Source organism: Chiloscyllium plagiosum, unplaced genomic scaffold, assembly GCF_037043375.1.
Source record: "Chiloscyllium plagiosum isolate Xiang-an unplaced genomic scaffold, Cpla_swu_hap1 HiC_scaffold_16, whole genome shotgun sequence".
Taxonomy (NCBI): Eukaryota; Metazoa; Chordata; class Chondrichthyes; order Orectolobiformes; family Hemiscylliidae; genus Chiloscyllium; species Chiloscyllium plagiosum.
Genome location: NW_028270154.1, coordinates 69,793,811 through 69,937,989, shown reverse-complemented (window position 1 = coordinate 69,937,989; position 144,179 = coordinate 69,793,811). Strand labels below are relative to the sequence as shown.

The following is a 144,179-nucleotide window of genomic DNA, read 5'->3' as shown; positions in this document are numbered from 1 at the left end:
TTGAACTTGAGCATCTTAAAAATATTGATGTAAGCAGTAATGACATTATAAAAATGTACTGCTGGCTGAAATGGAACCACTATTCATATAACTTCTAAGGGTCCTCTGTGAGTCTCACAACATTAATTCATCATCATCCATGCCAATGTAATGATGGTCTGGACTGAATGCAGTGAGAAATTGAACATTTGATGTGCGTCCAGGATTGAAAGGGTGTCAAGTTGTGCATCTTGTAAAGTCACACTGGACAGCTGTAATGTTAGTACTAAAGTCATAATTCAGTCCAATTAAAATAAAAAAAGTGCTTATGGTATAATTCTACTGAATGCATGCATTACATATTTCTGTTCTGGCTTGTTACCAGTTGTTTCTTGAAAAATAAGTACTGATTTGTTGGGGCCAAATAAAAATTGATTTACAACTGATCTTTCGTCTCCACTGTGTGCACTGTATATGAAGAACGCTGGAATCTAGGTCTATAGAATATTATGCAATTCCCCAGAACAGTTCTCAAGTTATTATAATTCCAGATGGATACCCAAATCATTAAATTCTCAGGAAAGGAGGGATGAACTAGTGCTACTTCTTTATTCACTCACCCCATCATTGTTTGCAACAGACTTCATTTAAAGAGGATCGCTTACTTGTGAGTGACTTTCTTCCAAACTAAATGAATTTATATTTTAAAATTAGCCAATTTAACCAAGTTTCCTTGAGTTTACAAATGAGTTTATTAGTTGCTGAATGTAGACTGACATACAGATTCAAAGTTTGTGCGAAGATTTGTAGCTCGGGTGCTCGTTGTTGTGGTTCTGTTCGCCGAGCTGGAAGTTTTTGTTGCAAACGTTTCGTACCCTGGCTAGGCGACATCATCAGTGCTTGGGAGCCTCCTGCGAAGCGCTTCTTTGATGTTTCTTCTGACATACAGATTAGAAATAAGAAGTGAGTCCAAAAAAAACCTAAAAATAAGGCTCTATCTCCCTTGGTCTTTTGTGGAAATAATGGAACGTTGATATTGAACAGTCTACTGTATTTCACATTTCTTGACTTTTGCAGTTGATTGAAGTTGTTTTTTTTCTTGCTTATGATGGTTGTTGTGCTTGCAAAAGACTCCTGTTATTCTATTTTACATTGTTAGTTTGAAATTGATGCTGTAAGTACAATTTTAAATCTCATCTTTGAGCTGTATGTTAACATGTTAAAGCACATTGGAATAGGAGGCCACATGTTTAGTTTGGAGTAGAGTTGTGCTGTTGGTTTGTCACTTGAGTTTATAGTTAGCTGTGGGGACAAGAAGACTGTTATATTAGATTGTCAAACATAATAAGCTGAAACCATTTATAGCGTACTGAATAATGTATAATTAATTCATGTAAACACGGGCACCTGTCCATTTGGCCTGGTTTCCGATAACTTAATCTGAACTATCAACATCTTTTCTCCCCCAGGTACTCTGCACCCCACCATGCACTCCCTCCCCCACAACTATAGCATAAATGCTGTCCCCTCCACACTTCGCTTCAGTTCTGATGATGTCATCTAGACTCAAAACATTAGCTTGAACACTCTCCTTGGATGTTGCCTGATCTGCTCTGGTATCTAACATTTATTGTTTCAGTACAGTGTCCAGCATCTGCAATCTGGAAATGAACCTTGCAGCTCAGTGAACAAACCTACATCCAAAGCATCTGCAGTTTCTTTCTTTTAACCCCTACAGGATATATTTAATGCAGAAAACAACTGTTACAGGGCTTGTAATACTTCTACAGTGGTCAGAATGAAATTGGTTTCATTTACTATTTTGGACATTTGTATGTAGCAAAGGAAATAGGACAATACTATCTTGACTGATGAAGTGTTGTGTGATTGTCACCCTTTGCAAGAGCAGAACTAGATAGGAACTTAGTCAGGAGCAAGGAGTTGTGACACTTTGAATGTTGCGAATAAAAAAAAATTGAAGTCTTTAATGGCCATGATAACTAATATTTTAACAATAAGAAAAGTAACAGTCACAGGGTGGTAAAGGTGAAATTTAGTTTTGAACAAAACTAGATTTTTGGCTGGATTGATTTCCGCTCTACACAATGACTAGCGCACTGTTTAAAGTGCCCAATTGTATGAAATTACTGACTGCAGAGATGAATAGGTTTGTGTTAATTTCATCTGACTATTTTTAGCATGTTACTATGTGATAAGTTGTTCTGTACATTTTTGTAAGTAGACTTCTTATTGAATTCATTGATTATGTTCCTGTTTGCACGGTTTTAAGTCCATGGGTGGTGGTTCATTTCCTATTTGTGGTACTTTTAATACATGCAACAATGTGGCAATAACAATGCCGTAATGACAGTAATCTCTGCTCCACCAGTATAAGTGCCACACTCTTCTTTCTGCTACTTCACATTTACTCTGTCTCTGCTACTGTACCCAAAGCTCATTAGCTACCACTCTTACTGATGCATGCAACATGTTCCCTCACTTACTCTCCCCCACCTCAAACCTTCCATACCACTAACCCCTGCCTGTCCTCTGTGCTGTCCGCTCATTTGTGGGAAATCTCACCATCTCTTGACCATCTGCACCAGAACTAATGGCTAGACCACTCATTTTCTCCTCATTCAGTCCATCTTTTTCTCCCTTTCCAGGAAAAGACAGTCCCCAAGAGACATTGAACAGCCAGGTTTCAGATGGGTACAGAAGTGCCTGACATTCAATTCCTCAGCCCCTAAGAGGAGCAAATCTTGTCCATGGCAGACGAAGACTAAGACACACCTGCTATGTCTATATTGAGGTGCTCCTGCAGCATGTGGAAGCTAGATGAATAAGATGTATAGATCTTGCTCCCGTTCTTCCATAGTTGTACCATCAGACTACAGGACTGCTCTTTCATTAGAGAAAGATGACTGGCTGTGGTTTAACCAAGCAATAGGAGAGGTTGAGAAGGAGAGTGCTTCATGATAACCTCAGCCAGGATTGAACCCACATTATGTGCCTCACAGATCAGTTGTCCAGTTAACAGAGCTAATTGACACTATATGAATGCCATCACCATAAGGTGTAATGGCAGTGCAACCTAAGGCTAATGATACAGAAGAAGTTGAAGGATGAAAAGGACATATGAAAGGTATCAGCTATGTAATGCAAATGAGAACTGAATACAGAAAATTCTGAAGTAGAGAGGAAAAGACGAGAAGCAAAGGTAATGTATGAGAATAAACTAGTACCCAAATTAAAAGGGGACTGAAGATTTTCTAAAGGCATATACATCATAAAAAGTGGGTAGAGTGAGGAGCAGGTCAAGGGACCAAAAGGTAAGCTACGTTGCTGTGTACTAAATAAATACCCTATATCCATCTCTGGCAATATTTTCTTCCTTGGTAAAGGTAGTGAACCCCAGAAGGTAGTTGTTATACTAGATGTACTAAAAATTGATAGAATCGCTTTTAGAAAGGCTGACTGTAATTACATTGATAACCAGCAGTACAAAATGGGATGCTTCCAAGGAATGGAGAGCACGAAGGGTAGAAATTGTGGAAATACTGGTCTTGATCTTCCAATCTTTTTTAGGTACAGAAGATGATTCCAGAGGTCTGTAAATTGCAAATGTTGCTCCTCATCCAAAAAGATAGATAAACCCAGCACCCAGGTTTTAGAATTGACAAAGTTGAAAGTGACTTGAACAAGAGTGGATATTTTTGAGAGGCAGCTTGGATTTATTAAAGGGAAATTATGTTCAATTAATTTGATTTTTTTTATTGAGGTGACAGAGAGGGTTGATATTATAATTATGGTGGTGTGCATGGGCCTACAAAAGTGATTGATAAGATGCAAAATAACATCTAGCCAAATCTCAGAATAAGAGTGTCAGTGGCTGTATAGAATCAAAGTTGGCTGATTAACAAGAAGCTAAGAATGGTGATGAACAGTTGTTTTCCAATTGAACGAAGATACGTAGTGCGGTCGCTGATGGGTTCGTGATAAAGCATACTTTTTTCTTGATAGATAGTAATGAGCTATACTTAGGAGTACAGAGTACAATTTCAAAATTTGCAAATGGCACAAAACTTCAATTCATTGTGAACTAAGGGCAAAACATTATTTCATAGAATCCCTATGGTGTGAAAACAGGCCTTTTGGCCCATCAAGTCCACACCAACCCTCCAAAGAGTAACACACCCAGACCTATTCTACTACTACACATTTACCCCTGACTACTACTCCTATCCTATGATTTGGAGATGCCATTGTTTGACTGGGGTGTACAAAGTTTAAAAACCACACAACAGGTTTAATTGGAAGCATATTAGCTTTCGGAGCGCCGCTCCTTCATCAGGTGGTTGTGGAGGACACAATTGTAAGGCAGAGAACCTACTCAACCTCTCTTCATAGCTAGTACCTTCCATACCACACAACATCCTCGTAAACCTTCTCTGCACCCTCTCCAAAGCGTCCACATCGTTTTGGTAATGTGGCGACCAGAGCTGTACACAGTATTTTAAATGCAGCCGAACCAATGTCTTGTACAATTTTAACATGACCTGCCAGGTCTTATTTTCAATACCCCGTCCAATGAAGGCAAGTATCCATATTCCTTCTTGACCACTCTATTCATCTGTGCAGCATCCTTTAGGGTACAATGGACCTGCACTCCCAGATCTCTCTGCTCATTGTATAAATCGCTCTAGAATTAGACTTGCCTAAATGCAACACCTCACATTTGTCTCGATTGAACTCCATCTGTCACTTTTCCGCCCAACTCTGCAGTCTATCTATATTCACCTGTATTCTTTGACATTCCCCTATGCTTTCTGTTACTCCACCAATCTTCATGTCATCTGCAAACTTGCTGATCATATCAACAGTAACCTCTTCCAGATCATTTATGTTTTTCACAAACAACAGTGGTTCCAGCACCAATCCCTGTGGAACTCCACTGGTCACCTTACTCCATTTCGAGAAACTCCCTTTAACTACTACTACTCCCTTCTCTGTCTCCTGTTGCTCAACCAATTCTTTATCCACCTAGCCAGAACACCCTGCACACCATGTAACTTCATTTCTCTATTAGTTTACCATGGGGAACCTTATCAAATGCCTTACCAAAGTCCATATATATGACATCAACAGCCCCTCTTTCATCTATCAACTTGGCCACTTCCTCAAAGAACACTACTAAGTTGGTAAGGCACGATCTCCCCTGCACAAAACTATGTTGCCTATCATAGGTAAGCCCATTCTTTTCTAAATATAAATAGATCCTATCCCTCAGTATCCCTCTCCAGCAACTTTCCTACCACTGAATTCAGGCTCATTGGTCTGTAGTTACCCGGAATATCCCTATGACCCTTCTTGTACAGGGGGACAACATGAGCAACCTTCCAGTCCTCCGTCATGTCACCTGTGTTTAAGGATGTCACAAAGATATCTGTCAGGCTCATGAGCCGAGTTCAATCCCACATATTCGTTCATGAGGTGTGAGTGTCACTTGTTGAAACAACATTTATTGCTCAAACCTAGTTGCCCTTGAGAAGGTGGTGATGAGCTGCCTCATTGAACTACTGCAGCTGTGTTTCAAATAAACTATAATGCCATTAAGGAGGGAGATACAGGATTTTGATCTTGCAACACTGAAATTAACAGCAATATATTTTCAAGTAGTGGTAGTCCCATGGATCTGCTGTTCTTGTCCCTCTAATTGACAGTAGTTAGCGGTTTGGAAGGAGTTGTCTAATGAGCCTTGATGAATTTCTGTGGTGCATCTTTTAGATAGAACAAATTGCTGCTGCTGAGACTCGGTGGTGGAGGAAATGAATGGTTGTGGATATAGTGTTAATCAAGCAGTCTGTTTTGTCCTGCGTGGTGTTAAACTTCTTGTGTTTTCCAAGCTGCAATCCTCCAGATCTCACAAAGCTGGCCTCTCCTTGGCTCAAGGAGACTCTGTCCTTGATTTTATTCAGAGGGGCAGTAAACCAGGCCAGACTCTGATCAGTCTGGTTTGGAACAGAGATGAAAAGGATTTGAGTGGTCTTTTGCTAATATGTAAATAGATGAGACTTCAGGCCAAAGTGGTCATGTTTTAGACGTAATCTGTATAAAGAAAGGGGAGTGGTCAGCTCTCTAGCTGAGTTAAGCTAAGCAGTTTTAGTTCAGCCTGACTTGGTGAGGAGTTCAACAGGAAGCTGTATGGAAAATCTCTCTCTCTTTCTGCCCTTCAATGTCATGTGTTCCATTTATACATGGTTTTAAAGGAAATTTGCTTATTGGGACTGTTGTATATATTTGGAACAGCATAATTAAGTCTAGTTCAATAGGTTGAGTTCTGTGGGGGTTCTTTATTCTATTCTTTGTGTTTCACTGTGTAATTTTGTGAATAAATTTTTTGTCTGTTTTAAAATCTAGTAGTCAACCTAGCTATCTTACTCAGGGTAATTTTCACTGTACACTTACTGAGACAAATTGCAAAGTTAGGTCTAAGGCTGCCTGCTTAAGAATGTTTTGAGTGATCTGGCCTCGTCCATAATACAGGCAACTGGAGTGTATTTCATCATGCTTCTCACCTGTGCCTTGAGATGATGGACAGGGTTTGAGGAATCAGAAGATGGGTTACTTCTTGCTGGATTCATAACCTCTGACCTGTTTTTGTAGCCACATCATTTGTAGTCCAGTTCCGTTTCTGGTTAGTTTTCTTTTCATAATCAACCTGGGCAAAAATGTTAATACAGTAGTCCCCCCCATACCCACAGGAGATACTTTCTAAGATCTACTGTGGAAGATCGAAACCACGGATAGGATCAAACCCGATCATTTCAGCCTCCTGGTCCCTGGATCCCAACAACATGTTTGAGCCACGATGATCCACGGGTAACTGAAACTGCGGAAAATGATTCCGTGGATACGGGGGTCACCCTATACATAGTGCTAGAGCAGGTGGGACTTGAACCCAGGTGTCTGGTTAATGGTGACCCCCAGGATGTTGATATGTGAAAATCAGTGTTAAAATCAGTGTTAATCAGAGATTTTAAAAAACTGCAGTGCTGGAATCCAAAGTAGACAAGCAGGCGGCTGAAAGGACATAGCAAGCCCGGCAGCATCAGGAGATAGAGAAGTCAATGCTTTGGGTATAACCCTTCTTCAGGAATTGGGGTAGGGGTAGGGGAGCTGCAAATAATGTGAGAGATCAGGGGAGAGTTTTGGGTGGGGGTGGGGTGCGGGGTCGTGAGGTAGTGATAGGTGAACACAGGTGGTGGGTACGATCTGGTTGTTCGATGGGAGGAATGAATCCAGTTGGTAGTTGGAAAGAAGGGACTGTTGGGGGAATAGAATGGAGGAGATAGGACTGGAAAGGGAGTGGGAAGGTTATTTGAAATTGAAGAACTAAATGTTGAGTCCTGCACGTTGTAGGCTGCCTAGGCAGGAGAAGGGTTATACTTGTCCACATCCTGATGCTGCATGGCTTGCTGTGTTCATCCAGCATCCTGGTTGTCTACAGCCCAAGAATGGATATTGTCCAGGTTTTGTTGCATTTGAACATGGACTGCATCAGTATCTGGGGAGTTACGAATGATGCTGAACCTTGTTATTTGTTCTCACAGTACAGCACAGGAATAGAGCCTTCCACCTCCAAGCCTGTGCTGACACTTTTTGCCCTGCCATATTAAAACTGTCTTCACTTACAGCATCCATATTGGTCCGTTCATTTCCTATTAATGTACTCACCCAGGTGTTTCTTAAATATTTGTATTATGTCTTCTTCCACCAGCTACTCTGGTGGTGCTTTCCAAGCAGTCACCACCCTTTGTGTGAAAAAGTTGCCTCGCATATCTCCTTTAAGTTTCCCCTCCACCCCCCACTATATCTTGAACTTGTGTCCGCTAGAAACTGATCCCCTCCACCCTGTGAAAAAAGCCTCATATGTTCCAGTCTATGCATGCCATTCACAACCTTACAAACTTTGATGAAGTTGCCCCTCAATAACCTGTGTTCCAGTGAAAACAAACCCAATCTATCCAACTTTTATTCATAGCTAAAATGCCCATACCAGGCATCATCCTTGGAAACCTTTTTTGTACCCACTCCAAAGCATCCACATCCCACTGACAGTGTGGTGACCAGAACTGTATGCAGTTTTCCAAGTGTGGCTTAAGTAAAGTTCTATAAACTTTCAACATATCTGGTCTATCTTTATACTCTAATCTCCTTTCAATGAAAGCAAGCACACCATATACTTCTTTACTACCTCATCTACCTGCGCTACCATCTTCAGTGATCCGTGTACTGGCAAACCCCGCCTCCCCAAAATGCTCCCCAAAAACTTCTAAGGGTTCCGCCATTCACTGTATAATTTCCACTTGTACTTGACCTTTCAAAATGCATCGCCTTGCATTTGTCCAGATTAACATCCATCTATCTTTTTCTTGCCTGTGCCTCCAACTGCTCTATATCCTGCTATATCCTTTGACTATCCTCCTCCTATCCATGACTCCACCACACATTTACTAATTAGACCAGTTCTAAATCATCACAAGCAGCAGAAGTCTCAGCTTTGTTCCCTATGGAACACCACTAATCACACCCCTCCTATTCTGAAAAGTATCCTTCCACCATTACCCTCTGTTTCTATGACTAACGGCTTTGAGGTATGTAGGGAAGAGGTGTTGGAAATTCTGGAAAGGGTGAAAATAGATAAGTCCCCTGGGCCTGATGGCACTTATCCTAGGATTCTCTGGGAAGCAAGGGAGGAGATTGCAGAGCCATTGGCCTAGATTTTTATGTCCTCGTTGTCTACAGGAATAGTGCCGGAAGACTGGAGGATAGCAAATGTGGTTCCCTTGTTCAAGAAGGGGAGTAGGGATAACCCTAGTAACTATAGGCCGGTGAGTCTCACTTCTGTTGTGGGCAAAGTCTTAGAGAGAATTGTAAGGGATAGGATTTATGAACATCTGGATAGGAATAATGTGATCAAGGATAGTCAGCATGGTTTTGTGAAGGGCAGGTCGTGCCTCACAAACCTTATTGAATTCTTTGAGAAGGTGACTAAGGAGGTAGACGAGGGTAAAGCGGTAGATGTGGTGTATCTGGATTTTAGTAAGGCGTTTGATAAAGTTCCCCATGGTAGGCTACTGCAAAAAATACGGAGGTATGGCATTGAGGGTGAGTTGGAGGTTTGGATTAGGAATTGGCTGGCTGGAAGAAGACAGAGGGTAGTAGTTTATGGTAAAGGTTCATCGTGCAGTGCAGTTACTAGCGGTGTTCCGCAAGGATCTGTTTTGGGACCATTGCTGTTTGTCATTTTTATAAGTGACCTGGAGGAGGGGCTAGAAGGTTGGGTGAGCAAGTTTGCGGATGATACGAACGTCGGTGGAGTTGTTGACACTGAGGAAGGATGTGTCAGGTTACAGCGGGATATAGATAAGTTGCAGAGCTGGGCAGAAAGGTGGCAAATGGAGTTCAAAGGTGGCAAATGGAGTAGGTAAGTGTGAGGTGATTCACTTTGGTAAGAGTAACCAAAAGACGGGGTACTGGGCTAATGGTCGGATACTTGGTAGTGTGAATGAGCAGAGGGATCTTGGTGTCCATGTACACAGATCTCTGAAAGTTGCCACCCAGGTAAATAGTGCGGTGAAGAAGGCATATGGCGTACTGGCTTTTATTGGTAGAGGAATTGAGTTCCGGAGCCCTGAGGTCATGTTGCAGTTGTATAAGACTCTGGTGCGGCTGCATCTGGAGTGTTGTGTGCAGTTTTGGTCGCCATACTATAGGAAGGATGTGGAGGCACTGGAACGGGTGCGGAGGAGGTTTACCAGGATGTTGCCTGGTATGGTAGGAAGATCGTATGAGGAAAGGTGGAGGCATTTGGGGCTGTTTTCATTGGAGAAAAGAAGGTTTAGGGGTGACTTGATAGAGGTGTACATGATGATTAGGGATTTAGATAGGGTTGACCATGAGAACCTTTTTCCACGTATGGAGTCAGCTATTACGAGGGCGCATAGCTTTAAATTAAGGGGTAGTAGGTATAGGACAGATGTTAGGGGTAGATTCTTTACTCAGCGAGTCGTGAGTTCATGGAATGCCCTGCCAGCAGTAGTGGACTCTCCATCTTTATGGGCATTTAAACGGGCATTGGATAGGCATATGGAGGATAGTGGGCTAGTGTAGGTTATGTGGGCTTGGATCGACGCAACATCGAGGGCCAAAGGGCCTGTACTGCGCTGTATTTTTCTATGTTCTATGTCCATCTTGCCAGCTCACCCTAATACCATGTGACTTCACCTTTTGTACCAGTCTGTCATGAGGGACCTTGTCAAAGGGTTTAACGAAATCCATGTAGACAACATCAACTGCTCTTCTCTCATCGATCGTTGACAAACATCCCCTCTTTTGGCAACTACGATCATCTTCCTTTGAGCCATGTATGACTCTCCATTACCTAATAACCTCTAACAATCAAGACCCATGCCTAACAGGAGAAAAGAAAATATAGATCATCGATGATGCGGAAAAGGTGTAAAAAAGAAAAGAAATGTGACATCTTTGTTCATTTGCTCTAACTCTAACCTCTCAGGTGTTGACAATTATTAGCAATTCTCTCTTTCTAATGAAAATGCGGTTGAGATAATTATTTTGAAGTCGAACAAACCTTGAAAACTAAAAGATCCTTCATACAGAGAAGCTGTCTCTCGTTTTCAGATTAATACAATTATTGTTTTGGAATACAAAACACTAATGGTTACAGTGTAGAATCAGAACTTTATTCATCCTTTCTCTCATGCCAACAAATAAATTCAAAACCTTTAAAAAAAAAACTGACAATGTAAGTTTTACAACAGGAAAGGTTTTTGAATTTATCCCCTTTACACTATTCTTTGAAGAAATGCTTTCAAATAGAAACTGCTCAAATTTAAATATAATTTGCTATGACACGGCAGAAAACCCTTCTGCTAGTCAAACCAATTACACAGAAAAGCTCACATTGCCTCTTAATCTGACAGAGAACTACCCAAATTCCACTATTTTACAAAAATATAAATTTTATTCTTTAACTCTGAAGTGAATGTTAAACAATAACTGTTTACAACTCTAAACCTCTTTTCTCTTAAAGTTTTATTATCTACCTCCCCATCTATAACAATATACTAATTCAATAAAGCCCCTATTAAATTTGAAAATTCAATTTTCAAAACCAGACAGCGGCTGTCACCTCCAATGTCAATCCTCCTCTGTTTGTAGATCTCCCTGGGTCATCTTCGGTCTTCTGCTGCACAGATTTTTCATATGAAAAAGGTACCTTTGATAGAGAGTGTTTTCAGGCAGTCTATCTGACAATGGCAGGTGGTGCACTTTCTGCCTAAATATCCAAATCCTTTTTCTACCCCAAACATTGGATTGTCTGATTGGTTTGATGTTGTCATAACTTTAAAATTCAAATTTGTGTTTTAAAATCTTGAGGCATAATTTAAACTGATTAATTTAAATTGCTGTGAAAACAACCTCAGATATTTAGGCTACAGCAAAAATGTTACATCTTTAAATTTTTCAGCACATCCTGTGGCTTTGAGTCAGTCACATGACAGGTGCTTACCAGCTTTCACTCTCTCTTAAAGGTACAATACACGCATTCAACTTCATAACACCTTCATAGAAACATAGAATATTACAGCGCAGTGCAGACCCATTGGCCCTTGATGTTGCACTGACCTGTGGAACCAATCTGAAGCCTACCTATCCTACAGTATTCCATTTTCATCCATATGTTTATCCAATGACCATTTAAATGCCCTTAAAGTTGGCAGGCAGGGCAACTACTACTACTACTCTCTCAGTAAAGAAAACACTTCTGACATCTATCCAATATTTATCACTCCTTAATTTAAAGCTATGTCTCCTAATGCCAGCCATCACCATTGGAGGAAAAAGGCTCTGACTGTTCACCCTATCTAACCCTCTGATTATCTTATATGTCTCAATTAAGTCACCTCTCAACCATTTCCTGTGTGATAAAAACAGCCTCACCCGCAGTCTCTCCTCATAAGACCATCCCTCCATACCAGGTAACATCCTAGTAAATGGCTTCTGAACCCTTTCCAAAGCTTTCACATCCTTCCTATATTGTGACGACCAGATCTGTACGCAATACTCCAAGTGCGGCTGCACCAGTGTTTGGACAGCTGGAGAGCTTTGTACACCTCCCCACTGAAGAAAAAATGAACCATCATAATGGCTTCATTTTTTTTCTTCTATTTCTTAACCCCATTACCATGAAATACATAGGATCTTAATCTCAGTTCATGTTAACTTCTGTACACACACACATACGTATGTGTGTGTGTATGTATATTGTTTCAATCTTATCTATACTTAATCTGTTAAATCAGCAACAATACATCTGCTATCACATTCTTACAACCCATAATATGTATGCTTTGTAAATTAGAGGTCTATAACATAAGACTCCAATAAAATAGTCTAATATTCTTGTTTTACATCATTCCGTGATTATAAGAGGATTGTGATTTGTGTACACAACTGTCTTTGACACAGTGTTCATAACATAAATATTAAAACATTGTAAAGGCAGCACCAATCTCTAATTCCTTTTTGATCATAAGAGTATTTTCTCTGATGGGTGTTGAGTTTGTTTGAAAAGTAGCTAACTGGTAGGTCAATCCCACCATCATCATTTTGTAGCAGTACAGCTCCAACTCCAACATCACTAAACAGCGATTGCAACTTTAAAGAGTTTCAAAATGTTTGGTGTAGCTAAAACTAGTGCAGTGGTTAATACTGCTTTTAAATTGTGAAATGTCTTCTGGCATTGTTTGGTCCACTGAAATTTTGTGTTCTTCTTTAGCAAATCTTTTAGCAGTGTACTACGCTGCTGAAGTTCGGAACAAACTTCCAGTAGAATCAGCTTAGTCTCCAAAACTCAAAGCAACTCTTTCTTCGAGGTTGGTCATGGAAATTCCTCAGTGGACTTCGTCTTTGTGTTCCTTGAGGTCAACCTTCCATGACTGATATTATATCCTAAGAACCTCACCTCTGCTTTCACAAATTTTGTTTTCTTTAAGTTTATTACTGGTTTTGTTTCTCTCAAATCATTCAGAGAGCTCAAAGAGGTCTGCCAACTGTATCATGTGATCTTTTCAGGATTCCCTAAAGATCACAACATCATCCAGGTAGGCTGCACAGTGTGTTAACCCAGTCACAACTCTGTTCATGAGTTTTTCGAATGTGGCGGGTACATTTTTCATTCCATTAGACATCATTTTGAATTGATATAGACCATTTGGGGTTACAAACGCAGACGTTTCTTTCATTTTCTCTGATAAAGGTACCTGCCAGTAACCACTTAGTAAGTCCAACTTTGTGATGTAGCTGGCTTGTCCAGCCTTCTCTACGCTGTCCTCCAATCTGGGTATTGGTTATGAGTCCAATTTTGTTACGGCATTGACTTTCCGATAGTCCACAGAAAATTGTTGATTCCTGCCAAGTTTGGGAACTACCATGATCTGCGAACTCCACTCAGTCTGACTCGGTTTGTTGATATCTTCCTTGAGCATCGCATCCACTTCCTTATGGACCTGTCTGGCTTTGAAAGGATTAAACCTGTAGGGGTGTTGTTTTATAAGAACAGCATTCCCTACTTGTACCTCATGCACAATAGCATTAGTTCTCCCCATCTGTTCCTGCATACGTTCTCATCATGCTGCAACAAATCTTTCAGCTGCATTCTATGCTCCTGAGGCAGATAATACCTATCCCACTCCTCAAGTATTTCCTCATTGTTTAACATACTTTGAGGCACATCAAGCTCCACAACATCTGGATTTGATTCCTCACTCTGCAGGGCAGTAACTAACATCGGTATCTTCATTTCCTTCTCTATATTATAATAAGGTTTCAATATTCACATAACATACGCGATACAGTTTTTTTCTATCCAGCATCTTTTCCAGAAAGTTTGCCTGACTCAACTTTTTCTTAATTTGATAGGGACCACTAAACCTGGCTTTCAAGGGATCTCCTGCCACTGGTAACATCCCAATGAGAAAGCATTTGAATTTTAGAGTCTTTACCTGCCACCTGCTTCATTCAATTCTGTGCCCTTTTTAGATTTTGTTTAGCTCACTCACCTACCCGATTTAATTTCTCCCTCACGTCTGATACATAATCCAAGTGAGATCTCCAATTATATTCCTTTCAATTTCTCTTTAATTAATTTGAAAGGGCCTCTCACTTCAATATTAACTCAAAGGGTAGACTGAGTAGATTTGTTTGGGGCATTCTCTAATGGCAAACAATATGAATGGAATACCTTTCTCATAATCTCTCGTCATAATCTCTGGATTACTGCCCGAGCCACATGCTAATTGGCATAAGGATAAGAAAATTAAGGAAGTAAACACGTGGCTAGGAGTTTGGTGTGGGAAAGAGAGATTCCATTTCATGGGATATTGGCATCAGTTTTGGAACTGGGATGATCTATACCAATGGAAAGGTCTCCACCTGAACAGATTTATCTTGTTCTGGTGAAAAGGATTTAATAGGGTGGTCACTGGGACTTTAAACATGTGAGTCGGGAGGGGGAGGGGGAAGGGAAAGCAACAGGAAGTATGGAGTCAAGTAGAAAGATAAGCAGCAGGTTAGCATGTGTGCAGGGTTTAAGTTCAAGGCAGACTAGAACAAAGCAAAAAGGAAGGATAACTGAGGTAAAGGTAATGGAAATCATGAGGGTAAGAAAATTAGCATTAAGGCACTTTACCTGAGTGCTCAAAGCATTCAAAATAAGGTAGACGAATTAACAACATAAACCATTGTAAATGCTTACGATGTGGTAGACATCACAGAGACATGGTTGTGGGGGTTCAGGGCTGGTGGTTAAACATGAATCTAATCGAAAAGACAGGGAGGTTGGCGGGGTGCGGGGGGGATGTGCAGGGTTGTCTTGTTAGCTAAGAATGAAATTAAATGATACAGGGTCAGATGATGTGGAGTCTGTGTCTGTGGGGAGTTGAGGAACCATAAATGCGAAAAAACCGTAATGGGAGTTTAAACAGACCTCCCAGCAGTGATCATGACCAGGGGCACAAGATGTACCAGGAAATCGATAGAGCATTTCAGAAAGGTAAGGTAATGCTGATCATGGAGGACTTCAATATGCAAATGGACTGGGTGAATTATGTTGCCGATGGATCCAAAGAAAGGGAATTCATGGAACTCTTACAAGATGGCTTTTTGGAACAACTTATGATGGAGCCCACAAGGGAGCAGGATATTCTAGACTGAGTGCTATGTAATGAGCCAGACTTTATAAAAAATCTTAAAGTCAGGGAACACTTAGGAGGCAGCAATCGTAATATGGTAGAGTTCAACATAGAACATAGAACAATACAGCACAGAACAGGCCCTTCGGTCCACGATGTTATGCCGAACATTTGTCCTAGCTTAAACATCTATCCATGTACCTATCCAATTGCCGCTTAAAGGTCACCAATGATTCTGACTCTGCCACTCCCACAGGCAGCGCATTCCATGCCCCCACCACTCTCTGGGTAAAGAACCTACCCCTGACATCTCCCCTATACCTTCCACCCTTCACCTGAAATTTATGTCTCCTTGTAACACTGTTGTACCCGGGGAAAAAGTCTCTGACTGTCTACTCTATCTATTCCCCTGATCATCTTATAAACCCCTCATCCTTCGCCATTCCAATGAGAAAAGGCCTAGCACTCTCAACCTATCCTCGTATGACCTATTCTCCATTCCAGGCAACATCCTGGTAAATCTCCTCTGCATCCTCTCAAAAGCTTCCACATCTTTCCTAAAATGAGGCGACCAGAACTGCACACAGTACTCCAAATGTGGCCTTACCAAGGTCCTGTACAGCTGCAACATCACCTCACAACTCTTGTATTCAATTCCTCTGCTAATGAACGCTAATACACCATAGGCCTTCTTACAAGCTCTTTCCACCTGAGTGGCAACTTTCAAAGATCTATGAACATAGACCCCAAGATCCCTCTGCTCCTCCACCTTATTAAGAACCCTACCGTTAACCCTGTATTGCGCATTCTTATTTGTCCTTCCAAAATGGACAACCTCACACTTGACAGGGTTGAACTCCATCTGCCACTCCTCAGCCCAGCTCTGCATCATATCTAAGTCCCTTTGCAGCCGACAACAGCCCTCCTCACTATCCACAACTCCACCAATCTTCGTATCGTCTGCAAATTTACTGACCCACCCTTCGACTCCTTCTTCCAAGTCATTAATAAAAATTACAAACAGCAGAGGTCCCAGAACTGATCCCTGCAGAACTCCACTTGGAACTGGGCTCCAGGCTGAATATTTGCCATCTACCACCACTCTCTGACTTCGACTGGTTAGCCAGTTTTCTATCCAACTGGCCAAATTTCCCACTATCCCATGCCTCCTGACTTTCCACATAAGCCTACCATGGGGAACCTTATCAAATGCCTTACTAAAATCCATGTACACTACATCCACTGCTCTACCCTCATCCACATGCTTGGTCACCTCCTCAAAGAATTCAATAAGACTTGTAAGGCAAGACCTACCCCTCACAAATCCGTGCTGGCTGTCCCTAATCAAGCAGTGTCTTTCCAGATACTCATAAATCCTATCCCTCAGTACCCTTTCCATTACTTTTCCTGCCACCAAAGCAAGACTAACTGGCCTGTAATTCCTGGGGTTATCCCTATTCCCTTTTTTAAACAGGGGCACAACATTCGCTACTCTCCAGTCCCCTGACACCACCCCATTGACAGTGAAGTCAAAAAGATCCTTGCCAACGGTTCTGCAATTTCCTCTCTTGCTTCCCATATAATCCTAGGATATATCCCGTCAGGCCCGGGGGACTTGTCTATCCTCAAGTTTTTCAAAATGCCCAACACATCTTCCTTCCTAACAAGTATCTTCTCTAGCTTACCAGTCCATTTCATACTTTCCTCTTCAACAATACGGTCCCTCTCATTTGTAAATACTGAAGAAAAGTACTCATTAAAGACCTCTCCTATCTCTTCCGACTCAATACACAGTCTCCCACTACTGTCCTTGATCGGACCTACCCTCGCTCTCGTCATTCTCATGTTTCTCACATACGCATAAAAGGCCTTGGGGTTATCCTTGATCCTACCCGCCAAAGATTTTTCATGCCCTCTCTTAGCTTTCCTAATCCCTTTCTTCAGCTCCCTCCTGGCTATCCTGTATCCCTCCAACACTCTGTCTGAACCTTGTTTCCTCAACCTTATGTAAGCCTCCTTCTTCCTCCTTACAAGACATTCAACCTCCCTCATCAACCAAGGTTCCCTCACATGACCATCTCTTTCCTGCCTGACAGGTACATACATATCAAGGACACGTTGTATCTGTTCCTTGAAAAAGTTCCACATTTCCACAACATCCTTCCCTGACAGCCTATGCTCCCAATTTATGCTCCTCAGAAAAACCTGCCCTGTTGCACACACCTATCTCTCTCCATAACCAAGGTGAAAGTCACAGAATTGTGGTCACCATCGCCAAAATGTTCACCCACTAACAAGCCCATCACTTCTCCCAATTCGTTACCAAGTACCAAATCCAATATGGCCTCCCCTCTGGTCGGACAATCTACATACTGTGTTAGAAAAGCTTCTTGGACACACTGCACAAACACTGCCCTGTCCAATCTACTTGATCTAAAGAGCTTCCAATCAATATTTGGGAAGTTGAAATCGCCCATGACTACTACCCTGTGGCTTCTGCACCTTTCCAAAATCTGTTTTCCAATCTGTTTCTCCACATCTCTGCTGCTATTGGGGGGCCTATAGTAAACACCCAACAAGGTGACTGCACCTTTCCTATTTCTGACTTCAGCCCATACTACCTCCAAAGGCAGATCCCCCCCCCGACCTGCCTTTCTGCAGCCTTTATACCATTTCCAATTAGCAACGCCACCCTCCCTCCTTTTTACCACCCCTCTAATCTTACTGAAACATCTGTAACCAGGAACCTCCAACAACCATTCCTGTCCCTCTTCTATCCACGTTTCCGTGATGGCCACAGCATCGTAGTCCCAAGTACCGATCCACGTCTTAAGTTCACCAATCTTATTTCTGATACTCCTTGCTTTGAAGTGTTAGCGCGGATGAAATGATATCAGTCTGAGCCCAGAGTGCGGTTCAACAATCGGTAACGTTTATTGCTACAGTAACGCCGGCGGAGACCAACCGAGGTCCGAATCTCGGCTGCTCTCCTGTTCCCGCGCGCTGCTACATATTATATACTTTTAGTTGTCAGGATGTGTGGAATTTGAGGATGAATGGGATGATAGTTCTCCATCATCACTGGAGTAGGTGCAAATAGTATGTTTCCTGCCGTCCCAGGAGAGTTGCAGGGCACGCACAATAGGGTGCTAATTGGTTTATGTAAAACGGGTCCGGGTATTATCTGCTTGTCTCTCTCTGTGAGGGCAGGAGCTAGCACCCCCCTTTGTTCCCTTGGGGTGTTGGGTGTGTATTGGTCTGTCCGTTCCTGTCTGGTGGATGCCTGTCCTTTGTGTCAGGGTGGTTCCGTATCGATGGGTATGGATGTGTTTCAGTCAGTCTCTTGATGTGATTAGGAGATGGGTTTCCATATTAATTAATTCCGGAGTTTTGGTCTATGAGTCATGGGTAGTGTTGGTCTAGTGTGGATTTTATCTGTCCTCTGTCTCCTATCTCCCGGTCACGTGGGCGGACCGGCAGCTGCTGAGTTCTGTGGGTTTAAAGCTGCAACTGCTGTTTAAAACCCAAAATGAATTCTTATAGTTTCCTGATGTAGGCATAGTCCCATGGCAAAAGCAGGGCCACTCTGATGCCCGCTTGCAGAAGTATACACACTTGAGCCCATCTCTGTGTCCGCAAGTATTCCCTGTCAGTGCTACCTTCTCCACAGCCTCCCTACATTCTTGGACATCCTGAAAAGCAGCTAACCTACTTGCTGGACTACAAGTCCGGATCCCATCCCCCTGCCAAATTAGTTTAAACCCCCCTGAAGAGTGCTAGCAAACCCACCTCCCAGGATATTGGTGCCCTTCTGGTTCAGGTGCAAGCCGTCCTGCTTGTACAGGTCCCACCTTCCCCAGAATGCAGTCCGATTGTTCAAATACCTGAAGCCCTCCCTCCTACACCATCCTTGCAGCCACGTGTTCAACTGCACTCTCTCCCTATTCCTTGCCTCACTGTCACGTGGCACCGGCAACAACGCAGCGATGACGACTCTGTCCGTCCTAGCTTTTAGCTTCCAGCCTAACTCCCTGAGTTCCTGAATGACCTCCCCACCCCTCTTCCTACCTATGTCGTTGGTGACCCTGGCACCCGGGAGGCAACAAACCATCCGAGAGTCTCGCCCATGTCCACAGAACCACCTGTCTGTCCCTCTAACTATAGAGTCTCCTATAACTAGCGCTCTGCTCCTCTCCCCCTTTCCCTTCTGGGTCTCAGAGCCGGACCTCGTGCCAGAGACCCAGTCACTGCAGCTTACTCCTGCTAGGCTGTCCCCCCCAACAGTATCCAAAGCGGTATACTTATTGTTGAGGAGAATGACCACAGGGGATCCCTGCACTGCCTGCTTCCTCCCCTACCCACCTCTAACTGTTACCCAGCTACCTCTGTTCTCTGGCTTAACTATGTCCCTGTAGCTTCTATCTATCAGCCTCTCGAATAATCCTCAGTTCATCCACCTCCAGCTCCAGTTCCTTAATGCGGTCTGTGAGGAGCTGGATCTGGCTGCACTTCCTGCAGATGAAGTCGGCAGGAGCATCGGTGGTCACCCCTACCTCAATCATCCTGCAGGAGGAACATTTCACTGCCTGCGCTGCCATAACTCTACACTTAGTCTCCAAAACAAGAACACTAAGTACCTTACCTGATCAGCCGACTGAGTCCTTTTTTTTTAGTTAGAGGAGGAGGGAGGGTGGGAGACACTACACATGTAGTGTCTCTGGTTCCTTCTCCACTCAAACTTCTTACCTTCCCAGAAGCCTCTGTTGATGACTTCCGGGTTCCTGCTCCTAGTTGAAAAAAAAAACACAGACTGCGAAAAGAAAAACGTTAATTTAAACTGGTGTCCGCTTACCTTCCGGCTCCCCTCTCTGTGTGCCCGCTGTAGCAATGAGCACTGAGTTCAGTCTGCAGTTCGAAAGAGAGAAGGCATTATCGGATGTAATTGGATATTACATGAGAGAGGAACTGACGAAAATTGACTGGAAGCAGAGCCTAATGGGGAAGACAGCAGAGCAAGTTTCTGGATGTAATTGAGGACACAGTACAGAGGTACATCCCAAACAAAAGAAAGATTACTGGGTGGGGGAAGGGAAGTGGTATTTGACAACCATGGCCTATGAAGGAAGTCACAAAATGTATCACAGAAAAAGAGAGAACCTACAAAGTGGCCAAGGGCACTGGGAAATCAGAAGATTGGGAAAACTACAAAAACAAACTGAGGGTAACAGAGAGAGAAATAGGGAAGGAAAGGATCAAAGAAGAAGGTAAACTATCCAGTAATATTAGAAATGATAGTAAAAGTTTGTTTCAATACATAAGAAACAAACGAGAAGCAAAAGTAGAGATTGGGTCACTCCAAATTGATGCAAGAAGACTTGTGATGGGAGATAAGGAAATAGCTGAGGAACTTAATAAATACTTTGTGTCAATCTTCACAGTGGAAGACTTGAGTAATATCCCAACTATTAGGAGAGTCAAGGGGCAGAGTTCAGTATGGTGGCCATTACAAAAGAGAAAGTACTTGATAGGCTAAAAGGTCTAAAAATTGTTAAGTCTTCTGGCCCAGATGGGCTACATCACAGAGTTCTGAGGAAGGTGGCTGAAGAAATAGCAGAAGCGTTGGTTGTAAACTTTCAAAAATCACTGGAGTCATGGAAAGTCCCAGTTGATTGGAAAATTGCTGTTGCAACCCCCTTGTTCAAGAAAGGATCAAGACAAAAGATAGAAAATTATAGGCTGATTACCTAACCTTAGTTGTAGGTAAAATTCTAGAATCCATCATTAAGGATGAGATTTCTGAATTCTTGAAAGTGCGGGGTCAAATTAGAAGAAATCAGCATGGTTTTAGTAAGGGCAGGTCATTGCCTGACAAACCTGTTAGAATTCTTTGAAGAGGTAACAAGTAGGTTAGATCAGGGAAACCCGGTGGATGTTATCTACCTAGACTTCCAAAAGGACTTTGATAAGGTGCCTCACGGGAGGCTACTGAGTAAGGTAAGGGCCCATGGTGTTTGAGGTGACCTACTGGCATGGTTTGAGGATTGGCTGTTTGACAGAAAGCAGAGAGTTGGGATAAAAGTTTCTTTTTCGGAATGGCAGCTGGTGACAAGTGGTGTCTCGCAGGGTTCAGTGTTGGGGGCTGCAGTTGTTCACTTTACATGAAAAATGATCTGGATGAAGAGCTATGGGCATTCTGGCGAAGTTTGCTGATAATACAAAGTTAGGTGGGCAGGAAGGTAATTCTGAGGAGGCGATGAGGCTACAGAAAGATTTAGACCGTTTAGGAGAATGGTCCAAGAAATGGCTGATGAAATTCAATGTGAGCAAATGTGAGGTCTTGCACTTTGGAAAAAAGAACATAGGCATAGACTATTTTATAAACGGTGAGAAAATTCCTAAAGCCAAAGTACAAAGGGATCTGGAAGTGCTCGGACAGGATTCTCTAAAGGTTGCCTTGCAGGTAGAGTCCATGGTTAAGAAAGCAAATGTGGGGTTCCAAGATGGCGGCAATCTAAGAAGATCGTACTGCAGAGCTCCACATCGCAGGACAAGTGGGACGAACCTTCAATCCGTCCAATCCAGACCATTGTGATATCTTGGGACTCCGGAAGGATAATGGAGTCCCAAGAAACCTCTAAAAGTTGACTTACCTGTGTTTCCAACCGTCCATAGATGCCAAAAAAGGATGGAGGAGCATCTGAGGCCGGGTCTGCAGCTCAGCCTGCAGGATCCTCGGAGTTGATTACTTTCCAGGTCCTGGTGAACGAGCTCGCAAAATCTCGCAAGATACTGGGGAAACAGATTAAAGAGAAATTGGCTTAAATCTCTCTCATGCTGTAGAAGCATGAGCAGCAGCTGCAACACCTGGAGAAGAGGACAGATGAGGTGGAGCACAGGGTCATAGTGGTGGAAGCTGATGCCAGTTCATCCAAGGATAGGATCCAAGCCCTGGAGATGCAGGTCCATAATTTGCATGACCAAGTGGATGATCTTGAGAACAGGGGCAGGAGAAAAAACATTCAGTCTGCCTGATGGTAAGGAAGGTGAGCAGTCTGCTGAATTTGTTGAGGACTGGCTGATGAAATTCCTTGACTTGGAGGCTGGCATGAGAGGATTGAAGGTAGAGAGGGCTCACCAGGTCGCAGAGCGGAGATCGGGTCTGGGTCAACGTCCTCGTCCTCTCCTGGTGCGATTCCATCATTACCGGGATAAGGAGAGAGTCACGGAGGCTTCCAGAGTCCAGGGGAAGGATCCCAAGGCCCTAATTTACGAGGGCTCTAAGATCATGTTCTTTCAGGACTTCTCAGCGGTGGTGATCCAGAAACGAAAATCTTATGATGGTGTCAAGAGAAGACTGAGGGAGCTTGGGATTCAGTACTCCCTGAGGTATCTGGCATTGCTTTGGATCACCTTAGATGGATCCATACATCTCTTTGACAGGTCGGAGAAGGCAAGAGAGTTTGTGGACAAATTAACCTAATCTGAACAATTTTAATATGTATAAATAGTGTTATTTGGGTATGTCTTTATCGTTTTATGAAAGAAACTGAGAAAGTCCAGTTGGAGCTTTATCTTTCTTTTTTTTCCTCTGTTGATAATAATTTGGTTTAAACTATATTTGGCGGCTGTTGAAATGTACATTTTCAATTTCTAAGTTAGGATATACCAAAGGGTGGTTGGGGTATTTATTCCCCCTTCTTTAAAAAAAAATATTCATATTGGTACTGGATTAGATTCCCTACAGTGTGGAAACAGGCCCTCTGGCCCAACAAGTCCACATTGACCCTCTGAAAAGTAACCCACCCAGACCAATTTCCCTCTGACTAATGCTTCTAACACTATGGGCAATTTAGCATGATCAATTCATCTGACCTGCACATCTTTGGGTTGTCGGAGGAAACCAGAGCACCCAGAGGAAACCCACACAGACACAAGGCCAATGTGCAAACTCCACACAGACAGTAGCCCGAGGCAGGAATCAAACCCGGGTCCCTGGTGCTGTGAGGCAGCAATGTTAACCACTGAGCCACCGTGCTGCCCAAAAAACGAATACACATGAGCATCCCTGGATGGGCTCGAAACACCAACCTTTGAATTAATCTGAACATGCTAACTGTTTGCGCCACAGAAACTCCGGTAAAGACATTAGTGAACCAGAGGGGCTCTTCTGGCAACTAGCAATGGATCTATAGGAGTCATTAGATTCCTAATCCCAGATATTTATTGAATTCAAATTCCATTATTTGATATGGTGGGGTTTGAACTGATGCATCCTAGAGCATTACCTAGGTCACTGGGTTAACAGTTGAGGGGCAATACCCCTAGGTCATCACCTCTCCTTATTCTATGGGATGTTTACGGATGTTTATAGGTATTCTATGGGATGTTTACTCTTTTCTGCTTGCGTTTGCGGTGCGGCATCTTGTACAATTGGTAATATTACCATTTCTGATCATGCTCCAGTGTATCTTATGGTTAAGATTAAGGATGTTACAGTGGGTTCGAAGTATTGATGAATGGATCCCTTTATTGTCAAGGATAATAAGTTTGTGGAGTATTTCCTCTAGGGAATTTTGGGCGTTCCCAAACATCAACTTATGCTTGGTTGGTAGCTTATCCATCCACTGGGAAACTGCCAAAGCCTATGCTAGGGGGTTAGTTATTTCATATTCTGCCAGTAGGAAGTGACAGAAGGATGAGCAACAATGTCTCCTTGAAGCACGGTTGAAGGCAGCTGAGAAGGCCTACTTTGACAGACTTTGGTCAAACTACAGAGGATTACAGCATTGCAGTCTGCATTAAATTCCGTGCTCACGTAGATGGTAAAGAAGTAGGTGGCTTTTGCAAAGCAAAGGTTATATGAGCATGGTGACAAACCAGGCAAATACCTAGCTTATCTCGCCAGAGAAAGGATTGCCCCACATGCCATTGCAGTGATTAGGGAAGGGTCTGGGAACCTAACACGTGATTCTAAAAAGATTAATGTGGCGTTCCAGAGATTTTACTCTAAGTTATACCAATCCGAGGATTGTGAGGAGGGGTAGGCCAAAATGGAATCTTTTTTAAGGATCTGAAGCTCCCGGGTGTGACTCCCGAACAAGAGTCCTTTTCTCAATGCCCTATTATCAAATCAAGAAGTGCAGAAAGTTGTGAGACAGCTTCAGAGTGGAAAAGTGCCCAGTCCTGACGGATGTCCCAGTGAATTCTATAAGGAATTTAAAAGTATACTGTCAGGCCCAATGCTCAATATGTTTAATGATTCATACAGCCTTCTCTCCTTTCATCTCTGAGAGAGGCCAATATTTCACATATCCTTAAAAAAGGGGAGAACCCAGAAGACTATGCTTCATATAGGCCCATCTCACTCTTAAATGTGGACTTTAAAATCCTCTCTAAGACTCTCCCATTCAGGCAAAATACTGTGTTACCTTCTATTATTAAAATGGACCAGGCGGGCTTCATAAAGGGTCACAGATCCTCCAATAATGTTAGGATACTGCTTAATGTCATCCAAACATGCCAACAACAGTCAATAGAGGGATTGGTGATTTCTCTAGATGTAGAGAAGGCATTTGACTGAGTTGAGTGGCCATACCTTTTCTATACTCTGGAGCGATTTGGTTTGGGTGAAGTCTTGATAAGATGGGTAAAGGTTCTCTAGGATGGTCCACTCGTGGCGGTCATCACCAACAGGGTATGATCAAGCAATTTTCATATTTTTAGGGGCAGCCAGCAGGGCTATCCCCTTTCACCATTGCTTTTTACGTTGGTGACTGAACCATTGGCGGAGGCCCTTCGTGGGGACCCCAATGTATCAGTTCCAGAAGTGGGGTCAAAATTACATAAGATTTCATTGTATGCAGATGATGTCCTAATTTATTTGACAAATCCAGCAGTTTCACTGCCTCGCCTGAAACAATGCATTTGCACATTTAGCCCTTTTTTGGGGTGCAAGATTAATTTTGCAAAATCAGAGGCTACGCCTATGGGTGGTCTTACAAAGTAGCTAGGCCTTGAGGGTGACTATAGTTTCCCATTTAGATGGTCACGGGGAGTTTTGTGTATTGGGCATGTTCATTACTCGAGTTCTGGATCGGCTTTTCAAACAGCACAGCAGGTCAGGCAGCATCCAGGGAACAGGAAATTCGACGTTTCGGGCACAGGCCCTTCTTCAGGCCTGTGCCCGAAACGTCGAATTTCCTGTTCCCTGGATGCTGCCTGACCTGCTGTGCTGTTCCAGCAATAAAGTTTCAACTTTGATCTCCAGCGTCTGCAGACCTCACTTTCTCCATCGGCTTTTCAAAGCCAATTTTATCCAATTATTTGAAAAAAATCAAACAAGATCTTCAAAGATGGGAGGCACTTCCAGTCTCATGGTTGGGTCGAATAGTGCTTATTATGATGACTATTCTCCCCTGTTTGCCATACTCTATACTGATGCTCCTCCTGGTTTTCAATAAGTAAACTCTCAGGAGGCTGAACGGCTGGTTCAGCTCCTTTACTTGACATCGTAAGCGGCCCTCATTAAATTAGCTAAACTGTAACTGCCTCACAGACTGGGGGAAGTGGACTTTCTGGACATTAAAAATTATCAACTAAGCTCGCTTTTGTCCTACGTGAGTGATTGGGTTTGTGGGGATCCTCTTTCAATATGGTTAGATATTGAAACCTCTCAGGCAAGGTGCCTCCTTACCAGTTTGCTGTTTTTGGACAAAATGAGGACAGTTAGGGAATATTTCCATAACCCAATAGTTATCAATACTGTTAAAGCATGGAGGGCAATTTGACAGAGGAAAGGCAATATTGGAAAAACATTTTTGTTTATACCTTTAGTGGGTATGCTGGGTTTTCAACTGGGGATGATAGATTCAGGATTTAAACATTGGGCAGCTAGGGGTGTGTCTTGGCATTGGCGATTTACTTGAGGGAGGTGTAATGATGTACTTCGATCAATTAGTATGGAAGTACTAGCTATCGAATAGAGACCTCTTTTGTTTTTTTTAAGTTAGGGATTTTATTCAAAAGAAGACCACACTTTTGACTGATCCCTACAAATCGACATAGAGAGGGGTGTGCTAAGTGCTAAGAGTACACTTTCTGTCAGTACTTTATTTCGTCAGTTGGGGGGTGCCCCCTCAGATGAGTTTGATCAACTCTGCATGATGTGGGAGAGAGAGCTGGGTGCTGAAGTCTCCTCAGAGGCATGGGAGGATATTTGGGAGAATGCAAGGAAGATATCAGTTTGCAATAGGACCCTTGCTTTACAGTTGAAAATTCTCCACAGGGTCCACTTGGCTCCAGACCGTTTGTCAAAGTTTAAATTAGGGTTATCTTCAGCATGTCTTAAGTGCAAGTTCTGTACAGGCACTCTTACCCATTGTCTCTGGTCTGGCGATAGGCTTCAAACATATTGGAGTGCTGTGGCGGGCGCAATGGAGAATATTTTGGGTGTAAGGGTGCAGAAGGACCCTAGCTCTCTCCTTTTGGGCCTGCCCACTGTATTTCCTGCAGACACGCATAAGAATAAACCTTACAATATTCTCACATTCTTTGCAAGAAAGAATTTCTTGCTAGGTTGGATATCTGAAAACCCCCAGGGCCTGTCAAGTTGGTGGAAGATTGTAATGGAGCATATTCTCTTGGATTTTCTCACACGTATGGTACACCACAAAACTGAGAATGTTTATAAGACATGGCAGCCCTTTTTGGAATACCCTGACGCAGATTTATCTGCCACACTAACAAGGGCATATATAACCCTGTTTTATATGCCCTGTTTCAACTGTTTTAGGAGTCCAATATCCAGGGAGGAGGAACTGTGAACATATGAGTGTTTTGTTTGGCTCAGCTGAGTTATTACTATTTAATAATTTGTTGTTGGTTATTTATTTATTTAGTTAGATAGCCAGTTTGGGTTTTTTAAAATTCTATACTTTTCTATATATGTTTATATATTTGTACATGAGAGTGGGTTGGTTTTTATTTTGTATTGCTTTGAATTGTATTGTTTTGTAACTTGTAATATTAAAAGATCTACTTTTCCAATAAAAATATATTTAAGAGAAAAAGAAAGCAAATGTAATGTTGTCATTTATTTCAAGAGGGTTGAATTGTAAAAGCAGTGAGGTGCTACTGAGACTTTATAAAGCTCTGGTTAGACCCCATTTAGAATACTATGTCCAGTTTTGGGCCCCACACATCAGGGAAGACATACCGACACTGGAGTGTGTCCAGCAGAGATTCATACGAATGATCCCTGGAATGGTAGGCCTAACATACGATGAATGGCTGAGGATCCCGGGATTGTATTCATTAGAGTTCAGAAAGTTGGGGGGAGATCTAGTAGAAATTTACAAGACAATGCATGGCTTAGAAAGAGTGGACACTGGGAAATTGTTTCCATCAGGCAGGGATACTAGGACTTGTGGGCACAGCCTTAGAATTAGAAGGGGTTAATTTAGCAAGGAAATGAGGATACATTTCTTCAGCCTGAAAGTGGTGGGCCTATGGAATTCACTGCCATGGAGCGCAGTGGAGTCCGGGACGTTAAATGTCTTCAAGGCAGATATTGATAAGTTCTTAATCTTGCAAGGAATTAAGGGATACAGGGAGACTGCGGTTAAGTGGCGTTTAAATGCCCATCAGCCATGATTGAATGGCAGCGTGGACTTGATGGGCTGAATGGCCTTATTTCCACTCCTATTTCTTATGGTCTTATGGTCTCATTCAGGTAATCCTGACAGTACGCTCAAAACATGGTCTTCAGAGTCTGATGCCACCTTTCTAAAGCTCCCTGGGATTCAGAATAATACGTACTTGATTTAAAGTGCTATATGCCTAAGCTGTCCATGACTTCCTTAAACAGCCTAGCTCATTGAATCTCTTTGGGTAGCCCATACCACATGAAGAAAACCATTAACTCCTCTACGGCCCTTTTTGCCTTAATATTCCATAATGGAATTGTCGTTAGAAATCTGTTAGATGCATCCATTATGGTTAGCACATATTGGTTCCCACTTTTAGTTCTCGGGAGGAGACCTGCACAATTAGTTATAACCCTGTGGAAGGTACTTTTAATGTGGGAATTGACAGCAAAATGCTGGTTTTGTTACTGCCTGTGGTTTACCTACCATTTGGCATGTATGACATGTACAGCAAATGTTAACCATTGTTGTGCATTCCAGGCCAATGGAAATGCTTTTGTACCTGATTCTGAGTTTTCTGTGCACCTAACTGACCTCCTACTGGTAGTTCATGTGCTACCTGTAACACTTTCTGTCTGCATGCTACCAGCAACACACTCTTGTGCACTTCTGCCCATTTCTCCTCTGCACTAACCTGCCGTGTTCTCCACTTTCGTTTTAGGATTCTACCTTTTAGATAATAACGCTCAGGAATATTCTCTGCCTCCTTTTCTGAGTATGCATCAACATATATATCTTTTATTGTCTCATCTTTTTTTTGTAAACCCATTAGACTTACAGGGCTAAACACCTCTCCCTGACCCTCTGCCTGTTCAGTTTTTTCCTGCACCATTATATAGAACAGAGTGTCCGCTAACTGAACCTCAACTCCTTCATCTTTCTCTTTAGCTTTTGCTTCATGCTGTGACTTATCTTAGTCGGATCTTGTTACTAGATAGTCTAGGAAAATTCCAGGGTATTTTTCTTTTAACTAATCTGTTCCCTGGTCTTCCTTGGGCTTCTCCGCAACAATGGGTGTCACTCTCACCTTGGATCCTGCTAAATCGTTCACAAGAGCAAACCGTATTCCTGGAACTGACACTCTGTCAATCACTCCCACTGTTACTTTCCCAGTCTTGAGTTGGCAAGTTGGGTAGAGTTTAAACTAACTTGGGAGAGGGATGGGAACCAAATAAGGAGGTGAGTGAACAGTAATAAAGTAGTAACTAAAGCCTGTATGGAACTGGAAGTCAGCGTGACTAAGTGTAAGAGTGCAAAGAGTAGAAGATAAATGCAGATGATGGTCTAAGCTGCATTTGTTTTAATGCAAGAAGTGTAGTCTGTAAGGCAGATGAATTTAGGGCTTGGATTAGTACCTGGGAGTATGATGTTATTGCTTTTACTTGGCTGAGGGAAGGGCATGATTGGCAACTAAATATCCCAGGATATTGATGCTTTGGGCAGAGATAGAGAGCGCGGTAAAGAGGGTGGAGGAGTTGATTTACTGGTCAAAGAGTATATCACAGCTGTGCTGAATGAAGGCACTATCGAGGACTCGACCAGTGAGGCAATATGGGCAGAGCGCAGAAATAGGAAGGGTACAGTAAAAATGTTGGAGCTGTACTAAAGGCCTCCCAACAACGACAACGAGATTGAGGTACAAATATGTATACAGAATATGGAAAGGTGATGGTGATAAGAGATTTAATTTTCCCAACATTGACTGGGATTCACTTCATGTTAGAGGTCTAGGGGGAGCAGAATTGTAAGGAGCATCCAGGAGGGTTTTTGAGAGCAGTATGGAAATAGTCCAACTCAGGAAGGGGCCATACTGGACCTGGTGTTCAGAAATGAGCCCGACCAAGTGGGGTTGAAGTTTCAGTAGGGGATTACTTTGGGATTAGTGATCAAATTTCTGAAAGATTTAGAGTACTCATGGATAAATATGAGAATGGTCCTTAAGGAAGAGTGCTAAATTGGGGGAAGGCCAATTATAGCAAAATTTGACAGGAATTGGCAAATATGGATTGGGAGCAGCTGTTTGATGGTAAATTGAAGTTGGAAACATTTTAAAGAGAGTTTAATGAGAGTGCAGGAGAGGCAGGTTCCTGTGAAAATGAGAAATAGAGATGGCAAGATTAGGGAACCATGGATGACTAGCTCAGAGAAAAAAGGAAGCATACATAGGGAACTGAAGACATAAGAAGCTTTGGAAGTGTATCAGGAATATAGGACCAATCTGAAACAAGGAATTAAGAAGGCTAAAATGGGTCATGAAATATCTTTAGCCAGCAGGGTTAAGCAAAATCTCAAAGCCTTTTGTTCATATATAAGGAGTATGACGCTACCTGGAGAAAGTGTTGGCCCACTCAAGGACAAAGGAGGAAAGTTATATGTGGAGTCAGAGAAAATGGGTGAGATCTTTAATTAGTACGTTGCATCAGTATTTACTAAGGAGAGGGACAGGATGGATGTTGTGGTTAGGATAAGGAGGGAAGAAGTGTTGGGTATTCTAAAAGGCATGAAGGTGGACATTTCCCCAGGTCTGAATGGGATCTATCCCAGGTTAATGAGGGAAGTCAGAGAGAAACTAGCTGGGGCCTTAACAGATATCTTTGTAGCATCCTTGAACATGGTTGAGATCCCAGAGGACTGGAGAATTACTAATGTTGTCCCCTTGTTTACGAAGGGTAGCAGGAATAATTCAGGTAATTATAGACTGGTGAGGTAAGGATCAGTGGTAAGAAAGCTGCTGGAGAAGATACTTAGGGATAGGATCTCTTCCCATTTGGAAGAAAATGGGCTTATCAGCGATGGGCAACATGGTTTTGTGCAGGAAAGATCATGTCTTACTAACTTAATAGAATTTTTTGAGGAAGTGACAAAGTTGATTGATGAGGGAAGGCTAGTAAAATGTCATACATATGAACTTCAGTAAGGCATTTGATAAGGTTCCCCATGGTAGAAAGTGAAGTTGCATGGGGTCCAGTGTGTACTAGCTAGATGGATAAAGAACTGGCTGGGCAACTGGAAACAGAGTGCTAGTAGAAGGGAGTTTCTCAAAATGGAGCATTGTGACCAGTGGTGTTCCACAAGGATCCGTGCTGGGACCACTGTTGTTTGAGATATACGTAAGTCATCTGGAGGAAGGCATAGATGGTCTGATTAGCAAGTTTGCAGATGACACTAAGATTGGTGGAATAGCAGATCATGCAGAGGACTGTCCGAGAATACAGCAGAATATAGATAGATTGAAGAGTTGGGTGGAGAAATAGTAGGTGGAGTTCAATCTGGGCAAATGCGAGGTAATGCATTTTGGAAATTCCAATTCAAGAGCAAACTATACAGTGAATGGAAAAAGTACAGAGAGTTGATGTAATTTCGGTACTTTGAGAGATCTGGGTGTTCGGGTCCAATAGTCCCTGAATTTGGCAACGCAGATTAATAGACTGGTCAGGAAGGCATACGGCATGCTTTCCTTCATTGAACAGGGTATTGAGTACAAGAGTTAGCAGGCTGTGTTACAGTTGTATAAGACTTTGGTTTGACCACATTTAGAGTCGCCACATTACCAAAAGGATGTGGATGCTTTCGAGAGGATGCAGAGGATGTTCACTAGGATGTTGTCTGGTGTGGTGGATGCTAGCTATGAGGAGAAGTTGAGTAGATTAGGATTATTTTCTTTAGAAAGATAGAGGTTGAAGGGGACCTGATTGAGGTCTACAAAATCATAAGAGGACCAGACAGGGTGTACAGCAAGAAGACTTTTCCCAGATTGGGGACTCACTTAGTAAGGGGTCACATGTTCAAGGTGAGAGGGAGATGTGCATGGAAAGTTCTTTACACAAAGGGTGGTGGGAGTCTGCAACATGTTGCCAGTGGAGATAGTAGAAGCAGGCACAGTAGCGTAATTTAATATGTATCCAGACAGATATATGAATGGGCAGGGACTAAAGGGATACAGACATAAAATGGTGACAAGTTTAGATAGAGGATCTGGATCAGTGCAGGCTTGGAGGGCCAAAGGGCCTGTTCCTGTGCTTTAATTTTCTTTGTTCATATTAGAGACTGGTTAGAAGTTGGCTTACTCAAAATTATAATTTCTTTCCTTTATCCTCTGTTCTTCCTGGGTAAAATTTACCCACAGAGTCAATTTTTGTATAGAGATCAGGCACTAACTCCATACCCAGCCCCTGCCTAGGCTGTGTACCTTCCTGCACCTCCTCGACTTTTCTTGGGGTTTTCTTTACTACTTTCACCAATGCAACTGGTGAAAGTAGTAAAGAAAAGTAGCCTTTTTTACCACATCTTTTCACACAGTGCCTTACTTTAATGACCAGCACTGTGGCTTTATGTATCTCACTTTCTGACAGAAAACATCTTTTCCATCGGCACTGTAATTTTCTATGTTCCACTCCATTACAGTGAAACTACTGAGGCCTTTCACCTCCTTTTCACCCTCTTGGACTTTTAACCTATTGTAAATGATTACCAATGTTCTCTACTCTTTATTTTGTGGCATAGGATGTTCCCTTCTCCCAATTTCTATCCCTCACAGGATGAAGTTCTTGCCGGATACTCAACTTTGCCTTATGCACCAATCTGCCATCTCTGCTGCTGTTCTCACTTCTTCAACCTTCTGTTCATCACTTGAATTCTTATCATCTGTGGAAGTGAGTTACTTTTGCTGAATAATCTCTCTTGGAGCCTCATAGGTCCTATCTCTTTTTAAAGCATGCACCATTTATCAAAATGACTATGTTTAATTCTTTAGAGCTCAACATAAGTTTGACCTGATTCCTTCTTCATGTTTCTAAACCACTGTCAATATACTTCTGAAACCAATTTATAAACATTCAAAATAGCCTGTTTGACCTCTTCATAATCTCTTGGCCCCTCATCTGATAGAGCTGCAAATGCCTCATGAGTTCTGCCTACCAGTTTAGTCTGAATTAGCATTACCCACAAGTCCTCTGACCACTCCATATACCTAGCCAATTTTTCAAATGAAATAAAGAAGGCTTCAACATTTTCTCATCAAAATCTGCCAGTGGTTAAACATATTTGTATATGTCATTACCTTCTCCCTTTATCTCCATCCTGTTATCTTGACTTTCCTAAGTTCCAACTTCTGAAGTTCAAATTCTCTCTCCTTTTCTCTTTCTTTTCTCCCTCTTTCTCCCTTTCTTCTCTGACTCTCTTTACTCAGCTAAGAACCTTCTCTCTCTTTCCTTTTCCTCTCTCACTCTTTTCCCCTCTCTCTTGGTATCTCTCTATCTTCTAAGTCCAGTTTCCTCAACTGTAATTCAAATATTTCTAACTCTACTGCACTTATCTGTTTCTCTGATACATCTAGGTGTTTGAGTAACTCCCTTATAATTTCAGCTTTACTTTTGTCCTTGATTAAACCCAATTATAAGCTCTTTGCTAACTCTAAAAGTATGATCCCATTCTGTCCTTCTGAACTTTCGTGGCAAATTTGGGAATCATCTTCAAACCCTAGAATCTCTTTCACAATTTTAACAATCACTTCTCTCACTTTTAACTTAACCAACCACAAGTAACTCAAATTAAATAAATTGTCTCATCTATGTTTTATTTAAAGATTTAGGGTGGCACAGTGGCACAGTGCCGCCCTAAATCACAGCGCCAGAGACCTGGGTTCAATTCCCGCCTCAGGCGACTGACTATGTGGAGTTTGCACATTCTCCCCGTGTCTGCGTGGGTTTCCTCCGGGTGCTCCGGTTTCCTCCCACAGTCCAAAGATGTGCAGGTTAGGTGAATTGGCCATGCTAAATTGCCAGTAGTGTTAGGTAAATGTAAGGGAATGGGTCTGGGTGGGTTGCGCTTCGGCGGGTCGGTGTGGATTTGTTGGGCCGAAGGGCCTGTTTCCACGCTGTAAGTAATCTAATCTAATCTAATTAATCTAGGAGACTCATTGGCAAGTTTAAATCTGCTGGGATCTTTTGTACCGCAAATGTGTTCAAATCTGTCCCAATCTCAGAGTGAATTTGTCTAAACCTGTCCAAATCACCGAACTGAGCCCCCAAACTGTTACAACAAGGCAGAAAACCTTTGTACTAATTAAACCAAACAGACAGGATAGCTCACCTTGCTTCGTACTCTGTTAAAGTATAAATGACAGAGAACTACCCAAACTCCACTATTTAACAAAAATATCAATTTTATTCTTTAACTCTAAAGTGAACATTAAACAATTATTTACAAGTCTAAGCCCCCTTCCTCTTAAAGGTTTGTTATCTACCTCCTGTTCTATATCAATATACTGATCCAATAAAGCCCCTTTTAAATTTGCAGCAACTCAGGTTTCAAAACCAGACAGTGGCTGTCATCTCCACTGTCAATCTTCTTCTGTTTGTAGATCTCCCTGGGTTTCCTTCAGTCTTGTGCTACACAAACTTTTCATATGAGAAAGGTACTTTTGATAGACCATGTTTTTGGGCAGTCTGTCTGACAATGGCAGGTGGTTCCCTTTCTGCCTAACTGTCCAAAATACGTTTTTATATCCCAAACATTGGATTGTCTGATTGGTTTGATGTTGTCAAAACAGTAAAGTTCAAATTTGATTGTGTTTTAGTATCTTTGGGCATAATTTAAACTGGTTAAGTTGGAACTGCTGTGAAAACAACTCAGACATTTAGGTTACAGCAAAAACGTTACATCTTTCAATTTTACAGCACACTCTGTGACTGCGAGTTATTCATGTGGCAGATGGTTGCCAGTTTTCACTCTCACTTAAAGATACGATATACACTTTCAACTTCATAACAAATTGCAACAGTGAAGTTGATGTCACGAGTATCATTGTCTTGGAAATTAGGTTCTTGGCAGAAGCTCAAGCACCACATTCCCAATTCATCTCTCAATCAAATTTGTACACAAAAATTCAACTTTCTATCCAAGTTGTTTTGGGAAGGATGAGGACTGTCATTTTTGTTTTAACAAAAAACCTCACAGATATTATTAAAGTTGAAACATGTGGCACTGGAAAAACACAGCAGGTTAAGCATCATCCAAAGAGCAGGAAAGTCTACATTTCGGGCATATGTCATTCATCAGGAATGTGGTGGGTGATTGGGGTGGAAAGGGGGCTGAGAGATAAAAAAGATGGTGGGGTGGGAAGGCATTTGGGTAGATTCAGGTGGGGACTAATAGTGATTGGTCAGAGGAGAGGGTGGAGTGGATAGGTGAAGAGGAAGATGGACAATTCAAGAGAGCAATGCTGAGTTGGAGGGTTGGAGCTGGGATGAGGTGGGGGAAGTGAGATTAGGAAACTAGTGAAGTTGACATTGATGCCGTGTATTTGAAGGGTCCCACGGCAGTAGATGAGGTGTTCTTTCTCTAGTGATCGGTTGACCTGGATTTGGCAGTGGAGGAGGCACAGGACTTCCATGTCCTTGGTGGAGTGGGAGGGGGAGTTCAAGTGGTCGGCCACAGTGCAGTGGGGTTGTTTGGTGCATATCTCCCAGAGATGTTCCCTGAAACATTCCACGAGTCATGTCTCCCCAGTGTAGAAGGGACAACATCTGAGCACCGGAAACAGTAGATGATGTGTTTAGATGTTCAGGAAAATCTCTCTCAAATGTAAGAAGATTCTTTGGGGCCTTGGACAGAGATGAGGGGGGAGATGTGGTGCAGGTTTTGTATCTCTGACAAGAGAACATGCCAGGTATGGAGGGTGGGTTGTGGGGTGTTGACCTAACAAGGGAGTAATGGAGGGAACGGTCTCTACCAAACACAGATAAGGATGGAGATGAAAATATAACTCTGGTGGTGGGGTCTGATTGTAGGTGGTGGAAATGGCATTGCATCCAGACATTAATGGGGTGGAAGGTAAGGGCCAGGTGGGTTTTATCCTTGTTGCAGTTGGAGAGATGGAATCAAGGGCAGAAATGTGGGAAGTGGACGAAATGTGTTAGAGGATATTGGTGATCGTGAGGGAGGGAAAATTGCGGTCCTTGAAATAAGAGATCATCTGGGATGTCCTGGAGTGGAATTGCTATTCTTGGGAACAGATACAGTGGAGGATTTGAGAGTAAGGGATCGTGTTTTTACAGGAGGAGAGTTGGGAAGAGGTACTTCAGGGAGCTGTGGGAGTCAGTGGGTTTGAAGTAGATGTCCATGTTGAGTTGGTTGCTGGAGATTGAGATGGAGATGTCCAGGAAGGAGAGGGAGGTGTCTGAGATAGTCCAGATGAACTTAACATCAGAATGAAATGGTGTTAGTGAAGTTGATGAACTGTTCAATCTCCTTGTGGGAGCACGATGTGGCACTGATACAGTCATCAATGTAACGGAGGAAAAGGTAAGAAATGGTGCCAGTGTAACTGCGGAAGAAGGACTGTTCCATGTATCAGTCTGAGAGATCTAGGAATGCAGGTCCATTGTACCCTGAAGGTTGCTGCACAGGTGGATAGAGTGGTCAAGAAGGCATATAATATGCTTGCCTTCATTGGACGGAGTATTGAGTATAAGAGCTGGCAAGTCATCTTAAAATTGTACAAGACATTGGTTCGGCCGCATTTAGAATACTGTGTACAGTTCTGGTCGCCACATTGCCAAAACGATGTGGATGCTTTAGAGAGGGTGCAGAGAAAGTTTATGAGGATGTTGCCTGGTATGGAAGATGCTAGCTATGAAGAGAGGTTAAGTAGTTTAGGTTTATTTTCGCTAGAAAAAAGGAGATTGAGGGGGGACCTGATTGAGGTTTACAAAATCATGAAGGGTATAGACAGGGTGGATAGAGACAAACTTTTTCCCAGGGTGAAGGATTCAATAATGAGAGGTCATGCTTTCAAGGCGAGAGGTGGAACGTTGAAGGGGGATACATGCGGCAAGTACTTCACACTGAGGATGGTGGGCGTTCGGAACGCGTTGCCAGCAGAGGTGGTAGAGGCAGGCATGGTAGATTCATTTAAGATGTGTCTGGACAGATGCATGAGTAGGTGGGGAGCAGAGGGTTACAAATGCTTAGGAATTGACCGACAGGTTTAGACAGTACATTTGGGTTGGCTCAGGCTTGGAGGGCTGAAGGGCCTGTTCCCGGGCTGTAAGTTTTCTTTGTTCTTTATCCTACAAAAAGGCAGGCATAGCTGGGTTCAATTGGGTGCCCATGGCTACATTTTTGGTCTAAAGGAAGTGGGAGTACTTGAAGGAAAAGTTGAAGGTGAGGACCAATTCTGCAGTCGAATGAATGCATCAGTGGAAGGGTTTAGTCAGTGGGAGAGGAAGAAAGGGAGGTCTTGGAGGCCTTTGCCATGACTGGATGCCATTGTGAGCAGGGAGACGAAAGTCATGGAAGAGGAGGAGGAGGGTGGTGTCCTGAATGTATGTGGGATGTACCTGAACTAAGGGGGACAGGACGGTGTTGAGCTATGAGGGCAGAAGCAGGCAGAGATGATAGGTTGAATGGGGCAGTCAGGTTTGTGGATTTTGGGTAAGAGGTACTGGAGGTACGGTTCTCTAGAACTGATATTGGAGGCTGCAGATGGGAGATCCCCTGAAGTGATGAGGTTGGGATGGTTTGGGAGATGGTAGTTTAGCAATGGGAGGTGAGGTCATGGTAGACGTGGCAGTAGAAGAAGGTGTCAGTGGCTTCAGCAGTGTAGAGGTCAGTGTGCTAAACTACCAGTGCGCCTTCCTTGTCCGCTGGTTTAATAGTGTGGTTAGGATTAGAGAAGAGGGAATGGATGGAGTATGTGGGGGGTGGAAGAAGGGGTTCTTGGAGGGTGGGTTGAAGTCACGATTGAAAAAGAAGTGCAGAGGGTGGTGAAAGAAAAGTTAGATGTTGCAACATGTATGGAATTTGTTGACCTGGGAGTGTAGACCTTTACTGAGGACTGATTGTTCATCCTCAGTGTGGAGGATGGTAAAGACCCAGCAGGGCTGGGCACTAGGGGGCCTGTGGCCTGATGTAGAACCGAAGTTGGGGGTGTGGTAGGGGCCGTCTCTGGAGCAGGGGTGGTCATGAGATTGTTGGTGACATCATGGGTGACGCCACTAGAGGAAGTGACGTCAACCGCATCATTTTTATAATATTAAAAGGCACAAAGACAGTTCAATGAATAAATATGAGTATCTTGTTGTGGAATATGTAACTTTTGACTTTTTAATTGCTTATACTTTTATTCTGAAGATTAAAATTGCAGTTAATGATCTCAGCACACAAAAATGGAAAGCATTTGAACTGGTTTCTTCTATAACCTAATGTGCAATCACAAACTGATATTACCTTACCAGCAGGTTGCAGCTTACTTTCTGTCATAGGCTGTAAAAGGGAAACTTGATCCTTAACATTGAACATCACTGATGGCACAGCAGTCTTATGAACCAAAGCAACAGCTAGATACTTTCTGAATTTATGAAGTTTTCAAATATACATTGAAATTGAGCGTGTTTGACTTTTTTTGAAACATAAACATATTGCAGCTGATTATCATTTTTCTTATTCATAAGCATAAAATATTTGGTGAATACCTGTAATCTGCTTTACGCTCACCTGTAATTCTGTTACAAGGCACCTCATTATTCGAGAGAGAGACTTGGTCAGCTATTGATAAAAGAACAAAATAAAACATGAAAAGCTATTTAATTATTCATGCAATTGGAAATATGCAAAACATGCATCCACTTCCCATATCACCTCTATTCTGTTCTGAGTTCATTCAGATACCCATACACAACCTTAATCCACAGAACCACAAGGTTCATCACATCTTCCTTCACATATAATCATAATTAATCAAGGGAAGTCAGTGGGCTGGTTGTATTAAGGTTGGATAATTAATCTAGGGACCCAGGTAATATTCTGGGAAACTAGGTTCAAAATTCATAATGGTGAAATCTAAAATCGATAAGCAATCTGGTATAAAGAGTTTCATTTTGATCATTAAATGGTTGTTCATTTTTGGACAATTCATTTAATACATTCTTTAGCATCAACTCTTTTATCTAAAAACTGCAAAATGAGTAAATGTTATTGAATAATATTTGTGTTACCTGAGCTTTTTCATTGTACTTTCCATAACTAAAACTTGAAGGCAGTGCTTTGCAGCTGCCATATTTGCACATTGAACTGCAACTATGTATGATCTACAAAACGTTTTTAGTTCTTCATCCCGAGATGGTTTTGATGTGAGTAAAGACAAGCTGCGTGAGGCCAGAAGAGATCAACAGTCATGATATTGAAAGTAATAAAGTTTACTCCATTCAAACTAGAGTTGTAAAGACATGAATTCATGTTATTTGAATGGAGAAAGCATCTGCAGTAAGATGAATGAACTATGGACACAAAGAAAGACAAGCCATTTTAATCTAATCAACCTGGCCTGCTGAGAATATCTAAGATTCAGACTTGCCTTTCTCAGCTTAAATGTCTGCAGACTCCACAATTACAGGCAATTGGAGAGACCAGGTATCTCTGGAGTGTCCATAAAAGAAGCTTCTGGAGTGTCTGTATGCATTGCTCCTCCCCCACCCCACCATGTGTACCTAGAGGCACTAATCTATCTCCCTGAGGGGAATGCTAACCAGGAGTCAGATTGAGGTCCCTTTCAACACATTCCCCCTGCACACCCCCATGGTCTTGGCCATACCTTCTCTTGCCACTGATGCTGAGCATCTTATACTACAATGATGGAATAGAAGTCAATGCACATATCCATCAGACACTGAATAAAAACTGGAAGAACTGCTGATGCTCTAAATAAATATTGCCATGGCAGGCATATTCTGTTCATGACACAACTATTATATTTAAAATAGATTTGATCTGAGTTGGTTACATATTGCAGATCTTCTGTGTCAATTTTGTTGATCAGGTCTTTAGGAAAATTAAAGCCTTTGTCACAAACTCCAATAATTTTTTGTGTAATGTTCTCTTCTGGGCCTATTAAGAACTCCCATGGAGGGCCTATAAAAAAGTTCTCACCAACATTGTCTGGTCCTTCCTATTCCCAATCTCCTGTCATTTATGTTGATTGTCCTTGGTGATTTTTCTGAGCCAAGGTTCTTTTTCACTGATTTCTTCATTTAATATTTTGTTATTAGATTAGATTAGATTCCATACAGTGTGGAACCAGGCCCTTTGGCCCAACAAGTCCACATCAACCCTCCGAAGAGTAACCCTCCCAGTCCCATTTCCCTCTGACTAATGCACCTAATACAATTCACCTGACCTGCCCATCTTTGGACTGTGGAAGAAAACCGGAGCACCCGGAGGAAACCCATGCAGACATGGGGAGAATGTGCAAACTCCACACAGACAGTCACCCGAGGCTGGAATCAAACCTGGAACCCTGGTGCTGTGAGGCAGTAGTGCTTCTGTTTTTGCATTCTGCATATCTTTTTGAAATATTGAAAATTATTTCCAAATCTTGATCACCATGTAACAATACCTCTCTAATGATGATTAGATTAAAACGATTTGTCTTTCTTTGTGTCCCTAGTTCATTCATCTTACTGCAGATGCTTTCTCCATTGATATGACGTGAATTCATGTTTTTACAACTCTAGTTTGAATGGAGCAAACTTTATTACTTTTAATATCATGACCATTGATCTCTTCTGGCCTCACTCAGCTTGTCTTTACTCAAATCAATATAAGCTTCAACTTTAATCTTTGGATTTCTAAATCTCCCTTCACCTGAACCCTCCTCCCTCTTTGCTAATTTAAAGCTATTTTTCCTTACATTGACCATATTTACTGGTGTATTCTTATGTTTGTACCTTCCTGTCACAATCTGGTCATCATTATTTGCATTGCTACCCAGCACTGTTGCTTCCTCCTTTTTCTTTAAATTTCCAAGTCATTCCTCACATAAACGAATTAACATAATCTTCTCTTTACAGCTATGATTGTACAATTCACCAGGTCTAAGCATGTTTCAAGTGAAGATTGTGCCTGGTCACAATACCCATGAATTGAAATTTAATCTTTTGTCTCTCGTTTGCAATTTGTGATAGATCACATCTAGTAGCTTCTGTTTTAGTTTCAATGGTGTATTTCTTGCTGGATAAGTATGCATGAAACAACATGATGATGAAGACCTTGACTAATATTTCATGCAGAATAGTTGGTTTCCATGGTTAATAATAGTTCTCAAACCAAAAGCAAAAGGTTTCATATTGCAAAAGTCATGTGCATTGGATTTTTTTTGTGATACATCCACTGTGGGCATCATGTTTTTCCTGGGATTGTCATATTGATGCAGGCAGAATCTTTCTGAGAAAATCATCTTGTCATACAGTGGGGATATTCTTCTTTAGTAAATCTCTCAGCAGTATTGACTTGACTGTGAATTTGGGAATGAGAAGAAATTGAAACTCTGAGGCAAAATTTGATCTGACATCTTTTTTATCTAATGGAGTTGGCATATATTTAATGTTCTCGATCTTATCTGCTTCGGGGCAAACTTCATGGGTGGAGAAAATGGACCCACAGAAGACATCTGTTTGACGTTGACCTGGCATTTTGTGTTGCTAAATAATAATCATTGTTGTTGCAACACTCATTAGCCAGTGAAGATTGTGGTCATGCTTTGTCTTTGTCTCAATGACCACAACATCATCAACAATGCAAATACAATCAGGTACAGTCTCAGTCATCCAAACCATATGCTACTGGACTGGGTCTTGTCTTACTGAGAGCCCAAACAGTGACTGTTGGAAACTGTGCATCCAAATTGTGTCCCAAATGTTGTGAGCTTTGGGATTCTTCTGCTAAGTGAATAGATAAGTAACCACGCTTTGCATAGCGTGGAGAGCAATCATGGTCTGGAAAATTTAGGATTTAGTTTTTCTAGCTTTGGTATTTTGTGTCAACACCTTTTAAGTAAAGATTTGAATCAAATTATATCATTTCATTCTATCCTAAGCACAATACAGCAGAGGAAAAGGACCTTCAGCCCTTCAAGCCTGCACCGACACATTCTGCCCTTTCATATTAATATTGTCCTCACTTACATGATCCATATAACTCTATTCCCTTCATGTACTCATCCAGGTGCTGCTTGAATGGTGTTATTGAGTCTGTTTTCACACCACCTCTAGCAATGAATTCCAGGCACTCACCACCCTTTGTGTGGATAGGTTGCCCACCTCCAACCCCAGTACTTATTCGGTTTTCCTAAATGTGCGTACAGAATTTCCTTGGATGATCAATGCAACATCCTTATGATGAAATACTGCATCACCATTAAAATTTCTGATTGCATTAAATCCATCTGAGTATGGATGTTTGAGATTGTTGATTGATACAATTGCATCATGTGTGGTCTGTTTTGCCTTAGTTAGTGTGGTTTATATCTCATGAATTGTGACAGTGAGATCTATACATACTGGTAATCCTACAACTAGAATTGCAGAGTGCTGGTGTCTGCTAGATAGAAGATTTTGGGAAGCCAATATGAGTTTGTATATAATACTGTAGCATGATTTGGGGATGCATGGAATTGGTGATCCATTATATGCCATGAGACAGTGTCTTCTAAATATTTTCTAATGAACCTGTTATGGAGATGTTGCTACACGTGAATGATTGTTCCATGGAGCACCACATGGTGAGGTATGTATTCATGGTAACATATTGTCACTAGCTCCCTTTTTGATTCAGCTTTTAATGTGTGTTATACTGACTTTTCAAGAAGTATAATATTATTGGTTTGGTCTAGCGAGGTTGTTGGTGATTAAATTGATTCTGCCTCAGTTGTTCTGAATAGTGCAGGTGAGATTCTTCATTGATTCATATTTGTTCAACAAAACCAAGTCAAATATAATTTCTATATGTCAACAGTTGAATATAAAATCCAGTACGGATTAAAAAGTTATCAATCCCAATATCCATCTAAATTGATTCAAGTGAGTAAATTCTAGTATGTTCTCAACTAACCATCATAGTAAATGTATAAGGAAGATAACTCTGAAAATGACAGACAATGTCACACACCAAACACCAGGTGGAGTGCAAGGCACACTATATATAATACAATACTGAACTGGCAGCTTTCCTCAGACTTTGAAACAACAAATTTTGGCAGCCAGATAAAACAAAAGATGTAGAGCTATAACTATTATAGATAATGTTTATCTATACCTGTACACCCCTCTCACCCACTCCAGCCATCTGCAATCATCACTCATAATGCGCAGCCTCCACTCCTTCTGCTTCAACCCCAACCTCACCATCAAACCCGCAGAGAAGGGGGGGGGGGGAGGTGGTGGAGGAGGGGGGTGCAGCAGTAGTTTGGTACACCAATCTCTACACCGCTGAAACCAGGCGCCAACTTGATGACACTTCCTCCTACTGCCCCCTTGACTACAACCTCACCTCCCATCACCAAACCATCATCTCCCAGACCTTCCACAACCTCATCACCTCTGGGGATCTCGCATCCACAGCCTCCAACCTCATGAATCCCACAATGCCTGTTTCTACCTCTTACCAAAGATTCACAAACCTGACTTCCCTGGTCAACCCATTGTCTCAGCCTGCTCTTGTCCCACTGAACTCCTCTCTGCATACCTTGACACCATCCTGTTCCCCTTAGTCCAGGAACTCCCTACCTACGTTCGGGACACTACCATGTCCTTCACCTCCTCCAAGATTTTTGATTCCCCAGTCCCCAACGCTTCATCTTCACCATGGACATTCACTCCCTGTACACATCCATCTGCCACGACAAAGGTCTCCAAACCCTCCGTTTCTTCTTCTCATGCTGTCCCAACCAGTACCCTTCCATCGACACTTTCATCCGCCTGCCTGAACTGGTCCTCACCTTAATAACTTCTCATTTCAATTCTTTCTCCAAAGCAAAGGAGTAGCCATGGGCACCCTCATGGGATGCAGCTATGTCTGCCTCTTTGTCAGGTACATGGAGCAGTCCATCTTCCACAGTTACACCAGCACCACCCCACCACCTGTTCCTTTGCTACAATTGTTGACTGTATCAGCGCTACCCCATGCTCCCATAAGGAGTTTGAACAGTTTATCAACTTCCCTAACACCTTTCACCACAACCTCAAATTCACCTGGACAATCTTGGACACCTCCCTCCCCTTCCTGGACCTCTCCATCATCATCTCCGGCAACCAACTAACCAGGGACATCTACTACAAGCCCACCGACTTCCACAGCTACCATGACTATAACTCCTCCCACCCTACCTCCTGTAAAAACGTCATCCCTTCTCCCAATTCCTCTGCTTCTGCCGCATCTGTACTCAGGATGACCAATTTCACCATAGAAAATCCCAGATGGCCTCCTTCTTCCAAGATTGCAATTTCCCTTCCCACTTGGTCGACGATGCCCTCCAGCACATCTCCTCCACTTCCTGCACCTCTGCCCTTGAACCCCAGGCCTCCAATCACGAAAAGGACAGAGTGCTCCTGGTCCAACCTCCGCATTCATCGCATCATCCTCCGCCACGTCCGCCACCTACAAACGGACTATCAGGGATATATTTCCCTCCCCACCCCTATCAGCGTTCCAGAGAAATGATTCCCTCCGTGACTCCCTCATCAGGTCAACAACCCCCCCCCCCCCCATCAGCCCACACCCCACTCCCGGCACCTACACCTGTCAAAACCTGCGCCCATACCACTCTCCACACCTCTGTCCAAGGTCCCAAAGCCTCCTTCCACATCTGACAGAAATTTACCTGTGCCTCCACCAATATAACCTACTGTATCCATTGCACCCGATCTGGTCTCCTCTACATTAGGGAGATAGGATGCCTACTTGCAGATCGTTTCAGAGAACATCACTGGAACATCTGCAACAACAACCCACTGCCTCATGGCTGAACACTTCAACTCCCCCTCCCGCTCCATCAAAGGCATGTAGGTCCTGGGCCACCTCCATTGCCAAACCATTACCACCTGACGCCTCGAGGAAGAATGCCTCATATTCCACCCTCGGACCCTGCAACCACAGGGAATCAATGTGGATTTCAACAGTTTCCTAATTTCCCCTACCCCCATATGATCCCAGTTTCAAGCGTCTAACTCGGCACTGCCCTCCTGGCCTGTCCATCACATTTCTCATCTATCCACTCCACTCTCCTCTCTGACCTATCACCTTCTCCCCCACCTTCATCTACCTATTGCATTCTCAGCTACCTTCCCCCTCGTCCCACTCTCCTCCCACTTATCTCTCAGCTTCCCCACCCTGGCCTACAAACCGCATTCCTGATGAAAGGCTTATGTCGAAACATCGATTCTCCTGCTCCTCAGATCCTGCCTGACCTGCTGTGCTTTTCCAACACCGCACTTTCGACTCTGATCTCCAGCATCTGCAGTCCTCACTTTCTATTAGATCATTTTTATGTTTATATTGCGTGTGCTGAATGTACACGTTTTAAAAGGCTATTATATATGATGGATGTACTTAACCTTGAGTTCTTAGTGTTTAAAACCTTTGAAAACACAAATATTCTCACTCAATTGTCATCTTCTTGAATACTTTTGTAAATTGGTCTGAACATCAGAATATTAAATTGTAGCGGGCCCAAGAACATTAAATGTGATGTAGCTCCCTCTTCTCTGTGTCCTGCATCAGACTTGCTTCTATCTCTTGTCTTTGCACCTGCATTGTCCAATGCAATCAGTATATTTCCTCAAATAATCTATATTCCCATGTCTGTATGAGTATATCCAATGTGTTACATACTGCCATACTTTCCTACTCTGTCCTTTTTAAAAAACTTTCATGGGCTTTGGACATTGTTGGCAAGGTCAGCATTTGTTGGCCATCGCTAATTAGAGTCATAAAATCATGCAGCAAATCATACAGCCCTTCAGTCCAACTAGTCTATGCTGATCATATTCCCAAACTGAAGTAGTCCCAGCATGCTTGCATTTGGCCCATATCCTTCCAAACCTTTCCTATTCATGTGCTTATCCAAATGTATTTTAAACATTGTAACTGTACCTGCATCCACCACTTCCTCTGGCAGTTCATTCCACACACTAACCACTCTCTGTGTAAAAATGTTGCCTGTTATGACTTGTTAAAGTCTGTCTCCTCTCACCTTAAAAATATTGCTCCAGTTTTGAATTACCCCACTTTCAGAAAAAAAATCTTTGCTATTCACCTTATTTGATTAGATTAGATTCCCTACAGTGTGCCTGTCTTGATTTTATAAATTTCTATAAGATCACCTCTCAACCTTCTATGCTCCAATGAAAAAAAAACCAGTCTTTTTTAATAACCCAAACCCTCCCTTCCTGTCAATGCCCTAGCAAATCTTTTCTGAACCCTCTCCTAATTAGGCAACCAGAACTGCACACAGTATTCTAGAAGATAGCCTCACTAAGGTTCTGTACAACCTCAATATGACGTACCAGATCCTATACTCAAAAATGAGTAATGGAGGTAAGCTTACTAAACACCTTTTTAACCATCTTATTTGTATGTGATGCAAACTTCAAAGAATTATGTATCCGAACTCTATAATGATATGCTGTTCCAATTAAAATTACATCAACTTAATTTCAAAGCTACTCTGTCTTCTTCTGTTGTCTTTACTCTTCTGGCTGCTGATCTCCATGGGTTGTCTTCTTTCTTTTTACTGTGAGTATGTTTGACACGAAAAGGTGTCTTTTGATAGAAAGTGTTTTTCAATTACTTTGCGAGTAAGCTGTCAGATGGGCAATTAGCTGTCCAGGAGTTTTAGTCTCTTATGGCAGTTGCTCTCTGACCAATACATGCCTGCAACTTCATAAAAGAAAAAATGAACCATTATGATGAAAAGATTGCTTCTTTTTTCTCTATTACTTAATACCATTACTATGAAATGCATATGTACTTAATCAAAGTGATATTTTTCATACTTTCTGCACACATATATAACTTTGGAATCAGTCAAATTTTATCTACGCTCTGAACCACTCAAAAACCACACAGTAAGTCCAATTTTTTGATGTAAGTAGCTTGTCCAACTTTCTCTGCACAAACCTTCAATCTAGATATTGGATAAGAGACTGATTTTCTTATGGTGTTGACCTTCCAATAGTCCATATAAAATTTTTGAGTCCCATCAGGTTTGGGAACAAGCACAATCAGTGAACTCCACTCACTGTGACTTGATTCAACAATGCCTTTGTTGAGCACAGCATCCACTTCCTTCTGGACCTGCCTGGCTTTGAGAGGAATAAGCCTTTAGGGGTGTTGTTTTATCAGTATCATTAGTCCTCTCCATATTATTCATGCATATGCCCTCATACCGCTGAAACAAACCTTTCAACTCGGTTCTTTGCTCCTGAGATAGATATCTCACTAACCTATTCCACTCCTCATTATTTAACATATTTTTAGGATCATTTGGATTTGATTCCTCACTCTGCGGGGCAGTAACTAACATCTGTTTCTCCAGTTTTCTGTCTCTATTAAGGTTTCAAAATATGCACATGACATACTGATACAGTTTTTTTTCTATCCAGCATCTTTACCAGATAGTTTGCCTGATTTAACTTTCTCTCAATTTGATAGGGACCACGAAACCTGGCTTTAAAAGGATCTCCTACCACTGATTACAATACTAATACATCATCCCCATTGGAAAATGTCTGAATTTTAGAGTTTTTAATCTGTCACCTACTTCATTCCACGCTGGCCTTCTGCAGGTGCTATTTAGCTAACTCACCTACCCGATTTAATCTTTCCCTCACTACCGATACATAATCCAAGTGTGAGATCTCTGACTTTGGTCCTGTCAAAGGCTCACTCACTTCAGGCCCAAATATTAACTCAAAGGGAGGAAACTGAGTAGATTAATTTAGCACATCTCTAATGGCAAACAATATGGATAGGGTACTTTTATCTCAATCATTCAGGTAATCCTTACAGTATGCTCTTAATATAGTCTTCAGGGTCTGATGCCACCTTTCCAAAGCTCCCTGGGATTTAAGATGGTACGCATTTGATTTAATGTTCAGTATGCCTAAGCTATCCATGACTTTCTTAAACAGCCTAGTTGTAAATTTAGACCTTTAGTCTGACTGAAGTTCCCTGGGTAGCATATAGTAAAGAAAGCTACCAACATAGTGTGGAAGAAATTTGACCAGATTTGACACAAATATGTTGGAAGCCATGTTGTTATAAAGCAATTTTTGCAATAAACTCAAAGTACTGTTAGAAACTAAGCTGAGGTATTTGTTTTGATAACATGACCTTGCAGCTGCAAACTGTCTCAGTTACTTTGCGTCCCCCACACATAGATGATGTATTGTTCAATAAGATACTTATCTGTTTCTGTGTAGTTAAATCTGCAGTATAAGATAACATTCAGTTTTATAGATCTGGACAATATATGTGGATGTTACGACTGCCCCTAAGTTGCGTGGTTAATGGGCAGTGGGCTTGTGATATACTACATAACTTGTAACATTCTGTACTCATTGGAATTGTGTTGGACTTCTCTGAACAAAGATGTAATTCCCCAAAGCCATGATTAAAGCTCGTTAATTACTCAAGGTCTCCTCTCCTGACTATTTTATTTTAAATGATTTGGCATAAGATTTGCTTTTCCCCAACAATTGGCGTAGTCAGCAGCACCTCTATTTTAAGAGTTTCTCGCTAAGACTGCTTGATTTAGGCTCCCCTTAAGGGGGGACCTGATTGAGGTTTACAAAATCATGAAGGGTATAGACAGGGGAGATAGAGACAAGCTTTTTCCCAGGGTGAAGGATTTCATAACGAGAGGTCATGCTATCAATGTGAGAGGTGGAACGTTTAAGGGGATGCACGCGGCAAGTACTTCACACAGAGGGTGCTGGGCATCTGGAATGCGTTGCCAGCAGAGGTGGTAGAGGCAGGCAAGGTAGATTCATTTAAGATGCGTCTAGACAGATGCATGAGTAGGTGGGGAGCAGAGGTATATAGATGCTTAGGAATCGGGCAACAGGTTTAGACAGTAAATTTGGATCGGCTCAGGCTTGGAGGGTCGGTGGTTAGCACTGCTGCCTCACAGTGCCAGAGACCCGGGTTCAATTCCCACCTCAGGCAACTGTCTGTGTGGAGTTTGCACATTTTCCCCGTGTCTGCGTGGGTTTCCTCCGGGTGCTCCGGTTTCCTCCCACAGTCCAAAAATGTGCAGGTGAGGTGAATTGGCCATGCTAAATTGCCCGTAGTGTTAGGTGAAGGGGTAAACATAGGGGAATGGGTTTGGGGGGGTTGCGCTTCGGCAGGTCGGTGTGGACCTGTTGGGCCGAAGGGCTTGTTTCCACACTGTAAGTAATCTAATATGTTCAGGTCTGTTTGGAAGGGCCTGTTCCTAGGCTGTAAATTTTCTTTTCTTTCTTTTCTTGTGCCAGCTTATGACCTTTTTTTTTGTTTAAAAAGAAAAGGAGGGGAATAACAGCATTAAAATATTAGCTAGCTGCATTATTTGGATCTGAGTTAACATGTTGATCCCTTTTTAAGGGAGAAAGTGAAAGATCATGTGACAAGATGGTATCCAGAAAGACTACAGTCATAGAGCTGTCGGGAGCATTTGAAGCTGACCTAGGTTAACAGGCTGATCTACGGAAAAGATTCTGTGGCAAAGGTATTGGCAAGAAAGAAATTTCCAAATTCAGGTGATCTTGAGTTATTGACAGCTGTGCCTGTGCCTGTTTGTCTTTGTGTGGTTTGTTTGTTATTCTTTTACAGGTTACAGACTTGCGTCACAGACCAGTGATGTTCTGATGGGATCAGTGAGTTCCAAAAACTTGGCAGAAAGGCTGCTCCCGGGACAAGTAAATATTGGCTCGCTGAGCAGGGTGGCCAGCATCTGTTTGTGGTTTTGAGGAAAATACAGAAGCGCCATGGTAAATATCATCGAATCACGAGTAAGCTGGGGATACTCTAGTCCTGTCAGGTCGACAGCCGATATTGTTTGAGCGATGAAATATAGAGGGTGGTTGCTGCTTTTGTCGTGCCCAAAAAAAAGGAATGCTGGCCAGGGACAACACTGCTGGTGGGAATGCTGATACAATTCTTGCTATTTGGCAGCAAGATACTACTGTGAGTACTCAACAGGATTCTAGTTTCCGGACGAGTGGTAAAAGCATCTTATGATTTACTAAAGAACTTGCTTGGCTCAGGGTTATGACAGGTGAAACCCCATTTGTTAAGCCCTGGACCCACACTGAGGTCCACAACATGCTTCAAGACACCCCAATCCGTTCAAATGTCCAATATTATTTTTAATTGGCTAGTACAAATCTGCAGGAATTATAGTTACTTACTTCAGAATGTCCAGACTTTAATGAATGTGGCATACAGGACACATTGGACAACTATTAAAGATCCCATTGTATTTCCCCTGGGTCGTGGACTAATGCAGAGTCATCAACAACTTGCCTTGAAAATATTGTTAGAATTACAAGTGACTGAGAGGTATTTAGATTTTGTCCACTTGGTTAGGCAGCTATGTATCACAACCAGGATTTATGAGGCTAAACTCCCTAACTTTGGCCATTTTGAAACGTGAATGCCTCATTACCCTTACAAGCCATGAATAAACTGAAAGCTCAAAACTGAGATAGGAAGAAAGTTGGAAAATGTTCATACGTGTGTGTGTATGTCTGTGACTGTGTGTGCGTGCGAGAGAGAGAAACTGACTCTGCTGATTCCCTGAAGCTTGCAGAAAGGTTCATTTTTTGTGTTCTGGTCTGAATGTACATTTGCTTATTGGCGATTGAATGTTTGTATTTTGTTCCCTGGAACTCAAGATTCGCCAATGTTTTGAATTTTATTTGCATTTTGGGAATCTAAGGGTTAGGGAACCATCAATGATTATGAAATGCAAATTTCAAGGCAAAAGTAATATTAATGAAATATTAACACACCCATTATTGGTACAGACCATGAATCCCCTACTGTCAATTTCTAACTCGTCACATTTATATGCTTTCATGAAAGCCAATCTTATTTAAAGTCGAATCAGTTTAATATGGAGGAAGACAGCATTAAAATCTTAAAAATATATGTCTTTTCCTTATATTTTGCACCACTTGATTCCAGTAAATCCCCCATAATTTCATGCTATTGCCAAAGATCAATTTCACCCCTTTTCATCCCCAGATGTTGGACTAATCAAAGAATTGACTAAAGGATATAAAAGCAGTAGCACTGTAAATCCTGGCCTCAGCTGGTGTCTGCTCAATTTTTTAAAAAGATAATCCAAATCTAACATTCAGGAAAATCACCTCAGACTTTGACATTTGCTCATTGAGTGGAAGAATTACATGAACTTTATATAATTTAGTTAAATATTGTAAAACTGAAAGTATGAAGATAGATCCAAACCAACAATATTGTTTTCAGAAAATGATACTAGCAGAATTAATTTGTTATTTTGTTTCAGTTTTATTTGTTTCCACTTAATTTTAAGACTGCTGCATCTCATTGGTGATTATGATGTGCCAGTAGCAGCTTTATTCTATATCAATTTCCCTTCCTCACTGAGAATTGAAGTTTCAGTTCAACAGTATGTTGTGATGTATCATGTAACGAAAATTGAGATACTATTGATAATATCTGTCTCGTTGGATTAGGCCATTATTTGTTCGTTAATAGACAAGATGTTTTCATGCAATTGCAGTCATTTCACAGCCTATAACATTGTAAATGAGCAATTATTGGTCAGAACCGCTTAAGGAGTCAATTCTGGGATTTAAATTAAGGGACTAGAACCAGTTAATTATATGGATTTCAGAGTCAGAAACTGAACATTTTGCATTATGAAATTAGATTTTGAATAAATGAATTTTTAGTTTATATTCATGTCTTGGTCACTTCTTCAGTTACCATCTCTCAATTAGAGATAATGATTATATTAGTGAATATTTTTAAAAACCAATTGTATTAGCCCTGAATCAATTGGCAGGATTGATTAGTTTTATACCTTTATACATTGTCAGTGATCTGTGTCATTGCCTCATGGTTAATTTGAAGCATGGTTGCATTGATTAATTATTAATTAAAGAATGGAAAGATAAAACCATACTAAATACCTGACTGGCCAGTTGGAGGAATTATGCATGTGCTAAGGGGACAGTTGGAACTCCCCAAAGCTGGGAGAAGTTAAAAGCTGACTGTGAATGGGTAGATGAAAAACAAAGGAATCAGGAGAAACAATGTTAGGCCACTAAGGCTGAGGAATAAAAAAAAGAGTTAAAGCAACAATACTGTAAAATAAAAATAACTTATACTCTACTTGAAATGCTGACTCGATGTCTGGTATATTGGCCCTATTTGTGGGAGGGGATGAGGATTTTCCCCTAACATCTCCTTATAATTCCCAGCACACCTCCTGATTATAATCCTTCTCTTACTCTGCAGATGAAGGATCCAGTATCGGTAGCTAGCTTCAAAGCCAACATCATTGGGGTGAGAGGCCTAAACCAGGGCCATCACAGGAATCAGAGCAATGTTAATGAACCAAGTCCCTGACCGCAAGGAGAAACCGACCCAATTTGCTCAATTTGTCCAAAGAACAATACAGATGGAAAAGCAGCAAAATTCAGTGCGTGACCTGAATACGAATGTCTTTTGTTATAAGACTGAAATAAGTGGCCAGCTGTCTGACAAAAGTGGTACACAGCCCACGAATGATAAGTAATTGAGAAGCTGACTCATGCTTTTGCAATGTATTCTTTCTGGTGTTGCCGACATGATCTGGACAAACAATATGAACTAATCCAAGATTTCCGGGTTGCACATGAAGTGAGTGATGATTTTCTACTGAGATGGCCAGAACTAGACCGAACCACAATCCAAGTTACGGGTAAAACCGAATATGTCAAGGGCCAAATGGTGAGCCCTTTCTTTAACTGTGGAAATTTGGCCACTGGGGAGTGATGTGTCATTATCATTACCTTGGAATGAATGCAGGGATCGACATGCTTGCATCCTGACAAAAGGAAAATCTGCAAATATATACACTGACTCTCATGCATTTACAGATTACAGAGCCTTGTGGGAACATAGAGGATTTAACCTTCATGGGAAAACCTATTCATAATGCTGTTTTGTCCAACCAGTCTGGCAATTATCAAAATGTTCAACTCTCACTGAGGCAACTGATACAGTCTCCAAAGAAAATGAGCGAGTAGATGCTGCTGCCAAGCTGACAGCCTTAGACCCCAAACTTCTGGTCCCATTTGGTTCCCAGCAAAACCTGATTAGAGACAGTATAGAGACAGGTATGCCAGACCTGGGTAAGGTATAGAAATCACAAGGGAAGCCCCTTGTGAAGGTTACAAACTATGGACCCAAATGGGGTGCTCCCTCAGTACTTAAACCAAAATGTGGGTGACCCCTGCTGGACAAGTTTATTAAAGTTCTTTGCTGCTGCCAATTTTAGTTGATTATGTGCATTATTGTACACTCTTAGGCAAGGAGGGAACAGTTAATACTCTATCACAAATTTGGTGCAAAGGCCCATTTCTATTCCTGCTTGTGACCTGCACAGCATTCAAGGTCAAGGGGAGGCCCAAATGGATAGCCTGGTAACCTCTAGTAAATTGGAATTACACTTTAAAACTTTTCTTTTTGCACAGAAGGTCAATCACTTCAGCTGCTGGGTATGTACCCATATCCCCATCCATCCAGAACTTGCACCAAGTGAGCCCTTATAGAATTTGAGCAACTTGCAGCTTTCTTTTCCCCTGCCTTTGGAACTGCTAGACTGGAAATTGAAGTAACCCTGCAGACAATCCTGTGCTTGGTTCAGTTCTCTGCTGTGGCCTTCCTCTCCAGCGATCTCACCAATGCCTAGGTTTCCAATTCCTGACAAAACCCCAATGATGATTCCCAATTCCTGGAGCCTTCTGCCCCTTTTCTAACTGAACCTGAGGACTATCTGTCTGATGTCCTAACCACCCCCCGCCCCTTGACAATCCCCCGGCTCTGGATGTATTCCCCTTTTTTTGACACTCTAATCTGTTCTTTTTTTTAAAAAAGAGGAAGAATTGTGGAAGAAATTTGACCAGATTTGGCAGAAATCTTTTTGGAAGCCATCTTGTCACAAGTTTTGCAGTAAAATGTAGACTGCTAACAAAGTTTTGTTAGAAACTTAGCTGAGGTATTTGTTTTGATAACATGACCTTGCAGCTGCAGACTGTCTCAGTTCCTCTGGCCCTTTAGACACAGTTCTGCTTCATCGATGATGTATTTTCAATATGCTTCTTACCTGCCTGTATAGTCAAACCTGCAGTATAAGATAACATTCAGTTTTGTAGACATTAATAAATGTATGTTTGGACAATGTATGCAGACCTTATGACTGCCCCTAAGTTGCATAGTTAGTGGGCTTATAATATACTGTTTAACTTGTAACACTCTATACCTCATTGGAATTGTGTTGGACTTCTCCAAACGAAGATGTAATTCCCCATGGCCATGATTAAAGCTAGTTAATTGCTCAAGGTCTCCTCTCCTGGCTATTTTGTTTTAAACGATTCGGCACAAGATTTACTTTTCCCCAACACATAGTGATAAGATTCATTCCACAGAGACCAATAGAAATGATTGATGGATATTATTAAAAACAATTCCATTTTTTCCACTTCAAAGAAGCCGGTTTACTTTGACACTTGTTTCCAGTAAGAATTATCCCTGTTTGTGATCGATGAAATAACTCTGCTAAACCAATTATATTTTATTAATCTTTTTGAGATTTAGTTGAATAAATGGATACAATTTCATAATTTTTCCTGTTAACCAAAAGGGTTTTTACAAGTCTGCATTTTAGATTGTCTTTTGATGTTGAAATATCTTGTTTGATTATTCCTCTGTTTCCCATTCCTCTTCCCTAATAACGTAGGATAAGCTGCTGGAAAGTTTGTTGCTGCTTGTTATGTTGTGCACTTTGTTCAAAGTGGAATTGTGTATGTGTCAATTAAAAGGGACATTGGGATTTATCCTAACATCTGGTTATAAAATGTCCTGCTGTACATTTCTTGCTATCCACATAATAGATGGCCACATGGAAAAGGACCATTGGCTGTGAAACCTACTGTAGAAGGAGTTAGCATTCTCAAGGTGGGAGAGGGAGCTGGAGAAGAGAGAAACAGTAAAAGAGTACATATTTGGTGAAGTCCATTACAAAGAAGATAATTCTTCTACTGAAGCTCCTACATCAAGTCAGAGCGCAGTTTCAAACTAACAATTCCCTCCTCCTCCCCATTAGGATAATACCCCAACTCTTACTGGACTGTTGACTGGACTGGGTGGGTTGTCTTGTGAGAAAAGGTTAAATAGATTGGGCTTGTATTTTTTTGAAGCTTAAAAGCATATGAGGCAACTTGATTGAAACCTGTAAGATATTGTTAGCACTGCTGCCTCACAGCATCAGGGACCCAGGTTCAATTCCAATCTTGGGTGGCTGTCTGTGTGGAGTTTGGACATTCTGCCCGTGTCTACTTGGGTTTCCTCCTTGCGCTGTGGTTTCCTCCCACAATCTAAGGATGTGCAGGCTAGGTGAATTGGCCATGTTAAACTGCCCATAGTTGTTCAGGGTTATGTAGGTTAGGTGCATTAGTCAGCAGTAAATGTAGAGTAACAGGGTAGGGGGGTGGATTTGGGAGGGTTACACTTTGGGGGGTCAGCTTGGACTTGTTGGGCCAAATGGCCTGTTTCCACATTGTAGGGATTCTATGACTCTATGATTCTGTGGGGGAGTTGGGGGGGGGGGGGGGGGGGTGCACAGAGGGGGGTTCTGACAGAATTATATGGAACAGATGTTTCCTCTGATGGAGAATCTACAACAAAGATTGACTGTTCAAAAAAGGATGCCAATCAACATCAAATTTGCAAGTATTCCCAACCTGGGGTATATATCTAATACTGAAGAAAAATGTAACAGAATACAATAAGACATGAGAAAAAATGGAGACTGAACAATTATGTGGCAAGTGACCTTTAAGAAAGGATGCACTTTGAAAGAAAAATAGCTTAATCATTTAGGCCATTCAAAAAAAATCAATAATGCCAAAAAAAATCTAAGTTACAGGTTAAAAAAAATGTTTGGAGCGGTGTTGCAGATTACCAAAGAAATTAAATGATTTGGAAATTATGTTTAGCAGTGCAGAATTCAAAATTCATGAAATTGCATTAACAGGTTGAGTTGCACAGCTCAGGTCTCCATACTCGATAAAAGACGGGGACACAGTAAAGATGATGGACAAACAGATTTGAAAGAATGCTGTCTGAAGTGACAGCTTACAGCTATTGGAAAAGATTCAACAGGTTGGAGCTTTTATCCCTTGAGAAAAAAGAAGACTTGAATGTGACCTCATCAAAATCTGTGAAATTAATCATGTATTGAAAAGAGCAGACCTGGAATGAATGGGCCAAGTAATTGGCAGCCATTGGTAGCTGGGAGGAAGCGATGGCCTGTGGTATTATGGCTGGACTGTTAATCCAGAGACTCAGGTAATGTTCTAGGGAGCTGGATTTGAATCCTGCAGATGGGGGAATTTGAATTCAATAAACATTGGGAATTAAAAATCTAATGATGACCATTGTTGATTTCAGGAAAAAGCCCATCTGGTTCACTAATGTTGTTTAGAGGAGGAAATTGCCATCATTATTTGGTCTGGCCTACATATGACTCCAGACCTACAGCAATGTGGTTGACTCTTAATGATTAAATGTTACTGGAAAAGCGTAGCAGGTCAGGCAGCATCCAAGGAGCAGGAGAATCGACGTTTCAGGCATGAGCCCTTCTTCAGGAATGAAGCCCGAAACATCAATTCTCCTGCTCCTTGGATGCTGCCTGACCTGCTGTGCTTTTGCAGCAACACTTTTTCAGCTCTCATCTCCAGCATCTGCAGTCCTCACTTTCTCTTAATGATTAAGGATGGGCAATAGATGCTAACTTAGCCAGCAATGCCCTCACCCTGTGAATGTTTTTAAAATTTGCAGTTAAGGGCAGGCACATCAAATTCAGCAGGAGACATCTCCACTACTTAATTGTTGGCCCTCACCTTAACTACCCCTTCAACGTGTCAGCAACAGTTCTGGGAGGGTAGACAAGAACTGGAGTAGCCTCAGTTTGCCAATTAAGGGTGCTTCCTGCCCAGCCTCAATTTTTAGATTAGTATAAGGAAAGTTGGGAACGCAACAGGGTAAGTGATATTTTGTATGTAGAAACTCAGTACTTGCAAATTTGATTTTCCATTTCTCTTTACTATGTAAGGCCATCTATATTTTTACATTTAGTTTGTATGTTGAATTGAAATGAAACTGAATATGAAGCAGAGAAGATAAACCTGGAACTAAACCTAAACTGACCAGTTTCTAAGGAAACAAAAAGCAAGCAGAGATTGAGAAATTAACCTGGGTGAAAGATATAAAAGGACACATGAGTCTAAACTGGGCAGTAACAGGTAATCAGTCAACTTACCCAGTATAAGCAAGCTGAAGGTGACTGAAAATAGAGCGTCTAGATCCAGAAGCTGAGACTAAGTTGCTGCAACTGTTTCCTTTGCTAGAAAGTAACATTGTTGGGATCACTCAATCCAGACTGAGTTGTATAGATTCTTCACGTGCGTGTCATTTGTGGTGAGGAGTGTACCATTCAAAACTGAGAATCAGACAAGTTTTGAAAAGGAAAAGAGCTTGTGTGTGGAAAGCCTTTTTGTGGAAGGCAGAGTTTGAAGGACTTACTTCAATCATCTTTAGCTGAGTAGACATCTGAACCAATTTGTAAGATTTAACTTAGTTGTATCTTGCTATTTAAGCTCAAATTTATATTTTATATTTGAGAAGACAGAAGGCGGTGGTGGAGGGATGTTTTTCAGATTGGAGGCCTGTGACCAGTGAAGTGCCACAAGGATCGGTGCTGGGTCCACTACCTTTCATCATTTATGTAAATGATTTCAATGTGAACCTAACAGGTACAGTTTGTAAGTTTGCAGATGACACCAAAGTTGAAGTTGTAGTGGACAGTGAAGAAGGTTAGCTTGGATTACAATGGGATCTTGATCAGATGAACCAATGGGCTGAAGAGTGGCAGATGGAGTTTAATTTAGATAAATGCAGGGTGCTGCATTTTGGGAAAGCAAATCTTAGCAGGATATATACACTTAATGGTAAGGTCTTAGAGAGTGTTGCTGAACAAAGAGACCTTGGAATGCAGGTTCATAGGTCCTTGAATATAGAGTCACAGGTAGATAGGATAGTGAAGAAGGCATTTGGTATGCTTTCCTTTATTGGTCAGGGTATTGAGTACAGGAGTTAGGAGGTCATGCTATGGTTGTACAGGACATTGTTTATGCCACTGTTGGAATATTGCGTGCAATCCTGATGTCTTTCCTATCGGAAGGATATTGTAAAACTTGAAAGGGTTCAGAACGGATTGAGAAGAATGTTGCCAGGATTGGAGGATTTGAGCTGTAGGGAGAGATTGAATAGGCTGGGCTGTTTTCTCTGGACTGTTGGAGACTGAGGGGTGACCTTATGGAGGTTTATAAAATCATGAGGGACATGGATAGGATAAATAGACAAACTCTTTTCCCTGGGGTGGGGGAGTCCAGAACTTGAAGGCATAGGTTTAGGGTGGGAAGGGAAAGATATAAAAGAGACCTAAGGCGCAATGTTTTCACGCAGAAGGTGGTACGTGTGTGGAATGGACTGCCAGAGGAAGTGGTGGAAGCTAGTACAATTACAACATTTAAAAAGGCATCTGGATGGGTATATGAATAGGAAGGGTTTGGAGGAATATGGGCCGGGTGCTGGCAGGTGGGACTAGATTGGGTTGGGATATCTGGTTGGCATGAACGAGTTGGACTGAAGAGTCTGTTTCTGTGCTGTACATCTCTATGACACAATGACTATAATTTGCCTGTTAATTTGTGTTTAACTCATATTAATTCTTCATATTAGAGTAGAGATTGATAGATAGTAAATAAATATTTGCTTTGTTGAATCATGTAGAGGACAAAGTTTCTTGTTTTAAGGTGTGGAATCTTGCAGCTTTGTCCTTTTAGTGAATTAGCCAGTTTGGGTAGCATGGACTAGTGTGGACCAAAGGTGCTGGAGGATTCTATAACTGGAACTTTGAACTTTTTTTTCAAAGTTGTTAATCTCTACTGACATTTTATAATAGCTGCAATCAAATAATGATTAATTTTCTTTTGCAAGTAGTTTGTGGAAACAATTTTTGTACTCAACCTAAACACAACAACCATGGCATTTTTATTTGCACATTCATATGATTGAACAGCTAATAGGGATATTTCAATTTAATGCATATTTAAAAAAGCACAAAAATATTTATTTCATCCAATTCTGAATAATTTAATGTACTTATTCAATTAACTTAATGTCCTTAAACAATGCAGTGTGTCCATTATCTGCAATCATGTACAAAGTCTAACTATTGATGTAGTTTATATGTTTAAAAAAATGGAAACAGTTTTTATTTATTTGGTTGCTGTGCTTTTCAGGTGCAGTCCATCTCTGTAGCTTTTAAATTTGACACAATGGATTCATTAGCCGAAAATAAAAAAATGCACAGAATACGCCAATTTACACTTAAACACAGTAAAGCTGAATGCAATATTATTTAATGTGCCATAACCTTGGAGACATCATCAAGACTAGTGATTTTCAGAACTATTAATTCAGTACTACATTGACAATAGTTTTGGCACAATGAGTCAAGTGGCAAAATGGCAACCCTGCCTGATCTGCTGATGTCTGGCATAGCCCTGTGCGATATAGCATTTTGGTGAAGGTATGAGCATGAGAGTTACATGTTTCATAAGTGTGCAGGACAGACAAATCATGAAGTTATTCAGAGTCTAATTTGACATCCATCAATGAAGTGGTCACTGAGTCCTGCCAGGATTTGGAACCAGACCTAATGCCTCCGTGCCAGGTGTGAGCTATGGCACCATTGATTGTGAAGATTCACATGGCCTTCAATCCTTTTGAATGGATCCTTTAAGACTCGACCAGGCAAATGTGACACAGCAAATGTGGAAAGGCAAAATTGCGTACCCTTTTTTAATGCCCTTAGTCAGTCACAACTGATATTTTAAATTATTTTTTTTATGTGTAGCTGTATTGCACTTCAATTAAATGTAGCTCTAATCCAAATTAATGAATCAAGTACAAGGTTTTCTTGAGTTTGGCAGAGAAGTTTTATTTTTGACTAACCCCAGGAAAACAAATATCATCAAACATACACACAGAGAAATACATGAAGTGGAGGATATCTAGTACAGTAAGAAGAGAAAGAATATGTAGTTTAGAAAACTCTTAAGGATTCATGTTTTTACCTTTGAACATGAGACCTTGCCTGTTTAGTTGCTAAGTTTGACCTTCAGCAGTATTGAAGAATTTAGCAGAATGTAGCAATACATTTAGCATAGAACACTTTAACTCTCGTGAATGGATTTTATTTTCTTGGCTTTCGAGATGTTAAGAAGGAAACAAGGAGTGAGAATAGAACATAGAACATTACAGGGCAGATAGAACATTACAGCGCAGTACATGCCTTTGGCCCTCGATGTTGCGCCGACCTGTGGAACCAATCTGAAGCCCATCTAACCTACATTATTGCATTCTCATCCATATGCCTATCCGATGACCATTTAAATGCCCTTAAAGTTGGCAAGTCTACTACTGTTTCAGGCAGTGTGTTCCATACCCCTACTACTCTCTGAGTAGAGAAACTATTGCTGACATCTGTCCTATATCTATTACCCCTCAATTTAATGCTATGTTCCCTCGTGCTAGCCATCACCATCCGAGGTGAAAGGTTTTCACTGTCCAACCTATCTAACCCTCTGATTATCTTATATGTCTCAATTAAGTCACCTCTCAACCTTCTCTCTGATGAAAACATCCTCAAGTCCCTCAGCCTTTCCTCATAAGACCTTGCCACCATACCTGGCAACATTCTAAGTAAATAAGCCCTGAACCCTTTCCAAAGCTTCCATATCCTCCCTATAATGCCGTGACCAGAACTGTATGCCATACTCCAAATGTGGCCGCACCAGAGTTTTGTACAGCTGCAGCATGAATGTTTCAGTCCTTGCTGTAGCTAATCCATGTTCTTTCTTTATACTGCCTAACACTTTTTTTTTGTAGTACAGTTTACTTAATTATTCTTATGTCATTGATTATTCTTTTTCAAGATAGTTAATCTGCAGGAGATTGTCTTCAGAAACTTACAGAAAGGTGTAAATCAAAAAGAGGAAACGCTCATCTGTGTTTCAGTATCTTTTAATATAATGTTAATTTCAGTTTAGACTGTCTTTGAGTTGTGAATGCATGGAATGCGTTGCCAGCAGTGGTGGTGGAAGCAGAGTCATTAGCGACATTTAAGCGACTGCTGGACAGGCACATGGAGAGCAATGAGTTGAGGGGTGTATAGGTTAAGTTATTATATTTTACATTAGGATTAAACCTTGGCACAACATCGTGGGCCAAAGGGCCTGTTCTGTGCTGTACCTTTCTAAGTTCTATCTCACATTGAAGTCTGGTGTGATGATCACTGTGGTCATCTAAGATCAACATTCTCTTACTTTTCTAAAAGTGTTTTAGTCCATGGAAGCTTTGGGTGTTAAAATTGAATGCTGGAAGTTGAAAACTGATAGTCCCTATTTTACCAACTACTAAATTAAGGGAGTCAACATTCAACATTTTCCATTGCTGCATCAAAGAAGTGATAATGACTGTGAATGTCAGGAAAAGGAGTTTTGTTGTCTTCTTGAGGCAGGAAGAAAACATGCATGTCACTTTGCCAGGATAGCAAGTTTCTCCATGGTGCAAGAAACCATCAGCATAGAACCTTATGGGCACCATGTATCAGTGCTAAGATATACTGCATTTGTGAAGGTTGCCACTCAAGTTAATGTGGGAGAAAGTGAGGACTGCAGATCCCGGAGATCAGAGCTGAAAATGTGTTGCTGGAAAAGTGCAGCAGGTCAGGCAGCATCCAAGGAGCAGGAGAATCGACGTTTCAGGCATGAGCCCTTCTTCAGGATTCCTGAAGCAACATCAATTCCTGGGCAACATCAATTAGGACAACTTGTTAAAGAATGCCTGTCATTCTGGCAGCAGTCATTTCATTTTCATCTTTCATTGGCTTGGTCTTCCAATTGTTAATTGTCTGTTTTGCTTGGCTTCTAGAATTGACTGTAATGGTTACCTCCCCCACACCTGGGCGGCACGGTGGCACAGTGGTTAGCACCGCTGCCTCACAGCGCCAGAGACCCGGGTTCATTTCCCGCCTCAGGCAACTGACTGTGTGGAGTTTGCACGTTCTCCCCGTGTCTGTGTGGGTTTCCTCCGGGTGCTCAGGTTTCCTCCCACAGTCCAAAGATGTGCAGGTTAGGTGAATTGGCCATGCTAAATTGCCCGTAGTGTTAGGTAAGGGGTAAATGTAGAGGTATGGGTGGGTTGCGCTTCGGCGGGTTGGTGTGGACTTGTTGGGCTGAAGGGCCTGTTTCCACACTATAAGTAATCTAATGTAAGTAATCTAAAATCTTCTCAGTATGTGGCTCGACATCTCATGGTCACCTGAGGCAAGAAACTCTTTCCTCACATTAACCACTGCATTGTAGCATCCTGTGTGACATCCAAACATTTTGGGGCACCGCCACTGGCTCACTGTGCTTTTTATTGTCTCTTGCTTCTTTCTGATTTTCCACTCTTCTGCAAAAACAATTTTGCCTCTATTGCAGAAAAAAAAGTGCAACGCACCTTTCAGAAGTAGAGAGTGGTTTTAATGTGTAGAGGCTTGTTAGAAATGTTGTGAGCATAGCACAAACTTGCGTCCCCTACTGAGGTGTGCAGTCACTGAAGAATGTATTCTGCTATGGACTACAACCCATAATTGTTATCATTACGAGGCAGCACAATGATTACATATTACCAGCATCACTTTGATTAGATATGAGTTGACTGTGCCCAATTTTAATGCTGTCCTGTTTTACCCCCTCTTTTTCCAGAAAGATGCTGAAATTGTGCAAAGGTATTACCAAATGTTTCCAAAATTTCAAGTAAGGTAAACTGAATGTGACTTGCTCAGTTTCCATGGCCCCAAACATTTGGTACAAATGATTTGGAAGCTATTGTAGGACTTTCTAGACATTCTCAAGCCTTGCTTAGATTGGATCTCATTTTATCAGGGATCCACAATTGTGCCACTGGCACAAAACTGTCACAGTTTGCAGCAAAAGGAGACAGACAGGTGTCTTCATTTTCTATAGCCTTTAAGGCTTGTAAGTGAAGGTTACAAAGGTGCCAAGTGACTTCACCAGCAATTAAATCACATACAATTTAAAGCCTGACAGCAACTAGTCAGAAACTGGAAAATCAAGTGTATTTTCGAAATGGAGTTTGTCAATTTATCGCAACATCAATGAAAATTTAAACCATTGGTTTTGTCAAGAAATAGTACCCTGCTCATTGTAACACTGAGTATTACGAAGTTAAATGAACTAAATATGAGTTTTAAATTGAAATACAGTAAGTAGATTTTCTACATAAGTTAATTGTCTGCCTGATAAGTTTTAAGTATGCAAATAAAAATCAGGGGAGCTATTTCAATGAATGCCAGTGTTCAATTTGTGATCTTGATGCCCTGAGTTCTAATCTTAACCAGCCATTGTACAAGATGGATGAAAATATGGGAATATAGTAATAGGAGTAAGAACAGGTTGTTTATTCCCTCACATTTGCTGCACTATTCAACTAGATCATGACCAATCCTGAACCTCATTGTCATATTTTTATATTATTTTCATTTCTCTAATTATCAGCTAGATATTGAAATCTATTGATCACTGCCATGAATATACCCATTAACTGAGCCTCCACACTTCCCTGGGATAGGGAACTCCAAATAACCAGCATATTCTGGATGAATAAATTCCTCCTCATCTCAGTTTACATCATAGAATCCCTATAGTGCTGACACAGGCCATTTGGTCTGTCGAGTCTATATTGACCTGCCAAAGATCATCCCACCCAGACCCACTCCACTACTATCCCCATAACTACACATTTACCATGGCTAACCTAACTAGTCTGCACATTCCTGATGTTATGAAGTTGAAGGCACATACTGTACCTTTTAAGAGACAGAGAATGCTGTTCTGAATGGAGACATTACAAGCACCTGTATATACAACTGAATGGACTGGAAAATTGAAAATATTTAACATTTGGCTTTAAAATGAAGACCTGAGTTTTGTTGCTGTTTTGACAACAATTTGAATTTAACTAATCAATTTAAGTTATGCCTCAGAATACTGAAACCCAATTGAATTTGAATTTAGTGTTTTGCCAACATCGGACCAATGAAACAATCCGATGTTGGGATATATAAGAATGCGAATATTTTAAAAATTGATCAGAAAGCAACTGCCGTAGAGAGAGAAAAACTGCCAGAGAGCTAACCAGCCATCTAACATCTTGCTCTTAAAGAAATAAAAGAAAACCTCTCTATCAAAGGAGCGTTTCATGTAAAGCCTATTCACAGTGTAAAGAAAGAGGATGACCCAAGGAGATCAGCAGCCAGAGAACTGAAGGCAATGGGGAAGAGAAAGACGGTGTGGTTTTGAGATTATGTTAATATAATTTTAGTAAGTGTCTTATTGGACCAGTGCATATTTTATAGAATTGGAGTCAGATAGTAAGTAGTTCAGAGAAAGGGGGGCTTGGATTTGTCAAAATTGTTATATTGTTTCATGTTGACTATTAGAGTTAGAAAAATAAATTGATACTTTTTCTTTAAATAGTGGACTTTGGGAGTTTTCTGTTACTCACATTTTAACAGATTATGAGGCAAGGCAGACTTTTCTGGATGTTTAGTTTAATTAATTAAGGGTTTTGACAACTGCTTCGTAACACAGGGCACTATGGGGCAATTTAGCATGGTTAATCCACAAAGCCTGCACACCTTTGGACTGTGGGGGGAAACAGGAGCACTTGGCAGAAACTCATACAGACACAGGGCAAACATGCAAACTCCACACAGACATTTGCCCAGGATTTGAATAGAACCTGGGTCACTGGCACTGTGAGGGAGCAATGCCTTATCCCTTATTTTGGAATGATGTTATTTTGTTCTAGATCCCTATAATGAATGACACAACAGGCTCAAAGGGCAGAATTGCCTACTACTGCTCCTATTTTCTATGTTTTTAAGAAGACCACCTGATATTCTTTGAAACTCTGAAGAGTATGGAGACAGGGCTAGATCTTACTTTGCTCTTTCGCAAGCATGATGAAGAGATTATTGCTGTGAGTCCAAATAATATTTATGCTATATCTTGTGAGATTCATTGTGCTAATTGGTGCTTTAGCCCGCGCACAGGAATCATGCCCAACTTTTGCTTTGCCTTATCATGTGCAATTCACCACTCAACAGAGATTCTTCCAAAGACCAGCATCCTTTGTGGCCATGCTTTCTTCCAAAGCCCATATCCATCACACCTGAAGAAATGCTTCCATCTGGAAGTTGCCCTGCTTCGCTGTGAAAGGAGTGAGAAGAGATGTTGGAGGAGGAGAGGCTGGCGCCACTCTTATCAGAAATGGATCTGTGGATCTTTTTGGTGGGGTGGTTGAGAGGACAGGAATCTTCTTCCAAGAGGATTCCAAGAAGATCATGTTACCAGACTATACTTGGCTTGTTGGAGATTGCCACCACAGTTAGTACCATCTCCAGGTAAGGAGGATTATGCTGTATGAGAGTAGGTGCCATACTCTACTTTCTTCTCCCACACATTTGTCTGTGCCACTACACCCATGTTTCACCATTGATTATGCTCTAGCATCCCCTTTGTTGCATGATGTATCTTTCTTCACTTTTGTTACTCCCCATCCTCCCACATGATTAACTCTGCATGCCCTTCACACGCCCTTGATGCACCTCAAAACCTTTCCCCCATGTACATCAGCCCTTACAGCTATGCCACCCACTGAATCTTGTGCATTTATTCCTTTCTATCATTACAGGAATAGACATCCTATAAAAGGGTAGAGTGATGCCACATTAGTGGTGTAGTGCTGGGCATCCATGTACTCACCCCCTCCAAAGACAAACTACTTTCCCATACAGGAGCAGACAGAGACCAGTTTTGAAGAGATGCAGTGACATCTAAGTCCCAACACCTGAGTTAGTTCTACTAATCATTGCACTATAATACTCACATTTACTAGTCAGTCATTGCAATGTATTGAGTATTCCAGTTAGCCAGTGGCTGCAATATCTTTTGCCTCTTGTATCTTATAGGTGCACCCATCCTCCCAAAAAGGAAATATACTCAACCTCCCAGAATGAGAATGCTAAAGCAATGGAAGGATTATCATCAAGATCGTAACATGGACCACTCAGCAGCGTTGATCATATCTCAGTGAGGTGGGGTGGGGTGGGGTCTGTGTGTGTATCTGTCTGTCTCTCTGTCTGTCTGGTTGTGATCAGTACCTGTGGGCAATATAGAATCACAGGCTGATGTGTTCCACACACTGACACCTCTGCCGATTGGTGAGAGAGAAACACCCCAGTCCATTGGCAAACAGAGGCAAATACTGAGCCTCAGCAGTAAATGATTCTATGATCTTGGGAATGTAGTTGGTTTCTCAAAATGCTGTTATAGAAAACCATCTTGTTTACATTCCAAGAACATTTCTTCCCCAGTATTAGTGCTAATTCTGTTTATCTAGCATATGTATAGATTGAATACACCCTTGATCACTATGTAATCTTGGTATTTGCATCCCTAATTCCTTTACTTATAAAGTATGGCTGTATGACTACTCTTATTTGTAAATCTTCGATCAATATTTTCTATTTGTCATTTCTTTAGCTTCACCGAAACAGATGCAACATTTTGATCTTTTGGTGTAAGATGGTGTCTCACCAATGTACTGATTTATCCTTTAATGACAGACCTAAATCACATTCATTTCCATTTTTCTTGACTTTTCTAATTTTGGAATATCATTGTTTCCAGCGTTGGTTACCCTGCATCTATAACACTGGAATGACAGTTAGATTTTTTTTTTGTTATTCATTCACAGCATGTGAGCATTGCTGGTTAGGCCAGCTTTCATTGCCCATCCCTAATTGTCCTTGGGAATGTGATAGTGAACCAATGTGATGTGGGTTCCCCCACAGTGCTGTTAGTAAGGGGGTTCCAGGATTTTGACCCAGTGACAGTGAGGGAATGGTGATGTATTCCAAATCAGGATGGTGTGCAGGCTTGAAGTGGAACTTGAAGATCAGTTTCCAATGTAACCGATGCTCCTTGTCCTTCTAAGTGGTTTAACAGGTTTACAAAGTGCTGTTCGGGAGGTGCATCTTGTATATATTAAACATTGCTGCCACTATGTATTGATGGTGGATCGACCAAATATTTAAATTGGTGGATGTGATGCCAGTTAAGTAGGCCTCTTTGGGTAGTCATAGAGATATAGAGTACGGAAACAGACCCTTTGGTCCAACTCGTCCATGCCGACTAGATATTGTACGTTAATCTAGTCCTATTTGCCAGCATTTGGCCCATATTGCTTGAAACCTTTCCTGTTCATATAACCATCCAAATGCCTTTTAAATGTTGTAATTGTACAAGTTTCCACAACCTCCTCATTCCATATAAGCAACACCCTCTGCATGCAGAAGTTGCCCCTTAGAACCCATTTCAAATATTTCCCCAACCACTTTAAACCAATGCCCTTTAGTTTTGGACTTCCCTACCCTGGGGAAAATAACTTAACTGTTCACCCTATCTATGCCCCTCATGATTTTATAAACTTCTATAAGGCCACTCCTCCAACACTCCAGGGAAAATAGATCCAGCCTATCTAGTCTCTCCCTCGAGCTCAAACTCTGCCAATGTCCTGGCAAATCTTTTTTGCATCCTTTCGAGTTTCACAACATTTTTCCTATAGCTGGGAATCTCAAACTTGAACACAGTATTCCAAAAATGGCCTCACCGAAACATGACCTTCCAACACCTATACGCAATGCACAGACCGCTAAAGGCTAGTGTACAAAATGCCTTCTTTACTATCTGCAACTCCACTTTCAAGGAACAGTAAACCTGCACCCTAGGTTCTCTTTGTTTGGCAACACTCCCGAGGAGCTTACCATTAAGTGTATAAGTCCAGTCCTTATTTGCCCTACCAAAATCTAGCATCTCACACTTATTGAAATTAAACTCCATCTGGCACTTCCTGGCCCATTTGTCCATATGATCAAGGCTCCCTAGTATTGAAATTGTCCAGCCTAGGAAAAAAATACAACTAATCTTTAAATCTAGCTATACCCTTCATTATTTTATAAATTCTTTCAGATCACCTCTCAACCTCCTATGCTTTCGTGAAAAAATTTCAGCCTTTTTTTATAACGCAAACCTTCCATATCCTCCTGATAAAACAAAAAATGTTGGTGATCACAGCAGTCAGGCAGCATCCATGGAGAGAAAGCAAGCTAATGTTTTGAGTCTTAGTGACTCTTCATCAATGACTCTTTTATAGCATTACCCAAGGCTACAACCATACCCTTGTTTGTTGTACCAACATACAATGCCTCACATTTATCCAGATTGTCCTCCATCTAACATTATTCAGCCCATTCACCCATTTGATCAAGATCCATTTGTAATCTTAGGAAACCTTCTTGGCTACTGTACCACCAATTTTAGTGTCATCTGCAAATTATTAACCATCCCTTTTATATTCGCATCCAAATCACTTATATAACTTACAAAGAAAACATTGTTTCAATGCCATCAGATTGGATACAATATGATCTACTCAGTTCATCATGCACGCAGAAGGGGAATAATGGATTTAATTTATTCATCAACATAATTCTGTATGATCTGAGTGAAATATTTTCTTTTCATCTTCTTTTACATTGAAACAGAGCCCTCGGCCTTGTATTGTGTCCATTTGCATTATTTCACTTTTTGCCCATGATAATTACTCCTGGTGTTAATTAAATTATTCCAAATCCATCTTCTTGAAGACAGCAAAAGGAGGTGTAGCAAGACTACCATAACCAAAGGCTATACAGGAAGGAATGCTTGTGCAGTGAAAAGCTGGTATTGACAAAAGTATTTTGAACGAAATACAGTGAACTCATTGTGTTTTGAGTTGTTTCCATCCTCAAAGTGGACACAGTTAATCCACCTATCAGACTTAGAGAATGTTATAACACAAAAGGAGACTATTCTGCCCATGGTGCCTGTTCGTCTTAAAGACTGTAGAAAGAATGCAGTATAGATAGCAGGACTGATGAAAAACTATGGGCTAAATCTTGATTTTTGGCCAAATGTCTGTTTTGTTGAATTTCATGGAATATTTCCCTCTGCAAGGCTTAGTGATATTTCTTGCCATATCTTAAGAAACTCACCTCATTGACTACCTACCCCGCTCCTGTGACAACCCTCTCATGCAGTTGTAGCCTTATTCTACCACTGCCTGGAATAGACTGGCATCTCTGGCACTGACATCATATTTAAAAACCTGTTGTGCATCTGGACAAACACTATCAGTCTGGAGCTACCCTGCACAAGGGCCTTTGTTCTGGACAAGGCAGAGAATGTTAAACTTGTGCCTTGCTTTGTGGCAGAGACCTGGACATCATCATCTGTTTGCAGATGACACTAAAATTGGTGGCACAGTAGCCAAGACTATCAGTTGGGGCCACAACATATTAGCTCGGTCCCAGTGTCCACCCAGTTTAGCTATGATGTGAAGGAGCTGGTGTTGGACTGTGGTGGACAAAGTTAAAAATCATGCAACACCAGGTTATAGTCCAACAGGTTTATAGATGAACCTCTATTATCTGAAGGACTCAGGCAAGGAGTATTTGATTCAGTTAATTGAATGCCGGATAATTGAGGTTCCTCTGTATTTAGAAGCACTAGCTTTTGGAGCACTGCTCCTTTATCAGGTGGTTGTGGAGTATAAGATCATAAGACACAGAATTTATAGCAAAAGGTTACAGTGTCATACAATGATATATTGAACAAACCTGGATTGTTAAGCCTTTCATCATTTAGCCTGCAGGTTTTGGTTCATTAGTATGTTAATCCCAGAACTTCTTTTAAATCACCTTCTTGAGGTGTGTTCCCCTCAGATTTTCGGGTGACCATTCTCTAAGGCAGACTTCAGGATAAGCAACACCCTGAAATGGCCGAGCAGAGGCTGATAGCCAGGTTCGGTACCTATGAGGATGGCCTCAACCGGGATTTTAGGTTCATGTCACACAACAGGTGACCCCACTACACTATACACTCTCTCACACCCACACCCACCCCCCACCTCCACACACACGCGCGCACACACACACGCTCACACATGCACAAATAAGCACACATACACGCACACACTCACACAGACCCTCTCTCATACACACATACACCCCTACACTCACCCACCTGCACACCCTCTCACAGGCTTATACTCCATCACACCCACTCACACACTTTGCCAAGCTTTCACACACACTCTTGTGCACTCACACTCTTGTGCATTCACACGCACTCGCACACACCCACATGCACACACTCTCTGTCTTTTTCTCTCTCATGCATGCACACACACATAAAAGGCTATGGGGTGAATTTGTGTTTGTAAAATTATATTTGCAGATGGATTATATTTTGCTCAAAAATACACAATCTGCAGGCAGTCAATGCAGGCAGTCAATGCATGTAATATTTTGTAAATTCCACTTTGGAAACAGAACATGTCTGACTCAACATTGGGATTCTGACAAACTCTGACCTCACACCTTTAATGCATTGTCTGAGCTGAGATGTTCTAAAATATGTTGTAAAACCTTAAGTTATCTCGAGAAGGTGACTTAAAAGATGTCTTGGGATTTACATATTAATGAACCGAAACCTACATTATAAAAGATGAAAGACTAACAATCCAGGTTTGTTTAATGTATCACTGTATGACACTGTAATCTTTTGCTTTTAATTCTGTGTCTTGCAATCTTGTACTCCACAACCACTTGATGAAGGAGCAGCTCTCCAAAAGCTAGTGCTTCCAAATAAATCTGTTGAACTATAACCTTGTGAAGTGCAATCGTTAACTCCATCCAGATAAGAGCAGCCTCAGCCATCTGGAGGAATGCACAGCAAGTTAGGAAGAAGGTCAATGACCACCTTCACTCTGCTAGTATCAGTGCTGCCATCTTCTCTTCGATATTTCACAATTGCTGAAACACTGCTACTTTACCCACTTTCTACGAAGGCTCGTGCTCTACTCTTTTTCATTATTGCCTGCAACATCTTCCCTCATTCATCCACCCTAGCCATGATAGCATCAATCCTGCATGACGTTCCTTATGCCTACTTATTCAATCAATTGGGACACCCTCCCCCCAAACTTGCACCAAACTTTTGCAACATTTGCAGTTGCGACACTCACTTTCACCTTCCTTAGAGAGAGTCATAACAAATGTTGTGCTGCCCAGCATTGGTCCTCATCTCTTGTGAGCAAATGGTCCTGATTCTGACTATCCCGGGCAGCACCTGAACTGGCATTACAGCCTGTCCTTGACTTTCTGTACCAAGACCCCCTGACTGAAGGTTTGATTAACTGAGGCCTGCTGACAACCATTCCAGGAGTAAGTGAAGACTGCAGATACTGGAGATCAAAGTCGAGAATGTGTTGCTGGGAAAGCACAGCAGGTCAATATTTTGGTCATCAGCCCTTCATCAGGATTTCTGCTATCACAGTAACACACTCTCGACTCTGATAACCATTACAAGCTTTCTGGCTTTCTGTCTGTGCTAAATGACGTGGCATTACAGCAGTACAGCGAGCCTGATGTTTATAGCTGAGGGCAAAGCTCAAGAAGGCAAGACAAGGCAAGGATACTGTGCACGTTGAGTTGGCTCAAATTGAGTGTGTGCTAATTGAGCGAGTGAATAACATTGAGATGCAGCCTAGCCTAGGCCATGAGCTGGATACGTGTCTCTGAGCTTGCTGCAGCATTACAGTAATAGATGCAGTTAAATCCTAAAATGTAGCATAGACGTGCAGAACCAAGCAGCAAGTGGATTGGAGATGTGCTATTACGATTCTTAAAGGCTGGTATATGTCGGCTGCCAAAATCCATGAATGTGTGGTGCATGTAGCGATGCTCATGGACTGTGCCTTAAGGTGTGAGTGCCTGTGTCCAAGGAGCTCATTCAGACCAAGTGGTGATAGTATGCACTCTGACATCCATGTTGAATATTCTCAGTGTCCAGTTTGTTGGGAATGGATGATGTATTAGAAAGTTGCATATTGGTGAGGCAAGATGTGCAATTAATAACAAACAACAATCCTCCTTAATAGGTAACACACCATTGCCAACTGAGAAACTTGCCTAATGTCCATAACTTAGTTAAAAAAATCAGCGAGTTGATCCTGTGTCAAAGTAGACCTCACTAGACTTCTCCTGTAACTCTGACACATTTCTTGTCATTTTTAGGTCCGTTTAAGATATAGCTAAGTATTATTGTGGCATCAATTATTTCAATTACAGCTACTCTCAAAAAGTATTTAGTTCAACAGTTAATCCATTCATTAGGTTATTGGTATAATACAGCAGAGATGCAGGTCATCTGACCCATTATGCTTACACTGACTCTTTGCTTGACCATCAAGTGTATCCCATTCCTCTGTGCTTTTATCACTATTCTATTTTTCTTTCAAGTATTCATCCAATTCTCCTTTGAATATCCCTACTGAATCTACATTAGCCATCCTTTCAGGCAGTCCATTTCAACAACACACTCTGTTCTTTTTTTCTTTTTGGGTCTGCTTACTTGTGCAGTAAGTTCTAGGTGTACTCTATCCTGAGTACTATGCTGAAAACTAGTATGCAGGTACAGCAAATAATAAATTGAATGGAATGTTTGTTTTTGTAGCTAAAGGAAATTAATAGCTAAAGGAAGAGTTGTTGCAAATGTCCAAGGTATTGGTGAGACCATTGCTGGAATATTGTGCACAGTTTTTATCCCCTTGTTTGAAGAAAGATGTAGTGGCATTGAAGGCAATTCAGAGGATATTCACTAGATTGATGCCAAAGATGAGGAGTTTGTCGTATGAAGAGGGATTGAACAGTTTAGACCTATACTCTCTGGAATTTAAAAGAAAGGGAGATCAAATTGAGGTATTCAAGATCATAAAAGATGTGGATAAATTAGTTGTGGAGTGGTTGCTTTCCCTTGTCGGGCATTCTAGGACAAAAGGGCATAGTCATAGGATAAGGAGTAGCAAATTTAAAAGAGAACTGTGGAGAAACTACTTCTCCCAAAGGGTTGTGAATCTGTGGAATTCACTGCCCCAAAGTGAAGTGGATGTTGGAATAGTGAGTAAATTTAAGAAGGGGTTTGATAGATTGAAGGTATATGGAGAAAAGGCAGAAAAATGAGGGTGAGGAGCCTATCAGCCATGATCAAATGGCGGAGACTCAGTGGGCCAAATGGCGTAATTCTGCTCCTATGAACTTATGAGCCCAAGAAGTATTCTTCATAGTGACAGTATGCTCCTTCGTGCAAGCTAGGTGATTCTTTGGGCCTCATTTAACTCTTCCCCAACTTAGACTTCTTAATCTGAGTTTGTACTTCTATTCATATTCTGGCACTATGAACCACAGAGACTTGAGACTATTCTCTGCTGTTTTTCTCCCAGACACTAGAAGACGTACGTCTCTGTGATATTCAATGATATCTTAGAACTACTGTAACTTGTCATCATAATGATATACCTTGTACTTAGCCTATCTTAAATCCCATTGCAATAGCAAAGTGAGTCAAATGAACCTTGTATCCAGGTCAATAGTGATTAGTTTAATCCTAATCCTAACTTTGTTTTGTTATATAACAAAGTGTACAGTTCAAAGCAAAACCGTGACCTGATATTGTCAATACATTTCTGGGACATCGGAGGCTTGCAGGCTAATTTTGTTTTGTCACCTGTATTCATAGTTGCATTCTGAAGTCAGATGTGAAGATCTGTTACTTGGAAATCTTTCTGATACTAAATATTTTTGTTGAAACAGCCCAGAAAATGTTTCTTAGTGCCTGATCTACCCATAACATGTCAGCAAACAAATGATAAATGGAACCATGCACTAGAAGCCAACCATTAATCAAATTCTACTCAAGTAGCCCTGGGCTAACTTGCTGTGCTCTAAGTGTGCCACAGTTGATTTGTTTCAATTCTGATATGGACTATACTTTGCAAATTTCAATGTGACATTAATGCTTCTGCATTCCATCTTCCTCTAATATACTTCCTGTCTTTGCAATGCCTACACTTAAAAACAAAATAGCAAAAATAATTCTCCCTGGATTCTGGATAGTCCAAAATGTAGGACAGGAATAAGTTGTGGCTGTAGGAATTGTTCAGCTTTTGACGTACTTTCAGTGTTGGAACTAATTTCCTAATTTCTTTTGATCAGTAATGACTGTTTTATAAGCTGTTATATTGTTTTGGAACATTGGGGGGAAAAAAAGATCAAAGCAATAGCCATTTAAAATGGATGAAGAGAGAGCCAAAGGGACCAAGTGGGATATGAAAAATCTGCGCAGCTGTCTAACCAGGTAGTGAACCTGCACAGCTGACTGCCCCTGCTGTTTAATTTTAAGTATCTCTGGACATCGGAGTTTATTCTAAGAAAAATAAACAGTCAGTAAAATTCATAGCTGACCTTGGAGAAACCTGTGTGGTGTAGCTCACAGAAAATCATCAGGGGCATACGGTGAACAGGCAAGGTATTTTTGCAAAGGTAGCAAAGTCCAAAACTTTGATTTAAGGTGAGAGGGAGAAAAATTAAAAGGGACCTAAGTGGCAACTTTTTCAAACAGAGGGTGGTGTGTGAATGGAATGACTTACCAAAGGAAGTTGTGAAGGCTGATACAAATACAACATCTGGATTCATACATGAATAGGAAGGATTTAGAGGGATATGGCCAAATGGGAGGAGATTAATGTTGGATATCTGGTCAGCATGGGTTGGGTCAAAGGGTCTGTTTCCATGCTGTACAACTCTACTTTTGGTACCATTTTAATTGAGTACAAATTAACTTACAAATTTCTGTAGTGGAGCAGAACCTGTTTATTATAATAAAAATTGCTACAGAAGGAAGATCTAAACTCCCAAATCTCAGAAAATGATTCAGAGCATGCAAGAGTGTATAAATAAAAATGTAATCAATTTTTTCTTTCTGTCATAATATTCAATGGGTCTAAAAGTGCAGTGGACATACAATACAGTATCATTGTTCATCAGAAGTTTCTTTCTTTATCTTCCAGCATAGCAATTTAAACACCTTAAGGTCTAATTTCCAATGTCTTCTTTTCTTGTTTTCATTCTTCATTAAATCTCTCTCCAAGCTCCATTTTCATCTCTTCCTAATCTTCCATCGCTTCTTCTTACCCTATGAAACTTGTATCCCGAATGTTTTCCCAGACTGTTTTTGAGAGTCTTTTGTGATATTTATTTCATCCTAACTATCTTCCTGGATTCCTTGCCATGGATCCAAATCTCAATTTCTCCTAATTCACTAGTTTCCCCTTTCCCTAAAGAAATCTTTTAGTTTCATTGCACGTAACTCACTGTGGAGTTGAACTGTTTTGTCTGTGTTTGAATCAAGATTGTAATGAGATCAGGAATTAAGTAGGAGAAAGTGAGGACTATAGATGGTGGAAAGTGTTGAAAAGTGTGGTGCTGGAAAAGTACAGCAAGTCAGGCAGCATCCGAGGTGCAGGCATAAGCCCTTCATCAGGAATTAAGTAGTCCTGACAGAGCTCAAACTGAGCAGGCAATTGTTGTGCAAATGTTGCTTGATAGTATTGTTAATCACAGCTCCCGTCACTTTACTAGTGGATATTCTTTATGTGATGGAACGGATGCTTCACCCCAAATGCCCCCTGTAATGTTAGGGTCAACTTGAGATGTAATACTCTGGCAAAATCTACCCATTCAGAAATCATGTTCCTGATATGAAAATGGTATCAGCATTTTGTGAGGGACTAAGCATAGTATATCTGCCATAATTGTTTGATTTAATTTACAGATCCAGTCATAAGTGTTTAAACCGGAAAGGGGTATAAACATTGTTTAGTAATCTTTAAGATGACAGTTTCATTCTCACTACAATCAATACCATCAATGGCTGCAATAAAAGAAAATACTTAGTTTCCACTGTAGTTGCAAAAGTGAATGGGTGAGACTGGCACAATGATTGAAGATTTGATTTATCAGAGGGGGAGATCTCTGAAAAATAAATGTTTAGTGGAACTTATTATCACAATTGTAGTTCTAAAAACAGTCATTAATGAAATTCAGCAGTAGAATCCCTCTGAGTCAGAAGATCCCAATTCAAGTCCTATCTGTTTTAGATGTGCCATAGCATATCTGAACAGCTGATTAAAAATTATGATTTTACACTTTCTGAATCAATAACACAACCGTAAAGCACAATTAGAAAGAAATATACCAACTAACATACTTTTTGAGAAGTTATTAATATGCAACTAAGACTTTATGAATTTAAAGAACTTGAAGGATATTTTTCCTTTTTTCCTATTCCTTTCTTTTTACTTTTTCCTAAGGACTGAAGTTAGAGGCAACCCTTTGACTCAATTATCCAGTTAATGATGAAAATTTATATGTGCTATGGACCAGGCCAGACCCTCTCAAAATATTTTAAGAAAGATATTTGTGGGCGGCACGGTGGCACAGTGGTTAGCACTGCTGCCTCACAGCGCCAGAGACCCGGGTTCAATTCCCGCCTCAGGCGACTGACTGTGTGGAGTTTGCACATTCTCCCCGTGTCTACATGGGTTTCCTCCGGGTGCTCCGGTTTCCTCCCACAGTCCAAAAATGTGCAGGTTAGGTGAACTGGCCACGCTAAATTGCCCATAGTGTTAGATATAGGGGTAAATGTAGGGGAATAGGTATGGGTGGGGGCGGGTCGGTGTGGACTTGTTGGGCCGAAGGGCCTGTTTCCACACTGTAAGTAATCTAATCTAATCTAAAGAGCATCAACCCTAGTTGTTTTAAGCAGCTATAAAGTGAATATTCCAGGAAAGTGACAAACCACTTAGTTTTAACCAATACAGAATTTATTTGCAAGATTACCGAATGAAACACAAACAACAGAGAACAGAATATACAATAACTAAACCTTTGTCTGGAGGCTCACTGAAGATGTTACCTAGTATGGTGACGAAATGTTAAAAAAGAACCTTCCAGCTCAGTGAGCAAACCTAAATCCAGAAGTTCAACCTGAGCTACAAATCTTCTCAAACCCCGCTAACTTATAACATGCCTTGCTAAAATCCATGTACACCACATCCACTGCTCTACCTTCATCAATGTGCTTTGTCACATCCTCAAAGAATGCCATGAGGCTTGAGAGGCACGACCTGCCCTCACAAAGCTATGCTGATTATCTCTAATCCAGCTGTGCTTTTCCAAATAGTCATAAATCTTGTCTCTCAGACTCCTCTCCAATAATTTGCCACCAATGATGTAAGACTGACTGGTATGTTATTCCCAGGGTTATCCCAATTGGGAATAACATTTGCCATCCTCCAATCCTCTGGTACTAGTAGACAGTGAGGTCACAAAGAATATTACCGAAGGTGTAGCAATCTCTCCGCCCGCTTCCCATAGTAACATTGGTTATACCCCAGTCTTATTTCTATCTGAATTTGCAGCGCATTCTCCTCCTTAAAATCAACCTATTCGAGCGTTTCAGCCAGTTTCATGCTGTGCTCACTAATGTAAGGTCCCTCTCATGAGTGAATACTAAAGCAAAGTATTCATTAAGGACCTCCCCTACCTCCTCCGCCTCCAGGTACAAGTTTCTTCCACTGTCCCTGATCAGCCCTGCCCACACTCTGGCCATCTTCTTGTCCCTCACATAAATGTAGAATGCCTTGGAGTGTTCCTTTATTCTACTTGCCAAGGCTTTTTCTTCCAGCCCACTAACAGCTCTCCGAAGTCTATTCTTCATTTCCTTTCTGGCTACTTTGTAACCCTTTAGAGCCCTATGCGATCTTTGATTCCTCAATCTTAAATAAGCTTCCTTCTTCCTCTTGACTAAATGTTGTCATCCAAGGTTCCTTCACCCTACCATCCCTTCCTTGCCTCAGTGGGACAAATCTAACCAGCACTTGCAGCAAGTGCTCACTTAACAACTTCTTCATTTCTGTTGTGAGAATATCTGTTGCCCATTTATGCTCCACAGTTCCTGCCTAATAGCATTGTAATTCCCCCCTCTCTCAATTAAATACTTTCTCATACTGTCTGCTCCTATCCCTCTCCATGATTATAGTAAAGGTCAGGGAGTTGTGATCGCTATCACCGAAATGCTCTTCCACCGAGAGATCTGACAGTGACCTTGCCAAGCACCAAATCAAATATGGCCTCTCCTGTAGTCGGACTATCTACATAGTGTCATTCCTGGACGTACCTGACAAAATCTGCTCCATCCAAGCTATTTGCACTAAGGAGGTTCCAATCAATATTAGGGAAGTTGAAATCCATGACCACAACCGTGACACTTCTGCACCTTTCCAAAATCTGTCTCCCAATCTGCTCCTCTGTGCCTCTGCTGCTGTTGGAAGTGTATAGAAAACTCGCAATAGAGTGATTGTTCCTCTCCTGTTTCTAACATCCACCCATAATGACTCAGTAGACAAACCCTCCTCGATGACCTCCCTTTCCGCAGCTGTTATACTTTCCCTGATTAGCAATGCCATGCCACCTCTTTTACCCCCACCCTTATTCCTTTTGAAACATCTAAACTCTGGAACATTCAACAACCATTCCTGCCCCTGTGATATCCAAGTCTTCGTTATGGCCACAAGTATTCATCCATACCCTTAATTCAGCACCCTTATTCCTGACACTTCTTGTGTTAAAATAGACTCACGTCAACCCATCACACAGACTGGACCTTTGCCCTATCAACTGTCTATCCTTCCTCACAGACTCCCTGCACACTGCCTGTTCAGCAGTGACCCCATCATCTGATTTGTTCCCATCCCTTGCCAAACAAGTTTAAACCCTCCTAAAGAGCTCCTGACCTCCCACCCAGGATATTGGTGCCCCTCCAGTTCAAGTGCGACCTGACCTTGTACAGGTCCCACCTTCCCAGAAGATATCCCATTGATCCACATATCTGAAGCCCTCCCTCTTACACCAACTCTGCAGTTACGTGTGCAGCTGCACTCACGTTGTTCCTAGCCTTTCTAGCCCCTGGCACGCTGGCAATCCTGAGATTACTACTCTACTTGTCCTGCCTTTTAACTTCCAACCTAACTCCCTGTATTCACTTTGCAGGTCCTCATTCCTTTTCCTAGCTATATCATTGGTACCACAACTTCTGGCTGCTCACTCTCCCCCTTTAAAAATCCTGTAGACCTGATTCGAGACATCCCTGATACTGGCACCCGGGAGCAACATGCCATCCAGTAAACTCGTTCACAACCACAGTAGCTCCAGTCTGTTCCTCTAACCATTGAATCTCCTGTCACTGTCACTGTCCTATTCTCCCCCCTTCCCTTCTGAGCCATAGAGCCAGGCCCAGTGTCAGATACCCGGCTGTTGTGGCTTTTCCCTGGTACGTTCCCTCCCCTTCCCCCAACAGTATCCAAAGCAGAGTACTTATTATTAAGAAGAATAGCCTCAGGGGGTCCCTGCACTGACTGCCTATTCTCTTTCCCTCTTCCGATGGTCACGTGGAACTAAGGTGTGACTAACTCCCTATAAACTTGTCTGGATCATCCCCTCGGCCTCCGGAATGATCCAAAGTTCACCTGTCATTCTTATATTATTAGTACAATACAATGCCCTTATACATTACATTGATAATAATCATGCAAACATGCACTACTACATTTTGGATCAGTCTATTTTGTTCCTGCAACCAAATGCCTCTATTTTTCATTCAAGTCTCAACAACGCGTCAGCAATCATGTTTTCTCGTCCTGCCACATGCACAATTTTCAAATTGAATGGCTGTAACAACAAGCTCCATCTAAGCTGTCTGGCATTTTTGTCCTTAAATTTCTCCACAAACTTCAGTGGGTTATGATCAGAGTGCATGATTTTCTTTAATACATTACATTTTGCCAGAGCGGCAAGGAGAGAAGCGAGTGCTGCCGGGAAGGGTGAGTTTTCCCGCATTATAGGGGACTTACCTCGGGAGTCGGGCCTACATTTTGCCAGAGCGGCGAGGAGAGAAGGAGTAGTGAAGCGAGGGCTGCCAGGAAGGGTGAGTTTTCCTGCATTAAAAGGGACTTACCTAGGGAGCCGGGGCTCCATTTTGCCAGAGTGGCAAGGAGAGAAGGAGTGGTGAAGCGAGGGCTGCTGGGAAGGGTGAGTTTAAAAGGGACTTATCTCGGGAATCGGGCCTCCATTTGCTGAGGGATGCGAGGGAGGAGCGAAGGACTTCTGGGAAGTCATATATTTGTGTGGTTGCGTTACCCGAAACACTACTTGGGTAGTGTCTCCCACCCATCCTCCTCATCTAACCAAAAGAAAAAGGACCTGTGTGCCAGATTGATAAGGTAACGAGTTTTTTTTATTCTTTATTTTTTCAACAGTCTCTTTGTGAATTTAGAATAGTGGGAATGGAAGTTAGGGCAGTTGAATGTTCCTCCTGCAGAATATGGGAGGTAAGGGTCACCACTAGTGTCCCTGCTGACTACATCTGCGGGAAGTGCACCCAACTCCAGCTCCGTGTTAGGTAACTGGAGCTGGAGCTGGATGAACTTCGGATCATTCGGGAGGCAGAGGGGGTTATTGAGAGGAGTTATGGGAGGTTGTCACTCCTAAGGTACAAGAAAAAGGCAAATGGGTTACAGTCAGGGGACAGAAAGGGAACCGGCAGACGGTGCAGTATCCCCTGTGGCCATTCCCCTCAACAATAAGAATACTGTTTTGGATACTGTTGGGGGGATGACTTACCAGGGGAAAGCAGTGGGGTACAGGGCTCTGGCACAGAGTCTGCTGCTCAGAAGGGAAAGGGACTCCACACGGGGACAGATAGGAGGTTCTGTGGAGACGAGAGAGACTCATGGTTGGTGTGTTGCCTCCCAAGGTGCCAGCGCTCGTGATGTCTCTGATCGTGTTTTTGAGGTCCTTAAGGGGGAGGGGGAGCAACCCCAAGCCGTGGTCTACATAGGCACCAACGACATAAGTAGGAAAAGAGATGGGGATTTAAGGCAGAAATTCAGGGAGCTAGGATGAAAGCTTAGAGCTAGGACGAACAGGGTTGTTGTCTCTGGTTTGTTGCCGTGCCACATGCTAGTGAGGCAAGGAATAGGGAGAGAGAGCAGTTGAACACATGGCTACAGGGATGGTGCAGGAGGGAGGGTTTTGGATTCTTGGAAAACTGGGGCTCTTTCTGGGGTAGGTGGGACCTCTACAAGCAGGATGGTCTTCACCTGAACCAGAGGGGTACCAATATCTTGGGGGGGAAGGTTCGCTAAGGCTATTGGGGTGGGTTTAAACTAATCCAGCAGGGGGATGAGAACCAAAATTGTAGTTTGAGTATAGAAACGGTTGAGAGTAGGGAGGTCCAAAATCAAGTTTCAGGGATGCAAGATGGCACCGGCAAGCAAGAAGATGGTTTGAAGAGTGTCTACTTCAATACCAGGAGCATCCGGAATAAGGTTGGGTGAACTTACAGCATGGGTGGTACCTGGGACTTCGATGTTGTGCCCATTTCAGAGACATGGTTAGAGCAGGGAGAGGAATGGTTGTTGCATGTTCCAGGATTTAGATGTTTCAGTAAGAACAGAGAAGATGGTAAAAGAGGGGGAGGTATGGCATTGTTGGTCAAGGACCGCATTACAGTTGCAGAAAGGATGTTTGGGGACTTGTCAACTGAGGTAGTGTAGGCTGAAGTTAGAAACAGGAAAGGAGAGGTCATCCTGTTGGGAGTTTTCTATAGGCCTCCAAATAGTTCCAGAGATGTAGAAGAAAGGATAGCAAAGATGATTCTCGATAGGAGTGAGAGACAGGGTAGTTGTCATGGGGACTTCAACTTTCCAAATATTGACTGGGAACACGATAGTAGGAGTACTATAGATGGATCGGTTTTTGTCCAGTGTGTGCAGGAGGGCTTCCTGACACAGTATGTAGACAGGCCAATAAGGGGCGAAGCCACATTAGATTTGGTGCTGGGTAATGAGCCCAGCCAGGTGTTAGACTTGGAAGTAGGTGAGCACTTTGATGATAGCGATCACAATTCTGTTATGTTTACTTTAGTGATAGAAAGGGATAGGTGTATACCACTGGGTAAGAGTTACAGCTGGAGGAAAGGCAATTACGATGCGATTAGGCAAGATTTAGGAAGCATAGGATGGGGAAAAAACTGCAGGAAATAGACACATTGGAAATGTGGAGCTTATTCAAGGAAAAGCTACTGTGTGTCCTAGATAACTATGAACCTGTCAGGCAGGGAGGAAGCTGTAGAGCGCGGGAGCCATGGTTTACGAAGGAAGTGGAATCTCTGGTCAAGGGGAAGAAGAAGGCTTATGTTAGGATGAGATGTGAGGGCGCTTGAGGGTTACAAGGTAGCCAGGAAAGACCTAAAGAGCCAGGAGGAGACATGAGAAGTTGTTAGGATCAGGGTAAACCCTAAGGCTTTCTATAGGTATTTAAGGAATAAAAGAATGACAAGATTAAGATGAGGGCCAATCAAGGATAGTAGTGGGAAGTTGTGTGTGGAGTCAGAGGAGATAGGGGAAGCACTAAATGAATATTTTTTGACAGCATTTAATCTAGAAAATGGCAATGTTGTCGAGGAGATTGCTGAGATACAGGCTACTAGACTAGGTGTGATTGAGGTTCACAAGGAAGAGTTAATAGAAATCCTGCAGAGTGTGAAAATAGATAAATCCCCTGGGCTGGATGGGATTTATCCTAGGATCCTCTGGGAAGCTAGGGAGGAGATTGCCAAGCCTTTGGCATTGATCTTTAAATTGGCATTGTCTACAGGAATGGTGCCAGAAGACTGAAGGATAGCAAATGTGGTTCCCCTGTTCAAGAAGGGGAGTAGAGACAATCCTGGTAATTATAGACCAGTGAGCCTTACTTCAGTTATTGGTAAAGTGTTGGAAAAGGTTATACGAGATAGGGTTTATAATCATCAAGAAAAGAATAATATGATTAGGGATGGTCAGCACGGTTTTGTGAAGGGTAGGTTGTGCCTCACAAACCTTATTGAGTTCTTTGAGAAGGAGACCAAACAGGTAGATCAGAATAAACCGGTTGATGTGGTGTATAGGGATTTCAGTAAGGCGTTCGATAGGTTTCCCCACAGTAGGCTATTGTACAAAATGCGGAGGAATGGGATTGTGGGAGATATAGCAGTTTGGATCAGTAATTGGATTTCTGAAAGAAGACAGAGGGTGGTGGTTGATGGGAAATGTTCATCCTGGAGTCCAGTTACCAGTGGTGTACCGCAGGGGTCGGTGTTGGGTCCACTGCTGTTTGTCATTTTTATAAACGACCTGGATGAGGGGTAGAAGGGTGGGTTAGTAAATTTGCAGATGACACTAAGGTCGGTGGAGTTGTGGATAGTGACAAAGGATGTAGTAGGTTACAGAGAGGCATAGATAAGCTGCAGAGCTGGGCTGAGAGATGACAAATGGAGTTTAATGTGGACAAGTGTGAGGTGATTCATTTTGGTCGGAGTAACCAGAATGCAAAGTACTGGGCTAATGGTAAGATTGTTGGTAGTGTAGATGAGCAGAAAGATTTTAGTGTCCAGATACACAGATCCTTGAAAGTTGCCACCCAGGTTGACAGGGTTGTTAAGAAGGCATACAGTGTTTTAGCTTTTATTAATAGACGGATCGAGTTCCGGAACCATGAGGTTATGCTACAGCTGTACAAAACTCTGGTGCTGCTGCACTTGGAGTATTGTGTACAGTTCTGGTCACCGCATTATAAGAAGGATGTGGAAGCTTTGGAAAGGGTGCAGAGGAGATTTACTACGATGTTGCCTGATATGGAGGGAAGGTCTTCTGAGGAAAAGCTGAGGGACTTGAGGCTGTTTTTGTATTTCTGTAGGTCATCCATATGTAGTGAAAAATTTGAGTAATTTCTCTACAATCCTTTTAATGGTGATATTGTGTAATGCGTTGGCCTCTGGAATTACAATATTTTTAATAAATACTGAATTCCCCTTTTTGATTGAGGTAGGGGTCTTTCGCAATCAAATAGCACTCTTCAAACGAAGGAATAGGTATTAGAGGTGTGGGTTTTATTACTGCCTTTCAATCACCTGACATGCCTGACGCTTCATCTTTGTGCAGTCCAGGCCAGTAAAAATGTGTTTGTATTTTAGCTTGAGGTTTCCTCACCACTAAATGACCCAAATTGGTAGTTCATTGGTAGCTCCTTTCTATAACCCTATGGCAAATCGACTTGATGTCCTTCTGCCTATTTCTCATCTGCCTGAATATGTGATGGTCTCCATTTCCTCATTAAGATATCATTTTAGATAGTATATTATGTACCTTTAAGAGAGAGTGAATGCTGTTTTGCACTGAGAGCTTACAAGCACCTGTCATATTAGATTAGATTAGATTAGATTACTTACAGTGTGGAAACAGGCCCTTCGGCCCAACAAGTCCACACCGCCCCGCCGAAGCGCAACCCACCCATACCCCTACATTTACCCCTTACCTAACACTACGGGCAATTTAGCATGGTCAATTCACCTGACCTGCACATCTTTGGACTGTGGGAGGAAACCAGAGCATCCGGAGGAAACCCACGCAGACACGGGGAGTACGTGCAAACCCGGGTCTCTGGCGCTGTGAGGCAGCAGTGCTAACCACTGTGCCACCGTGCCGCCCACTAGCTAGCAGTCTCAGATTGCACTGGAAAATTGAAAATATGTAACAGTTTGCTGTGAAGTAGATACCTGAATTAATTGAGTTTAATCAATCAGTTTAAATTATGCCCCAGGATACTAAAACCCAATGGAGTTTGAATTTATTGTTTTTGCCTGCCTTGAACCAATGAGACAATCTGATGTTTGCGGTATAAAATAAGCAGGCATTTTGAAAGTTAGCCAAACAGTAACTGCCATTGAGAAAGACTGCCATTCAAAAACACTCTCTATCAAAGGTACCTTTTTCATGTGAAGCATCTTTGCAGTAAAGACTCGGAGAAGTCTTCAGCCAAAAGAAGAAAGACACTGGAGACAACAACTGCTGCATGGTTTTGAAATTAAGTTGATGTAATTTTAATACATTCTTATTGAAACAGTGTATTATTATAGAGTTGGAGGCAGATAATAAACAGTTAAGAGAAAGGGGACTTAGAGTTGTGAAAAGTAGTTGCTTAATGGGTGGCACGGTGGCACAGTGGTTAGCACTGCTGCCTCACAGCGCCTGAGACCCAGGTTCAATTCCCGCCTCAGGCGACTGACTGTGTGGAGTTTGCACATTCTTCCCGTGTCTACATGGGTTTCCTCCAGGTGCTCCGGTCTCCTCCCACAATCCAAAGATGTGCAGGTCAGGTGAATTGGCCATGCTAAATTGCCCATAGTGTTAGGTAAGGGGTAAATGTAGGGGTATGGGTGGGTTGTGCTTCGGCGGGTCGGTGTGGACTTGTTGGGCCGAAGGGCCTGTTTCCACACTGTAATGTAATCTAATCTAATGTTCACTTTTAGAGGTAAGGAACAAATTGATGTATTTTCTTTAAACATGGAATTTGGGTTATGTATATCATTCATATTTTAACAGATTGCAAGGTGAGGTGAGCTTTACTGGGTGTTTGGTTTAATTAGCAGAAGCGATCACAACTGTGTTGTAACAAGAAGCATTCAAGGATACATTTGGATTCTTTTTCTGTATATGGCATTTGATACAATTGCTTTAAACTTTCATCTTTCTGCTATAACTCAGTTAATTTATCTGAGTTAAAGATGTCTGCTTTGTCATCTATCTGCTCGTGGTTTGTGTCAATCATTTGATCAAAAAGTGTGTCTGCTAATTCCACTTCAACCTTCTTAGCTTTACTCTTTGATCTCTCCTGTTTTAATGAGTGACTTTGAGACCTCATTACCACAGTCGGGAAAAATCCTGTAATAGTTCAGCTGCCTGAGTTTCCATTGGCTTTTCAACCATAGCAAACAGCACTCCTACCTGTGAAGCAGCTATGTCATTAGCAAGGATAAATTATATTGCTGGAGCTCAGAGTTTGTTCAGTACTTCCGCCACGACTTCTCCACTCTTCACTGGACACTCTAACCTCACTCTACATAATTGAGCGCTTCTTGTCTCACTGTCAATTCCCATTATTAGTACCTTTTCTGACAATAGTCCTTCAGAGGTACATATCTCCTCATCTTTCAGCATCAAATATTGAGAGGATCCTGTATTTCTTAATACTGTAACCTCTTTAGCTACTGCTGCTAGTCTATGCAAGTAAACTTTATTGCAGTGAAAACACCAGGGCATTTTAGCTTCTCTTTCTCCTTCATGGCTTTCCTTTTTACCCTGTGGTAAGTTGTCCTTATGTTCTTCACCGAGATCAACCTTTTCCTTTCCACATAAGGATTTCTCTTTTCCCAGTTTCTATCCTTCATGGATTGAAGTTGATTTTGGAAGCCAAATTTTAATTTATGGCCCAACTTGTAATCACCAGCCATTTTAGCTGCTAATCTTGCCGTTTTAACTCTCTGCTCGTCCACAGGTGTACTCACTATTTCAGGAAGAGAATTTTTGAATTCCTCCAAAATAATCATCTAAGTGTGTCATAGATTTGCTCTATCTTTAATGGCCTTACCCACCTCTCGAAATTACTTTGTTTGGTCCTTTTAAATGCAATGTAGGTTTGACCAGGGTCCCTCCTCCTTAGATTCCTGAGACATTGTCTGTAGGCTTCTGGTACAAGCTCATATGCACTTAAAATAGCTTTCCTCACCTCCTCATACATCCCAGATACCTCTTGTGATAGTGATACCTTATCTACAAGTTTTGTTTGGTTGAACAAAACCTACATGGTCACTGGTCACCACATTTATTTAGCCACCTTTTCAAATGAGATAATAAAGGCTTACACATCCTACTCATCAAATTTAGACAATGCTTGAATATATTTAAACAGTTTCTCACCAGGCCTTTGGCTACCATGGGTTTGCTCATCCTCACTAAGCTTACCTGCAGTCTTCATCTCCATTCTTTTAAGCTGACTTTCCATCATAGGCCAATTTCTGAAGTTCAAACTCCCTCTCTTTCTTCCTTTCCTCTCCCTCCTTTTCTCTCTTCTCTTTCTCTTTCCTCTGCTTTTAAATCATAATTCAAACTGTTTCATTTCTGTTGGCCTCGTCTTTTGCCTTTAATGCAAGCTGCTTCATTTTCAATTGAACTTTGGCCATCTCTAAAATTTCTGATTATGTTTCCAGCAAATTTAGGTGCTGAGCTAATGCTGTAATTATGTCTCCTTTCTTTACGGAAGGAGGCAGCTCCAACCCCAGCTTGTCTGCTAATTCCAACAGCTTGGCCTCATTCACCTTTTGTACAACCCTCAAATTCATTTCTTCCAACCCCAGAAAACTCTTGGTGACTGAAAGAGCCATTGCTATCCTAATTCAACACCTGGAACAAGAGACACTAACAGCTGCCACAACCCTAATCCCAATTTGGAATGATAAAACAAATTCAGATGAGCCCCCAATCTGTTATGGACCAGGCCAGACTCCTCAAATTCCTGCAACAATCCCCATAAACACCTCTTGGTAAAATAAAGTATAAAATCAAACTCAATGTATTCCAGGAAGAGAGAGAGAGAGAGAAAGAGAGAGAGAGAGAAATGGCAGAGACATGCTGCATGGACTACCTTCTTCCATGTAGTTTTTTTATTGGACCAGCAGCCTCAAAATTGACTGCTTGCTAAAACCAAGCCAAATCAAAACAGAAAAGCTGAGCTGCGAGAAGTGACCACTCCCCTTTCATTGTGCAAGTGTGTTTTTTTTCTAAAACCTGAAAGCCTTTTTTCTTGAGGCAGTATCTGTTAGTTATAATCAAATTGTCCCTAAACTCTTCAAACCAAGACCTCCCGGAGTCTCTGTGTTTATGACACTCTTTAAAAAAAAAGACAAGGACAATAGAGCATGATTAAAGGAGCGCCATCATATATAAGCTGATGAATCAGAAATATTACGCTGTATTTCCTCACTCAGTTTTCATTTAGAATTCATCCCTTTTGCTCTGTACCATGCCCTGACTATAAGGTTGGCTCACAGGGCCACTTATTTACAATAATGTAGTTGATTGTTGCTCAATATGAGTTCAGGTACTCTTGCATTTTTGCAAAGGCCCCATGTCGTAAACCGCTCAAATAGACATTTATCACCTTTCGTGCATCATTCTCTCATTTATATTTACTAATGCAGATCCAATGGAGGCCTGAACCCACGAGCAAACATTAACTATTTGAGCTTATTCAGTTAATATGGAAAACCGTGACATTGCACAGGAAGTTGAGCATATAATCTACAGTGAATTTGATTATTTATATATCAAATAAATATCTGTATTCTGCAGTGAAAGTTTCAAATGAATGATAAACGTAAAGGTAGATTGCAATAATATATGATGCCCTTAAGTTCAGAGCTTCATTGTCTTATGGCATGTGATTGCCAAATATTATCGAGAAATTCAACTGCGAGGACATATAATACTTCCAGGTAGAATTTGAAGCTATACAGAAGCTATGTAGAAAAGAGCGATTGTTTCCTTGTATATTTGGCTTCTGCAATTTTGATATATATGTTTGGATTTTGTGATATGTGGTCACTAACCATAAATGAACAAAGATAGAGATGATTCAATGAATGTATATTTCTATGCACAAATCTGTATGTTAAAACAGTACATTCCATTGTGAAGATGGTTGGAATGTGTCTTGAGTAAACGTCCATGTATCTGTGCTTCTGACTTGTGTTGTTGGTTGTTGATTACTGAAATTGAGAGAGGTAAAGGACTGTAGCCAGTGGTGTGAATTTCTAAAACCACTTCATTTAATTTTACAATTAAATGATAGTGTTTATGTGCTGGTTTCTAAATTATGCAATTGGATTTTGTGTATGTGTCAGTACATTCATGTTTCTGTGCAGGCACATATAGAAATGCAGCAATTTGATAAACATTGCATCATGAAGACATTGCCTCTTTTAATGGATTTCATAGCATCAGATGCAAGTGATAGAAATTGTCTGCAGGATTTGTGGTTTCAACACACAGAACACCTGGAATGTCTGGCAATGACATTAATATTGTTATTTGGGCAAATAAAATTCCAAAAGAGTTTGCTGCTGTAAGAATCACAACTGGAAATGCACTGCATATCAGCATGGATGGAGATAAAATTAGAAAGCATCTTTGCCATTTCCTTTAATCTTTCTTTAGACTGGCTTTGCTATTTCATAATCATATATGCTCAAACAAATGCTATGGAAGATGTGATGGTCTGTTTAGTCATTCTCTTGCAGATGATTTTAAAGTTACTGAGTTTGAGTTTGATTGACATGATTCAAGAACTAATTTTTAACTTTTAATTTCCAGCATTTTCTCACAACTTTAGTTCCATTATTGTGATACTTCATCCAGTTTATTTTGAGCCATATGTTGAGCTGGTATAATTTGTCATGAGAGCTGGATAATGAAGGAGTGACATTTCTCGCAGGAGTAAGATGAATCTACTGATTTGCTTTGCATGTCTAATAAGCGATGACATAGGTCTGAATATCTGGAAAGCTTTTTCTCATTTGGATCCATAAAATGATCTCTTTCCAAGGTCATTGAACTTGCACATTAACATTGCAAACTACTGGAATTATCATCTGGTCGAATGCTCCTGTAACATCATTGCTGATGTACAATGTTCTGCAGATGTATTCCATTATGCATGACATATTTCTGCTTTCTTTCCATTTTCAAAGAAGTTTTATTGTTTAGATAGAGCAAATGCATTTTATTATTTAACATTTTTTAAGCTTTTCTGAAACTTGTATTCATTTATTCTAACCATTAAGTGCATCTTATTTGTCATTGTTGCAGATCCAGTATATAGGTTTATGTCTGATTTACTTTGTTGCAACTCAGATGAGGAACTGTGATAAAATGATATTCACTATTGGGAATAAATGATGCAGAGAGAATTTGGAGTTTCTGCTTCAAATGTGGATGTTGCATCAAATAGCATAGCTGCCTTTATGGAGAAACTCTAAATACATGAGGGAAAAAGGAATAGAGAATATCTAGATAGCTGGTGCCTAATTATTTCAATTTTTAAAAATGCTTCTATGAAATATTTTGGGATTTTTTATAACATTAAAGATGCAATATAAATTCAAGATACCCTTCTTGTTGAGTGGTGGGTGTATGGAATGCTCTGCCCCAGAAGATTGTGGAGGCCAAGTCTCTGGACACTTTCAAGAAAGAGTTGGATAGAGCTCTTAAGGATAGTGGAATCAAGGGTTATGAGGATAAGGATACTGATTGAGGATGATTAGCCATGATCATAATGAATGGTGGTGCTGGCTCAATGGGCAGGATGGCCTACTCCTGCATCTATTGTCTATTGTCTATTGTTTATGTGGAGTCATTGATCCTGCCATGTTTCTGAAAATGTTGATTGAAAAAAGAGTTGAAAGTGGAAACATGAAAGAAATGACAAAATTTAGTTTCCAATAAACAATTTCTTTAGCATATTCTTAAGGGAATAGGAATACACCAAATAATAAAGAAATAAATCCAATTTTATAGACCCTGTCTGATATCAAATTGTCCCATCATCCTTTTTTAAATAAACATTTGTGTGAATGTAAACATCTCCAGCACTTGCACCCACAACCAGTTTTCAGAAGGAAAAGGGGAACAGATACATGGAACGTCACTACCTGCAAGTTCCACTCCAAGCCTGATTTGGAAACATATCACTGTTCCTTCAATGTCACTGGGTCAAAACCCTAGAAATATCTCCTTAATGGTATTGTCAGTCTACCTACAGCATACTGACTGCACCAGTTCAAGACAGCAGCTCACAGCTACCTTCACAATAGGATCTTGACAAGAGCATTTAGGCATAGGCAATAAATGCCCCCAGTCAGCAACATCAATGTCCAATGAATGGATTTTTTAAAATTCTCGATATATGGGACCTTCTTGAACTGCTGCAGAAGATGATTCATTTCAGGATTTAAACCCAATGAAGTTGAAGCAATGTCCAGATTAGATCGGTGTGTGAGTTGAAGGAAATCACCTTCAAAGATATCTTCCCCATTCAACTTCTGGTTGTTGGAGTTTGGAAGTTTGAGAGCTGCTTTCATAGATACCTTGATTAGTTGCTACAATGCATTCTGCATATCATTCATTCCACAACCAGTGCTGCAGGGAGTACATGTTTATGCTGTTATACCTGGCACACCATGTGTTTAAATTCTTAATGTCTTCAGGGTCTGATGTAATCTTTCCAAAGCTCCCTGGGATTGAGGATGGTATGTACTTGATTGAAACTGCTGTATGCCTAAGCAGCATATGGGTGGCATGATGGCTCAGTGGTTAGCACTGCTGCATCACAGCACCAGAGACCCGGGTTCAATTCTATCCTTGGGTGATTGTTGGTCTGGAGTTTGCATGTACTTTTATGTCTGCATGAGTTTCCTCCAGATGCTCTGGTTTCTTCCCACAGTCCAAAGCTGTGCAGGTTCGGTGAATTGGCCAAGTTAAATTGCCAGGTTAGGCGCATTAGTCAGGGGAAAATGTAGGGTCATGGGTCTGGGTGGGATACTCTTCGAAGGGTCATGATCAGCTCAGATCAGGGGTTGGTGTGGACTTGTAGGGCCGAAGGGCCTGTTTCCACACTGTAGGAATTCTAATTCTATTCATGACTTAGTTAAACAGCCTAGAAGTAAAATTAGACTCTTGCTCTGACTAAATCTGTCTGGGTAGCCCATACTTAGTAAAGAAAACCACCAACTCCTCCACCACTTGTCTTGCCTTAACACTCCATAATGAAATTGCCTCCAGAAATCTGATAGACATATCCATTATGATTAGTAAGTACTGGTTCCCACTTTCAGTTTTAGGGAGGGGAGCTACACAATCAATCAAATGCGTGTGAAAGATTCTTTGAATGTGGGAATTGGCGACAAATGTGTTGATTTTATTACAGCCTGTGGCTTACCTACCAGTTGGCATGTATGACATGTACAGTAAAATTTAACCACCTCCTTGTACAGTCCAGGCCATAAGAAGTGCTTTTGTTCCTTAGCCTGAGACTTTCTCACACTGGTAATTCATACACTGCCATAGTATTTCCTGTTTGTATGCTACCAACAACACAATCTGGTGTACATCTGCCCCTTTTTTCATCCGTACTAACCTCAGAAGATAATAATTCTCAGGAATACATTCTGATTAATTTTCTGACCATGCATCAATCTTTTTTTGTCTCATCTTTCTGTTGTAAGTCCATTAGCATATCAGGATTAAATATTTCTGCCTGTTTAGATTTTTCCTAACCATTACTTCAAACAGGATGCTTGCTAACTGAATCTCAACTCCTTCATCTTTCTCTTCAGTTTCTGCATCTTGCTGTGCCTTATGACAGTGGGATCTTGTTACTACACATTCTGGGAAAATACCAGGGTACTTTTCTTTTAACTCCTCAGTTCCATGGTTTTCCTTTGGCATCTCCAGGACAAGCGATGTCACTCCCACCTTGGATCCTGCTAAATCCTTCCCAAGAATAAACTATATCACTGGAACTGATAATCTGTCAATCGCCTCCACTGTTACTTCCCACTCTTGATTTTGCTTGTCAACCTGATCTTCTACAGTGGAATGCTAAGTTTCATAGAACACAGAACATTGCAACATAGTATAGGCCCTTCGGCCCTCGATGTTGCGTCGTCCTGTGAAACTAATCTAAAGCACACCTAACCTACACTATTCCATTTTTGTCCATTTGTCTATTCAATGAAAATTTAAATGCCTTTGAAGTTGGTGAGACTACTACTCTTGTAGGTAGTGCGTTCCACGCTCCTACTACTCTCTGAGTAAAGAAACTACCTCTGACACCTGTCCTATATCTATCACCCCTCAAGTTAATGTTATGTCCTCTCATGCCAGTTATCACCATCTGAGGAAAAGGTCTCTCACTGTCCACCCTATCTATAATCTTATATGTTTCAATTAAATCACCTCTCAACCTTCTTCTTTCTAATGAAAGCAGCCTCAAGTCAAGTGGGTGGCACGGTGGCACAGTGGTTAGCATTGCTGCTTCACAGCGCCAGAGACCCAGGTTCAATTCCTGCCTCAGGCAACTGTTTATGTGGAGTTTGCACATTCTGGGTTTCCGCCGGATGCTCCGGTTTCCTTCCACAGTCCAAAAATGTGCAGGTTAGGTGAATTGGCCTTGCTAAGTTGCCCATAGTGTTAAGTGACGGGGTAAATGTAGGGGAATGGGTCTGGGTGGGTTGCTCTTCGGAGGGTCAGTGTGGACTTGTTGGGCCGAAGGGCCTGTTTCCACACTGTGGGGAATCTAATCTAATCTAAAAAAAAGTCCCTCAACCTTTCCTTGTTAGACCTTCCCTCCATGCCAGGCAACAACCTAGTTGCATCCTTTCCAAAGCTTCCAGATCCTTCCTATAATGTGGTGACCAGAATTGTATGCAATACTCCAAGTGTGGCTGCACCACAATTTTGTACAGCTGCAGCATGACCTCACAGTTCTGAAACTCAATCCCTCTATGAATAAAAGCTAACATCGTGTATGCTTTCTTAACAACACTGTGAACCTGGGTGGTAACTTTCAGGGATCTATGTACATGGACACTGAGATCTCTGTGCTCATTAACATTACCAAGAATCTTACCATTAGCCCAGTACTCATCGTTCCTGTTACTCCTTCCAAAGTGAATCACCTCACACTTTTCCACATTTGCCACTTCTCAGCCCAGCTCTGCAGCTTACCTACGTCCCTCTGTATCCAACAACATCCTACGGCACTACCAACCTTAGTGTCATTTGCAATTTACTAACCCATCCTCCTACACCCTCATCCAGGCCATTTACAAAAATGACAAACAGCAGTGACCCTCAAACAGATCCTTGCAGTACATTACTAGTAACTGAACTCCAAGATGAACGTTTCCCATAATCCACTACCCTCTGTCTTCTTTCAGCTAGCCAATTTCTGAACCAAACTGCTAAATCACTCTCAATCCCATGCCTCCGTAATTTGTGCATTAGCCTCCCATGGGGAAACTTATCAAACACCTTACTGAAATCCATATCGACCACATCAATTACTTTACTCTCATCCACCTGTTTGGTCGCCTCCTTAAAGAACTCAATAAGGTTTGAGGCAACACCTACCCTTCACAAAACCATGTTGACTATCCCTAATCAATGTATTCCTATCGAGATGTTTATAATTCCTGTCTCTTATAACCCTTTCCAACATTTTACCCAAAATCGAAGAAAGGCTCACTGGTCTACAATTACCAGGGCTGTCTCTACTCCCCTTTTGAACAACATTTGCTATCCTCCAGTCTTCTGGCACTATTCCTGTAGACAGTGACAACACAAAGATCAAAACTAAAGGCTTGGCGATCTCCTCCCTGGATTCCCAGAGAATCCTAAAATAGATCCCAACCAGCCCAGGAAAAAGGTTTCTCACTGTCTATCTATATCTTATATGTTTCAATTAAATCACCTCTCAACCTTCTTCTTTCTAATGAAAGCAGCCTCAAGTCCCTCAGCCTTTCCTTGTTAGACCTTCCCTCCATACCAGGCAGCATCCTAGTTGCATCCTTTCCAAAGCTTCCAGATCCTTCCTGTAATGCAGTGACCAGAACTGTATGCAATACTCCAAGTGTGGCCACACCACAGTTTTTTACAGCTGCAGCATGACCTCATGATTCCGAAACTCAATCCCTTTACGAATATGCCTTCTTAACAACACTCTCAACCTGGGTGGTCACATTAGATTTTTTTCACACTTTCCAGAATTGCTAAAGCCTTCTCCTTGTGAACCTCAATCCTGACTAGTCTAGTAGCTCGTATCTCAGTATTCTTTTCAACAACGTTGTCTTTTTCTAGTGTGAATATTGATGAAAAATATTCATTTAGCGCTTCCCCTATCTCTGACTCCACACACAACGTCCCACTACTATCCTTGATTGGTCCTAAACTTATACTAGTGATTCTTTCATTCCTGATATACCTTGATTAGATACCTTTGGCCCAACAAGTCCACAATGACAGTCCGAAGAATAACCCATCCAGACCCATTCCCCTACCCTATATTTATCTCTGACTAATGCACCTAACACTATGGGCAATTTAGCACATCTTTGGATTGTGGGACGAAACTGAGCACCCAGAGGAAACCCACGGAGAACGCGCAAACTCCACACACACAGTTGTCCCAGGTAGGAATTGAACCCGGGTCCCTGGTGCTGTGTAAGCAGTAGTGCTAACCACTGAGCCACCATACCATCTATATAGCCACCATACCTATAGAAAGCCTTAGGGTTTCTTTTTCAGATTAGATCTCCTACAGTATGGAAATAGGCCATTGGCCCAACAAGTCCACACTGAGCCTCCGAAGAGTAAATCACCCAAACCCATTCCCTTGTCCTCTATTTACCACAGACTAATGCACCTAACACTATGGGCAATTTAGCATAGCCAATTCACCTGACCTACACATCTTTGGATTGTGGGAGGAAACTGGAGCATCTGGAGGAAACCCATGCAGACACAGGGAGGGGAGAATATATGAACTCCACACAGACAGTTGCCCTAGGCTGGAATCAAACCCAGGGTACCTGATGCTGGGAGGCAGCAGTGCTAACCATTCCTGATGAAGGGCTCCTGCCTGAATCATCGAATTCCTGCTCCTCAGATGCTGCCTGACCTGCTGAGCATTTCCAGCACCACTCTAATCTTGATTCTAATCTTCAGCATCTGCAGTCCTCACTTTCGCCAAACCATTGAGCCACTGTGCTACACCATTTTCCTTGATCCTATCTACCAATGACTTCACATGTCCCCTCCTGGCTCTTCTTAGCCAGGTTCATTACCCAGTAGCAAATCTAATGTGACCTCAGACCTTGATGGCCTGCCCACATACAGTGTCAGGAAATCCTCCTGCACACAATGGGCAAACACTGACTCATTCTAAAGTACTTGAACTATAATATACCCAGTCAATATTTGGGAAGTTAAAGTCCTGCATAACAACTACCCTATCACTCTTGTTCCTATTGAGAATCATCTTTGTTGTCCTATCCTCTACATGTCTGGAACTATTCAGAGGCCGGTAGAAAACTCCCAACGGGGTGACCCCTCCTTTCCTTCTAACCTCAGTCCATACTATCTCAGTAGACGTGTCCTCAAATGACCTTTCCGCCACCGTAATACTGCCCTTGACTAACAATGCCACACACCCCCATCCCCTCTTTTACCATCTTCTCTGTTCTTACTGAAACACCAAAATACTGACTTAAATACAGAATATGCTGTAAATATGCAGCAGTTCAACCAGGCAGGTCTGTTGAAGGGTGATTTGCATGAAACATTGGCTCACATTTTCCAACAGCAGTAATCACTGTTTGATTGCTGTTCTTGCATCTTCAATATTACCCTCTGTCTATTCCCCACATTTCTGTGTGAAACATCTGATGCTGAAGGCCTCAAAAATGCCTAATATATTTGGTATTTTCTATACGTTTGGGTTGGACAATTGGAGGAAGCCAAGGCATGCCTACTTTATTAAAGCATGATTTGGAGATGCTGGTGTTGGACTGGGGTGTACAAAGTTAAAAATCACACAACACCAGGTTATAGTCTAACAGGTTTAATTGGAAGCACACTAGTTTTTGGAGCGTTGCTCCTTCATCAGGTGTTAGAGGGCTCAATCCTAACACACAGAATTTATAGCAAAAACTTACAGTGTGATGTAACTGAAATTATACATTGAAAAATTGATTGTCTGCTGAGTCTTTTATCTGTTTGAATACCATGATAGTTTCGCTTCTTTCATGTGTAAATCACAAAACCTTTTTTTTTAAAGTTGCATTCTCAGGTTGGCTGTTAACAATGGGTGATAGCTAGACAATATGTTGAAGGTGTTAGCCCCCTATGTTCTCTGTCTATGCCACGATGTTTAGATTGATTCTAATCTAAAAAGTGAGATAATGGAATTTTGCGAGGGCTTCTTGATGTCACACTCAGTCAAATGCAGCCTTGATGTCACTCCACCTCATTCCTGGTATTGAACTCTACTGTTTAAACCAGGTTGTAATAAGATCAGGAGTTCAGTGGTCCCGGAGCAACCGAAACTAGGCATCATTGAGCAGGTGCTGCTTGATTGCACTTTTGATGATATCTTCCATCACTTTATTGATGATCAAGAGTTGACTGATAAGGTGGCAATTTTCCATTTTGTCAGGTAGATGCCAGTGTTATAACTGTACTAGAAAAGCTTGGCTTGGGGAGCAGCATGATCTGGAGTACAAGACTTCGGGACTGTTGCCCAAATGTTATCAGGCCCCAGAGCACTATCCAGTGCCTCCAATTGTTTCTTAATATCACATGAAGTGAATCTAATTGGCTGAAGACTGATATCTGTAAGCTGGGGACCATTGGAGGAGGCCAAGATGGATCATGCACTTCGCACTTCTGGCTGCAGATTGCTGCAAAAACTTCAAGGAGAAAGTGAGGTCTGCAGATGCTGGAGATCAAAGTTGAAACTTTATTGCTGGAACAGCACAGCAGGTCAGGCAGCATCCAAGGAACATTCCTGAAGAAGGGCCTGTGCCCGAAACGTCGAATCTCCTGTTCCCTGGATGCTGCCTGACCTGCTGTGCTGTTCCAGCAATAAAGTTTCAACTGCAAAAACTTCAACCTGACTTTGCATTGATGTGCTGAGCTCTTCCATCATTGAGGATGGATATATTTGTGAAGTCCCCTCCTCCAGTGAGTTGTTTAATTGTCCACCACCATTCATGACTGGATATGTCAGGACTGCAGAGCGTAGATCTGATCTGTTGCTTGTGGGAATCACTTAGCTCTGTCTATCATTTGCTGCTTATGTCATTTGGCACACAAATAGTCCTGTTTGATAGCTTCACCAGGTTAACACCTCATTTTCAGGTATGTCTGGTGCTGCTCTTCGTCTAGAGAAAGTGAGAACTGCAGATGCTGGAGATCAGAGCTTAAAAATGTGTTGCTGGAAAAGTGCAGCAGGTCAGGCAGCATCAAAGGAGAAGGAGAATCGATGTTTCGGGCATAAGCCCTTCTTCAGGTATGAGGAGGGTGTGCCAAGCAGGCTAAGATAAAAGGTAGGGGGGAGAGACTTGGGGGAGGGGCATTGGGAATGCGATAGGTGGAAGGAGGTTAAGGTGAGGGTGATAGGCCGGAGAGGGGGTGGGGGCGGAGAGGTTGGGAAGAAGATTGAGACAGGTGCTGAGGAAGGAGTTGTGGCTGTGGTAGCGAGACTGTTTGAGGACGTGGCTGAAGAGCTTCAGGGCAGAGGAGATGACCTGGGGGGTGCAGTGAGAGAGGGACTCACTGAGATCCTTGTAGAGGAAGGAGGAGATCTTCTTCAAGGAAGGCGTCGAAACCTCGATTCTCCTTCTCCTTTGATGCTGCCTGACCTGCTGCTGTTGGTAAATGGAAATCAGCGGGAGGTTTCCTTGCCCAGGTTTAACGTGAAACCATGAGACTTCATGGGGTTTGGAGTCAATATTGCGGACTGCCAGAGCAACTCCATCCCAACTGTGTATGCCGACTGTGCCGCCCACTGCTAGGTCTGTCCTGTTGACAGGATAGGACATATCCAGGGATGGGTGATAGTGGGGTCTGGGACATTGTCTGTAAGATATAATTCCATGAGTTGACTGTGTCAGCTCTCCCAATTTTGGGACGTTGTTAGTAAGGAGGACGTTGCAGGACCGCCAAGGCTGTTTCTGCCATAGTCTTTTCCGGTCCCTAGGTCAGTGCCATAGAGTCATAGAGTCATAGGGATGTACAGCACAGGAACAGACCATTCGGTCCAACTCATCCATGCCGACCAGATATCCCAATCCAATCCAGTCCTACCTGCCAGCACGCAGCCCATATTCCTCCAAACCCTTCCTATTCATATACCCATGCACATGCCTTTTAAATGTTGCAATTGTAGTAGCCTCCACTACTTCCTCTGGCAGCTCGTTCCATACACTTACCACCTTCTGAGTGAAAAAGTTGCCCCTTAGGTCTCTTTTATATCTTTCCCCTCTCACCCTAAACCTATGCCCTCTAGTTCTGGACTCCCCTACCCAGGGAAAAGACTTTGTTTATTTATCTTATCCATGCCCCCCATGATTTTATAAACCTCTATAACGTCACTCCTCAGCCTCCGGCGCTCCAGGTAAAACAGCCCTAGCCTATTCAACATCTCCTTATAGCTCAAATCCTCCAACCCTGGCAACATCCTTTTAAATCTTTTCGGAACCCTTTCAAGTTTCACAACATCTTTGCAATAGGAAGGCGACCAGACTTGCACGCAATATTCCAACAGTGGCCTAATCAATGTTCTGTACAGCTGAAACATGACCTCCCAACTCCTGTACTCATTACTGTCACCAATAAAGGAAAACGTACCAAATGCCATCATCACTCTCCTACCTACACCTGACTCCACTTTCAAGGAGCTATGAATCTGCACTCCAAGGTCTCTTTGTTCAGCAACACTCCCTAGGACCTTACCATTAAGTGTATAAGTCCTGCTGATATTTGCTTTCCCAAAATGCAACACCTCACATTTATCTAAATTAAACTCCACCTGCCACTTTGCAGCCCATTGGCTCATCTGATCAAGATCTTGTTTCAATTACAAGGCTTGCTTGGCCTTTTCAGAGCGCAATTGAGAGTCAACTACATTGTTGTACAACTGGAGTCACATGTAGACCAGACCAGGTGATGATACTAGCCTTCTTTTCCTGAAGTACATTAGTGATCAAGTACTCCCTGGTTAGAGTGTCTGAACCTTCCATGTGGAAAGGTTCACCTGATTTCTAAATAACCAGAGATCAGAAGGCCTGGCTTGATAACTCTGTTCCCTTGATCCGCTGAGTAATTCCAGTTTGGAAGTGCTGTATGTCGGTCGCAATTAATTGAATATCATAACCCGGATACTGGACTTAATGGGTAAAATAATAGCTGTTGTCATTCACCTCCCTGATCACTGCCCACATTTTGTTTGCAGGCTTCTCAGAGAGATGTCCATTGATTCTAGATGTGTTTCAGCACAGCTACTTCTAAAGGAGATTGGTGACAAGAAACACCAAAGCTCCTTAACTAATTAGCTGAATAAACGTCACTAAAACAAACTTGGTCAGAATCCAATGATAAAAATCATACAACACCAAGTTATAGTCCAACAGGTTTATTTGGAAGCACTAGCTTTCGGAGCGCTGTTCCTCCATCAGATTTTGTGACAACTACGGGATGAAGGAGCAGTGCTCTGAGAGCTAATGCTTCCAAATAAACCTGTTGGACTACAACCTGGTGCTGTATGATTTTTAAGTTTGTACAGCCCAGTCACTCACAGCACCTCCAAATCATAAAAACCAATGACACCATGTTATAGTCCAAAATGCTATAACACACTATGAATTAAAGCATGAAAACAAGAAACTAATGACTGAAATTACAGATAAAATTAAATTCTACTTAATTTGCATTTCTATTGAGGAAATGAAACAAATTTTTCGAGGAAATGAGACAAATATTTCAAGACCAAGCATATTGCTCAACAGTAATTATCTACTATTACACAGTTTAAAAACGGATTAATCCTGAATACGATGCTACTAATTTTTTCAGTTATTCTTAGTGCAGTGTGGAACATTTTAGCAAGTACAGCAAGTTCAGGTCATTGCTATCATTTCGATACCATGTTCAATGCCAATGCATGAACCAGAACAACAGTAACTTTGAATTTTCACTTTAAACTGTGCATGTGAAAATGTCAGAAGTGCTTTTGAATTTGCCTTATAAGAACATTGAGAATGATAGCCTTAATATAACACCAAATGCGGGCTAATACTTTATTTATATTATTCTATTCATACAAAAGCACTTCAAAGCATTTGAAAATCAATCATTCTTGAGCTTCAGTAACAATAACAAAGCAAACAATGTAAACATTAAATAGATTAAAACTTGCTTCTTCACACCACTATTTGACTTTGAGTTGACAATGTGTTTTCATTAGGTTTTGACTATATTCTGTGTCAAGGCAAAAAGACACATCCTTTTCCAAAGTACCAAAAAAGCAAAACAAATAAAAGCAGAAATAAGCAATAGCATTCCTTTGTTAAAAACAAGTCATACTGTATTTTACAGCCCTTGTTGTTTTGGGAGATAGTTTATTAACTAAACTGCTTTGAGTAAAAGTTAGTTAACTGAACAAATTCATTCATAGCAATTCATTCGAAATTTAACAATACCAGCACCATTTACTGAAATAGACTGGAGAGTTGTACGGATGATAAAAGTATTTCAGATCCCCATGGCAGATCCATGTCTTTTTGCAGGAATGACTGTTTGACAGCATGGAACAAACTCCTGGCCATGGTCAGTATTCCAGATTTGCTCCACTGCTGCACTGATTGAGAGACATGGTCAGGTTAAACAATATTCAAGAACATAATGATTCCAGCATTCTTTCACCTGTGCAAAATACACCATAATTCAGGAAAGCTTGTGAGCTATATATCTCTCAAACTCATGGGAGAAGCCATATGTTCAAGTATCTCTGTTTAGTTAATAACCATTTAAACATTAACAAAAAATTTGGTCAGATAATGCTGCTGATTGTACATTCAAGTCATTTTATCATTCGTGGACCACATTAATTAATTTCTACACATTCGCAATTCATTTACACACTGTTGTGTGTTACGAAGTTGAGGATGTGTACTGTACAGAATGCTATTCTGAATTGAGAGCTTACATGCACCTATGATATGACTAGATGGCAATCCCAGAGTGTACTGGAAAATTGAAAATATGTAACATTTGGCTGTGAAATGGATGCCAGAGTTGGTTGCTGTATTGACAACAATGCAAATTTAGCCAATCAGTTTAAATTATACCCCAGAATACTAAAACCCAATCAAGTTTGAATTTATTGTTTTGCCAACATCAAACCAATGAGATGATCCGATGTTGGGGATATAAAAATGTGGACATTTTGAAAATTAAAGAGAAAGCAACTGTCATTAAGAGAGATCCAAGAAAATTGGAAATGCTCTCTATTCAAGGAACCTTTTCATATGAAACATATTTGCAGTAAAAAGAAAGATGACCCAGGGAGATCTTCGGCCGAAAGAAGAAAGTTACCAAAGATGACAGCAGCTGTGTGGTTTGGACATTAAGTTGATGTAATTTAAATAAGTGTCTTATTGTTATAGAGTTGGAGGCAAGTAATAAGCAGTTAAGAGAAAGGGGGGCTTACAGTTGTGAATAATTGTTTAATGTTCACTTGTAAATGTGTAAAATAAATTGATATTATTTCATTTAAATAGTGGAATTTGGGAATTCTCTGTCACACATATTTTAACAGAGGTGAGCTTTTAAGTAACAGAAGGGTTCACTGCCACGTAGTAACAGTTTGTGGCTTGAGTCTGAGATTTATACCGATACAGTTTGAGATTTGAACCGATTTGAACAGATTTGGGGAAAGAACGATTGCAGCAGATTTAAACACTTGCTGATTATTGTCTTAGATCTTTAAATAATATGTAAATGAGACAATTTGTTTAATTTCTGTTACTTGTGGTTGCCTAAATTAAAAGTGAGAGAAATAGCTCTTAAGATTGCTGGGATTTGAAGATGCTTCCATAAATTTGCCAAGGATATTCAGAAAGACAGAGGAAGGGCATTCTTTTAGAATTAACAAATAGGTTAGAATTGAGTTTAACCAGGGACAAAACGAAAGCTGAAATTGTAATGGAGTTGGTCAATCACTTCAGTGTATCAGAGAGCAGATAAGTGCAGTAGAGTTAGGAAAACCTACATTGTAATTAAGGCAAACTGAAGTTAGAAGACAAAGAGAGGAGAAAGAGAGAGAGAAAGAAGAAAGACAGAGAGAGGAAAAAAAGAGAGAAGATTTTTAGCTGAGTGAGAGAAGAAAGAGACAGAGAAAGGGAGAGAGAATTTGAATTTCAGAAGCTGAGAATTAGTGAGGAAAGTCAAGTTAACAGGATGGAGATGAAGACAGAAGGTAGTCATGTATACAAATATGTTAAAACATTGTCACATTTTGATGAGAAAGATGTTGAAACATTCTTTTCTCATTTGAAAAATTAGCTAGGCAGATGGAGTGGGTCATGCTAGTTCAGACTAAGCTGGTGGGCATGGCTAGTGAGGTATATGCAGCGCTGGCAGATGAACAGTCAAGAGAGTATTAAGATGTCAAACAGGCTATTTTAAGTGCTTATGAATTGGTACCAGAAGTATATAGACAGCGTTTCAGAAACACAAAGAAGAAACCAGGTCAGACTAATGTTAAGTTCAAAAGAATTAAATGTAGTAATTTTGATGGATGGGTGTGGGCCTTAAAAATAGATAAGACCTATGAGGCTCTAAGAGAGATTATTCTGCTGAATGAGTTTAAAAACTTTCAGTGATGATAAGAATTCATGTGGATGAACAGAGTTCAAAAAGTGAGAAAAACAGCACAGATGGCAGATGAATATACATTTGTGCATAAGGCAAAATTTAACTTCCAGCAAGAATTTCATGCTGTGAGGGATAGAAATTGGGAGAGGGGGAGATCCTACACTACAAAACACTGGTAGAGCACACTGGTAATAGTTTACCACAGGTTAAAAAAGAAGCCCAAGAGGGTGAACCTCATCCCAACCTCCCACTTTGTGACTCAATGCACAACACCCAAGAACATGGTGCATAGCCACTGCACATACATGAGGAAGACAGACAACAGTATCCCAATATATTTGATGACAATTTCTGGTCACTTTATCTGACACTTGCTGCCTCCAGCTCATATACAAGGCACATACTTGAGACTACTGGCCATTGTCTGTTTGTGGTGAGTCACTGGTCAGGATTAGGCTATAGCCAAGTCAAGGAGAATGGCTAACTGTTGTGCTGGATCTTTGAAAGTGAGGTTACAGAGGGGTTTGGCTACAGGGGACTGGATCAGGACTATAATGGGACAGCACACAAGGGAATGTAGTTGCAGATGAATACTGAGCTAAGTGCTGACCTTCACACAGTATTTTGTTACTGTCAGGGATGATGGAGAAGCCTGTCTGCAACTTGGCAGTGTGCATTTTATGGAATTGTCCCTCTCCACAGTCTCTGCTCTGTCCTTCTGCTCCCCCATCACAGTACTCACAAGTTAATATGAAGTATTAGTAAAGCCCCATGGAACCCTTTAATAGCTTCTGTCAAAATTAAAATTTTTACCAAAAAAATTGAGACAAATATTTAAAAAGTATCCAAATGGTTCACCTATGGGGAAATAAAGATTACTCTAGCACAATGGGTTGTTTTTGATAATCCAGCCAATGTTGCCAGGTTTTATGGTAGTTGTGATTAACATTAATTAATTATTGTGTCTAGCTCCCAATGTTCTGTTTGAGTTGACCAAAGCTGATCCTGTAACCTATTTGAAATTGCACCTTCCGCCTATGCACTAATAAGAATAAATTGATTTTTGATTGCCCATTGTCTCGATATGTATTGCAGCTGTTGCTATCTTCCTTTTAATGCCCCATGAAAGCTGAGGTAATTTCATTCTCTAGAGAGTACTTTGAACAATAATTCATTTGCCAAGTGTCCAATTAATAATGTGAAATCATTATCCTGTTCCTGCTTGCTTGATTTAGCACAAAGAATTAGTTAATTGTAGTTGGCATTTACGGATGTGTTTTGAAGCATCCAGGCTGTTTACAGCATTCCACTGAATATTAGAAATGCTCATAAATGTTATCAATTAAATGGGCTACTGGTTTCAGTTTTGAGTATTGTGCATACTTCATGTAGATATGAAGCAATAACTGCTCCAGGCAGAACAATAGCTTTGTTCAGTCATGATTTTTACATCTTTAAATTACAATACTTGGATATTCCCAAACATGACTTTCTTGACAATCGCACATCATGTGAATTGCAAGTTTAAATTATTGTCATCTTTGTTTTCTGGATCTTTTCCTCAATGTACAGTGTCGTAGTACAGATCAGGCTGAAGAGCTGATGAAACTCAGCCAACCAAACCAAGTAAATTTGACGAACAACAGCTGTGGGATTCAGATTCTGAAACTGCTGCAAACATAGTGTAGTCCGATATAGAACAGCTAATTAGGACCAAAGTGCAGTAAATATATGCACAGCAGCTGTGCATATATTTATTGCACAGCTTGATTATTGATTATTGGAATTAAAATTAAAAAGAATGAACATTTGAGAGAAGTTATTCCAAAAAGAAATAATGGATATTTTGAAAACAATGCAATGGTTTCAGAGAAGCATGTAGATAAAGTTGCTTTGACATTTTATACCTGGCTGTTCAGATAGCCTCATGGGTAAGTAGAACACCCAGTATGATTAAGTGTAAATAGAATAAAACAATGTCACCTCTGCTGTCGATACTTAATGAGCTATTCTGATAATGGAAGGAGGTGGGGAAGGTGAGTTTAACTTGCTAACTGCCCTTGATCTTGCGGAAAAGATGTTGGACCTCATCAACAGAACCTTCAAGCACACAAAAAAAGTATGGCAGTAGAGAACAGTGATAAAGCAAAACACAAAGTTAGATCTTTTTGTCTTGCACTCATCAGGACTGAGTTCCAAGCAATAGACTTGAATAAAGGAACACCATTTTTATATAGCATGAAAAGAGGGTACTGATTGATTCAGCCAAGACAAGCATGAAGATGAACCAGGAACAATTAATAGTCAATCTTCCTTTCATACCAGGCAGAGAATCTGATTGACAATCTTCATGATTTGCTTTGTCCCCAATCAAAAGGATACAGTGCATGTGTGATTTTTTTTTGTTATGTAAAGGTTCCTGTGTTTTAATATATGCAGCTTCTGGCATGCACAACTGCAACACACTGCAAGCTTACTTGATCACTTCATATTTGTTTATGGTGTGGTTCTTCACATGGTTAGGATTATTTAATAAATTTCATCCAGTAGCAGAACCACATCTAATATTGTTCCTGGTTAAGCTTGGAAGTATTGGCTGTTTGAGCACAATCAGCACACTGCCTATTGTGAATGGTCATCAAAGCATATTAGGTGATACAGTCTGCCAGTTGTTGGGATGTATGACCTACATGTATAACCTACACTCATAATTACATATGTATCACCTATCCGTCATCCTGACACTGAAACTCATATTGCATTATTTTTCTACGTGGTATGCAAAATATTTTTGGTTGATGGCAGTATTCTGTTAATGGTGAAAACCACATATCAGTTTACTGCAAAATAGAAGTATGAGACCTCTAGTTGACCTATTCAATTTTTACAACACGGTGGCTCAGTGGTTAGCACTGCTGCCTCACATAGACAAGGACCCAGATTCAACTCCAGCCTCGGATGACTGCCTGCGTGGAGTTTGCACATTTGCCCTGTGTCTGCATAGGTTTCCTCCGTGTGCTGAAATTTCCTCCCAAAGTCTAAAGGTGTGCAGTTTAGGTGAACTGGTCAAGCTAAATTACCCATAGTATTCAGGGATTTGTGGATGAGGTGCATTAGTCATGGGTAAATGTAGAGAAATAGGGTAGGAAAATGCATCTGGGTGGATTACTCTTCGAAGGGTCAGTGTGGACTTGTTGGGCCGAAGGGCCTATTTCCACACTGTAGCAATTATATGATTCAACGTTTCTTAGATTAGAACATAGAACAGCACAAAACAGAACAGGCCCTTTGGCCCACGATGTTGTGCTGACCATTGATCCTCATGTAAGGTAAACCTAATGTACGAACCGTCAAATTTCTGTGACCATATGCATGTCCAGCAGTCTCTTAAATATCTCCAATGACCTCGCTTCCACAACTGCTGCTAGCAATGCATTCCATGCTCTCACAACTCTCTGCGTAAAGAACCCACCTCTGATATCCCCTCTATACTTCCCGCCAAACAGCTTAAAACTATGACTCCTCGTGTTAACAATTTTTGCCCTCGGAAAAAATCTCTGGCTATCAACTCTATCTATGCCTCTCATTATCTTGTACACCTCAATTAGGTCCCCTCTCTTCTTTTTTCCAATGAAAAAAATCCGAACTCAGTCAACCTCTCTTCATAAGATAAGCCCTCCATTCCAGGCAGCATTACAAACAGCTTAAAACTATGACCCCTTGTGTTAACAATTTCTGCCCTGGGAAAAAGTCTCTGGCTATCAACTCTATCTATGCCTCTCATTATCTTGTACACCTCAATTAGGTCCCCTTTCTTCTTTTGTCTAATGAAAAAATTCCAAGCTCAGTCAACCTCTCTTCGTAAAATAAGCCCTCCATTCCAGGCAGCATCCTGGTAAACCTCCTCTGAACCCTCTCCAAAGCATCCACATCTTTCCTATAATAGGGCGACCAGAACTGGTTATCTGGCTATCTGAACTAGACTAGGTACTGTCAAGGGACAAAAGTAGTGAACATGTGTCCCTTCCTGCGTTCATGTGATATCTAATAATTATTTAATCTGAGTAGCCATTTTCACACAGAGTAGTTTTAATATGCTCTACCTCAGCATCAAGCTTTCATAGTGAGTAGATGTCTAGGGCCATATTCACAATATAGCCAATAAGATTGACTTTGTAGCAAATGGGACTATAGGAAATCCCAATGTGTATATTTACCAGTAAACATGAGTTTTCAGTAGATAGTTACAACCCATTAGCTGATTTCCCAACTAATATGTTTAATAAACGAAGCCCGTTTGGTGCTGAATTCATGGTAAGATAAAGTGTGCAAGGGCTTTGATGGGTTGGGGTGGATTTCAACCCTTCAAATATTACTCATGTATAATTTGACTCTCTAAAGGGAAATGCGTTGTTCCGAATACCTCAGATGTCTTTGCAGGAGCTTTTGGAATATTGCCATTCAGTGCTTTCTGGCTTTCCTAAAACTAAGTTTCAAAATTTGTTATGGTCTTATGGGTCCAATTCAAAGATCTTGAGATGCAATCCAGATGAATGTAGCAACTTGAAAAATAATTGGTTACAAGAATTTGTCAGTCACTTGAAGCGATTTCACTGGAGTTGTTGAACGTATTTCAGCCCCAGTATTGTTCTGTAATAATTGGCCAAGTTGAGCAGAATAGAGACTGCTTCTACTATTGCAGAAATGCCAACTGTTGCTGGCAATTGCAAGTCCTGCCCTCAAACCCAGTCCTTCTCATTTTCTCAGGACAGGTCTGGTGCAGTCCATGCATGGCCACATAAATCAGCTGCCTCCATCAAAGCAGGATTCTGGAACCTCTAGAATGTGACTGCTGGAATGTGGTGATTAGAAAGGTAGGAACAGATCTGTTTTCAGTGCATTTTGTTGGATAGCCAATGTATCTTTGGCAGGAACTCAGGTGCGCTTTAGGACAATTAACAGCAGAGTAGTCTGTTTGCAAACAATGCATAATCCCCTTAAAATTACCCAACTTGTGAAGACCTATCAACAGATGTCAAATTGTCAAGAAGTGTTGGAAAATCTCTAAATGTGAGGTTTACCATTCACCAGAAACTGAATTGGACATGCCATATAGATACTGTGGCTACAAAAAGAGGCCAGAGGTTGAGAATTCTGCAGCAAGTAACACACCTAACTTTCCAAAACCAGACCACCAGATATCATGCACAAATCGAAGTGTGATTAGATTAGATTACTTACAGTGTGGAAACAGGCCTTCAGCCCAAACCGACCCTCTGAAGAGCAACCCACCCAGACCCATTCCCCTACATTTACCCCTTCACCTAACACTATGGGCAATTTAGCATGGCCAATTCACCTAACCTGCACATTTTTGGACTGTGGGAGGAAATCGGTGCACCCGGAGGAAACCCACGCAGATACAGGGAGAATGTGCAAACTCGACACAGACAGTTGCCTGAGGTGGGAATTGAGGTGCTGTGAGGCAGCAGTGCTTACCACTGTGCCACCGTGCTGCTCTGTGATGGAATACTCCCCACTTGCCTAGATGAGTACAGCTACAACATCACCTAAGAATCTTGATATCATTCAGGGAAACGTAACTAGTTGATTGGTACTTTATTTAAGATCTTCATCATTTACTCACTTCACCACGTTGGCAGAATTATGTACCACCTACAAGATGCACTGCAACAGCTCACCTAGGATCCTCACATGGCACTTTCCAAATCTGAGACCTCCATTACCCAGTGGACAAGAGCAGCAGGGGCATTGGAGCAGCACCATCTATAGATTTCCTCTAAGTCACATATTATCCTAAATGGAATACATCAAGAAAATAAATTACAGTGCTTTTGTACAGTATAGTCTGAAATATACAATTTTTTTAATGATAGAACTTTGTTTTTTTCACCCATATGTATAGATATTTGTGGACTTTCAAAATTTGATCTTGGGATATTATCATCACTGTTAACAAGGGAGTTCCAGGATCTTGAAAACGAAGAGAGGGCGATGTAGTTCCAAATCTGTGATACTTGAAGGGGAACTTGTACAACGAACAATACAGCACAGGAACAGGCCCTTCAACCCTCCAAGCCAATGCAGCCACATATTAAAATTATCATCACATACAGGGTCGTATGTGATCGTATACAAGATTCCCTTCCTACATGTAATCGTCCAGTGTTTTTTGAATGCTGGCATTGTGTCTGCTTCCACCACCTCCTCTGGGAACAGATTTCAGGCACTCACCACCCTTTGTAAAAATTTGCCTTGCACATCTCTTTTAAACTTCCCCACCCCATCTTGCATATTGAACCTGTATCCATTAGTAATTGACCCATCCACTGTAGGAAAAAGCCTTATACTTTGCACTCTATCCATACCATTCACAATTTTATAAACTTTTGTTAGATCATCACTCAAAGTCTTGCGTTCCAGTGAAAACAAACCCAGTCTAGCCAACCTTTCTTCATAGCTAAAATCTCCCATTGCAAGCAACACCCTGCTAAACCTTTTCTGTACTCTCTCCAAAGCATCCACATCCTTCTGGTAGTGTCATGACCAGAATTATACGTAACATTCCAAGTGTGGCCTAACTAAACTTCCATATCCGCCACAGATTCACCTGCACCTCCACACATATCATCTACTGCATCCTCTGCACCCGATGTGGCCTCCTCTATATTGGGGAGACAGGCCGGCTACTTGCGGAGCGTTTCAGAGAACACCTCTGGGACACCCGGACCAACCAACCCAACCACCCTGTAGCTCAACATTTCAATTCCCCCTCCCACTCCACCAAGGATATGCAGGTCTTTGGACTCCTCCATCGTCAGACCACAACAAAACGACGGTTGGAGGAAGAACGCCTCATCTTCCGGCTAGGAACCCTCCAACCACAAGGGATGAACTCGGATTTCACCAGTTTCCTCATTTCCCCTCCCCCCACCCTGTCTCAGTCAAATCCATCAAATTCAGCACCGCCTTCCTAACCTGAGATCTTCTTCCCGACCTCTCCGCCCCCACCCCAGTCTGACCTATCACCCTCACCTTGACCTCTTTCCACCTATCACATTTCCGACGCCCCTTCCCCAAGTCCCTCCTCCCTACCTTTTATCTTAGCCTGCTGGACAAACTTTCCCCATTCCTGAAGAAGGGCTTATGCCCGAAACGTCAATTCTCCTGTTCCCTGGATGTTGCCTGACCTGCTGCGCTTTTCCAGCAACACATTTCCAGCTCTGATCTCCAGCATCTGCAGACCTCACTTTCTCCTCAAAGATTTCAACCTACTGCGAATCCTCTTACAAGGATGCCTTCCTTGAAGAAGCTCTCTTCCTCCCTCTACAAAGATTTCAGTGAGTCCCTCTCTCACTGCACCCCCCAGGTCATCTCCTCTGCACAGAAGCTCTTCAGCCACATTCTCAAACAGACTCGCTACCACAGCCACATCTCCTTCCTCAGCACCTGCCTACGGAACCGACTGACCCCGCACGGACTCCGGACTACGTTCAGACCAACAAAACTTGGACCCAACCAGGACAACCAGTACCTACAACAAATCCGAAGCCTCCAGCAACAGACCTCCCTCCGGATCCTCCGCCCCACGCTTGCAGCCATGCGCCGCTACCTACATTCCCTGCAACTCGACCTACCCCAGCTCAGGACAACACTCTCACAGACCTGTAAAGGACCTCTACTGTTCTTCATCCACAGAAGGATCCATAAACTAAACAAACAGTTCTTCCTGGCCATATCGGAAATCAAAGACAGTAAGTACCAAAAACTTTCATGTACTTACCCCCACACTCCGGATTCCTCAACTGTTCCAGAATCTTCCATCGGTCTCCGAAATCAGTCTGGCGCCATTACACACGCGGCCGCTACATCGCCCGCGGCAATAGCTGCCGCCGCCGCCGCCGACGATGACGTCACCTCCGCCCCCACCGACCTCGCAGCCTCCGCGATCGCCATGAAGACAATCACCGGCAGATTCGCGACCTCCACGGCTATGGGGAATAACTCTGTCTCTGCGGTCGCCGCAGCCACTTCCGCCCCCACTGACGCCACTAACCTACACGCCCACAACGCCGCATGTGTCTCCGCCCCCACGCCGATCTCCATGCCTAACCCCGCCCCCCCGGCGAGTTCCGTCACCTCGCCTAACCCCGCCCCTTCGCCGATCTCCGACTGCATGCCTAACTCCGCCCCCACGCCTATTTCTGTCACCACGTCTAACCCCGCCCCTTCGCCTATCGCCATCACCACGCCCAACCCCGCCCCCACGCCGATCCCCGTCCCCGCCCCCAGACCTAACCCCGCCCCCACACCCACCTCCAGCCCCACACCAGGTCCTAGCTCCCAGCCCTGCCGTGTTTTCACTATCTCTCCAGACTTACCCCTCTCTGAGGATGAAAGATCAGTCCTCAGCAGAGGCCTCACCTTCATTCCCCTACGCTCCCGGATTAATGAATTCAACACGCGGCGTGACATCGAACAATTCTTCCGCCGCCTTCGCCTCCGTGCCCACTTCTTTAACCAAGACTCCCGCCCACCCTCTGACGACCCCTTCTCCCACCTCCAACACACCCCATCCACCTGGACACCCCGTGCTGGCCTCCTACCTGCGCTCGACCTCTTCATAGCCAACTGCCGCCGCGATATTAACCGCCACCTGAACTCCCCCACCCCACTCACCCACTCCAACCTCTCACCCTCGGAACGCGCAGCCCTCCACTCACTCCGTTGCAACCCCAACCTCACTATCAAACTAGCAGACAAGGGAGGCGCGGTAGTAGTTTGGCGCACCGACCTCTACACCGCTGAGGCCAAACGCCAGCTCGCAGATACCTCCTCCTACTGCCCCCTTGACCATGACCCCACCCCCCACCACCAAGCCATCATCTCCCAGACCGTCCATAACCTCATCACCTCAGGGGATCTCCCATCCACCGCCTCCAACCTCATAGTCCCACAACCCCGCACCTCCTGCTTCTACCTCCTGCCCAAAATCCACAAACCTGACTGCCCCGGCCGACCCATTGTCTCCGCCTGCTCCTGCCCCACCGAACTCATCTCTGCGTAACTTGACACCGTCCTGTCCCCCTTAGTCCAAGAACTCCCCACCTACGTTCGGGACACCACCCATGCCCTCCACCTGCTCCATGATTTTCGCTTCCCTGGTCCCCAATGCCTTATTTTCACCATGGACATCCAGTCCCTGTACACCTCCATCCCCCATCACGAAGGACTCAAAGTCCTCCGCTTCTTTCTTTCCCGCCGTACCGACCAGTACCCTTCCACTGACACCCTCCTTCGACTGACTGAACTGGTCCTCACCCTGAACAACTTCTCTTTCCAATCCTCCCACTTCCTCCAAACGAAAGGAGTAGCCATGGGCACCTGCATGGGCCCCAGCTATGCCTGCCTCTTCGTAGGATATGTGGAACAATCCATCTTCCGCAACTACACTGGCCCCACCCCCCACCTTTTCCTCCTCTACATCGATGACTGTATCGGCGCCGCCTCGTGCTCCCAAGAGGAAGTTGAACAGTTCATGCACTTCACCAACACCTTCCACCCCGACCTCAAATTCACCTGGACAGTCTCAGATTCCTCCCTTCCCTTCCTCGACCTTTCTATTTCTATCTCAGGCGACCGAATCAACACGGACATCTACTACAAACCGACCGACTCCCACAGCTACCTGGACTACACCTCCTCCCATCCTGCCCCCTGTAAAAACGCCATCCCATTCTCCCAATTCCTTCGACTCCGCCGCATCTGCTCCCAGGAGGACCAGTTCCAAAAACGCACAACCCAGATGGCCTCCTTCTTCAAGGACCGCAATTTCCCCCCCGACGTGGTCGACGATGCCCTCCACCGCATCTCTTCCACTTCCCGCTCCTCCGCCCTTGAACCCCGCCCCTCCAACCGCCACCAGGACAGAAACCCACTGGTCCTCACCTACCACCCCACCAATCTCCATGTACAGCGCATCATCCGCCGTCATTTCCGCTACCTCCAAACGGACCCCACCACCAAGGATATATTTCCCTCCCCTCCCCTATCAGCATTCCGTAAAGACCGCTCCCTCCGTGACTCCCTCGTCAGATCCACACCCCCCACCAACCCAACCTCCACTCCCGGCACCTTCCCCTGCAACCGCAGGAGGTACAAGACTTGCGCCCACACCTCCCCCCTCACCTCCCTCCAAGGCCCCAAAGGAAACTTCCATATCCGCCACAGATTCACCTGCACCTCCACACATATCATCTATTGCATCCTCTGCACCCGATGTGGCCTCCTCTATATTGGGGAGACAGGCCGGCTACTTGCGGAGCGTTTCAGAGAACACCTCTGGGACACCCGGACCAACCAACCCAACCACCCTGTAGCTCAACATTTCAATTCCCCCTCCCACTCCACCAAGGATATGCAGGTCTTTGGACTCCTCCATCGTCAGACCACAACAAAACGACGGTTGGAGGAAGAACGCCTCATCTTCCGGATAGGAACCCTCCAACCACAAGGGATGAACTCGGATTTCACCAGTTTCCTCATTTCCCCTCCCCCCACCCTGTCTCAGTCAAATCCATCAAATTCAGCACCGCCTTCCTAACCTGAGATCTTCTTCCCGACCTCTCCGCCCCCACCCCAGTCTGACCTATCACCCTCACCTTGACCTCTTTCCACCTATCACATTTCCGACGCCCCTCCCCCAAGTCCCTCCTCCCTACCTTTTATCTTAGCCTGCTGGACAAACTTTCCCCATTCCTGAAGAAGGGCTTATGCCCGAAACGTCAATTCTCCTGTTCCCTGGATGCTGCCTGACCTGCTGCGCTTTTCCAGCAACACATTTCCAGCTAACTAAAATTCTATAAAGCTGTAGCATATCTTGCCTATCCTTATATTCAATGCCCTTTCCAATAAAGGCAAGCATGCAGCAAGTCTTTTTTAGTATCTTATCTACCTACTAGGTGCTTGTGTTCCCATATGTCTGCTGCCTTGTCCCTTCAGGTGGTAGAAGCTGTGGATTTGGAAGGTTCTGTCAATAATTGTTGGTGAGTTATTATATGGTATCTTGTAAATGGTGTGCATTGCTTCTACTGGGCATTGGTGTTAAGTGACAATCGAGTCAGCTGTTTTGTTTGGAGGATGTTGGACTTTTTGAGTATTGTTGGAACTGCAGTTATCTAGGATACTCAATGAGTTGGCATGGCGGCTGAGGGGGGACTAGGTGGTGGATGAAAGAAGGCACTAGGTTGGCATGGGATATTAAGGTTCATAGTGATGGACAGAGATCATTGGGTTGCATTGTTTTTTGTGGAATGGAGAATGTATGGCAATGATGATGTGCCAGAAGTGAGTGATCAAGCAATGTTTTAATTTTCTTCCTTTTGGAGAGGTAAAATATCCCTTTGGATCTGGAATAGGCAAGACTGGGATTGTGAAAAGATGCATTAAAATGCGTTAAAATGTGTTAAAATGCATAACTCATTGGAATTTACCAAGTTGTCAAGTAACAATCCAAAAATACAGTTAAAAAGACACTTGAAGGTATTTAGAGTGTGTGGCTATATAAAACTGATTTATATTACATGACTGATTTGCCAGCTACCATTTCCAAATATCTGCTACCGGACTTGTCCACCTGCCTTATTGAATAAATGTGTTAGTTCATTTGTTAAGTTATCTTTGAAAGAACATTGAAACAAAACACATACTCATTATAGTGACATTGCAACGAGTCCTTAATGAAAATGTTTATTTTCATTAAGGACTCGTTGCAATGTTACTATAATGAGTACGTGTTTTGTTTCAATGTTCTTTCAAAGATAACTTAACAAATGAACTAACACATTTATTTTCTGTCATGATGTCTCCTGATTAATGTCCAGGCTGAAGAGTTAGCAAGGAGAGGGAAGGGCAAATGGTGATGATTGGGAGATGGGTTGGTGCTGAATTGACATTAGTGCTGAAAAGGGACATGGGAATAATTAGGGGCATATAAGATTTGTGATCAGTGGGGGTATATGTTAGCATGGTGAGTATAATGGGCCATAGGGCTGGATAAATGTGCAATAAGTGTCATGAGGGTATGAACAGCCATAAGGTTGTGTAGGGGTAGAGAGTCCTGCAGAGGTATGAGAAACCATGGCAGTGGCACAGCAGCAAAGGATGGCATGCTGGAACACAGAGAATGAGTAGAGTAAGAGGGTGAGGGTAGGAAGGTGTTTCTGTTCTAATATCTATCTTTAAGATTCGAATACACTGCTGGGTTCCACAGGATCTTTCTGTCTCAGGAGCAGGACAACTTCTTAGGCTCTTCCAGCATCATCTGGCTTGATTCTCGTCCAACCAAGCAATGAATGTGAACTGTATTCAGCTATTTTAAAGGTCGGAAGCGCAGGACGACGATTTCTCCTAAGTATATGATCCTGACCTGCAAAGAGAGAGGTGAATAATCAACTTAACTTAGACTGTCAGCATTTGAATTAACTCATCAAGACAAAATATATCACCAGCCAGGAGGCTGAACTATTTTCTACTCATTAATTAAGCTCTCAACAGCATGAAGCAATCATAAAATCTGTTGCATTATTTCTGACAATGTTTGAAGAGATGACTTCACAGCACCTTGCACCCACAGCAGCTTTTGATGTTTTCCAGTTGATTTGAGAACCATATGGTTGTTCTTGCTAATGCTGTAGTTTCTGCAACATCCCACTCAACCTGCTTCTGTCTCCACTCTTAATTATGTAATTATCCATCTCATTTGCCTCAGTCATGCTTTTGCTCCCAAGGTATCAAACGTAACTGTTCAAAATATTGAAAGAATAATAATGTTAAATTGTATCAATGCCCAGTGTAGAGGTTTTTCTTTTTAATTAATTTTCCAGCTTTTTATTTGACTTGGTTCATATCTATGATTATTAGCAAGATATAGAACTAAATATAATTTGCATTAGAATTAGCTATTTGTGCATCTTAATAAAAGCACATTTTCTTCAAACTCAATTGTGTTTCATTTTCACAGTGATGAATTTATCCTTCTTGTCCTTCTTGTCACTATTATATAATGTAGTAACAGATGTTCTTCTAAACTTATAACTTGTCCTGCAATATTTATGAACCAAATCGCGAAATGGATGGTATTATGCAGGATTGCTACTGGACAACTGTCTTCAGTATTATACCTCACGTGGAAATTATACATCAGGCAATTTAAAATAACTATGGACTGCAGTTTTTTTTTCATTTGTATCTTGTATGAACTGAGTCTTACCATTGATCATAGAACATTACAATGCATTACAGGCATTTTGGCCCTTGATGTTGCACTGAACTGTGAACCAATCTGTAGCCCATTCAACCTAAGCTATTCCATTTTCATCCAAATGTTTATCCAATGACCATTTAAATGCTCTTAATTTTGGTGAGTCTACTACTGTTGAAGACAGGGCATTCCACGGCCCTGCTATTTTCTGAGTAAAGTAACTACCTCTGACATCCGTCCTATATCTAGCACCCCTCAATTTAAAACTAACACTATCACCATCCGAGGAGAAATGCTTGCACTGTCCACCCTATCTAACCCTCTGATGATCTTATATGTCTCAATTAAGTTAGCTCTCAACCTTCTTCTGTCTAACGAAAAGAGCCTCAAGTCCCTCAGCCTTTCCTCAGAAGACCTTCCTTACCAGACAATATTCTAGTAAATCTCTTCTGAATCCTTTCCAAAGCTTCCACATCCATTCCTATAATGTAGTAACCAGAACTGTATGCAATTCTCCAAGTGCAGCTGCACCAGAGTTTTGTGCAGCTGAAACATGACCTCCTGGCTCCGAAACTCAATCAATTTACCAATAAAAGCTAACACAGCATATGCCTTCTTAACAACCTGGGTGGTAACTTTCAGGGATCTATGTACATGGACACCAAGATTTCTCTGCTTATCTACACTACCAATAATCTTACTATTCGTCCAGTCATCTGTATTCCTGTTGCTCCTTCCAAAGTGAATTACCTCATAATTTTCCGCATTAAACTCAATTGGCCACCTGAAGTCATTGGTCAAATCTGTGCACACATGGTGGCCATTTTGCATTACGGTTAATCATTTTGTTGTTCTAATAGTGATTATTGAACATGTGTGAGGTGCTATGTGGTGATCAAGTCAGAACAAGAACCACAACGTAAGTGTAGGGTCTCAGACAGCCTCCCTCCTCCCCTCTTGAGTATATTATGCTACTTTTTATAATGCCAGTTAATGATCACACACAAATTTAGATTTGAACTTATGCTCTGGTGGCAGCATTATAAAGACTTGGGACACCCAGGATTCCTAGTGAGGAGTGCAATGGAATGAAAAGTCCCTGGAAGGACTTCCAACCAAGAAGGTGAGAAAATATTACAGTAGTAAGAAAGGAAAAACTGTCCAGGAAAGGCCCACTGCAGACTTGGGAAGACCTCCCAATATAAAATTAAAAATAAAACAAAAACAATTTCACAGCAAGCTTAGAGAAAATGCTCCATAGGAAGTCAGGCAAAGTCAGAATCTTCCAACTCAGTCAGCCCACAATGCGAGCATGTCGCTGAGTTAACATGCTGTAATTCCCTCCCTAAGGGCATTATGGATTGTAGCAGTTCAAGAAGGCAGCTCACCAGCAATGCCCATGTCCTGTGTCCCAAAAGTGAATAATAAAAAAGGAAAAGGCCTGCAGCTCAGCAGAGCACCAGGATCAGTTAGCCAGATTAGGGAAGGGCAGGAAAGGTTGAAGCTTTGATATGGGCTCTGGGGCAGATCTGCTAGGACTATGAAAGAGAAAAAAAAGCATGCATTAGGGAACTCAGCAGGCTGAAAAATCAATCAGCCAAGTGGGAAGTGCTAAATGACTGTAAATGTGCACAGAAATGAGAAATGAAAGGACACATATGTGGGAAGCATGGGTTGAACCAGCACATGGTCTTCAGCATTACCAGACACCATCAATGAGAGCCTTGATCATCTTGTAATGATGAGTGTCATGGGAGAGAGGCCACTTCAGAACTAGAGCAGCAGCACAGTGGCTCAGTGGTTAGTACTGCTGCCTCATAGCACCAGGGATCTGGGTTCAATTCCAGCCTCAGGCGACTCTCTGTGTGGAGTTTGCACATTCTCGCCATGTCTGTGTGGGTTTCCTCTGGGTGATCCGGTTTCCTTCCACAATCCAAAGATGTGCAGGCTAGGTGAATTGGCCATGCTAAATTGCTGATAATGTTAGGTGCATTTGTCAGGGGTAAATATACGGTCGGGGAATGGGTCTAGGTGGGTTACTCTTCAGAGGGATGGTGTGGGGTTGTTGGGCTGAAGGGCCTATTTCCATACTGTAGAGAATCTAATCTAAAAAGTTAAAAACATTCAGATTACAACAGTTTCTAAGGATTCAAAGATCTCAAGGAGCTGGACAAATACTTCTTGGGGAAAGTAATAAACCTATTCAAGATTTTGACTTCCCTGATTACACAAGCAAACAAAGCCCTGCTTAAGACAGAGATAAGGATTTTTTTTTAATCTCAGAAAATGATGAACCTGTGAAATTCTTTACCATAGAGTGCTGTTGAGGATGGGTCATTAAGTATATTTAAGACTGAGAGAGACAGATTTTTAATCATTATGGAATCAAGAGTTACAGGAAGAAGCCAAGAAAATGGAATTCAGAATGACTTCATCAGTCATCGAATTGATTAACGGGGTCAGTGGAATAGAATAACCTTTTTTTGTTGTTGTAGTCTGCTAGAGTGGAAATGAGACCTGTGGTTGGTGACAAATCGGTAAGGTTGTGAAATCAGTTCCTGGATCATTGCCTGCAGATGATGAGGTTGATTCAGTCAATAAGGTTTGAAAGGCAGGAGAACTCAGTCCCGTGAAATGCTGCTTTTTGCAATATGGAGAAAATTGTCTATGGTGTCTACATATGGAGGAATTGTGTTCAGCTACAGCTTTTGATTTGCCTCATGGAGAGTCTGGAGCTTTGGATGGACTCAGTATAGAGCATCAATTAACTGAGAATGTCATAGATAGCATGTTTAGTGGACGGGTCACATCACCAGTAAGGGCTGCACAGGAGGAGAAGGGTTGGGTGACCGCCAGGAAATGGATAAACATGGACAGGCAGTGCAGGAGTCTCCTGTGGCCATTCCCTTCTCAAAAAAGTATACTGTTTTGGATGCTGCTGTGGGAGATGGCCTCCTGGGGAATGCAGCAAAGCAGCCAGGTCAATGGCACCTTGACTGGCAATTTTGTACAACAGGGAGGGTCAAAGTGTTGGTGTTGGGGGCTCTATAGTCAGAGGCACAGATAGGCATTTCAGCAAGTGAGACTCCTGGATGGTGTTTTTCCTCCCTGATGCCAGAATGAAGAATGTCTCTAAGTGGGCACAGGGTATTTTGAAGGGGGAAGGTGAGCAGTCAGAAGTTATCATCCATGTTGGAATTAACAACATAGACAGAAGGAGAGATGAGTTCCTGCAGAGGCAATTCGGAGAGTTAGGTAGGAAGTTGAGAAGCAAGACCTAATGGGTTAGAATCTTGGGATTGCTTCCTGTGCCATGTGCCATATGCCTGGAAGGCTAGGAATAGGAAGACACTACGGTTAAACATATGGCTAAAAAGCTGGTGTGGGAGAGAGAGCTTCAGGTATGTGGATTATTGGGATATCTTCTAGGGTAGGTGGGACAGGTACAAGAAGGACAAGTTGCTCCTTCACTGGAGGGAGGTTTGCCACGGCCACTGAGAGAATTTAAACTAGTGTGGCGGGGGCTGGGAACCAGAGCAAGAAAAGTGACTGAGGAGGTGTCAGACTGGGTCAGTAAAACTAAGACCAGTAAGACTAAGAGGATGAACTGACAAGGAGAGGTTACTGAACACAGCAGGACTGGCAATCTGATGTGCATTTATATTAATATGAGGAGTATGACAGGTAAGGCAGGTGAACTTAGAGCTTGGATTAATACTAGTATGGATCAGACCAGACCCCCAAAATATTTAATGTCGGTAGCCCAGACACTAACTTTCTCTTATTTTAAAGGCAAATGTGAAGTGTTTGTTTTAGATGCAATGTGACTGGTCAAACTACCGGAGAGCCTTGTGATATTATCACTGGACTGTTAATCCAATGACCCATATAATGTTCTGGGGATCTGGGTTTGAATCCGGGCCTGATGAATGCTGGATTTCGAATTAAATAAAAACAAGAGACTACTGATAACCATTATTGATTGTTGGAAAAACACATCTGGTTCACTAATGCCATTGAGGGAAGGAAACTGCTATCCTTGTCCAGATATGACTCCAGATCGACAGCAATATGGTTGACTTAACAGCCTTCAGGGCAATTAGGAGTGGGCAATAAATGCTGACTGAATCAAGAGACATCCTTATCCCACAAATAAAACAATGTACTTGACATTAAGTAATACAATTTATTTAAACACGCAAAGAAAGAGGAATTTAGAATAACTTAACTCTATTGGAAAATTTAACATAATTTAACACAACAGATGCAATAACTATAGTTAATTAATTGTTCGTTGTTGAAACTTTATTGCTGGAACAGCACAGCAGGTCAGGCAGCATCCAGGGAACAGGAGATTCGACGTTTCGGGCACAGGCCCTTCCTGAAGAAGGGCCTGTGCCCGAAACGTCGAATCTCCTGTTCCCTGGATGCTGCCTGACCTGCTGTGCTGTTCCAGCAATAAAGTTTCAACTTTGATCTCCAGCATCTGCAGACCTCACTTTCTCCTCCTTAATTAATTGTTCCAATATAGTAACATCCCATAAACACACCCCTTGGCAAATAGGCAAGTTCAGAAACAGATTTTCACATGCAGTTCTCCAAACCATGAGGGAAAACACATCAAGGGAAAATTCAGACAGAGTAACAGCCAGGAGACACTCACTGTAGCTTCCAACTCTCTTGAGATCCAATAGCTTCTGATGCTGAAAAGACCAAAATGCAGAAAGACAAAATCTGAGAGCTGGCCATACCTATTCAGGCTGTTTAAAAAAAACAAGGCGTCCCAAGCTGTCTACTCAATTGGTCTTCAATAGCCAACTTGCACCTCTGTCTTACAACCTCTCTTCAAAATAGAACCAGGACAAAATAACCTTTAAAATGACAGCATCATCACAATACATAAAGTTATCATGTTGTAGCTATCACTGAGATTTGCTTGAGAGAGGGTTAAGACTGGCAGACTATCATTCTGAGATTTAGATGTTTCAGCTGTGATAGAGAGGGATGTAAAAGATGTGTGAAAGTCACATTGCTGATTAGAGAGAACATCACAGCTACACTGAGGGAGGACTTCTTGAAGGGCTCATCTGGTGAGGCCATATGGGTTCAGGTCAGGAATAGGAAGAGTAAAATCACTTTGATGAGGTTGTACTACAGACCTCCAAACAGCCAGTGGGTGATAGAGGAACAGAATATAATAATAAAAAAACAACAGGACTGTTGTTTCTAACTTCTTCTATATTGACTGGGACTTGCTTAGTGCTTGGTGCTTTGTTAGGTTTATCCATGATGATTTTTTGAAAACCTTAGTACTGGGGAAAGAGCAAGGTGATCAAAGTTTCAATGGACCAGCATTTTGTGAACAATAACTATTATTCTATAAGTTTTATCTTACTTTTGGATGAGGGTAAGAGTGATCCTGAAGTGAAAGTATTAAATTGTGGCAAGATTAACGACGCAATGTTCGATAGGAACTGGGGAATGTAGACTGGGGGCAGTTGTTGAGGCTAAATCTACATCTGGCCCGTGGGAATCTTTCAAAAGCCAATTTATGAGATAGAGTTTGGGACCAGCGTATTCCTATGAAGATGAAGGATAAAGATGGAAAGAATCTTGGATGACAAGAAAAATCGAGAGATTTATCAAAAAGATTTAGAAAACTGAAGGCAAGTGGAGCTGTTGAAGAATATAAAGATTAGATTACTTACTGTGTGCAAACAGGCCCAACCGACCCTCCAAAGAGCAACCCACCCCCCTACATTTACCCCTTTCACCTAACACCACAGGCAATTTACCTAACCTGCACATTTTTGGACTGTGGGAGGAAATCGGAGCAAACCCACGCAGACACGGGGAGAATGTGCAAACTCCACATAGACAGTTGTCTGAGGCAGGAATTGAACCTGAGTCTTTGGTGCTGTGAGGTAGCAGTGCAAACCACGGTGCCACTGTGCAGCCCAAAGCTCGTAGGAAATTAAAAAAGTTAAGTAAGGAACTAAGAGGGTTAAAAGTGTAATTGGCAAATAAGATTATATATGAGGGGTAAGAGGGTAGCCACGGAATTTGAAGAAATGGATGAAGTCCTTAACAAATCCTTTGCATTGGTATTCACAAAAAAGGACAAGGTGGATGGGTATGTTGCTGTTCTACAGTGTGCCAATATAAAAAATACGGAGGTATTGGGTATTTTGAAAATGATTAAGAGGACAAGTTCTCAGGACATGATTAGTTCTATCCCAGAATGCTGACAGGGGCAATGAGGAAATTGCTGGGTCCTTGTACAAAATCTCTGTATCCTCTTCTGTCACAGGTGAAGTCCTAGACGACTGCAGAGTAGGCTACTTTGTTCCTTTGTTTGATAAGGGCAACAGGGATTCTGGGAAGTTACAGGCCTTATTTCAGTGGTATGGAAATTATTGGAGAAGATTCTTGGGTTTACTCACATTTGGAAAAATATGGATTTATAGCAACGCACAGCATGGCTTTGTATGGGGACAGTTGTGTCTCACAAGCTTGATTGAGTTTTTAAAGGATATGACAAAGGTGATTGATGAGGGCAAGGCAATAGCTTTTCTTTATATGGAGAAGGTCCCTCATGGCAGACTGTTACAAAAGGTGCAGTCACATGGGATTTGTGATGCGCTAGTAAGTTAGATCCAGAACTGGCTAAGTCATGGAAGGCAGAAAGTAGCAGCAGAAGAGAATTTGTTTGGACTGCAGATCTGAGATCAGATGTATTCCGCAGCAATCAGAGCTGGGACCCCTATTGCTTGCAATGTAAATTAATGTTTTGGAGTAGAATGTAGATGGCTTGATTGGTACGTTTATGGATGATGCAAAGATTAGAGGAGCTGTGGATAGCGAGGAGGATTGCCAAAGGAAACAGCAGGATATTGATAGGCTGCAGACTTGGGCAGAGAAATGACAAATGGACTTTAATCTGGACAAATGCAAGATAATGCATTTTAGGTGATGCATGAGGGAAGTATACAGAGGGAAATAATGATGTCTGCAGATGCTGGAGAGTCAGAGTGTATAGAGCCTGGGGCTGGAAAAAGCACAGCAGGTCAGATTGCATCTGAGGAGCAGGAGAGTCAATATTTCAGGCAGAACCCTTCATCAGGACTAGGGAGGGAAAAGTAGGCTGAGAAATAACCTTTGCGGAGGCAGGGGGAAATCTTCTTCATGGTGGGCATCCTTGGAAGAGGCTTTGCAGTATGGTTTGCAGCAACTAGGAGATAGAGAGGACTACAGATGCTGGAGAGTAGATAGAGTATAGTGCTGAAAGTTCAGGAGCAGCAGGTCAGGCAACACCTGAGCAACAAGAGGATCGATATTTCGGGCAGGACGCTTCATCAGGATTGGTGGGGGCAGGGGCTGAGAAATATTCTTTGCCGAAGGAGGAGGAAAACGTCTTCAAGGTGGGCATCCCTCAACATTCAGAGAGACCGAGGTATACATGTCCACAGTTTCCTGAAATTGGCAACACAAGTGGATAATGTGGTCAAGAAGGCATATAGCATGCTTGCTTTCATCGATTGGGGCATATAAAAATTGGCAAGTCTTGTTGCAATTGCACAGAGGAACCTTGATTATCCGGCAATCGATTATCCAAAGTTCGGATTATCTGAACATGATCGCAAGATCCCGTTGTTTGCCTATCTATGTTATCTGGCTCCCGATTATCTTGCATTCGATTAATTGAACGAAATACTCCCTGCCCATGTCCTTTGGATAATTGAGGCTCCTCTGTATAGAACTTTAATGAGGCTATATTTGGTCAATTGTGTATAGTTCTCATCGCCACACTACCAGAGGATGTGGAGGCTTTGGAGAAATGCTTTACCAGGATATTGGCAGATTTGGAGAGTATTAGCCATGAGGAGAGATTGGATAAACTTTGTTTATTTCACTTGATCATTGAAAGATAGGAGGGACCCGATAGAAGTTTCCAAACTTATGAGAGGCACAGATAGAACAGCCAGGTGTCATGGTGCATAGAGGCACCAACGATGAGGTAAAAAATAATGAGATGAGGTCCTACAAGCAGAATTTAGGGAGTCAGGAGCCAAGTTAAAAAGTAGGACCTCAGAGGTAGTAATCTCAAGATTGCTAACAGTTCTAGTCAGAGTAGAAATGAAAGAATAGATAGGATGAATGCATGGCATGACAGATGGTGCAGGAGGGAGGGGTTCACATTTTTGGGACACTGGGACCAGTTCTGGAGGAAGTGGGACAATTACAAATTGGATGGTCTATACTTGGGCCGGACTGGAACCAAGGTCCTTCGGGGTGCTTTTGCTAATGCTGTTGGGGAGGTTTACACTAATGTGGTAGGGGATGGGAGCTAAATGAGGAGGTTAGTGAACAGTAAGGAAGTAGTAAATAAAGCCTGTAAGGAACTAGATAATGAAGTCAGTGTAACTAAGGGGAAGAGTAGGCAAGGAGTAGATGATGAACACAAAGGGACAGAGGTCTGAAGTGCATTTGTTTTAATGTGAGAAATGGGTAAGGCAGATGAGCTTGGATTAGTACCTGGGAGGATAATGTTATTGCCATTATTGAGACTTGATTGAGGGAAGGGAAACTTGGCAACTAAATATCCCAGGATATAAATGCTTCAGGCAGGAAAAGGAGAGAGGTAAAAGGGGTGAAGGATTTGCATTATAGGTCAGAGAGGATATCACAGCTGTGCTAAAGGAAGGCACTATGGAGGACTTGAGCAGTGAGGCAATATGGGTAAAGCTCAGAAATAGAAAGGGTGCAGTAACAATGTTGGGCCTTCCAACAGTGAGCATGAGATAGAGGTACAAATATATAAACAGATTATGGAAAGATGGAGGAGCAACAGGGTAGTGGTGATAGGAGATTTTAATTTTCCCATCATTGACTGGGATTAACTGAGTGTTAGAGGTCTAGATGGAGCAGAGTTTGTAAAGAGCATCCAGGAGAGTTTTGTAGAGTAGTATATAAATAATCCAACTCACGTGAGTTCGGCCAGGTGGTTGAAGCCAGGAATGAGCTCGGCCAGGTGATTGAAGTTTCAGTCGGGGATTAGTTTGGGAACAGTGGTCACTATTCCATAAGTTTTTGAATACTCATGGACAAGGACAAGAGTGGTTCTAAAGGAAGAGTGCTAAATTGGGGGAATGCCAACTATAGCAAAATTCAGCAGGAGCTGGGGAATGTGGATTGGGAGCAGCTGTTTGAAGGTAAGTCCACATTTAGTATGTGGGAGGCTTTTAAAGAGAGGTTTATGAACGTGCAGGACAGCCATGTCCCTGTGAAAATGAGGGATAGAAATGGCAAGATTAGGGAATCATGAATAGCAGGTGAAATTGTGAGATTAGCTAAGTGGAAAAAGGAAGTATCTTTAGCAAACAGGGTTAAGGAAAATCCCAAAGCCTTTTATTCATATGTAAGGAGCAAGAAGGTAACTAGAGAAAGGTTTGGCCCACTCAAGGACAAAGGAAGAAAGTTATACATGGAATCAGAGAAAATATGTGAGATTCACAATGAGTACTTTGCATCTGTATTCACCGAGGAGAGGGACATGATGGATGTTGAGGTTAGGGATAGATGTTTGATTACTCTCGGTCAAGTTGATATAAGGAGGGAGGAAGTGTTGGTTATTCCAAAAGACATTAAGGTAGACAAGTCCCCAGGTCCGGATGGGATCCACTGTTAATGAGGAAAGTGAGAGAGGAAATAGCTGGGGTCTTAACAGATATCTTTGCAGCATCCTTGAATACGGGTGAGGTCTTGAAGGACTGGAGAATTGCTAATGTTGTCCACTTGTTTAAGAAGGGTAGTGAGGATAATCCAGGTAATTATAGACCAGTGAGCCTGGTGCCAGTTGTAAGGAAGCTACTGGAGAAGATACTGAGGGACAGGATCTATTTACATTTGGAAGAAATTGGGCTTATCAGTGATAGGCAACATGGTTTTGTACAGGGAAGGTCATGTCTTACCAACTTAATAGAATTCTTTGAGGAAGTGATATAGTTGATTGATGAGGGAAGGATTGTGGATGTCATATACATGGACTTCAGCAAGGCATTTGATAAGGTTCTCCATGGCAGGCTGATAGAGAAAGTGAAGTCACATGTGTTCCAGTGTATATGAGCTCGATGTATAGAGAACCAGCTGGGCAACAAGAGACAGAGAATAGTAGTGGAAGGGAGTTTCTCAAAATGGAGAACACCAGTGGTGGTTCACAGGGATCTGTGTGGGACCACTGTTGTTAGTGATATGCATAAGTGATCTGGAAGAATTAATAGGTGGTCTGATTAGCAAGTTTGCAGAAGACACTAAGATTGGTGGAGCAGTAGGTTGTGAAGAGGGCTGTCAGAGAATGTAGCAGAATATAGATAGATTAGAGAGTTGGGCAGAGAAATGACAGATGCAGTTCAATCTAGTCAAATGTGAAGTGATGCATTTTGGAAGATCCAATTCAAGAGCAAACTATATGGTAAATGGAAAATCCCTGAGCAAAATTGATGTACAGAGAGATATGGGTGTTCAGGTACATTGTACCCTGAAAGTGGCAATGCAGGTCAATAGAGTTGTCAAGAAGGCATACGACATGCTTTCTTTCATCGGACAGGATATTGAGTACAAGACTTGACAAGTCATTTTACGTTGTATAGGATTTTAGTTCGACCACATTTGGAATACTGCATATATTTATTTTCGCCACACTACCAGAAAGATGTAGATGCTTTGGAGAGGGTGCAGAGGAGGTTCACCAGGATGTTGCCTGGATATGGAGGGCGCTAGCTATGAAGAAAGGTTGAGTAGATTAGGATTATTTTCATTAGAAAGACGAAGGTTGAAGGGGGATCTGGGTGAAGTCTACAAAATCATGCAAGGTATAGACTGTGTGGATAGCAAGAAGTTTTTTTCCCAGAAAGCAGAACTCAATTACTAGGGGTCACGAGTTCAAAGGAGAGGGGAAACGTTTAACGGAGATATGCGTGGAACGTTCTTTATGCAGATGGTGGTGGGTGCCTGGAACACATTGCCAGCGGAGTTGGTAGAGGCGGGCACAATAGCGTCAGTTAAGATGTATCTAGATAGATACATGAATGGGTAGGGAGCAGAGGGTTACAGATCCTTAGAAAATAGGCAACAGGTTGAAGTAGAGGATCTGGATCGGCGCAGGCTCGGAGAGTCAAGCGACCTGTACCTGTGCTGTAATTTGCTTTGTTCTTTGTTTGTCCTAATAGATCATGTCTTTTTCCAAGGTTAAAAATGCCTAGTATGAGGGGACATAGTTTAAAGATAGAAGGAGGTAAGTTGGAAAGGGAGGTGAGTGGTAAGTCTTTTACACAAAGTGTGGTAAATGCCTAGAATGTGCTGCCAGAGGAGTTAGTGGAAATAGATATATGCAACATATAAAGGGCATCTTGACAGATATATGAATAGGCAAATCACAGAAGAATACAGTAAAGTTTTTAGTTTAGAAAGGCACCATGTGTTTATTCAGTTTTGGTGGGCCGAAGGGCTTGTTCCTGTGTGTACTGTTCTTTGTTATATGGATAAAACACCACCATTCTTTCAGATTCCACACCATTGTTGAAATCAAGACTTTTTGACTTCCACTTTAGTTCAGGAGTTCAGAGGTTTTTCAGTCAGAGTGAGGAGGCATATCCAGTGCATAATTTGAATTAATGGATAAGAGGTGATCAATATTTTGTTTGTCATTCCTAATTACTTTTATTGAACAGAACGCTTATGTGGCTTAATTTAGCTGTTGCAGTGGTCATTCTCCACGACAGAAACCTTATCCTGAGCACCACGTGAAGATACTTCAGAAGAATTTATCTCAGAAGACAGGCAAGAATTAGCCTCTTGGAGAAGAACATGACACCATTAATGAAGGTGACCAGCCACAAAATGACATTCTGGATCTTTGTTTGTTCTCATGAAACATTGTGGCAGAAAATGAAGCTACCACTGATGCTAAAGCTTTCTTCGAAGAGGCAAAAATTGTAGATGTCCTAGCACTTGAAGAGACAGCAGCTCAAGTAGAACTTATAGTAGTTCACTTCAACAAACAAACAGAGTTTCCTGCAGCCAGTGAGGTGGCAGATTTGAGAAATCCCAGGTTATGGAATTGGAAAAAAATATTTAAAGCTGAGGTTGCAACTCCAACCTGCTGAGTCTTTGTTCCGTTGCAAAGAGAACCCCTCACACAGTATCCCATTCATCATCAAAAAGAACTGAGGATATGAATGCTTTGTTGGAAGAACCTTTGACAGGAGTAAGTGGGAATAATGATTTATATATCAATCATTATATTTTAATGGTTAAAACGTTAACAGTGACAGAGAAAGAACTTGAGGGAAGGAGGAAGAGAATTTATTGTAAAGGGATGAGTATTCCTTTCAATTGTTTCAAATCATCAACCAACACTTTCATAGAATTATAGAATCCCAACAGTATGGAAACAGGCCAGACTGACCCTCTGAAGAGTATCCCACCCAGGCCCATTTCCCTACCCTATTGCTCTATATTTCCCATGATCAATCGCCTAACCTACACATCACTGAACACTATGGACAATTTAGCATGGCCAATTCACCTAACCTGCACAGCTTTGGATTGTGGGAGGAACCAGAGCACAGGGAGGAAACCCATGCAGACATAGGAAGAATGTGCAAATCCCATACATGGTTGCCCAAAGCTGGAATCAAACCCAAGCCCCTGGTGCTGTGAGGCAGTAGTGCCAACAACTGAGCCACTGTGCCAGTGCACAGTAACCATGGAGCTAAGTGCATAAGGAGCTATGTCATGATAATGTCAGAACCAGTATGAAGTAGATACCAGGGCGTGAAAGTACATAATCTCAGACAGTATACACCATTATATTGAATAAAACATATTAACGTTCATTTATCTGAGTACAGACCTCCAAGTCAGGTCTGACCCACCTATGCATGGGCATTCAAGGAGGCAGGTTCCAAATTCACCCCAGCTGGATCAGAGATTGAACATTGGCATCAATTTCATCTACATTGGCTGGCCAGATAACTGGCTCCCCAAAGCATCCATGTTGCTGCAGTAGCATGCGCTTTTAGCATATATTGTAGGCTGGAGCTATTGGTAATGATGGTAACGTCTCCAATTTCTTTTGATATTGTGGCTGACAAGGAATCTGTCCTGCTCATTCATTCTGCTGTTGAATTGTGTTGGAAGAATTTTCAAATTGATCCTCAATCTGTTTGGCCATGCACTTAATATATCTTCCTTGGCCATAACATCCAAGAGGGGGATGCTACCCTCTGCACCATAAGATTTTCTGCCTCACATTATTCATATTAAAATATAACCCAGTCTTCCTTAACAGTCTTAGAATCAGAACTTTTATGAAATTTGTTCTGAGAGTCTAGCAGAATATTTTATTAGTCTCTGTGCATTGTGGCACACAAAACAGCACATTTCTTTCTTTGCTGTATGACCAGAGTACAATATTTGACTTCTTTAGAATATTATTTTGCTTTTCATCCAGACAATCATCTCTCTGGTTGTTTCTGTAACAAAAGATTTTTTAATAAACACATTGTGATGACGCTATCACTTGAAAAAGGTTATTTTGTCAAGCGACGTTGAAGTCAAGAGAAGTTGGAAAGACAGAGGTCCCGAAAAGTCTACTCTAATAATGAGTTCTCCCAGTTCAGGTTTTTCCTAATTTCTATTAGTTGTAGTAGAGAACCTATTAGTATCAGGCAATGAGAAGCTGCTTGCCGCAGCGAAAAGGTTCTATGCTTCAGCAGATGACTTCTTTTTGAAAAGTCTCCTGCCTGTAAGAACCTGTGTTTGAACTTACCTTTTGCCAAGGGGTGTGTTTATGGGATATTGTGGGAATTGGAACAACTCCTTAGTTAAGTTGCCATATCGAGTTGGTTGGGTTTTCAAATAGTTAAGCTATTCTAAATTCTGTTTTGATTTGTTTGTGTTTCAACTGTAGTGTTTCAATGAATTCTGTTTTGCTTAAAGCCACATAGTTGGACCAGCTACATCACACCTGGAATATCCACTTTACATCTGTCTTTAAAATAAGAAAAAGTTAGGGTGTAGGCTACCTTCTTAAAACATTTTGAGGGGGTTTGGCCCAGTCCATAACAGATTGAAGGCTCTTGTCAGGATTGATTTGATCATTTCAGTTTTGGGATTATGATTATTTTGGGTGTTGAATTTGGATGGTTTAAATGGTGCTTGGTGCAGTAATGGGTCTTTAGTTGTCTGGGGTGAAAGAAGTGACTTTGAGCACTTTACAAAAGGTGAGCAAGGCAAAGCTGCTGGAATTGGCAGACAAACTGGAGTTGGAATTGTCTGAATACCTAACAAAGGAGAAATAATTACAACCATAGCTCAGCATTTAAATTTTACTGGAAAGGCCATTAGAATCTTTGGAAATGGATGAAATTCAATTAAAGTGATGCAGCTTGAGTAAGAGGCAAAAATAAGAAAGAGGGAAATAAATTAAACAGTTTGAATTACGGTTAAAAGCAGAGGAAAGAGAAGAAGAACAAATCGTTTCAGCAAAACAAAAAGAAAAAGAGAGTTTGAACCTCATAAGTTGGCATTTAGACAGGAAAGTTGGCTTAAATGAATGGAGGTAAAGGTAGAAGGTAGGCTTAGCGTGAATGAGCAAATCCACCATAGCCAAAGGCCACTTGGGGGTGTATTTAACTAAATACAAACATTGCCAAAATTTAATGAAAAGCATGTATCGTCTTTTTCATCTCTTTTGAGAAAGTGGCTAAACAAATAAAGTGGCCAGTGACCTTGTGAGTTTTGTTCGTCCTAACAAAGCTGGTAGGCAGAGCTAATGAGGTATTTGCATCATTATCAGAGGAGGTATTTGCGGAGAATGAGGCAGTGAAGAAAGCCATTTTAAGTGCATATAAGCTTGGATCATGTATCTGTGGTGAGGGAGAGATTAAGTTGGGTAGATGAGTTAGCTAAACAGCACCTGACGAGCGCTTAGCATAGAATGAAACAGGTGGCAGATAAAAACTCTAAAATTCAGATGTTTCCTGTGGGGATGATGTTACAGTGGTAGAAGATCTCTTCAAAGCCAGGTTTAGTGATCCCTATCAAATTGAGAAAAAAATTAAGTCAGGTAAATAATCTGGTAAAGATGCCAGGTAGAAAAAAAAAACTGTAGTAGGTATGTCATGTGAATACAGTGAACCTTACTATAATAGAGACAGGGAACTGGAGAAACAGGTGTTATCCTATTGCCCTGCAGTGAGGAATCAATCCAGATGTGATGGAGTTTGATGCGCCTCAAAATACGTCAAATAATTGGGAAGTCATTGAGGAGTGGGATAGGTTAGTGAACTATCTGTCTCAGAAGCAAAGAAACCAGTTGAAAGAGTTGTTGCATGAGGACATATGCAGGAATAAGATAGGGACGATTATTGTGCATGAGGTGGAAGTAGGGAATGCTGTTCCATTGAAACAACACCCCAACAGATTTAATCCCCTCAAAGCCACACAGGTCCAGAAGTAAGTGGATATGATGCTCAACGAAGCCAGAGTAAATGGAGTTCGCCAATTATGTTAGTTCCCAAGCCTGACAAGGCTCAATGATTTTGTGTGGACCATCGGAAGGTCAATGTCATAACAAAATTGGACTCATACCAGTGAACTTAGTAATTCTCTGACCACTTGTAGGTAGAAAAATAGCTGAGAGATTAACAGACAAAAAGACTCGGTTATCAATCAGATATGGCCCAGAATAAGCTAATGATCTCTGAAAATAGCAAAAAGACAGCATCACTCTTAGCATACTCTATTATCTTATTTTTCTCCAATTCACATCATTTAATGTTTCTTTATTAGTTAGGTTCTCATTATATAATTAGTACATTTAGCATTGTTAAAAAAAGCCACTGACATTTTCCATTATTTGTGTAAATGTATGGGAATGAGATAAGAAACAAAGATATTGATTCTATTAGGGTTCTTTCACACATGTTAAACAAACTGACTATTCAAGTCTATGTTCAATAGAAGCTAGTGAAATATCTGGTCCTGGTTGTCGCATCATGGTTTCATAGCAACTTGATATGGCAACTGTCTGGGAACAAGACAACTGAATCTTTGCCAGGATACATTCTTTCTCATTGTCACCTAACTTAGCCTTTTTATAAAAGTAATTTTTATTAATGAATTCTTGTAGATATGGAGGGTTTTTTTAGCTACTGCTTTCATACTTTATCAATGCCCAATACCAAGATTGGAGGACCATACAGAGAAAGTTGGACAAGCCACTTGCATCACAAAGTTAGACTTACTGCATGGTTATTGGTAGGTACCTTTATCAGAGAAAGTGAAAGATGTTTCTATGTTTATAACCCCAAATGTGCTATATGAATTCAAAGTGATGCCCTTTGGAATGAAGAATGCCCCATTTAAAAGACTCATGAACAGAGTTGTGATTAGTTTAACAAGTTGTGCAGTTTATCTGGATGATGTCCTGATCTTTAGAGAATCATGGAAAGATGACATAGTACATTTGGCAGAGCTCTTTGAACCATTACAAGAAGTAAAACTGGTAATAAACTTAAAGAAAAAAGAATTCATGAAGTTAGAGGTGATGTCCTTGGGGCATGATATCGGTCATGGAAGGTTGTTCCCAAGGAACACCAAGATGAAGGCCATCAATGAATTTTCACGACCATCCTCAAAGAAAGGATGGTTTTTGGGACTAAGCGATTCTACTGGAAGTTTATTCCAGCATGGTGGCACCGCTAACAGATTTACTGAAGAACACAGAACTTGGGTGGACAGAAAAATGCCAGGAGACATTTGAGAATTTAAAAGCAAGATTAACCCCTGTATCAGTTTTAGCTACACTAAAAATTTTGAAACCTTTCAAAGTCACAATTGATGCTAATGATATAAGAGTTGGAGCTGTACTGCCATAGGTAGATGATGCAATTGAATGGCCAATTGGCTACTTTTCAGAGAAACTCAACTCCCACCAGAGAAAATACTCTAGTATTGAAAAAGAATTATTGAGTTTGGTATTGGCCTTGCACATTTTAATCTTTATGTGATGAACAATGTTTCGGAGACAATTGTGTACACTGACCACAATCCTCTTACATTTTTGGAAATATTTAAAGATAAAAATATGAGACTATTTAATTGGAGCCTTTATGTAACAGACTTCTAATTTACAAATTGTACACATTACAATCATAAAAATGTGATAGCAGATGAGTTACTGCAGATTCAGGAAAAAGTATAGACAAGATTGGACATATTCCAATGTTATATTCATGTGTGTGCAGAAATTAATATGAACTTAGATTAATGGCCTATACATTTCATTGTAATAGGATTAGAATTAAAAGAAGAATGAAGCCATCTTTTCATTATGCCCATAGTTTTCAGGGTTGTGTAGGTTAGGTGCATTAGTAAGGGGAAATGTAAAGTAGCTGAAAATGTGTTGCTGGAAAAGCGCAGCAGGTCAGGCAGCGTCCAGGGAACAGGAGAATCGACGTTTCGGGCATAAGCCCTTCTTCAGGAGCTCTGATCTCCAGCATCTGCAGACCTCACTTTCTCCTCAGAAATGTAAAGTAATAGGGTAGGAGAATGGGTCTAGGTGAGATACTCTTCGGAGAATCAGTGTGAACGTTTTGAACCAAATGGCCTGTTTCCACACTGTAGGGATTCTTTTCAATGATAAATTCTATTTCACTAAAGCCAAGTGGCTGGACCAGCTACATTACTCCTGGAATATCCACTGTACATCTGCCTCTAAAATAATGTAAATTAGGGTCTGGGCTACCTTATTAAAATATTTTGAAGGGACTGGCCTGGTCCATAACAATATTAACAATTTATTTACCTGTCTCACAATATCCAACTGGAAGGACTAGTGGACTTCATAGGATGCCTTTGATTTGTTTCATCTGTGTGCTCAATCATGTATTCTCTTAGCATCCTTCTTAGCATCATTGACACAGACAAACTTTCTTATAAACTCAAAGTGAAATCTTTCCCTTAGATAACATTTTCTTCATTAACTTACAATGGTAAAATTGAAAACATGGTCTTTCATTTGAAACAAAACAATGTTGCTCAGGAATTATAGTTTGTACATTCTCACTTCATGACCTACCTGCACTCTCATACAGTGAATTATTGAAAACAATGTGATTTGGAAAAAAAACTTTCATTGCATTTAAAAGGTCACGAGGAATTGTGTGGGAGAATTTGATGAAGTTCTGACAAGAAAACTGAATTTCATGCTAAATAGATTATTTATAATGAGAAATTGCTCTGTTATAATAGACTCCATCATTAGATTAGATTTTTAGATTACATTACAGTATGGAAACAGGCCCTTCAGGCCAACAAGTCCACACCGACCCGCCGAAGCGCAACTCACCCATACCCCTACATTTACCCCTTACCTAACACTACGGGCAATTTAGAATGGTCAATTCACCTGACCTGCACATCTTTGGACTGTGGGAGGAAACCGGAGCACCCGGAGGAAACCCACGCAGACACGGGGAGAACGTGCAAACTCCACACAGTCAGTCGCTTGAGGCAGGAGTAGAATCCGGGTCTCTGGCACTGTGAGGCAGCAGTGCTAACCACTGTGTCACCATGCCACCCACTAGTGCTTTTCAATGCAGGTTATATATGTGTGTGAGCATTCTCCAACAAAAATCTGTAATGAAAATGTTTTATAAAATGTGTTTTCTTTTTGAGATTTTGAATGATAATGGACAACCACCTGTAAAATACTCTTGTGACTTTTACACCTAATTCTCACTAGATTACTTGATGTATAATTCCTCAAATCATGTTCAACTAACCTTCTTCACATATCGATATAACATTGGCTATCCTCTGCCCTCATGTTTATCTGTTAATATTAATTGAGGAACTAACTATCTTAATCTGTAAATGACTTAGATTTTATTACAATTGTACTTCCATGTGATTCCACTCTACAACATATTGAGCACTGGTTTGGCTTCTCTAAGTCTCTTGATAATACTATATATGACCTATAGATCTTTGTGTGTGAAACAGGGTAATTTGATTGAATCAGAAATTCCTCAGCACCTTTGTTCCTAAAGACGTTTGCAAAGGATTCAATTAACACATCCGCTTTTTGCTGAACTCTACTATATGTCCATCCAATTTATGACCGAAAGGAAAATTAAGTTTTTCATATTCTGTCTACTACTTTGTGACAATTATTTCTGCAATCCAGTGAATTACAGAAAGCACAATGTGATTTAGAGAGAATAGAACCTTTCATTACATTTAAAAGGTTGTAAGGAAATGTATGGGAGAATCAAATGAGCTTCTGACAAGCAAGTTAAAAATTTAATGACAAATAGATTAATTATAATGAGAAGTTGCTTATGTTAAGGCTCGTGACTGTTGTTGAGCAAAGGTGTGATAAAGGTAGCAAAATTCTGGAATATAAAATCTTTCCAAGGCGTGTTTTATTTTTGAAAATGCTACAATGCTGAATATAATTTCCTCAGGTTTGTTTAATTAAGACTGTACTTCTCTTGGCTAGAATTTACCAGTCCAAGGAGAATCGATTAAAGGTGAGAGTACGAGTAAAATGACAGCTTCATGAGGGGAGCCTGGAGTTTTCCTGGCATCACAGCACATTTCCAGTGTGGGAATTCCAGTAACTTGATTTGTGTAAATCATATTCTCACTCAAGATGATCTCCCACTCCTGATGACATTTGAAAATGCCTCTGCTCCATGAGATGAAGTTAAATCCTGACAAGCTCTCAGTGGATTCTTGGGATAGGATTCTCCTTTATGGCCACTCCATGGCTAATAGAATCCTATAACTCTAGCAGCAAGGATGGCTTCCACAGCTATGGCACCATTGGAAATTGTTTCTCTACACAATCGCTGGGGCCTGCCTGCCTAGGTCCAGTCATTTGAAACAGATTTACTTGACCTTCAAGTGTCTTTTGCTGTTAAGTGTCCTTTCCTTCATCCTGAGGCCTCATTTCTAATGACAGCTCATACAGCAGCATTGCCAGCCCTCTGATTGGACTGATAGTTCTAGATAGTGGCCATCTCCTCAACTGAGCAGTAGTCATAGCAGTGTTGGAATGTCATAGAGTCATAGTGTCAGTCAGCACAGAAACAGACCCTTTGGTCCAACCAGTCCATCTGAACATAATGCCAAACTAAACTAGTCCCACCTGCCTGCTTCTTGCCCATATTGCTCCAAACTCTTCCTATTCATGTGCCCATCCAAAAAACTTGTAAATGTTGTAACTGTTCCTGCATCCATCTCTTCCTCAGGAAGTTCATTCCACAGTTAAACCACCCTCTGTGTAAAATATTTGCCTTTTTTGTCTTTTTAAAATCTCTCTCATGTCATCTTAAAAATGTGCCCTTTATTAATAAAATCTGAAAATAAAGAGTGTGATTGATTGATTGTTCCTGATATTGAAAAAAATTGAAGATCAGGATCATCTCTGGGCCTTGATCTTGACATTGCTTGTTTGCTATCCACATTGCAGCACGACTGATTAACAGGCAGTCTATAGGTTCACCATTCAATTAAGGGAGACTTGCATTATTGATTAAGGAGGATATCACAGCTGTATTTAGAGAGAACATATGGAGGCCGTATGGACAGAACTTAGGAATAAGAAAGATGCAATCACTATGATAGGGTTTTACCATAGGCTTTTCAATACCAATGGGAGCTAGAGGAACAGATGTATATACAGATCATGGAAAGACTTAAAAAAAACAGGGTGTTGTAGTGTGTGATTTTAACTTCTCCAATATTGACTGGAACTCAGGGCCAGGGACTTAGAGGGAGTAGATTTTGTTTTAGATGCATCCTGGAGTGTTTCTTGAAACAATGTATAGATAGTCCAGCCAGGGAAGGGGCCATACTAAACCTTGTATTCGGGAATGAGCCTGGCCAGGTGGTCAAAGTTTCAGTGTGGGAGCATTTTTTGAACATTGTTTATAATTCTGTAAGCTTTAAGATTTTTATGGATATAGATAATACTGATCCTCAGGCAAAAGTATTAAACTCAGGGAAGGCTAATTACAATTGCGTTAAGCAGGAACCTGAGAAGTTAGACTGGGCAGCTGTTTGAGGGTAAATCCACAACTAATGAGTGGTATGGGAAATAGAACCAACTCACTTCAATAATTTCAGTCTGAGACGAGATCTGAAGCAGCAGTATTGTTTATTATATGCCTGCATGCGTGGTGTCTATAAGATAGGCATACCGAGCTTAACGAGTACACAACTTATATACAATTCATTTCTCTTTTCCTCCTCCCACTACTCTAAACACAGTGCCCATTATTGTTGTTTATTTCTTGCCTTGTCCGGCCTTGTGCATAACAAAGTACAAGTCTTGCTTGGCCATTTCACTACATCCTGCTGTGGTCCATTGTTAGCGTATCCTCCTTCACTGTGATCTGCTTCCTTGCTTGCTAAAGCAACATTTCCTCCCATTCTTTATCCACACTGAGCCTTATGACCTCTTGATTGTGGTTGTTTTTGCTTTTTCCGGAAGTGGGAAACAGATGCTTATAACTATTTGTACAAGCATATCTAGCTTAACCTACACCCCCATTCCTCTTTCATGATTCAGCCTTGTGATTTTTGCAGATAATAACATTTATAATTACTCCTCACAATTCCCCCTTTTTATTTTTACATTCAATTGTTATTTCTGCAATTTTTCCTGGTCCAAAAGACTTAATATACAATCCTTCAGAAATAATATCGCGCTCACGTCACCACTGTATAATCAGTTACTCAAAGTCTCTTTAGCCTGAGTTTCAGCGGTTCTTGCATTGATTCGACTTCTTTCTCAACTGGAGATTCCACTGGCCCTTTGATCCGAGTGTAGTGAGTCCAGCCTTTCTCTGCTGTCCTTATCGCTGTTTCGGTAGTCAAAAGAGCCTGGTACGGCCCCTCCTAGTTTGGTTGCAATTTAGTCTCTGTCCATGATTTTACTAAGACCCAATCTCCTGGTCAAATCGGATGAGCAACGAATTCAAGGGGCAGAGTCTGTGCCAATAAACCCTGTTTCCTGAGGAAAGATGAAGAGGAGAACAAGCCCAGTATATACTTCTTTAAGAACAAGTCTTTAGTTTCGGGAATTGGCAATTCCCCATTCGTTCCCAGATAAGGTAATCCAAATAAGATTTCATAGGGGGATAGTCCTAAATCTTTCCTTGGGGCCGTTCATACTCGCAAGAGAGCTATAGGTAAACATTTGGTCTGGTTTCTATTATCAATTTAAAGAGCTGTCATTTGAGTGTTTGGTTCATTCTCTCAACCCTTCCTGATGATGGCGGGTGCCATGGAGTATGGAACTCCCAGGAAATTCCCAACCCTTTCATTATCCCCTGTAACACTTTCGAGGTAAAATGAGTTCCTTGGTCAGAATCTATACGATTCACTAGTCCATATTGGGGAACGACATGCTCTAATATTGTTTTAGACATCCCATTCTCAGTGGCGGTAGCTAGGGGGTATGCCTCAACCCAACCAGATAGATGATCTACTATGACCAGTATATATTTCAGTCTTCCTACACTGGGTAGTTCAGTATAATCTACTTATATACTCTGGAAGGGTCTCAATCCTGGGTCTCTTCCTCCCGGGGTCTGTTTTCTCGAGTCTTTCTTATTTACCTTTCTGCATATTATACATCCCTCACATATTTGTTTAGCAAATGTATATATTCCTTTACATCCATATTTCCTAAGAACCAAATCACACATTGCTATTACTCCCCAATGGCTGCCTTGATGTAAGACAGCCATAATTTCTCACATCATCATTTTGTTTAACACTGGGCAGCACGGTGGCACAGTGGTTAGCACTGCTGCCTCACAGCGCCAGCGACCCGGGTTCAATTCCCGCCTCAGGTGACTGACAGTGTGGAGTTTGCACGTTCTCCCCGTGTCTGCGTGGGTTTCCTCCGGGTGCTCCGGTTTCCTCCCACAGTCCAAAGATGTGCAGGTCAGGTGAATTGGCCACGCTAAATTGCCCGTAGTGTTAGGTAAGGGGTAAATGTAGGGGTATGGGTGGGTTGCGCTTCGGCGGGTCGGTGTGGACTTGTTGGGCCGAAGGGCCTGTTTCCACATTGTAATGTAATCTAATCTTACTTCCCTTCCATCAGGTAACATCCAATGCCCGTCTGCTGTTTTTGCAGCCCCTAAATGTTTCAATTCTTTTTCCTCTCTTTCAGTAAATATAGGAGCTTCCCGAGGACCTGGAACAGTAGGTATTAGGGAATAAATCACCACTTCTTGTGGCTTCAGGGCTGCTTCCTTAGCCACTTCATCGGCTAGTCTATTTCCCCTAACTTCTGGTTCATTTCCTTTCTGATGATCATTTATATGTACTACCACTATTTCTCAAGGGAGTAATAGGGACTCCAAGACCCGTTTAATCAACTCCTCATGTGCTAGTTCCTTCCCCCGGCTATTGATCAGTCCTCTTTCCTGTCATATCTTTCCGAAAGTGTGCGCAACACCAAATGCATATTTCGAGTCAGTGTATAGTATTCCCTCTTTATTTTCTAACGCTCTAAGGGCTCTTTCCAATACATAGAGTGCGCAGGTCTGAGCTGACCACCCATTTGGCAACCTTCCTACCTCTATCATGCTACCTTTCGTCCCATCTACAACTGCACACCCATTATGTCTTTACCCTTCAATCACACGGGATGATCCGTCTATAAAAAGTCGGGCTCCTGCATGAAGCGACATGTCTCTCAGGTTCATGCGGACCTTAGTTTGGTATTCTATAATGTCAAGGCAGCCGTGCTCTGGATTCTGAGGAGATTCTCCTTCCCCTTTCCAGAGAAAGGCAGCTGGATTTAAATAATTGTCCGTGACCAACACTAGATTATCCTTTTCTATTAATATTGCCTCATACTTCAGAATCCGCGAGTCCGTCAACCATCTCCCAGCTTTTTGGTTTAGAATCATTCTCGCTTGGTGTGGAGTGCTTACTATTAGGGCTCCCCCAAATGTAAGCTTTCTGCTTTCCTCCACCAACATTGCAGTGGCAGCCTGCACACACTCAGGCCACCCCCCCCGGGATACTGGATCCAATAGCTTCAAAAGATATGCTACTGGCTGTTTCATTTCTCCCCACCTCTGTGTTAATACTTCCAAAGCCGCTCCCTTATCTATGGTAAACTAAAAAGCTTTTCACCTTACATGGTCCACATCCATTGATTCCCTGCCTATTCACTTATCTGTCAAGATCCCTCTTAGGCATTGATGTTGTTTCTGCCTCACACCTTCTCTGGCAGTGCATTCCAGGTACTTACCACCCTCTATGGAAAAAAAAAATAGTCTCTCATATCTCCTTTAAACTTGCCCGGAAGATAGCTAACAATCCGCATACATGAACATCAACTAGCTACGAAACGACATGACCAGCTATCCTTAGTAGCCACACACGCAGACAACAAGCAACATGAATTCGACTGGGACAACACTACTATCATAGGGCAAGCCAGACAGAGAACAGCCAGGGAATTCCTAGAGGCATGGCATTCATCCACAAATTCCATCAACAAACACATCGACCTGGACCCAATATACCAACCACTACAGCGGACAGCTGAAACTGACAACCGGAAGCGGCAGGGACAGACCACTGTAAACACCGGAGGAAACATCAAAGAAGCGCTTCGCAGGAGGCTCCCAAGCACTGATGATGTCGCCTAGCCAGGGGACGAAACGTTTGCAACAAAAACTTCCAGCTCGGCGAACAGAACCACAACAACGAGCACCCGAGCTACAAATCTTCGCATAAACCTTACCCCCCTTTTATCTTAAACCTATGTCCCCTAGTAATTGACATTTCTACCCTGGGAAAAAGACTTTGGTTATCCATGCCTCTCATAATTTTGTAAACTTCTGTCAGGTCACCCCTCACCCATTCCATTGAAAACAAACAATGTTTGTCTAATCTCTTCTCAAAGCAAATACCTCCAAACTAGACAACATCCTGGCAAACTGTTCCTGTACCCTATTCAAAGCCTCCACATCCATGTTGTAGTGCTGCGATCAGAACTGTACACATGTTTCAAATGTCATCTAACTAAAGTTCTGTACAGCTGCAACATGACCAGCCAATTTTTATTGAAAACAAAAAATGATGGAGACCACAGTGGGTTGAGGCAGAATCCATGGAGGGAAAGCAAGCTAACATTTCCAATCTAGATGGTTCTTCATCAGAATTGACATGAAATCTGGAAAGGACAGAATTTATGCAATTGGAGTGGTGGAGAGGATGGAGTGCTGGGGGGGGGGGGAAGGATGTTGATAATTCAGGTTAAGTGACCAGAATATGAGAATGGCAGAACAATGGTGTGTCTAACTGCCTGACTGTAAAGAACAGGCAGTTCCACTGGGTTAGTGGGAGGAGGCAAGAGAGGACATGGCGACAAAGAATATAACAAATAAATCTAAAAGAAAGTCAAGAAATGAGAGAGGGTTCACAATTTGAAGGTGTTGAACTCAATATTAAGTCCAGAAGGTTGTAAAGTGCCTAGTCTGATGATGAGATGTTGCTCCTCCATTTTACACTGTGATTCACTAATGCAGTGCAGCATGCTGTGGACACACAAATGGGCATGTAAGCAGGACACTATATTAAAATGTGTTTGGTTTCTCCAGTGTAGAATCGGCACATTAGGTGCAGCGAATACAATACACAAGATTGGAGGAGGTACAAGTGAAATGTTGCTTCATCCAGAAAGACTGTTTAGGCCCTTGGATAGTGGGCAGGGGGTGATGAAGGGTCAGCTGTTGCATCTTCTCAGTTAAATAGGAAGGTGCTGTGGAAAGGGAGCCTGTAGTTAACGGTCAAGGAGTGGAATAGAGTGTCCCAGAGAGAATGCTCCCTGCAAAATGTAAATGGAGGGAGTGCAGAGAGGATGTGGCAGTCTGCTGAAGTTGTCCAAAAAGGTATAGACTGATCCTTTGAATGCTGAGGCTGGTGGGATGATAAGTACAGACAAGTACCTGTTCACACTGTTGTAAATTATGGAAAGGGGCAAGGGCAGAAGCATGGTTGATAGGCTTAATGCAATTGAGGACTCTGTCAACCACAGTGGGCAGGAAAACATGGTTATGGAAGAAGGAAGCCATGTCAGCAGCATTGTTTTGGAAGGTGGTACCATGTGAACAGATATGCCACAGGCAAAAGAACTGGGAGAATGGAATGGAATCCTGATAGGATGGCGGTATGAAGAGCTGTAGTTATCATAGCTATGGGAGTCAGTGGCTTTGCAGTGAATGGCAGTGGACTTAATATTGAGTTCAACACCTTGAAACTGTGAACTCACTCCCATTCCATCCCACCCGGCTTTACTTGTCACATTCTCTGTCACCATGTTCTCTCTCCCCTCACCTGTCTTGCCAATCTGGCATTTAGACGCGCCACTGTTCTGCCATTCTCAAATTCCAATCATTTAATCTGAACTACCAACATCCTTTCTCCCTTAGCATTCCAGCTCCTCCCCAACCATTGCACAAATGCTGCCCCCTGTATACTTCACATCAACTCTGATGAAGAGTCATCTAGACCTGAAACATTAGCTTGCTTTCTCTCTATGGATGCTGGCTGACTCGCTGTGATCTGGAGCATTTTCATTTTCAGTACAAATTCCAACATCTGCAGTAATTTGCTCCTAGTCAATTTATACACTCAATGCTGCCCTGATGAAGATAAGCATACTATATACCTTCTTGACTACCTTATCCACTTGTGTTACCACCCTCAGGGAACTGTAGACTTCTATGCATTGATCTCTCTGTATGTTGGTGTGACTAAGGGTTCTGCCATTTACTGCATACTTTCCTCCTGTACTAGATCTTCCAAAATGCATCATTTTTGCATTTGTCCAGATTAAACTCTGCCATTTGACCACCCAAGTCTCCAGTCTATCTATATCCTGTTGTATGGTCTGGCAATCCTCTTCACTGTCAGCAGATCCTTCAATCTTTGTGTCGTTTGCAAACTTAGAACATTCTCCTTCAAATCATTTATATATAAATTACAAACAAGAGGTCCCAGCACTGGTCCTTAGGACAGGGTTGTTAAGAAGGCATACAGTGTTTTAGCTATTATTAATAGAGGGATCGAGTTTTTTTTAGATTAGATTAGATTACATTACAATGTGGAAACAGGCCCTTCGGCCCAACA

At 41.8% G+C, this 144,179-nt stretch overlaps 1 long non-coding RNA gene across 1 annotated transcript; it reads left to right on the top strand.

Annotated features, from left to right (window-relative positions):
- Positions 1 to 49,684: 49,684 nt before the first annotated feature.
- On the top strand, positions 49,685 to 110,479 carry LOC148147570 (uncharacterized). Its single transcript, XR_015759675.1, has 4 exons — positions 49,685 to 49,963; positions 65,340 to 65,636; positions 66,204 to 66,329; positions 109,587 to 110,479. It is a non-coding gene; the product is annotated as an uncharacterized LOC148147570 (long non-coding RNA).
- The last annotated feature ends 33,700 nt before the right edge of the window (positions 110,480 to 144,179 follow it).